The 141,425-nt window shown below is 45.9% G+C and overlaps 3 protein-coding genes across 12 annotated transcripts; 2 read left to right on the top strand and 1 right to left on the bottom strand.

Annotated features, from left to right (window-relative positions):
• The first annotated feature begins 1,517 nt into the window (after positions 1–1,517).
• On the top strand, positions 1,518–51,592 carry LOC311445806 (rho GTPase-activating protein 39-like). Of its 2 annotated transcripts, none has more exons than XM_084538296.1 (10): positions 1,518–1,602; positions 22,654–23,049; positions 29,904–31,212; positions 35,730–36,276; positions 38,577–38,666; positions 44,752–44,825; positions 46,120–46,319; positions 47,834–47,925; positions 48,378–48,547; positions 48,972–51,592. In XM_084538296.1, the coding sequence occupies exons 1-10, from the start codon at positions 1,592–1,594 to the stop codon at positions 49,164–49,166; spliced, it is 3,084 nt and encodes a 1,027-aa protein (XP_084394422.1). In that variant the 5' UTR covers positions 1,518–1,591; the 3' UTR covers positions 49,167–51,592. The 2 variants fall into 2 exon arrangements, with proteins under 2 accessions (XP_084394422.1, XP_084394423.1); XM_084538297.1 differs by lacking the exon at positions 1,518–1,602 and adding an exon at positions 2,137–3,113.
• A 6,814-nt stretch (positions 51,593–58,406) lies between these two features.
• PHF20 (PHD finger protein 20) lies at positions 58,407–127,426 on the top strand. Of its 9 annotated transcripts, XM_084538286.1 has the most exons (24): positions 58,414–58,535; positions 60,707–60,753; positions 62,196–62,243; positions 65,100–65,154; positions 66,303–66,366; positions 66,780–66,907; positions 71,659–71,773; positions 78,028–78,199; positions 78,379–78,463; positions 78,976–79,055; positions 82,892–83,279; positions 83,672–83,779; positions 85,198–85,374; positions 86,151–86,321; positions 94,247–94,522; positions 103,879–104,061; positions 106,997–107,095; positions 108,982–109,143; positions 111,625–111,794; positions 116,135–116,234; positions 119,359–119,554; positions 121,075–121,474; positions 123,615–123,798; positions 126,248–127,426. In XM_084538286.1, exons 7-24 carry the CDS (start codon positions 71,691–71,693, stop codon positions 126,388–126,390), a joined length of 3,177 nt encoding a protein of 1,058 aa, XP_084394412.1. In that variant the 5' UTR covers positions 58,414–58,535; positions 60,707–60,753; positions 62,196–62,243; positions 65,100–65,154; positions 66,303–66,366; positions 66,780–66,907; positions 71,659–71,690; the 3' UTR covers positions 126,391–127,426. The 9 variants fall into 9 exon arrangements, with proteins under 9 accessions (XP_084394410.1, XP_084394416.1, XP_084394414.1 ...); XM_084538285.1 differs by lacking the exon at positions 66,303–66,366; XM_084538284.1 differs by lacking the exons at positions 66,303–66,366; positions 66,780–66,907 and having other exon boundaries at positions 58,407–58,535.
• Positions 127,427–132,803: 5,377 nt separating this feature from the next.
• On the bottom strand, positions 132,804–137,455 carry SLA2 (Src like adaptor 2). Its single transcript, XM_084538295.1, has 8 exons — positions 137,138–137,455; positions 136,401–136,549; positions 136,223–136,322; positions 136,015–136,101; positions 135,280–135,383; positions 134,268–134,417; positions 134,006–134,132; positions 132,804–133,926 (listed from the first exon to the last, which is right to left on the bottom strand). Exons 2-8 carry the CDS (start codon positions 136,486–136,488, stop codon positions 133,770–133,772), a joined length of 813 nt encoding a protein of 270 aa, XP_084394421.1. The 5' UTR covers positions 136,489–136,549; positions 137,138–137,455; the 3' UTR covers positions 132,804–133,769.
• Positions 137,456–141,425: the final 3,970 nt, after the last annotated feature.

Here is a 141,425-nt window from a genome sequence, read left to right as displayed (position 1 = left end):
TATAGCATCTGCATCTCCGCAAGGAACGCTGCCAGTTTAACCACATTTTAGAGCTACACCAGCAAACTTCCATTTCCAGTGCAGACCTACTTTAACTCCTGTTTTTCTCCTCTGCCTGTTTATACCCTGATCCTCAAGTTTTACCGCCTGCAGCACTCAGCCTCTCCCCAGCCCCTGCCCTGTGGTGCCACCAGCCACCTCCTCACTGCACCCTGCTGGGGGCTTTGCTGCTGCGGGGCCCCGCTCTCCCATCCCTGACATGTGTCCAGCCCATAAGCACCGCGGCCATGATCTCACTGTCTCTCTATTTGTTATTTACAAGTACAGGGGGACTTCGCATGAGTGTCTTTGGATTAAGTTACTCCAAAGTTATTCAGCAGTGCCAAAACGGCGTCTGTGAGAGAGCACTGCAAGGGCCGGATCCCTCTGCGCGGAGCCTCCGCCGGCGGACTTGCCTGGGGTATGCCGTGATTAACAAGCTGCGCGGACACATTTCTGGCTGTATCAGAAATTTGCCATGCTGTGTGACAGAGCCCAAAACTCACATTGCTAGTGACAAAATCCACCTGGTATCTGCCAAGTCTCACACCCACAGTGAGAGGGGCCTGAAGTTCCCTCAGGAATGCCCTGAGGAGGGTTTCTCCTCGTTTGTAAGAACAAGACCCTGTCCAAAATGCATTGGGAGCGCTGCAGCAATCCCTGTGGTGTGGGCTCTGCTGTCACTGTGCCAGGTGACATTGTCTGAATGGGTGGCTGACAGAAGGCTGAGCTGACTGAGCAGGGCTGTCCTTCAGTGCACGGCTCATTTCTTCAGAGTACTCACGTTGAAGGCTTTTGGGGGTATTTTTTGGGCTCTGCCTCTTCCCGGTGCGGGGACATGCCTGGTGTTTCTGCACAGCCTCATCCAGACTGCACTGTGCTCAGGACACTGATAGACACAGAAAGTCCTCATCTTAACAGATGTAAGCATTTGAGCTGCTTTATCCTGATTTCAGACACCTTTTGTTGTTCCCACCAATGTGTTCATTTAAAGAAACACTTGGAAAAATGCAGCAGTTAAATCCTCACATGCATCCTGCCACCACAAAGGCCACAGAGGCCTTCATGCAGCACGGCTGCACTCCCGACCTCCCCATCCTCACGCCGCCTGTGCTGGCCGGTGCTCAGGGGAGCAGAATTTCCCTCTGGGGGCTACGCGTGCCTCAGCCCTACACACTTCAGCCGTTTCCCGCAGGAGATTCTTGTCCCCTGGTGGAAAAGGCGACTCGGGTTAACTGCGGAGCTTCGTTTTGAAGCGCAACCGGGGGCGGCGGGTCCCGTAGCTCATTGGCACCAGCCGGCTCCCCAAACCCTCGCCGAGCCGAGCCGGGCCGGGCCGCGGAGCGCCCTCAGCCGCCGCCAGGGGCTCCCCTCGGCCCGCGGGCCCCGCACCGCCCCGCCCGGCCCGGCCCGGCCCGGTTGGGTCCCGCAGCCCCCAGCAGAGGGACCCGGGGAGCGGCCGGGGGTCCGGGCGGGGCGGGGCGCGGGCTCGGGTTTCACGCCCTGCCCCGTGCGGGCAGAGCCGGGCGGTGCTGGCGCGGCCGCGGGGGCCATGGCGGAGAGGTGAGTGCGGCGGCGGCGGCTCCACCTGTTGAGGGACGGGGCCGCGAGGGACCGCGGCCGGGAGCCGGGAGCCGGGAGCAGCAGCGGGCGAGGCCGGGAGGAGCCGGGCACCGGGATCCCGCCGGAGACGGGCGGGCCCCGGAATCACGGCTCGGGCCCGGCCGCCGGCTCCGGGCGCCTTCCGTGGCTCTTGAGGACCGACCGCGGCTTGGCTCGGCGGGGAGCTCCCGGTGGGGGCAGCACCTGGAGGCCGGGCGCTGCCGAGCCGGCGGCCCCGTTCGGTGCCAGCCCCCGGCTGAAGTCCGGCTCCTTTGGGAAGGACGGTGTGGGGCTGGGCAGACGCGCTGCCTTCCCCAGCAGCTGGTGCCGGTTGCTTTTTGCACCGATCTGCCGAAATTTTTCGTCTTCCTAGCTGAAAAGCTCGGAGCGATTTCACCTCCCTGGGAGCTCGGCTCTCCCCCGGGGCACCGGCGTTCGGCTGGCTCCTCGCGTTCCCTTTGTCTGGGGGAGAGAAGGGAGAGCTGTGCTGGCCTCCTGCCCGGTGGCCTGGTGACGGTGCGAGGTGTTTGGGAGGATTTGTGTTTCTCTGGAGTTTGGAAGCTTTTTCTGCCTCTCTCCTGCCCCCTCAAGTGGAATGCGGCTGGAGTTAGTCCGCAAGAAGGAGCATCTGGGGAAGGAAGTGCGCGTCCCTGGGAGAGAGGGGAAGCAGGACGGCAGAATTTATCCAGAGCAAAACGATAAGCGCGGCGCCAAGCCCTGTGCTCGCCAGCAGCAGCGGCAACTCCTCACTGCTGCTGTGTCTGCGCGCTGGTGACAGCGAAGGGCAGCAAGGTTGCAGGCTGCTCGCTTTGGGGCATAAACCTGAAAAAGCAGCACAGATTTGGGAGCATCCTTGCACCAGCCGGCACAGAAGAGCACTGGGTTTCTCGTGCTGCATTTTCCTTTCCTGAGCAGCCTTTTCTCGTTGTCCTTTTGGTGCTTTTCGAGTTTGTTTTTTTACCAGTTTGATGAGGTAGCTCTTTCCTATCGGTTGGATCAAGGCTACGTTGAGCGATGCTGAGATCGCAGCGGATTATAGGAATGCAGATTTTGAAGCCAGGTTTTTGGTTGGATAGTTCACATGCCTTCAGTATTCACAACAGGTTTGCTTAGCTGAAACAGATGTCCTGGCCTTAGCTGGAAGCACATAAGCTGGAGGGAAATCCAAGTGTGCTGGCCTGGTGCATTTTTTAACCAAGAGAAATTTATGGCCCTCCTTGTGATGTAAAAGGCTGCTTTCAGCCCGACAGTCACTGGATCTGCAGCTGAAAACCTTGCATAAGACTTGCACATTTAATGTGCCAGCCACAGTGCAGAATCAGGTTCGCTTAATGCTGCCCTACTTCAGGGAAATGGGAAGTGAATGCATCCCATTCATCTCATTTACCTGATCACCAGAAAAATGTAACTCTGTGCTCTGGTGCAAAGGTGAAAAGGAGAGACTGAGATTCCTGTGGTGAACAGCTGAGTGGGTAAGAAAATCTTGCAAATTTCAGTGTACTTGTGTCTGAGCTTTAAGGCATCTTTTAATCTGTCCCGATGTTCCTCTGGGTTCACCTTTATAGGGCTATGGCAAACTGGTAAAGTTTTGTTCACTGGGAAGCAGTTTTTTTCCCCCTATAGAGCCATGGAGAAGGAGCTAATAGCACCATTGAGGGACTGTGGGAAGGACTGTAAGATTTGAATCAGCTCTAATGGAATTGCTTCTGTAATTAAAGATAAGGAAGCATAAACTGCTCTAGGATTCTGTCTCTTTGACCCACGAGGCTTTTTTTTTTTTTTTCTTTTTCCCCCCAGCAGAGCAGTTAAATAAATATTCATGTTCATGAACCATTCCTTTGAAGTCACAAAAGGATTCATCATATATGTATTTGATAGGTAAACGTGTTAGTAAGAATGCTGCTTGGGTGCTGTTTTATTTATGGATAAGCAAACTTTTCAGTTTGGAGTTGTCATTTTATTAGCATGTTTTTGGCTGTTTGAATTAAACAACCCTGGGAAGCGAGTGGGGGGAGATGCTGCAGCCTGTGCCAGGGGTGCTGGGGATTACTGAAGCCTGTGAGGTGGGGAGAGGGGTTATGTTTGGGCGGTACTGGGTGCACTGGTTTAGTGGGAAGCCTGCTGGTCTGGCTGCCCTTTTAATCTGAGTAATGCAAAATAAAAAGGATTCCTGTGCTTTATGTTCTGATTACAATGGCACTGAAAATAAGACTTAAGTTTGTTGTTGAATCTTCATATCCTGAGTAATGAGTTTGTTGCAGATAATTAATTCAGACTCGGGTTTTAATAAGTCTTTGACTACTAGACTAGTTTCTGTGTGACCCGTTTTCCCCCCCCTCCCCCGGAGCTTTAATTTATGAGTGAGTGAAAGCGTCCGCGGTTCATCAGCCTGCCCCGAAGCTGCTGGCTGACTCCCTGTGTCTGCGCTCAGTTGTGGCTTTGCGGTAATGGGCTCTTCTGGTTTTGCTGGTGCATCTGAACCTCCTGCTGGTGCTCAGCACAGGTCCCTGTGCACATCCTCTGACTGGGTGCGTGCTCCCTGTTCTGCTTTATCCTGGTTTTAACTGCCTTACATAAGGCCTTGGTAAATAAATGTCTTCTCTGTAGCGAGCTGTGACTGCAGGAGAAGCTTTGACTCCCTGATGCTTATCCCACTCTCATCGGCTGGATGAGCCTATTCCTGGCTGAGCATTATGGTGTCTCATTTAGCATGAAATGAGCCAGCTTTTAAAGGTCTCTGTTTGCTTCTCAGAGGTCAGGCACCCGTGGAGATAAGTGCAGGTGTGGGAGGTTATCAGCAGTCTGACCTCTGCCCCATTGAATGCGCAGCGGGAGCGGTTGGTGAGAGTGCTGATGCGATTTACCTGGGATGAGATGGTTTAGGGGGTGAAAGGCTGGCTGGCTCCAAGTGGAACCAGGAGTGTGTTTTTAGTTCTTTTTAGTTCTTTTAGTTCTGCTGGCAGCCTGAGGAGGTGGAAGGGGGGATAAGCTGTGCAGGACAAGGTGGTTGTCTTATCCACTGAGACTGCTGTATACTTTTAAAGCGGTTCTTAGCAGCAGCCTTGGAGCTAGCTCCAGAAGTGGATCTGTGCCTGTAGCTCATGTGTGACTACGCAGATGAAGCCTGGTCTTTGGGAAGCATCTTCAGACACACCAGATTCTTCTGATGGAAACTAATCAGAAGTTCAAAGGAAAGAAGCAGCGTTTCCTCCTTCTCTGTGGTCTCCTTTCCTAATGCCTCCGTTCCTGTTGTACTACCCAAATGGCTTCTTGGGTGGATGATGCAATTAGGACGAGATGCTAGCAAGCTTTCATCAAATAAATACGTCAGAATTTGAAATGTTCCATTTAGGTTCCATCAATCCTTTCCAGGTAGAGTGCAATTATTTGTGACTTGCTGTGACATGCATATGTGCGTGTTTCTTTAAAAAGCCCTCCAGGCAGTTTGCATAGTTAGTGAAGTACCTCTTGTTTGTAATAAAAATAAATTCCAGAGCAGACATTGGGATTTGGCTTTAGCTGGATACCTAGAGGGTTTCTGAGCTTTGCCGTCATGATTTACATATTGGATGTTAATTCCTCTCTTTGTCCAGGTGAGCAGAAAGGCAGTTCACTTGTAGGAAATGGCTTTAATGATCATGCAATTTAATGATCATGCATACCTGTAGTTTTTAGTAGCTCAGGCATGAATGTCTGCTGAAGCAAGCTTTCTGATATATGTATATATTTTGCACACATTTCCTGGGAAGAGCAGTCTTCTGCTTTGTGCAACTTCTTAAAACAGTTAATACATTCCCACCTCTCCAAAAGTTCACTTAAACAGCAGGCATGAGGTCCATCTGGCTCATACATCTGGAGCTAGACGTTGTAGGTCAAGAGAATTTTTTTTTCCTTGGTGTTTTTCCTGCAGTTGGTCATTTTCCCTCATGGGAAAATGGAAAAAAATACCATTATTTGGGATATATTCTCTCATCCTAATTACTGTTTGAAGTGCTTGAGGTTACTGATATAAGGAATAAGAGAGTTTTATTTTTCCAGTTGAATATTGACCAGCAGATTCCAGTGTAGCTGGTAACAGTCTCCCAGGTACTCTCCCAAGCCTTTTTCATTGTGTCTTGTCAGCTGGCATTTTTTTTGCTTATGCAATGCACAGAACCAAAAGAGGTTTGGGAAGCTTTTAATGACGATGCTGAAGATCCAGCTCCTTTGTTGGTGACGAGGCACGGAGCTGGTCAGGACAGGGCAGTCCTGCACAGGGTGCTGGTCCGGCTGGCGTGGCCACGCAAGGAGTTGGGTTTGTCTGGCGTCTGGTCGGGAGAAGGGACTGGCATTAGATGATCACAGACCTTGACATGCTCAGCTTTGGAAAATGCCTGAAAAATCTTGAGGGTTGGCAGGGGAGAAATGCTGGAATAAATGAAGCATTGAGAATTGTAAGATTCTTTTTTCAGGTGTTTTCTTCTTGTTGGACTTAAGGTCTTGAATTAAATGTATGGAATTAAGCCTTGTATGAAATCTTACTGTGGACTTTGTGCTGTGGAGCACTGGAGAATTTCTAAGATAGAGGTCTAAATAAAATAACTCACTGGCATCTTTGTCAGGCACTGGAGGCAAATAGAAGGCTGATTCTACACAGAGGATCCCTGAGCCAAGCTCTTGCTGTACTTTGCCTTCCTTGAAGGAAAGTGCCCTGACGTGAGATGAATCAATGACCACAGCGAGCACCCGTGCTCCCCGTACGTGCTGTTCCAGCCGGGAGCCGAGCGGTCCTGGGCCCCTCTACACCAACCTTTTGCTTAGCCACAGGGTTTATGATCTACCAAGATCAAACAAACCAAGGGCGGAGCTGGGGGGAACTCAAACCTGCGCTGGACTCCTTTTGTGTAACTTGGCAGATGTGGGACGCTGCCATAAGGTACTTTGTTTTGGCAGATGAGGCTGTTTCCTACCTGGGCAAACAAGGTTGCTGCTTTCTGGCTGGAAACCCACTTCAGGAGCAGAAAAGATTCAGTGTAGTGGGATTTTGTGTTGTCTTGGAGATTATGAGTTGTTGGTCTGGGGCCAATTGCACTGTAGCAAGGGTAACTTCTTTTTCTGTAGGTCTTTTTTTTCCTGTTTGGTTTTGTTTCCATGTGTGTGTTTGTTTGTTTTCCCACCCCACTGAAAAATGACTTACTCTCCATCACCAGCAATACGAGGAGAAGCCCAATGCTGTTTGCATTGGGGACAAGCTCAACAAATCCACGTTTTTTTGAATCAGGCATTACCAGGTGTTGCATGTGGCTTTTCATGGGTAGCAGCAGCCAGGGCTCCCTTTAAGAGAAGGATGGGTTGTTGTGAAATACATTCAGTAACGAAATGAAGCCAAAGACATGTTTAAACAGCAATTCACCTTCCAGCTTTTAGTTTCCATACGTTTGGTTTGTCATAAAGCTGTAAATGACGTATTTGGTCCTCTTCAGGTCCAACAGCTGCTTTCTCCTGGTAGATACCATGGTTATTGGGTTGTCCTTTGATAGCTACAATAATCCATCTGTGCATCAGCCACGTTTGCTCCCTAGCTATAATAGGTCTCATTCTTTGCTCCCTAGCTACAATAACTAGATTTGGGATTTATTTTTTAATAGGCTCTCCATTGCTGTAAGCTATGGTGACCAGAGAAGCTCCAAGTGTTCTGTGAATTCTTGGTGATGAATCAACAGTAAGAGAAGCAAAGGGATGCAAGGGTGCCGAGCCTGGAGTTAGCTGGGTTAGCTAGGTGCGTGTCCAGCATGAGGAGTGCTCAATGCATGCCTAAGGGTAGGTGCTGAGTATGTCGTGATGTGGTGGCGTGTTCTCTTAGCGTTTTGTACTGCCCTAACACAATAGAGCATCTTGCTGTGATGTTTGGGGAGCACTGGTGTCCTTGTGCTGGGGACGCATGGGGGAGCAGTGAGGGGAGATGGGGTTAAAGTTGCTGTTGAAGCCAGAGCTGAGAGCTCTTCTCTGCATGTGTCGTGACACAATCATCCCGGTCCCTCTCCTGAGGTCCATCAGGCCAACGTTGTGAGACCGAGGTGACTTTGGGTACCTTGTGGGAACCTTGGCCTCAGATGGCCAAACTCTGCTGGAATAGCACCGCTGTGGGGCAAAGCTACCTTTGGCAGGGTCGCTTCTTGGGGTTGCTGTCGTTGCTGAAGGGAGCAGGGCCGGAGGAGTGCAGCAAAGGGGGAGAAATGTGGCTTTGGTCTCTCTGGCTCCCATATCTCCTACCTGGGCCCACCACAAGCAGCCTCTCGGGGTGCAGTGCAGTCTGTCAGCACTGCCTGCAGTGGCTGAGCTTGTGAACTGGTGATGTTCTCCCTGCTGCGCTTGTGTGCTTGAACTTTATTTGGTCTTGGAGGGATGACATCACTAGCTTTTGTCTCTGTTTGGATAAGGAAAAGCTTCTTCTCAGCTGTGTGAGCTGTTTGTAGGGGGAGGAGAAGAATTTGCAATGGCAGGAGCTTTTGGTAACCCTGTGTGGCTGGTGCAGGGCGAGCTTGCTGCAGGGCCAATGGGAGACTTTTTCTTTCTCTGAAACATAATGTGAAGACCAAAAACGGTTGAGAGCTCGGTGACTGTCAAGTAGCGCAGTGCAAGAGCCTGGGGTTCAACTCAGAGCGTGAAAGTGGGTCATATTCAGCGTTGGAAGCACTCGTCCCTGCCTGCCCTGGAAGACTTTGGCAGTGTGCTGAGCTGTTGTGGTTCTGGGTTTCCTCCTGCTCTGGAGGTGCTCTGAGGGAAAGCACGGTTTCCTATCTGAGCGCATCTCCTGATACCACATACATCTTGTACTCTGGGGGCTGAAATAAAATACCCCCACAGCTAGTGGCGCTGCGTCCTTCCCTTGCTCCAGTGCTGCTGGTGCCTTCTCAGGGCAGAACCTGGGCCCCAGAAATGGCAGCCATCCCCTTGGAGGGGGCAGGGGAGGGCATGCATTTAACTCAGACCTCTGCTATTTGCAGCAGGAGACATTTCTTCGTGTCTGTGGGACGGGCAGCGCGTGAGTTCGCGAGCATTGTGGCAGGTGTGCTGAGGCCTTCGCTGGGGCAGCCAGCGCTGGGCTTCCCCCCCTCAGCTCTGCACCTGCTCAACTGTGACAGGAGGTGCCAAGAGGAGCAACGAGCAGCTGGGAAATGCAGACCCCCACTTATTCATTCTTAGGCAAAGAATAAATACATTGATCGGTGCAAAAATTGATGGGTGACTTTTAAATTCAAACCTGTTACTGCCTAAAGCTGCTCTGCTGCCTGCTGGCAGCCGGGCTGGCCCCTTATCTCCCACAGGGCCCTGGCAGGAACACCATGGGCCTCGGCCTTGGCTGCGGCTCTGTGTGTGCAGCGATGCCAGGAGTGAAGGAAGGGCTGGGCTGGGGCTGCTCCATGGCATGGCCCAGCTTTAAGACTCACTTTGGGCATCTGGAAACTGGGGACGTGCAGGTGCTGTTGAAAACTCGGTACATCCATGTCCAGGAGCAGTCAGCGTGACTCCAAGCCTGTGGATGTGATGGGCAGCATTAGTAAAATGAATGAGACTTGTGTCTACCGTACCTCAGAGCTGGCATTTACCCCTGAGCCTGCTAAAAAAGGACTTCCTGTTGTTTCAGCCTTTTAAGAGCCCTGATATTTGCTTGCCTTGTGTGGCTGTCCTGCTGATAAGAAGCTGATAGGAGCGGAGGTGGTATGGAAGTTATTTGGTGATGACATTGGCAGCTCAGAAGAAATGGATACCTCTACTGAGAAAAGGTCAAAGACTTTTTTTCCTTTGACAGAAAGACAGAAAATAAAAGTAAATTGGCAGGGGAAGGAAGGCTGATGGAGTGAGAAGGATGTTGGTCAATCTAGAAGACAAAAAGGAAGGTGTATTTTCCAGCATATTACATGTAAAAACAAAATAAGGCAGGCCAAAATATGATTTTTAAGAATAAACTTAGTGATTCACATTTGTTCAAATGCATCAGAAACCTTTTGGAGAGATCACAGCAGCAGCTCATGGGAGGCACAGAAGATTTTCTGCATCCATTGCAGAAATCTAAACCATTTTTTGGTGATCTTGACTCCTGTGGAGGAGCTTTGTAGTTTTGCAGCTTTGCAAACTAGAAACTCACTGTAAAAGAGCTGTCTGAGAAGTTGTCTCATCTTGAATGTCAATAGAAATAGCTCTAAAGCAAACAGAGGAACTGATAAGAAACTATAAGGAATGGTTATCATTCACTCGAGTGCTGTGGGATCTTAAATATAAAATTGTTGGGATGCTTTTGTGCGTGTGCTGTTGCTTAAGTGCCCTTGGTATTGCAGATATTGATGCTGGCAGATTTGATGGCAGTTCTTGAAAGGAGTGGACCTTGGAGAAATCTGGGAGGTGGGCATCAGGCGGCTCAACGTCTGCCCAGGTGACTGCCAGAGGAGGGCTGCAGGGGATCCCAGGGACCCCCGAGCACTGTGCCTGGGTGATAAGGAACAAGTCACTGAAGGCAGGGCTGAGTGCAGCCTGTTGGAATAGGGTTAGCAGGGCTCCTGCCTCATGGACCTGCTGGAGCCTGGGTCACAGGACCGGTCAGGACCAGTACCCAAATACATAAAGTGTATTTGGGTTTTCAGACAGACTTTGACACAGTTACACACCAAAGGTTTGTAAGAATCTAAGCTGATATGGAGGAAAGGTCCTACTATGGACCCAGCGTTGGTTAAAGCACAGGATGCAAAGGGTGGGGCTTCGTGGTCATGCTTCAGCATGGGTGAGAGCCAACAGAGGGCCCTAGGGACTGGGGCTGGTTTTCATCCCATTAGTGTGACCTTGGGTGTGGAGGGGGGCAGTGAATCCCCCAGGTTTCCAGAGGGCCCTAAATTCCTTCAGATTGGTTGAGTACCTCACCAAAGGTGAGGAAACGCAGAAGGACCTTGTGGAACTGTGTGGACAATTATGTGGCAGATGAACTTCAGTGCAGCCAAACGTGAGGTGACTGTGAGGAAAAGTGGTGTGTGCTGCGCCTGTGTGATGCCGAACATGGAAGAGGTGCTTTTAGCTCAGAGAGCATCCCAGAGCTGCCCTGGGCACTTCTCTGCGATCATCGGCAGAGCTGATGAATGTTGGTCTCCATCCGCAGGGGAGATGATAACAAACCAGGGGCATTTTTCTGACCCTCTGTAACACCTCAGTGCCCCCGTATCTTGGGGGTTGCATGCTGGAGAGGCTGTAGAGGAAGACGACTGAAATGACTGAAGGACAGAGTGCTGCCTTATGAAAAGAAGGGCTCCTGGGTTTGAATCGGAGAAGGTGAGGGGCCTCAGATGGTCAAGGTATGCAAAATCTTGAAGGCAATACTTACATTGGGTTTCTATCTACCAAGCCTTGCAGCACTGGAACCAGAGGTGCTTGGTGAAACTTACAGGAGAGATTGGTTTCTGAATTCGTTGCCCCAGGAAGCTGTGGAGGAAAAAGGCACCAGCAAGTTCAAAAAGGATTTGGGTGAGCAACAGGTCTGAGCCAGGTGCTGGAGAGATCAGCCAGGGAGGCACCCTTAGCATCCATAACACCAGTGTGGATTCTGGGGGCATAAAGAAAGAAATGGAGAGAGGGTGAGATGTGGTTGATGTGCTCTGCTGCTATCCTGGTTGTAGGCAGGATGGGTGGATAGCTGGTCTCACCCAGGGCACGTTTCTTACATTCTTGAATGGTTCCAGGAAACAACATCAAGTAGGAACGTAGATGTGATATGCCGGGGAAGAGGCAGCTTGGCTTTGTATACCAAAATTCCAGCCCCGTGAATTCATCAGCACTTGGAAGGCATTCATGAGCACACGGTGAGGGTGATCCAGTGGAACGGTCTGGTGAGGCTTTCCAAAAGGCTTCAGCGAGATCCTGCCCTCAGAATCTCCAAGAAACGTCCCTTATGGAACATGTGGATGAATTAATGCTTAAAAGAGGTTGCAAAGTTCAGGAGCAGGACGTCAGCTTCGACAATGGAGGGAAGTCGCTGGGAGCCCGGCTGGGATCTCCACTGCTCCGTGTTTGTTCGTTACCTACAAAGGGACAGGAGTGATGGGCGGGGAGAGCGTGCCATGGATCCCATGCACTGTGATGGGCTCTCAGCAAATGAGGCAAAGGATCTGCTGAGGTGCGAGATCCGGGTAACGCGTGGTGCTGTGGAAGCGCTGGAGGAAGGAAATAGGGTGTTGTGAGGAGCTGAGGGGGGAGCAGAGGACGCAGCAACAAAGGCATGGCACAGCTGCAGCTTGCTGTCCTGTGAAGGTTAAGCGTGTGCCAGGCTATCTCAGAAAAGTCCTTGCCCCAAGCTGCTGGGTACAGGAAATCCCCCCGCGTACTTTTTCACCCTGAATTTTTCTGCCTGTGGCCTTTGTACTGGAGGCAAATGGGCTGCTGAGGTGGGCAGGATGCAAAGAGATGTTGGATGTGCCCCAGTCCATGGGCTGCGTGGTAGGAGGAGGACAGAGGGAGCACTGCCACCTTTGACACTTCTTGTGGCAGTTTGCCGAATTTGCCCCTTTTCTGCTGCTTTCCTTAACGCTGCTGAAAGTTTTGGACTGAGCACAGACTAATAAGTGCCTTTTTTTTTTTTTTCGTGTGTGTGAGAAAACAAAAGGAGCTTGTTTTGGGCACCAAATGAAAAAGTAAATTGTTCTCACACCACCGTTCAGTTACCATGTATAGCAGTTACTGCAATGGTAACAGATATTTTCAAGATCCAGCCAAGATCTTCCAGGGCTGCAACATGACTTCTGATACTTGTGATGCTATTAATAACTATTTTCCCTCCTCATAGCCAGGAAGTTTCTTCTTCCTCATGTACCAAGTGTGAGGGATAAGCTCATTTTAAATCAATTGTGGGGAGAAGCGACACTGGGGATTTCCTGCGTTTTTTGTTGTTGTTGTGCAGATCCTGTATAGTGCTGCCAGCTTTGCAGCTACCTCCCGAGCTGAGCTGGACTGTGCCTATTGTGCTATTTAGAAGAAAGCCCAGTCGGATTTTTTTTCTCTCTTTTTTTCAAACCCGGACAAATAGATGACTTGTATTTACTCTTCCAGCTATGCACAGAAGCTTAAGTGTTTATTTCAGGCTAACTTAGTTCAGGGGAAAACCTGTGGCCAATTAAATGCGATCTGGGCCAGGCTCTGGTCTGCACTATTTCTTTCCCTATCTCCAGCCATGTAAGCAAGATAAACTGCACCATGCTGGTGGTTCAACAGTTCTTCTGAGTTTAACTTGGTTCAAAATCGCCACGTGCACACCCTCCTCTCCCCAGTTGCACGAGTTACCTGCCGGCATCTCCTGGAGCTGGAAGTGTGGCAGAGCCACCAGGGTCCCTTGGCACCTGATTAAGGAGCTGCAGCAGAAGTGGGACTTGGCCCTTTGCTTGTTCTGGGGGCTTCTGTCCTGCTGGGGCAGCCGTGGCGAGTGTGAACAGAGTTGTGAGCTTGCTGCTGGCTCTGGTTCTGCCTGCGCACACATGAGCTTGCAGTGCAGCTGTCCCTTTTCAGCCCTGCAGAGGAATGAGATGTTTCGCTGGCCCAGCCTCTTCACCCCGCGAGAGCAGCAGTTTGGCTGTGGCTGTGAAAGTCTCCTTGCCCCCTTTCTTCACAAACTGCAGAGCCAAGGGGAGCGCTCAGCACTCCGGTTTCCCCTATTTTGCGGAGCTCTCTGGTTCTGCAGTTTCTTCTGATGTCACTGCCTTTGATGTCCACCCTTCCCCAAACAGTGACATCCCCAGCTGCTGGATCGACAGCCTGCTGTTAAAACTGAGAGAAAAGTGCTTAGTATCAGGGAAAATGTGGAATCTTTTTATTTTACCAGCCCTCCTGGAGAAGATGAAGAAATGAGCATCGCTATGCAAAAGGTTGGTGAAATGCAAGAAGTAATTCAGTCTTGTCTGCAGGAAGCAGCTACTTTTTTATTTTGTTTCCTCCCCTGCTGTTGTACCTTTTTCCCAGGAGGGCCTGCTGGAGGTGCTGCAGGGCTCTGCGCTCCCCCATCGAGGCAGCACATGATGCGGGAGCTCAGGCTGGGAGGTTGCAGCCTGCGCAGCCCAGATATTTTTTTCTGGACATCCACAAGAAACATCTGTGCACCTTTTGGGCTGGGGACTGACACGGGGCTGGTTTTCTGGCTTCTTGATGACTCTCAGGCAGATTAATCCCACCTTTGTTTCTGCAGCAGGGTGAGAGCAAATGCAGGTTTTGAGCTCAAACACTAATCAAACTTTGTTCAGACACGTGAGATTGCAGAGATGTTCAGTTTTTAAAAAGGCTGTGAATGCATTTTGCAGCAAGATTGAGTTATGCAGTCTTTGTTTCTCATTAAATCAAGCCTGATCTTGTCAGTGACAAAGTACCAGCACTATACATAAGTAGCATTTTTGTTTATTTGAAGTTCAAAGATGTTAATATAGCCAATGCTAGTCTTACTAGCACAGATGTGTAGTGCACAGCTCATGGGATGTGACTCCTACCCAGTGCGTGACGTTTTGGAGATGATCAGGAAAAGAGACCACATTCAGGGCAACATTTCTACATGCCTTTCCTTTTGGAGGAAATTTCTTTCTTTTTTTTTTTTTTTCATTGTTTATTACGTCAGAATTTAAAAACAATGAAAAAAAAATCAAGCATGAGCTGGATTTTTTATCCCCACCTACCAATTCACTCCTCAGTAGGTAAGCTTTTTCAGAGGTTGCTTTCATTCCCAGCATCTCTGCTCTGTCCTGACTATGCACTTCCCTTGCAGCACTTTCTGTAGGCAAAACAAATGTATTGAAATCAATTTCTCATGGAAAGAGGTTTTCTGCTTATTGTTTTATGAAGGGTTTATGAACTCTGTGGCTGAGATTTTGGCTATCTATTTACCACTTCTCTTGCCTTGCCAGAGGAAATTAGTGTGCTTGGCCTGGGGAAAATGATGCTGACGCTGAAGCAGCTCCTCCACATGCAGCACTTCAGGGATGAGTTTCCTCATGGCTATGGGAGCAGAGGAGAGTTATTCATTTGCAGGCTCTGCATTTCCTGTTGCTTTTGACTTGCTGCCAAACTCCTCTGATGTCCCAGCACTGCAGTGGTTAACATGAGTCACGCTTAACAAGCTGGGACAGCCAAGCCTTTCAAAAGCTCCTCTCCATTTGTTCCTGCTTAGTTTTTTCAGCAGAGTCGGCAGAGACAGCTGCAGCTGGAGAGATTTGCTGAAGAATGAAGTGGCCTAAAAAAGTGGCGATGAAACACTGTTATCTTTGTTTTATGCTTTTAGCCACCAGTGTCTTGTGGGCTCTGCCAGCTGAGAAGTAACCTGGTCCCTCGCATACGGCGTCAGTGTTTTGCATGAGTTTTCAAGGGGCTCTGTGTTTCAGCTAATAAAGGACTGGCAGCCCTTTAAATGAAGAGACAGAGGGCTATTATTTTACTAATGCTGTGCGTTTAGGAATGTTGCTACTTCAGATATGTAGCCTTGCAAACTGCCGCTTGAAAGCCATATGGAAGGATGGTCTGCAGTCCAGCTGCTCGTCCGGAGTAAACAGCCAGGCACCCTTGTAACAGGGCTGCCTGTGCGTGGCCGTGGCTTGCAGGTGCCCCACCTTGTAATTAGACCTCTGCACCTTCTTTAGCAGAGCCGGAGCTGGGGTGGGTGTTTTATGGTCTGGCAGAATTATTTTAGGAAGATGTTGCAAGGGGCCCTTTCAGCCTTCATCACTGCCCACTCTATTTTGGCGTCTGCTTGGTCACAAGTTATGGGCTGAGGGTTTTCCATTTTCTGCTTTCATGGGTTTCTTTTTTAACCCTCCCTGTCTTCCCCAGCCTCTGCTAACCTATGGCATCCAGCAACCTTGGTCAGTGTTTTCACTTTGCTGCTGAGTCTTCCCCTGTGTAGCTCACAAGCACTGCTGGACCTAGCACAAATGAGCCGCTGCCATGTGGCTGTTTGCTTGGCTCAGCCACGGCTGCTGTATGCTCTCTCTTCCCTGTAGTGAAGATGGTGCAAAATCTCCTGTTTTCTCCTTCTATATGGAAAATTGCATCATGGAGCTGCTTTTGCCTGCACCCGTGGCCATGGCAGCTGCTGTGGGATCCCTGTCTTCATGGCAGGGCTGGGAGGGATCCCTGGAATGGGCAACAGTGATACAGGGGACTGTAAAGAGTCAATCTCAGTCCTGAAGCAGCTGGACAGCAAGCTAGCTTCATCGGGACTTTTGTCAGTAATTCCTGGAGTGACAGAGAGGGCAGCAAGTGCTCCCATGGCCTTGAGATAGCAGAAATACCATGTGCGACATTACTGGGTCTGGCACAGGGACAGTGCTCAGCGCCGGCTGTTCTGCCAGGGCTGTTGCCCTTCAGCCTGTTGGCAGTCGCAGCTCAGTGCCCCAGTCCCTGCCATGTGCAGTGGGGTTGGGAAACGTGAGGAAATGTAGCCCTGCTCGGGCTGATCTACCCCCATAAACACAGCGTGGTCAGCTTTTGAGTCGTTGACCGTGGTCTGAAGTGGTTGCCCCGTGTCTGGGGGTTAAGGTGGAGTGCAGGAGGTGCCTCCTCCTGCGGGTCCCTGCTCCATCCCTGCCTCTCACTTCGTGTCTGTCCCTTCGATAGATGGGGACAGCTCAGTCCTCGCCTGGAGAGCTGATGGCTGCAGGGTTGTGCCTCATGCGTGTACCCACTGCTGCCCTCAGTGAGCCCGCACGCCGGCAGGACGGTCACATTTACACTCACCGAGCCCAGCCTGCGGCAAATGTGCCTGTACTGAAACATCCTTCCTGAAGCTGGGGCTGAGCTCGGGGCTGAACAAGGAGGGCAGCATCCAGGAGGTGTTTCCCTGTTTAAATCCCATTTGGGGGGGGATGATGGAGCCTGGTGGCAGGTTTGCCTGGATGAGGATGCGGTCACCACCAAAGCGCGGTAGCCGGTGCTGCTCCAAGGCCATCAGCAGGCCTGGCCATGTGTCCTGGGCTTGGTCCATGTGTGATGCAGTGGGTGGGAGGACAGCACCAAGCTGCAGCAGGTCGTGGCACCCACATCCACCGGGCAGGGACCAGCCTGCCCCCGGCGTCCCCTGCAGCTTCCTCCCCTCCAGTAGCCGGGGTTTGGATGGAGCCACGGAGCCATGCGGCACGTTTTGGATGGAGAGAGAGGGGATGAAAAGTGCCAGTACATTTTTCTGAAACTCATTCTCAAATACTCAGCCCTTAAAAGGAAAAACGTCTCTGCTGCAGCCCTTGCCGGGCTTAGGAGGTGCCGCGGTGTCTGGGGCAGAGCAGAGCTTTTGGAGGCCATTTAGCAATGGGGGATTTTGTCTGTGATCTGAAGCACAAAATGAAAACTCCCGTCATGGTGGTGGGAGAGATGCAGAGGATGCCCTGGTAACTCAAAGGCCAGACAGGTCAGTAGGGCATGTCCTGTAGCCCCAAAACCTAGTTCACTGCTCTGTAGGGGTTTGGGCTCTGCAAGGGACTTTGTGCCCCGGGACCAGCTATCACAGACACCCAGGATGGGTTTTCAGCTGGGCCCATTGACCCCAGCCAGCCTGGAGACCCTGTAAGAGCAGGGGGCAGCAGCGCCTGTACATTTTTGACACCAGATGCTTTTTGACCCTCTGCCCAGTCTGCGGGAGCCGCTGCTGGTCCCTGGTCAGGATGGATTTGTTGTCTGGCCTTGTAGAGTGACTTGGCGTGGAGTCTGCTCTCCCCGGGGGATGGTTCACTTCTGTCCCCCTGTCTGCTTGTAGGGAGCCCTGGAGATCTTGGCTCCTGTGTGATGAGCTGCCCACTGCCCTCAGTAGATCACGGCTCTGGCAGCAGCCAGGTGGGAGCCTGCAGGGCTGGAGTGAGGGCTGGAGGGAAATCTGGGAACACCCACATGGTCATGGGGGGAGCTGGGGCTGGGGCTGGTGTAAGAAGCATCAAGGTCTGGGCAAGCAAGAGACTGACAAGTTTCTCATCTGCATCTCCAGCTTTGAAGACACCACTCAGCAGAAGGCTTGGGGCTTTTTTTTTTTTTTTTCTTTTCTTTTTAATTGCAATCTCCAAAGTAAAGAGCTGCTTTGTGTACTAGGACCTTTTCCAGGCCAAACAGGCTCTCTGCGACCTCTAACCCACCCACATCAGGGTGCTCTGCTCTTTTCTCCCCTCTGTAACGTGCCGTTGGTGTGAAAGTGGCTCTGGCATGCTGGATTCTGCTTTCAGAAGGACGTTCTGCTCATGCGTGAGCTGAGCATCCGTGCTCGGGCTTTGAGCAATTGCAGCCATTTGTGCACTATTTTTACAGTCTGGTGTGTCTCCTGCTAAGCAGAGGTTGGTTGGTTTGCAAGATGCTTATTTTTGGAAGCAGGAGAGTCTTTTAGGAACAGGCTGACGTTATATTTATTTTAGTCCTTCTATAATTTCTGTTAGAAGGATGTGTGTGTGTTCAGAATAGGTTCAGAGATTATATATGAGGGAGGTGAGGGACAGGGTTGCTTTGGGTGTTTGTTTTTTTTTTTTTTGTCCCCTAAGACATAAATTACAGCTTTTCTTGGCTTGGCTGTGAGTAAAGAATAAATTGACCGAGTCTGCTGGTGGAGCATTGCGGTGAGGTGCTGTCGTTGGAGACCTTGGAGGCTCTCTGCAGCTCCAGGGTGCAGATGAGTTTTACAGCCTTGTCCTGGCTTCAGTGTGTAGATCTGAGCAACTTGGATTCGCCCAGGGGTTGCACTTTCCTGCAGCGAGCGAGGTTTTTCTAAGCAGAGCCTGCCCGGCAGCGTGCTCGGGTGCTCCAGGTGGCTTCACCCATTGCAGAAGGCGAGGGGATGGGCGCGGGGCTGCTGCTGCTGGGAGCACCGTGCTGAGGCCGGCTGCTCTTCAGCACATGGGGCACCCGCAGGCTGCTTCTGGGGACTCCCTGGAGGTTGCAGGCACCACTTTGCTCCTTCTCCTGGGTCCTCGTCGCATGCTCCACCAGCAGCAAACTGAGGTGATCTGAACTCCCTGGCTCCTGTGGCCAAACAGCTTCTGATGCTGCCACCAGAGCTGCGAGGCGCATCAAGCCCAGGCTGCAGTGAGCCGCCCTGGGTGCCCTGCGCCACGTTCCTGCCCCCGTGGGCTCTGGCTGGCGTCCCAGCATGGGGCGGTGGGGTCATGCTGTGCCACATGCTTCTGATCTGCCTGCTCCTAGGGTTTTGCCACCACCTCCTGCTTCTCAGGGACTTTGGCAGCCCTGGCGTGGAGCTGCATTTCTTTGCACAAGGACTGGGCTGCGGCTGGTAGCAGCACCTCTTGCTGGCAGGGTGCAGGGTCATGCCCACGCTTCCCTTCGTGCCCATAAGCATCGTGGTGGCCCACGTCCTCTGGAGTTCTTCAGTCAGTTGCTGACCAGGAGGGAGTCCTGTGTCCTGAGAGTGCAGCCATCATTCTGAGGAGGGAACTTGTCTGGGATTACCTGACTTTACGCTGGCTGTACTCAGACTCCTGCTTCCTGGAGGAAGAGCTTAATTTTCCAGGTGTTTTTTCTTTGTTGTGGGACCATCTCTGAACATGCTGGAGGCTCCTGTTGAGGCCATCCATCTTCAAAAGCCTACTCAATACAGAGGCACCGCTGGCCAAGAAGGACTGGGTACTGCTCCAAAGAAGGGAGGTGGAGAAGGATCCCAGCTTGGGGCAAAAGGGACCAGAAATAGCAAAACGTGGAGGTGAAATGGAAGATCAAGACATGAGACCCCCTCCTCGCCACCATGCAGAGGAATGTCCTCTCAGCTTGAAGTGCCTTGAAGCAAGGCTTTTCATGGCTTTCCCTGGGTCTCTTCTGTCACCAGTGGGTAAATGAGTTTGTGCTGAGCAGCATGTGGAGGAAGCAGGCAGAGGGAAGGCTTCAAGCAGAGGACTAAGTGTTGCTTGGGTAATGGTGGCAAGAAAATCAATTGCCCTGCAGATTAGTGGCTGTTTAGTTTCTTGGGGCTTCTTGTGTATTCATTCAGACTCTTTTTCCCCTCCTGTGTTTGCTCACTTCCATTTCCAGTCCCTTCCATTTACTTGAAACGCTTTTATTCTTTCCTAGACTCACACCAGTGTCTTTGTCATTGTGAGAAGACCTAACGGGGAGATGTTAGCAGGAAGCAGGATGCCCAGTGCTGCTGTCACGTGGCTTTTTGTTGCCCCTAGCTGCTCATTTCACATGCTGGGAGCAACTTCTCATCCCTGCATGAATCAGTCCCAGGGGTACACCCCGAGCCAGTTCGTAGAGCCTTGCCACGCCTGTTCCTGGAGCAGGGAGCTGTGTCCTGATAACTGCAGGACAGACGGACAGGCACAAGCGGGATGCCCAGGGCTAACGCCTGCTGCGCTGCTTCTGTGGCTTGTGGTTGGGTCAAGCTCAGTTCCTTGCCCGGGGCAGAGGGCCTCTTCCCTGCACAGCTGGCGTGTCCAGCATCCAGGCTTCAGGACAGGCATGGAGCACGTTATGCACCTACAATCCCATATGCACTGCAGCCATGTGGGCTGGGGTATAGGAGCAATGGTGTGCTCTTTCAGGTTGAAATATCCTTTATTATTATTATTGTTGTTATTTATTACCTATCTTATTTCTTGGCTTTGCCAGCCAGGGTCCCTGCGGCAGGCAGGATGGACCCACATTTAGCTCTTAGTTTCTGAAAGAGCAAAGTTTGCAAATGTAAATCACACCTGTCCCAGAGGCCGGCAGGACAGAGCCGCACCTTGGACTTTTACCTGTTCTGTTTATACAGTGCCTCAGAAAAACAAAGTCTGCGAGGCGCTGGCTGAGCCTTCAGGTGAATGCAAACCTGTTTGCCCATGTGCAGCGCTATCGTTGCACACAAAAAGCTTCCTCCTGCTCTTTGCATGCCTGGCGTCCGCACGGCTGGCAGGGCACTTCCCCCAGCACCAGCACAGCGCCAGGGGACCCTATGGCAGCCCCATGGACCCCCAGCAGATCGGTGGTGTCTGGAGCTGTGGTCTGTTTGCAAGCTAGGAGGCTTGGAAAGTGTTTGTGTACCGACTTAGAGAAAGGAAGCTTCTGAAACCCCTCAGACAATAAAGGAGGATGTACACTGGGAAATGTGGTTTTGCTTTTGGAAGCAAGTGGGGATTTTGTCGCAGTTCCTCTCTGCTCAGGTTCGCTCACCGGTGAGTGGGCTGGTGCTCCAGTTTCGTGCAATGCCCTGGGGTACGGGCTACATCCAGGTTTGCAAGCTGGGTCTGCGGGAATCCTGCAGCCAAAGACATTCAGGCCCAACAGAAGGGAGATGGACTGAAACCACCACGGTACTCCTGGTGCTGTGATGGTGGTGGCGCTGTGTGCAGTGGCAATGGGGAGCTGGGAGGGGGGCATGTGGGGTCCAAATCTGCCCCTTTGTCCAGGGCTCAGCATGGGGAGGACAGGGAAAAGGCGTTATTCAAACTGTTCCCAGGAAACTGCTTCTTTAACCCTGTTAAGGAGTGTTTGAATTCATTTTTTATGTCCAAGTTATGGCCTTATCTCTCTCCAATCCTGTGTTTATCACGTCTTTCCAGAGTTCCTGATGTTATGTTCCAGACTTGTGTGTGGCAGCCCGGTGTTGGACCTGCTCCAGGAATGTGCTCCTTGCTTTTCCTTCTCTTTCTTTACATGTGAATGTGATTGTAGCAAACTTTCTGTTATTTTCAATGTGTTCTGTGTGGATTTTTGCCTTGTTAAACTCCAGCTTGGTAATCCTCAGACTCAAATTTAAGGGGAGCAAAGAGGTCACCAACCCAAGGCGTCTACTTACATGTCTTTGCACGCAAAGATAAATGTGGGCTTGTTAAAACGGAAGACTATAGTTAGCAACACACACTCAGTCATGGCCGGGTGCCATGAGAAGAATTCGTTATTTTCAATAGCTTGCACTTAACATAAAATAGCTGACCTCTCCTCTCTCCCAAGAAGCACCCGCGCTGGTGGGGCTGGTCGGTGTCTCAGATCTTTGCTACTCCGGTTGCGGGCAAAACAGATCAAAACCGTCGTGCTCTCGAATGTTACAGTTTGATGGCTCAGCTTGAGGGGTGTTTTTTGTTCTGCCAAGTAAACACTGTGTAACGGCCTCCCTGCTCTCACCCCTCTGCCCAAGCGAGTGTTTCTGTGAGGCTGTGGTGTGTGGTGTCACACCATGCCTGCCTTCCTCTCCCAGCCTCACATGGGCAGCATGCTGTGCTCAGCGCCAGCCGCAGCTCTCCCCACCAGAAATGCTCAGAAGCATGGGTCTGAGTCCCCTTTTAGTCCACCTCTGGTTGTGCCCATTTTCCAGTTGATCTCTGTCATCGTGTGAGGGTTTCTGGTGCTCTCAGAGGTCACCGTGCCGTCTGTACCCTTCTGAGCTCCTCTGGCTGTCCATCAGAGCCACTTTTCCAGTTCCTATCTGGACTTCCTTGCTGCTGTATCCTGGGAAGTCTCCTCCCAGCACTGCTAGGCTCTTCTGCTGCCATCGTTTTCCTCTTTTATGTCATTTTTATGGATGACGCCCCTTTGCAGTTCACGGTGTCCTCGATAAGAGCAGTGACCTCACGCTGTGCTTCCCACCCCTGAGCCATGGCACGAGGGGCTGGTACACCTTAAATCAAACGGGAATCTAGTTCTGACTAGAGGATGGAGCGAGGGGGAGCTGCCAGTTCTGCCAGGGTGGGTTTTGTAGGGCCAGCCGAGTTTACAGGATGTGAATGGCATCAGAGTTAATATTGCTGACATTTTACTTCGCTGCCTGCTTGTCCACCCTTACACGTCCTTGTTGTACCCAATGGCACCACTGCTGGCGTGGATCAGGACCACACGGCCCAGCACCTCCATCACCACAATGCCAATGTGCTGCTCTGCCCTACAGAGGCAGGCGCTGGGGAGGAGGAAGGGTTGCACATAGGGGTGAGAGCTGCTTCTGCTGCTCGCCTCGCTACCCCACGGGGCTGTCCCTGCACTGCTTGTCCCAGCTTAGTGAGGGGGCAAGGCTCCCGGACACCCCCCGCACCCCTATCCTGCACTAACCCAGCTCTTATTCCCCCACAGCTCGGACTGGGTGGAGATCATCGAGCCCCGCTCCCAGGAGCGGATGTACGTCAACCTGGCCACCGGTGAATGCGGCTGGGAGCCCCCTCCCAACCTGAAGGTGCGCCAGTCGGACCAGAAGCAGTGGTGGGAGCTCTTCGATCACAACAACAACCGCTTCTACTACTACAATGCCATCACGCGGCAGACGGTGTGGCACCGGCCCCAGGGCTGCGACATCGTGCCCCTGGCACAGCTCCAGGCTATGAAGCGCTCTCAGCCCGACTGCCAGGGCCGGCAGCACCGGGGCAGCGGCGGCAGCGACAGCAGGAGCACCCCGGTCCCTGTAGCCCTGCTGCAGGAAATGGAGAGGGCCAAAGGGGACTGCGCTGCCGAGAAGAGGCTGGACACGGGCAGGTAGAGAGAGTTTTGGTTTATATTTACTGGGTGGCTTCTGTCCCTGGGCAGGCACCGACACACGGGGCTGGGAAAGCTGCACAAGGCCAGGTGGGTGCAGTGCTGGTAGGCCTGTGGTCACCACCACATGCTGTCCTCATCCTGCCCCAGGTAAAGCTGTCGCCTTTCACCACTACAGTACCACTTGAGCATCCTCATTTGTGTAGGACGCCATGCACACACAGATGAAAATGTGATTGCCACAGACTCCTTTGCGCTCAGTGGGAGGAGAGGGGATGGGCAGGGCTGCTCGCTGCTTCAATGAAAGCTCTGCTGGACACCGGTGGTGGGCACATGGCACGGTTTGCCAGGGTGGCCAAGCTGCCCTGCAAGGGCATGGGTGAGTCTGGCTGCTCTGGCTCTTTCCTTCCCTGCAGCTCAGCCAGGGCAGAGGAGGGCTGCAGGGGACAGAGCACAGCCACTTGCTTGCATCTACCCTGCAAAGAAAGAACAATAACGGGATGCTATTTTGTTTGGCTGAGAGATTTTCTTGCACTCAAACCAGTCTAACAATTGAACTGCTTTCGTATTGAAACTTTGCCAACTTGAGCTGCATAAAAGCATCCCCTCCCTGGTCCGTGCCCCTTGCTGCCTTTGGCTGCCCTCCCTGCCTCCTCCGTGCCCTGTCTGGGCATCATCCTGCCACAGGGAACAGGGTGCAAATGGCCGGGGAGGCTGTGCAGTGAGTGCTGCTGAGTCACGCTAAGGAGAAGTGATTCACCCCAGGGCTAGAGTAGTGCTAGGGCGAGTCTGGTGCTCCCGCCACCCCGACAGTTCTCCGATCCTGTGTACTTCCTGCAGCATTTGGAGAGGGTGAATACAGCAGGCTAGGTGTCTTTCACACCTTGCTTTTGGGATCAAGGTCACATCACTGTGTGCATGGTGCTGGTGGGGAGAGATGAAAAAACCTTGCAGGATGGCGATTCTGGAAAATGTCTGCTCTAGAGAGCTGTAAGCTGAGGTTTATCATCTGCCCACTGCCCCGTGGAAAGTTCCTGTATGTTCACTTAAAATCTGGTGATGTACCAGAAGAAGCCTGGAGCTTTGCTGGTGCCTGTGACACCTCCAGTGCCTCCTGCCCTGTGAGCAGCCCGTCTGAGTTTCAGACCTGGCCAGAGGGTGATCCCAGAGAGGTCAGGAGCAGATAGTACAGTGAGGGACGCCTTGGGCTGAACCGTGGTAGCTCCCAACACCCAGTTCCCTTCAGTCGCACCCTGTGGTCATGGATGAGTGGGCTTAGCATTCCCGAAGGGTCCCCTGACCTCCCTGCCTGATCCCAGGCTGTATCAGCAACCTTGGGACATCTTCAGCCTCTGACAAAATGCTGCAGGGCAGGTGCTGGGGAAGGCGTGTGTGTCACCTAAGCCACTTCTGGGACCTAACACACTGCTCGGTCTTGTGTTGCTTTTCCAGATCTCCATACCAGTAAGCCAACAGCATTTGCTTACAGAAGATGTTTTCCTGCAAGGATGTCAAGTGCTGTTTCTTTGCACATCCATCACACGTAGTCTCAGCCATTTGTGAGCAGTTGTTAGCATGTCTGGTTTTGGTGCAGAGAACACTTGCTCTACCCGAGTCTGACACTCTAGGAGAGATTTATTGCCTTTTTCTAGCTCATAAAATGGTGAGCGAGGAGCTGAGCCCAAAGCAAGGGTTCCCAGGTGGGATCTAAGACCCTTGCAAGGGTGTCTGGTCTAGTAACAGCAACAGCTTCTCAGCTCTTTTGTCTGCATTTTTCTCCAAAGACAAACTTAAGCATGTCCTTTCTTCCTCGGCAGGGTTACAGCTGTATAAACAGAAGGCAAATACGTTGAGTGCTGTCGGTAGCATTTGACATCTTTATAGGTACCTGCACTTGAGACTGTTTCATTTTTGTCTCTATCAGCAGCACGGACAATTTGTTTTTCTTCCCTTTATGCTTGTTGTCTCACAGTAGATGGAGAGGACAGAGGAGATCAGCGTGATCCCCAGGAGTGGCCTCCTGCTAGCACATGCTACAGGGAGCTGGGAAAAGGAATTTCGTCCTCTTTTTCAGCAATACTTTGCAGTTGATTTTTTTTCTTATTCTTTTAGCAGCCTGTTGTGTCCCACCCTTCCTCTCTTGTGCATCAGCACTGCTAGATTTGGGTGCTGCTCTTGACATCCTCAAGCACGCTGCACTCGTGCCCTCCTACGTGCTGATCACGTCCTCTCCCTCACCGCCCCACTGCTTGCTGCTGCTTTTTCTGCTCTCTCGATCACACAAGCTCGGAGCAGCCTCTCTGGAGACCGGCCCTTTGCTGCACAGGCAGCACTGGGAGGCTGACCTCCCTGTGGAAATGGCAGCTGCTTTCACTTGCTGCTGTTGGTGTGGGAAAATGGCTCCTCGTGTCTGGAAACGGGTGCTGCTGGAGATGCTGCTGCTCCTGGGAAACTGAATTTGTTGGGAGATCCTGGAGAGAGTCAGTGTGAGCCCAGGAACCTCATCCTGGAGCAACAGGAGGGCGGTTGGGTTGGTGTCTCGGCTCCCAATCCACCTTTGTTAGCTGTCTCTGTTATTTGAGCTCCGGAAATGCTGGATGTGTTCCTTGGGGAACATGAGACTGACGTGGGGCTGAGGACGGTATCCTGGAAGTATCCTGTGAGCCCCCTGCCATCTGCTGGAGCTCAGGGGACCTCGGGTGAGAGGGCTGGGGACAGGGTGATGGGGCCAGCTGAGGACGGCCTTGCCCCCGTGCTGCTCTGCAGTGATCGTGCACTTCGCAGCTCAGGGCTGCAGGCGGGCTCTGCCTTTCCCAGCCTTGCTGTGCCAGCTCTCTTCTCCTCCTGTGGTTCTCCCAGCACCACTTTCTTTGGACGGGGTTTCCAGGGTTCCCCCTTGCAATAATGCAGCATCTCAAAGTCCTTGGGGTGGAAAAGCACTGTCCCTAGGAATGTCCCGTTCCCCCGGGACAGGACAGGCCCAGGTCCCTGCTGCGTGGGCTGCAGCTGGGGTTGTGCTGCTGTCCCCTCATAGCCCATCCTTGCCACAGCTCAGCGTTGTGGGCTGGGACAGAGAAGGGGATTTTGTAGGCAGTGGGGAAAGGCACGGTTTGGTCTTATCATGCCAGCAGGGTGTGCTGGAAGGAGCGTCAGAGGGGATGTGTGACACAGAGGTGAACAGAGCCTGTGAAGGTACCTCAGCCTCTTCTCGACTCTCCTCTACCTTGTCAGGGGCTTTACAGCTCCTGTAAATAATGCCACAGGAAGGGTCCCGGTGTAATGCCGATATTAAGTTCTTCATAATTGAACAAGAAACACTAATACAGGCTTGTTTCCTTCCACATCTATGCCGCTGGCTGTGGGGCAGGACCCACGTGCAGGGCTTCACACATGCCCACAGAGCTCTTCTTGAGTCCTGCAGACCCAAATTTGGGTGGCTCACCTCTGCAGCCCGTGGTGGTCTCCACTCCCATGTCCAGCGTGGACACCCCAGGTGGCAGTGGCCATGCCACTGAAATACAAACAACCCTGAAAAACAAACAGCCCTGTTTATTTGCCTCGAGGAAAGCACCAGGAAAATGACTGCTGGAAAGGGCAGAGCTGAGGTGTGGGGGCCTTTTCTGCAGGCTGCTGGGAGGGAAGAGCAAACAATGGGGAGTGCAGAAGCAGTAACTGGAGCCTGGTGAGAGCTGCTGGAGTTGGGTGCGGGCTGGGAAAGCCAGTGCTGGGCTGCAGTGTTTATATTGGAGCTACTTGAAAGCATTCCTCGAAAGAAGCCTCTCAGGGGACTCAGCTGGGTCTCTTCTGCTGGTGGCTTAAGAGCACAGCAGAGAGGCTGTGCTAGAACGTCTCTCCACTGCTAGCTCCACTTTCTGTCAGGGTTTTTACTGCTCAGAAGGAGGCTGAGCCTTTCTCCATGCTGGGAAGTCAAGAAGTCCCAGTTCCCTCTGCTTGGTCTTTTCCCCATCCAGGGATGGGGTTGAGGAAAGCAGGATGCAGAACCAAGAGCTTGTTTATGATTGTGGAAATGGCCTTTTTAGAAAGGCCTTGTTCTTTCCACGGTGGTGCCTCTTAACTGCTGACGTCCAGCTGGCAGAGAGGCTGGAGATGGCATGCTGTGCTTGAGATCAGGCCGGCACCCTCAGATACAGTACGTGTTTAGGGACTGCACTTCTCCATCAGTGGTAGTAGGGTGATCCTGAAGATCTCTTCCAACCTTTTTATTCTGTGATTCCATCACCTTACAAAGCTGCTGGGCATGGTGGCCATGGCCTGGCTGGAGCAGCACAGCTCTGCTGTTCCCGCAGGGACACCCTGGGGGTGCTGCTGGGGAGCAAGGGGAAATGCTCGTGGATCTGATCCAGTTCTAACGCCCAAATGGTGGCCACAGCCGGCTGGGGAGCAGCAGCAGTGCAGTGGCTTTGCTCACCTCCTGCCTCTGAGGCTGGGCAGCGTCCCAGCCCTCCCTGCCTGGCCACACTGCTCAGCTGTAACACAAAAGGGCCTGGTAAGTCATCCCTTTTTAGCTGACAGGAGTGGAAGGGGCAGATTAATGCTGGGCTATGCCAACTCTGGAGGTTTCGTAGGTGTCAACACCCAAAGAAATGACAAAGACAGAGAAAGCAGCTGTTCAGGGGGTTCTTCTCCAGGCCGTTGTGTCCAGGTGTAGCTCTCTGAGGCAACCCATCTCCTTTTGTTTTGAATGTGAGAAATAGCTAAACAGCAGACAAAGCAATCACAGAATTTTGTGAAGTTGAGTTTTATGTGCAAATTCCTCTCTGAAGGGAGGACCGGGCGAGGGGTGGAATGGCTGCTCTCAGGACCTGGGAAGGACACAGGGCAGCAGGGAGCTGTCATCTGGGTCAGGTCTCACGCAGGGAGCTCTTCCTCCCAAGGGAGCGCAGCACCTGCGTTTTTCCCAGTCAGATCCCTCATTGCTATTCCAAGGGCATACAGGGCCAAGTCAAGGGCTTCGCTCTTCTTCACGCATCTTGCAGAAAAATGTGATAGAGCAGGGTCCTTCAGATGGCATCGCAGCCCTGCAGCACCCAAGGAGACCATCTGTGGTGGTCAGGGCTCCTTGCCACAGTCCTGGGGAGAGCGAGAGGGACCCTGCAGAGGGATGGTGCTGGTCCAGACATGAATGCTGCTTTGGGCTGGCAGAGAGCAGACAGCTGAGTCACATTGGTCACTTACCAACCTACTGGTGAACATCTCAGCCGTACAGGTTTGTTCTGTGCCTCTGGTGTTGAGCTCCATGGCAGCCCTCCAGCCAAGCAACAGATCTGCTGTGCTTGTCCTTAGCGTGGCTCCTTGCCAGGCTCACCTCCTTGCCAGCTGCTGGTACAGCCAAGCAGAGGGGTGGGTGTCAAAAAGGCTCATTTAAAAGCATAACAAATGTTGCTGCTCTGGTTCTTCAGGTTGGTTCAGGAGCTCTTCTAGGAACAGCCGGGTTTTCAGCAGTGCCCCTGCTTGGCCATGTGCAGGATGAAAGTGCTCAGGCCAGGTCTGGTGCATGCAGCCCCCAGGCAGGGACCCATGAAAGCCACCCCAGAGAATGGTGACCCCCTCCTACTGTTACCCTGCCTGGTCCCTGCATGTCTCTGAGAAACTGTGCTGAGTGATGGCTGGGACTCAGCAGAGGAAGGTCTCTGGAGAGCAGGTGCAGAGCAACAGAGGGTTGGGATGTCATGATAAATCCCACAGGGCTCGAGGAGGATGGTGCAGGCAGGCACTGGCATCTCCAGGCGGCCAAGAGGCAGCCCTGGACATGCAGGGGTGGTGGGTCTCACACCTTCACGGAGGCCACAGGGATGGGAGCAAGTGGCAAGGCTCAAATAGGGAAAAATGGCTTTGAAGGTGCCATGGGAGCACCTCCTGTTCCAGCCAGGGACACGCAGTGCACCCTTGCGTCTTACCTGGTGATGCCTGATAGTGGATGCATGGAGAGAGTGCAAGAAAACGGGCCAGATTCAAGGGGACTTTTCCAGGGGACAGTGGTGACTTTTAAGACCTGAAATCTCAGGCTGGTTCAACAGCCTTTTCTTTCCCTTTTCCTCAGAGCCCACAAATGACTGACTGTAGATACTGCCGGGGGGGGGGGGGGGGTCATTATTACGCTGCAGAACGCGCCTGTGGGGCTGGGAGGTTGCAGTGAGCATGCTGGGTTGTGGTGGATGCTGAGCACCGTCACCAGGCAGGGAATACCCCTAGCAGAAGAGGATTTCAAAGCCGTGAGAGCTGAGTGGAGCCAGGAAGTTTGGCCAAGGGAACCAGATTGGAGGGCATCTGTACCAGACTGAAAGCATGCTCTGTACAGATTTACCACACCCCAGGAGCTGAGGACATACACCCCTTTGCACCTCCTGTATACTTCATAGGTTTTGCTGTAACATAGATTGAGAAAATCTCTGCTCTGCTGTTGTAATTTGGCAGTCCAAAGACAGACACTTGGGATTATTTTTCAGCTCACTGCTTGAGTAGTTCAGAACAGCTCGCTGGTCTTCAGCTGGTCGTGCTGTCTGATGAGACTTGGGAAGAGGAGGTTGTCTCCTGTCTTGGTGCTCCTGATATCGGACAGCTTGTAGTAGGACAAGTATGAACTTGTTCCATGTCGTTGTGCTGCTGTTCGTAACTCAGAGTTCTCATGTGCATAGCAACAATCTGTTTCAGGAAGGGGGATCTCCAGGAAAAAAACAATGAGGAGCTGATATAACTGCTTAGGGAATCTCCAGGCGCTTTGAGACTAACAGTCTGGTATTTGGGCAGACATAGGGGATTAAGTTAACATAGACATAGGGATAAGTTAACATAATTCTTAAATAACTCTATATTTGTGTCTTTTTTTCCTTTAGGGACACTCCTACCCACTGGCAGCCTGTGCCAGGAACGAAAGCAGCCATGTTGGTCAAAGTGAACAGTTTAAAGCAGGTACAGGGCTCTTCAAGCAGTTCCCTTCAGCTGCAGAGTGCTCCAGAGGCCAACAGCCAAAAATCTCTTCCAAAAGCAGCTATATATGCTCAGCCTCAGTCTATGTCCCAGAGCCCTGGAGCCGCCAAGCAAATGCCTGCAGGAGAAGCAAAGCAGTCTATGCAGATCAAAAAGACAGAGAATGGTGGGTTTTGCCTTGTGCTGATGAATGGTCCAACTTCTCCAACACCTCCAAGGAGCCAGGCAGGAACTCCCCAGCCTGCATCCCCCAAGTATGCGTCCCCTGCACCTATATACGATGAGCCATCTTTAGAGTCTCCCATTTACGATGAGCCACCAGTAGATATGGACACTGAAAGCATGAGTATGAGTGGGATGTCTCCACCAAGGTCACCGAGCAATAGCTTAAAGAAGCAGCTGCAACCAACCAAACTGTTACAGCATCCAAGTATACAACAGCAGCAAAGTGCAAAGAAGCATGCCAGAAATCCTTCTTCCACTGAATACAGTCCGGCTGGCAAAGAATACATAAAACACATGGTCAACATTGATCAGTCTTCCAAACTCTCCCACTCTGCTGCTGCAACTGCTGATGCTTCTACTAAACTGCCCGGTCAGCTTTCTTCAAAGGACAGCTTCAAGCAGTCTTGGAGGATCTTGGAAGCCAATGTCCTCAAGAGCATAGAAGCCCACCACAGTCGACAGAGCAGCCTGCAAACTCAAGAGTACCAAACTGGTATAAGCCACCAGGACTCTGGTTACTCGACTGGCCCTTCTCCAAGTTTGAGAAAAAGGAAAGGAAGGAGGCATGGGGCAGGTCAGGGAAGACCTGGCTCTGTGGGCAGCAGCAGTGAGCTCACGGCTTTGAATGATAAGCTGATTGCTGAGATGCGTGCTGTGGTGGGCAGGTCAGCAGCTTGCCGGGGAAGCAAAGCCAGCCTTGATGCTCAAAGTCTGGAGGGTGGCATCCCAGCAGAGAGCAGCAAAGTCAGATTCCAGTCAGACCACTTAAAAAAATGCATCAACCGGAGCTCAAGGGATGACGTCTCGGCTAGTAATAGGTCTCTGTACAGACCGGGCATGGAGAGCAGGGGCAGCTTTCCCAATGAAGTGGCTGCTCCACAGGACACAGTGAGGCAGAAGAGGACTTTTGAGAAAATAGATTCTTTAGAAAAGAATGTGACCAGCCAGACAAGTTTGTCTTCATCAGGTGCTATGCGTCGTTCTTCCCAGGTACCTCCCAACCTGCATCGGGTTAATTCATATGTCTGTGCTAGACTGTGTGATGCTGAGCCTGGTCCTCTCATGGGTGGATTTAGCAGATGTGCTGAGCACAGAACAGTGTGCCTGCAGAACAGCAATGGCTTACAGAACTTCAGAGCTCCACAGGTGGAGACCCCAGTGGTGTGAGAGGAGCGTGCGGATGGGGGAGGGCATTGTATGCCTGTCCAGCAAGCCCTCAGCACTGCTGTGTTATTTGTGTTGTGCCAAGTTATTTGTCTTGTGCTTAAGCTCTGTCCAAACAGAGCAAAACACCCTTTCTCTGAGAGTGTAAAGACAGATGCCAGGCCATAAGCGCTCAGAAGGATCCAGATGGGTCAGGTCAGGTGTCCAACATGCTCAGGGTGATCAGAAAAAAATGAGGGGAAAAAACACAGTGAGGTGGCAGCTCTGCTTCTCCTGTCATGTCCTGCCAGCATGCCACAGCACAGAGCCAACAGCTTGCATCTGAAACTTTGTTGGTTTAGTAATCCCTGATGAGCTTTTCTGCCATGGCTTGATGGCTTGGGCTGGCCGCCTTTTGGAGCCTCCTCACTTTGAGTCCCCACAGCACCTCATGGCAGAGAGTTCAGTGGTAGAATTATACCTGCTGTTAAAAGGCATTCATTTGGTCATTGTAAATCTGCTGTCTGGTTGGTCATTTTAGTGGTGCTTGTTTATCCTTTGGTAGCCCTCCCATGTCCTCTTTGAGCTGCGATGGTCAGAACCAGTGGTGAACAGGATACAGGCGTCAGGATTTGTATGGTAACATGGCAGCATCTTCTCTTGTTCGCTGCCTTATATTCTGTTCTCCCTTCTGATCCCCACTGAGCATTGAATTGAAATATTCAGAAAGCTGTTGATCATGTCCCCAGCAGATTCTTGGTGAAAATACCTATTTTAGAGCCCATAAGCATGACTGCACAATGAATCCATTTTTTCCCTACCTTACTCTTACTTCTACCTTACTTTTCTCTACTAAATCCTACACTTCTTCAGGATTTAGTTTGCCATCTTTTCTCCTGCTTGGACTTGGAGGAACTTCATGCTGTATGGTTTTAGTTCAGATTTAGCTTATAATAAATAATATTAATACCCCGTGCAGGTTTTGTCTTTTTCTCTTTGCTTACTTTTCCAGTTATTTCACCACTACTGCACAGCCCAGGTCTCTGCATCTCTTCTGTAGGATGCAGCTGATAACAGCCCTCCAGCATGGGAAGTGACTAGTTATTTTTAACCCTTTGTTCTCTCTTTTCTCCTATTTATCAGTCCCTGACCTTTCATGAAGAAACTTAGCAAAGCTCCCTGACCATTCTGGATTGCTCCAGTAGATGAGTGAGGTGTAACTGCTCTCTAAGAGCCAGGCAGACACGTCCCTGCTGTATCAGATTTCAGTGTGCGTTCTCTTTATTATCATTTCTGACTGGTAGTGCCTGGGTTTCACCTGAAAACCTTTTTAAAACTGAAGTCACTTTTCCTCCGTTTTCCATTTTTCAGGCACAGGGTAGTTTGAGCTTACACATGACTCATGTGTTACAGATAGTTCAGCAGTTTTATTTCATAACCTCTTTAGACTTGCTGGAAGGCTGCTATCCCATCTTCAGGATGTGTTACACCTCATCACAGTGACAGGGCAGAGCTGAGTCTTGATGATGCACAGGAGATGGGTTGGGCATAGACTGTAAATAACCTTGAAAATTAAGAATACTTCGTATGTGGGTAGGACAAAGAAGGAGAATAAAGTGGAAGATGTGAGGAGATGGATCATGCGGTAAAGATGAGTCCCTAAACAATCTGTATTCAGAAATGATCTGAGATACAATTGCTGCCTACTATGAAAATGGCAGCGCAGAGATTGAGTCACTAGCAATATCCTACACTGGACCTGTGTGGTGGGGATGAGAATTGGGAGAAGAGGAAATTAATTATCTCAGGAAGGTGGGCAGAAGTTTTAGGACAGGCTGAGCAGAGGTGAATGTGTGTTGTCAGCACAACTGTAATAGCTGAGTAGTTGAGTGAGCTGATTTTAGAGATAAACTCTAGAGAGTGAAGAGGAGAGAAGCAAGAGCCTGCTTGAACCTCTGGAGAGCATGAGGAGGTGGATCCTCAGAAACGACAAGCTGAAGGAGTAAATAGAGTGGTAGGAGGAAAAGCAGCCCTGGGCATAAAAGGTGGACTGAGGATGCAGATGGCAGGGAGAACTGCAGGCAGTGACTTTTAGACAGCACAGAGATGGTGTGGAGATGGAGGGGTAACTCAAGGGATGAAAAAGAAGCAGAATGAAGCAGAAAACCAAAAATGATTGTGCCAGAGGCTGGCAGTAAGAGATGGAGTGTGATGTGTGCTGATACTGTCATCCACATGTAGGTACATGTTGGGTGTAAGATAGGGAAGGGTTGGACCACACAAGCCTCTGTCATGAGTTCAGCAGTTCCTCCTTACTAAAAAGGAGATTACTGACTTGCTCTGGATGTTTAAGAAGTAGCGTGTCTTTTGGGGTTGATTGTGGGCCAGGTCTGGAATCCAGAGTGGCATGCAAGTTAAAGGTAATCTGCAATGACAGGAAAACATACGTTCTGTTTCATTTTGGTTTTGCCATGAAAAAAAGCTTACAGGATTTTTGTTTTCCTTTAAAAACCAAAAATGTCAATGTTATCTTGTTTGGCTTTTTCCTTCTTGCTGAGATCTCCTTGGAGAACACAGAGTGAAATGTGGGCTGTTCAGCACTTAGTTGCTGTATGTGGGATTTTCAAGTCTAACAAAAAAGTCTGTTTCTTATAACAACTTGTTGGGTGCTGGAGTTCAGTACATGTCCCAGGCTGCCACTTCCATCCAAAATAGAGAATTTGAGACAAGCAAAATGAGTGTCTTTTCCTCACAAGTAGTTATTACCCATAATTTTCTTGGGATCAGTGATGCCAAAGCTCTAATTATCTAGTTATCCTTAGAGATGGCTGGGGAAGAAGAACGGACAAGTGCTGCATGTAAAAACTGCCCATGGAGTCTGGGAGGAAGGAAGGCCTTTGTCTCTGCTGCTGGTGTCTGTACGCTTGTGATCAGAGGGCTTGTACCTGGAGCAGATAAGTTGGGTTGGTAGAGAGCATGTGTGGAGATCAACTGTCTGTGCTCCTCTGAAGAAGAGAAAAACTAAAACAGTACTTTTGAACAATTCTAATTTAATTTGGAGAAGTAGGGATCCATTGCAGAGGTGTCCCTGAGTCCTGTGCAGTGGCACTTGCAGGAGCGCCAGGTCTGTATCCGCAGCCTGGATCTTCTCCGAGGATGCTGCGGGGCTGGGCGTGTTCATCAGGAGGTCGTGCTGCTTCTGTAGGTTACAGTAAGAGCCAGCCCCAGTGGTGGGAGAAGCTGGCTCATGCAGGTATCCCAACTCTCTCACTTCACAAACTCAAACACACCTGAAATTGTGTGATTGGAGCTTGTAATTGAGCACGGTGTAGATGGCAGCCCCTGGACACCCATCTAACTGTTGCTGTAGGTGTAGTTGTGTACACCTGGTCCTTGCCCAGTGTCCTGGGACACCCAGATCCGTGAATCCCCATCAAGCTTTCAGATCTCAGTGGTAGCCTCAGCAGTTGCTTTTACAGAGCTTGATGCAGCAGTGGATGTGAGGGTGTTCGTCCCGGGGTTGTGACTATATCAGACTTGTTGCCTGCCCCTAGAATTACCATTCTTTCCTCCCAAAATACCTCCTTGGTTTGTAGGATTATCCTACCTGGGCATCAGTCTTGCCATCAAAGTAGCTGTGCTCGTGCTCTGCAGTGCATTTGTTAGCTTTTCCTACCCAGTTTGTGTGCCTGGCCAGTATTTCCATTAGGAAAGTCCTGGTGGACCTGACATGCATGTTCTGAATGCCTGGATACAGAGGCTTTGCAGGCACAGGCTGCCAAAGCTCAGAAGCTCCTGACGGCAGTTCGAAACAATGATTTTGTTTTGTCTTTTCTTACTAGAATTGGGAAAAATATTAAAGGCAGGAAGCAGCTATGGTATTGTAGCAGCCACAAAGGGTGGAGGCAAGAAGGTAGGAGTGCCTGGCTGCCTAGTCTGCCACCTCCTGGTGTTTCCCCACCCTCCTCCTGGGCTCCCCTGGCTCCAGGGAAACCGGGAGGTGAAGAGCAGGGAGACACTTGGAGCCTTGGTATGGCCACATCGCTGCATGGCTCCTTTAGGAGTCAGCGAGCTCCTGCCTGGGCTGTCTCCAGGTGCCCTGGAACAACTTGGATAATCAGCCCCGTTATCCCACATCCCAGAGATTCCCTTGAGGACAGTGTCAAGTGTGTGACTGTGCCAGCCAGGCTCTTGCAGAACTACAGTTGTCAGTAACGTACTCTGCAAAACCCCTTGTTTTGTACAGATTCACTGTTTTACAGTTGCTGGTAGCCTCATGTCTCACTGTTGTTAATTTTCTTGTCAGGATAAGGAGTCAGCTAAGCTGCTTTTTTTTTTTTTAACACATCTGTTCTCCTTTGCAGCCTGGGACAATAGAGGTGGACCCCAAGCAGGAGAACAGTGGCCAGCCCGGTGGCTGCACAGGATATCATTTCCCTTACAATACTCTACGGAAGCCCATCTCCCAGAGCAGCATGGCAGACTGGGCTTCTAAAAACCTGAACATGCACACTCAGGGCATCTTCCGCCGCAGGATTTCCATCTCCAACATGCTGTCATGGAACGGCAGCTCTATCAAAAAACCAATGCTCATCACTAGCAACCGTGCCATCAAAAAAGAGGCATGTGAGATGTTCAAACTGGTGCAGAGCTACATGGGAGATCGCCAGACACGCATGGACCGCAATCACGTGGCATTGGTCACGGTCACCAAGTGCTGGAGCATGCAAGGTTTACGGGACGAGCTCTACATACAACTGATCCGTCAGACAACAGATAATACATGCTACCGAAGCCTGGCATGGGGCTGGGAACTGATGGCCATCAGTCTGGCCTTTTTCTCCCCATCACCCAAATTCCAGTCTTACCTGGAAGGTTATATCTATCGCCACCTTGACAGCGATGAAAACAGTAAGTGCTTCATGCATAACATTCTGTCCCCAGCAGCACTGTGGTGGGTTTTGACATTTATTCAGAGGCTTATTTAAATAATAAACAACAAACAGGGAGTCACCAGCCAGTGCTGTGGTTTCCATCCCTGAGAGCACCATGCACTGCATGAGTCCATCCTTCCTCAGCAGGATGAAGCAGCCACCAGCTCATCTTCCCCCTACAATTCCCACTTGTGCCTGGCAAAAAAAAATGCCAGCCCTAGACTGTGCTCATCTTAAAGAGCATCATGGCAATATCAGTGCTGAAAAGAGCCACTTCAGCCCCTGCCATGGACAGACTTAACTTGGGTTTCTGAAGATGTGATTGATGTCTTCGAAGTTCTTTGAAGAAGGGGGAAAAACAAAATAAATTATGTTAGTACAGACCTTTCTAGGGAGCCATTGTTAATGCTATAAATGGGCCTTAGCATGGCAAGTAGTCAGGGACCCTGAAGAATAATGGCTTGGTTATGAATAGATGCCTTTTAGAAATCTTGGGTACCAGCCCAGCATTACCTGGAAAGGCAGGTGTTCCTACCTAACCCATATATCTGGTTATTGCTCCAATTTTAAATTGTTGTACTATCCTGTTTGGAAAAAAAAAAAAAAAAAAAGAGAGAAAAGCCAAGTTCCAACCTGGAGGGTGTTTATTGGCTGATTTGTGACTATTTTAGCAGTGCTTGTTGTGGCTCGTCCAGTCTCAATCAAGAAACCAGAATGCCTATGTCCCCCTGAGGCTTCAAACACAAGTTGAAGTCTCCCACAAATCCTCGGAGCAGGTGCAGACATTATCTCAGAATCATTTAGGTTGGAAGAGACCTCCAAGATCACCTGGTCCAACCTCTGACCTAACACTAACCAGTCCTCCACTAAACCATATCACTGAGCTCTACATCTAAACGTCTTTTAAAGACCTCCAGGGATGGTGACTCCAACACTTCCCTGGGCAGCCCGTTCCAATGCCTCACAACCCTTTTGGTAAAGAAGTTCTTCCTAATATCCAACCTAAACCTCCCCTGGCTCAACTTTAGCCCATTCCCCCTCATCCTGTCACCAGGCCCATGGGAGAACAGACCAACCCCCACCTCGCTACAGCCTCCTTTAAGGTACCTGTAGAGAGCAATAAGGTCACCCCTGAGTCTCCTTTTCTCCAGGCTGAACAATCCCAGCTCCCTCAGCCGCTCCTCGTAGGACTTGTTCTCCAGGCCCCTCACCAACTTTGTTGCCCTTCTCTGGACTCGCTCGAGCACCTCCATGTCCTTCTTGTAGCGAGGGGCCCAAAACTGAACACAGTACTCGAGGTGCGGCCTCACCAGAACCGAGTACAGGGGGATGATCACCTCCCTAGCCCTACTGGCCACACTGCTTCTTACGCAAGCCAGGATGCCGTTGGCCTTCTTGGCCACCTGAGCACACTGCTGGCTCATATTCAGCAGAGTCTCAACCAATACTCCCAGGTCCTTCTCTGCCAGGCAGCTCTCCAACCACTCATCACCCAGCCTGTAGCGCTGCTTGGGGTTGTTGTGCCCCAGGTGCAGGACCCAGCACTTGGTCTTGTTGAACTTCATGCAGTTGGCCTCAGCCCATCAGTCCAGCATACCCAGATCCTCTGGCAGAGCCTTCCTACTCTCAAGCAGATCAGTGCAGGCACCTAACTTGGTGTCATCTGTGAACTTACTGAGGGTGCACTTGATCCCCTCATCCAGATCGTTGATAAAGATATTGAAGAGAACATGCACATCTGGGTCCTGGGGGCAGCAATGGTGCAATGCAAACCCTTGCCTTCTGGTCTCACTGGATGTGCAGTATTGGTTAGGGTTTTCATGAGGATTCTCCCTCAGATCCTTTTCCTCCAGCTACACTTGTCCCAGGATTGTAATGTCACCCTGATGGCACCAGGATCCAGGCAGCAAGGAGGAGTAATCTGAACTATTTGAGTGGGTTATACCTTCTGGTATTTGGGCAGTAAGTTTATTTAGGCCTAAGTTTGCTGCCTGAAGCCGCTCCTTAACTATTCAGCTATTCAGAGAAGTTGAATGATGTCCTGGGCCCCTCACACATTGTGTTTGGAGCCGGCTGTGGTACAGGACCCCAAGCAGACCTCCCCTTGCTGGAGCTAGGCTGGCTGGTTTCATTCCTGTCTGTGCGCAGTGCTGGGCTTTGGTGTTTTAACGTTCCATGTTATTAATCCAGAAGCTCTTTCCACCACACTGAAGGGGAGGAGGACAGGGAACATTTGGTCCCCTTCAATGCTCACTTAATGGTGCTTTGAATTTTCAGTTGCCCAGCGCATCAAGGAGCTTGTGGATCTGAAAAACAAGAAGAACTCAAAATCCAGGAAAAAGAGGAAACAAAACACCGAAGAGGAAGGTAAAAGGGGGCACAGCATACAGGGAGCCAAGAGGGCATTAACCTCAGACAGGCTGGGCTGCTGAGCTCTGCTGAAAATCAGACCATTTCTTTAAGTGCATAGACTTAGATACAGGAAACTTCACTGCAGGTGCCCAGTGAGAGGGGTTGGGAGCAGTGTGGGTGGCCGCTGGCAGTGCACAGGGCCCCGGTAGCAGTGTGGTGGTAGGTGGGAACCCGTTCACTGACAGGTGACTGAGAAAACGGGACCTTAAGTTGGATGCAGACCTGGGGCAGTAATTCAACCAGTCTGTGCAAGCTGCAGACTTCTGTATAGTATATGTCAGTGTTAAAGGCTGTGTGAGCCAGCACTGTGGAAAGAACCTGTCTTCAACTGTAGCTATGGACTTTGTTAGCCACCACCCAACCTGAGGACCTTCAGGGCATCAATATCTGGCAAAGAGCTCTGCCTTTCTCTTTCAAGTACCGGCTTCTCCTTGTCCATGTTTCCTGGGCTGGCCAGGTCCATTGGTCTTGTGGTCTTGTGGTCCAGGGCCCAAATAACATCTCTACTGAATGGACAAAAGCTATTGCTCCTTTTTATTTATTTGTTTATTTATTTGTTTGTTTGTTTGTTTTTTATAGTAGCATTACTCCAGTTTTTACTTCTGGCTGAAGGAGGACAGATAATACTTTTTCTGGCCTAAAATATTCCTGGACTAAAGTCTATTCAAGTTTTTATATTGTTTCTAGGAAACTTGAGTCAAGCCTATGAATTCCTATCAGGCAGCAGTTTGTCTCATAGCCTCGGTGTCTTTCCTTGTGGAGAGCTGGAGTCCAGCTTCCTGCGTCGTTGAGCCCTGGCTCACTGCATCATGCAGGTGCATGAAACGTGGAAATCGCAGCTGCACTCCAGTGGTGATTGCCCTGAGTCACTGCTGCTCAGTGGCACCTGCAGGTGTGGCAAGTGGCTGAGGAGGCTCCTTGGTCACAGCCCCTGCTGTGAGCTTCTGTCCTTCGCTCTCTCACTAGCCTGTCTCCTGCGGGATTAAGTGCAGAGGCCTGAAATCACATGGGGGAATACACATGTTGTAGGAATATGTCTTTTTCCTCTCCTGTTCAGGCCCTTAAGAGCTCAGTCTGCTCTGAGCCTTTGAAAAGTCATCTTGCTTGTATTAGAGGGATTTTGATATCTTTGTGGGACAACTCCCTGATCTGCTCTACACAGGCTGTGCTCAGCCTGTGTGGGCTGAGCAGTTCTGCTGCGTGATTCCCTGTCTGTGTTGTGTGTGCTGGAGGTGGGTTTAGGAATATAGAGATAGTTTTTACTTGTGTATATATGTGTGTGTATATATATACATGTGACATTGTGTTCAAAAGAACACCAGGAGAGCTTTTATGAAGTTTCCAGAAAGAAGCACTTGAAAGTCAGAAATGCTTTTGTGACTTAGTTGGGTATCTGATGACAGGCCACATGCTGCTCCCTTCACAGGACCCTGCGCACTTCATTGCACAGGAAAGACCCACTCTGGAAATGGAACGGGGCTTTGGAATAACTGAGCTTGCCTGTAGGGCTCCTGCCAGCTTGCTGTAAAGATTGCAAGGTGTAGCAAGGGAGGCACAGAGCAGCAGGAAGAGAGGGCTGGCGATGAGGATTTTTTTCTGGAGTCTGACCCCAAGAGTCCAGGGGAGCTGCAGCTGCATCCAGTGCGATCCTGCTGGAATGTGCCAGGTGCTATCTGCTGCTTGCTGAAAGGGCCAGGTTTTTCCTCGGGGTACTTACAGTTGCTCCACCAGGCATGTCTGCTTTCCTTGTGTCGCGTGGGTGTGATGCAGTTCCCTGAAGTTCCTGGGTTGTTTCAAGGAGTTCATTAGTAGCTGTGAGATGCTTTCCTGCTACTGCATCTGTATGCATCTGTTTTACAGAGAAATCCAAACAGAAATGAAATATACTGTCTTCAAATAGACTTTAATAGTATATATGTAGGCATGTATGTCTTTCAGTGAAAAATGGAGTTAAAGCAGTGATTAACACCCAAAAAATATTTTTAAGTTTCCCACGCTTACTTCTGCAATCTTCATCTTGCGGTATAATTTTCTGTGAGTAAATGAAGTATGAAGGTGGTGCAAGATCCTTTCATGGATCAGTAATCCATTGAAAATCAGAAGAATAACAAGAAGAAATAAATGATCTGCTTTCACAAGAAGGATTGTCTGCTGATCCTTCAGGAATGTATGCTGGGCTTTGGTCTGAGTCTGTACAAGGAGGATAATAACGAGCTGACAGCTTGGTGTTCGTACAGAATTATGCAGGGCTGTAAAAACTAAAGGTGCAGAGGGACGTCACGAGGGTAACTAAGTGATCAAGCAGCAGAGGAAATTGGGTCAGCAAAGGAAAGTATTGTATATGGGGGAGATGTCCTTAACTGCACATGCAGGGGGAGGCTCTTTCAAGTGGGAAAAGACATTTTGCAGCCTGTATATGGATTTCTGAAAACTGTGCTGGGAAGCAGCCAGAAAACCAACAGAAAATGGGGAGCTTTTAGAAAAGGGGCAGAGAGCAAAACAATGTTCAGCCACGGTTGTGCCTGTGCCCGCTCCACGTGCCCTGGCACTGGGGTCCCCAGGGGGAAGAAAATTTCTCATTGTCACAGCAGAAGGATTGGAAGCCACCCAGCTTTGTTGTTGGGCAGCAGGTTTAGGAGTACTCTGTCTGGAAGCACAAAATAAAGTTATACGAGTCTGCAAAGCAGGGTGTCATGCAAACAGGTTTAGGAAGAAATGGGACAAATTCAAAGAAGGGAGGTCTGTCAGTTAATGGTTAATGGTCCAGGTGCACCGCTGCCGCAGGGTATCTCCCACATGCTGTTAGCAGGAGATCTTAGCAGGGGAATACTCATTTTTCATGCATCCTGTGTCTGTTTCTCTTTCTTCTGGCAGTTGATGCAGGCTGCAGACTCATGTGGGCCTTTGGGCTGATGAAGTCTGGCAGTCCACATGTAGGGAATGGTGATGGAGCAGCATTACCAGGATGCAGAGGAACATGCTGGTGGTGTAAGGAAGGGGGAGGATGGGCTAAGGCACTGTTGTGGATGGAACTGCTTGATTATATCCAAACCAGGAGCACAGCACCAGCTCAAAGCCTGGGAGGCTCCTACCCTGCTGCTGGAGAGCAGGGCAAGCAGCTGGGGGCCTGGGAGCCTGTCTGCACAAAGGACTTTGGGCCAGGTTGAGGTCTGTGAGACGCAGTGGTAGAGCACAGAAATATTGAGACAACAGCTTCTGCTGTGCTAAAATATGTGTCCTGTGGCTGGGTTCTGAATCCACATTGTTTGCTGCATTTTTAAGACATTTTTTGGCAGGAAGGCATTCAAGTCTGTTCCAGAAGGTATGCTCCCGCATGTGCATTGCCTGGATTTCAACTTGTTATAAAAGGAGAGGCTCTTCAGGAAGCTCTTTGCATGTGTTTTTAGGCCAGCACATGGAAAAATATTTTCCTTTGCAAACTGTTTTTCACTGTGTGGGTTGTGAGGAGTCTTCTGTTCCCGAGCTCCTGGGGCTACTGTGGTACCACAGGAAATAACAGATCAGCTTGGATTTTACAGGCTCATCACGTGCTCAGAGAAGTGCAGTTACCTTGTGTTAGCCTGTCCTTGTCCGTACAGGCTAACGCTACTTGTCCCTGCACCACGGGGCTCAGCCGGGGAGGGGAGGCAGTACCTGGCCGCCCTGCTGCGGACAGCCCGACTGCATCGTGTTTTGTGCTGCAGGCAGGTCCCTAGCTGGGCATTTTGAGAGCTGCCAGATGGTCAAGTTGGGCCAATGGCTGCAAAAAGCAGTGGCTGATGCCGAATCCTCCTCATCTCCCTTGCCTTTCTTTCCTCTCCAGCTCACCACTAGCTTTTGGGCCTTTCTGACTCTCCTCCACACTCCGCAGCAGGGCTGACCTCGGGCGCCACAGGAACGCGTGCTGCTCCTGCAAGGCACGGCTCCCTGAGGGAGCTGCCATGCGTTCTGTGCCAGTGGCAGCAGCAAGCCCATCACCCCGTGCCTCAAGGCTCCATCTGCTTTTTTGGCCATGCAGCTCCATGGGCAGTAGCAGGTCCAGCCCCTCGTGCAGGGGGCGAGTTTAGTTTTCAGTTTATTTGCGCAAAATTCCAGAGCCCGCCTTGGGTTAGAGGCTGCAGCTTGAGCATCACTGGGAGCAGGATGTCTCGCTGCACACAGCACAGGATGTAGGATTTACGCCTTTCCCAGGGTATTTTCTGGGAAAACAGGCTTCTCCCAGACACTGCCTGGTGCTGCCCACGTGTCAGCAGCACAGGCTCTCTGAAGTAACCAGTTCCTTTGCAAACCTTGTTAAAGTCTTAGGGTGATCATGGGCTTTATGGTCTAATTACAATGTGAGAAAGTATTTCCTATCATTAGTTTTGAAGGCTCTGCCTCATATGTAATTGTTCGGTTATATAGACACAGTGCAGTCTTTTTCCCATTCACTCCTCTGTAATCTGGAGCACCCTTCACTTTGGGTCTGTACTTTTTAACAACAGAAGCAGTAACCCAACGTACTGAAACATCACAAAGCAGTTCACTGTGTTTGTTTTCTTTAATTCTTAGACATTCCCAGTATAAATCATGTCTGGAATTAGCAGGATTTTTGCATACAGAGAGTAGTTTGCTTTTGATATTCCCCAGAGAAATTCTTAAAATTGACTTTCCTTTTGCCTGTGGGATGCTGTTGTACCTCCTTTGGCATTTCTCCAGTGTAGCAGGGAGGCTGCACTCCAGACGTTAAAGTCGACCAGATTCATTGAGGCAGGGTGTGCTTGTTTCATCTAGGGGAGCCAAGGGCTGTGCTTTGTCTGCTGGCTGAGAAAAGCACAGCTTTTCTGGAGGAAAGCACAGCTCTCCCCTTCGTGACTTGTCATTTTGCTTCGGGAGAGCTTGTCTTCTCTCTACATTGAGAGGATTTGAGGAACTCCAGGATCCTGACCAGCTTACCTAAGCTACAGAGTGCTTGAAAGGCTGATCTGAAATAAGCACCATCTGACCAGAATGTAGATCTTAAAAGCCACAAGTATTTTGAACTCTGCTGCAAGCTTTGAGCCTGGCAAGGAATCAAATAGGGCAGATCTATTCACTGCTTTCAGCAAGCAATTTGGGCTTGATTTGAAAAAGAACAAAAGGCCAACGGTTTTGGAAAAACTCTCCCAGCAATCAGTGCTCTGTCAGTGCAAATATTTCCCTTGGTGTCATGGGGGGATTAGCTCTGTGAATCCTGGCTCCACTCACCCTCAAAGTTCACTGAACCAAGCACAACAAGAGCAGCCGTTCTTGCAGAGGGCTGCAGCTCTCGCAGCGAAACTCCTGAGCTCTGGTGTGCCAGGTTTGCCATGCATCACAGAGCACATGTGAGCTTTATGTTAAAAGGTAGTGCTGGAGGAGGTTGCTGCCAGGTTGCTTCCTGCAGGGCTTTGGGAAGATGGTCTCCATTTTTTTGTGCCTCCCCTTGGAGTCGTGAATTTAGGCTCAGTGCTCTCCAGCCCTGGCACGTTGCTGCCTCTCTCACTATCCCAGCTCTTGAATCATAAACAATGTGTTCAAAGCACTTGAAATCTTTCCTGGCAAGAGACTGCCTCTGCATACTCTTTGGTTGAGATCGAGCAATATTTAAATACCCAGTCCTGTGTGTGTGAGTCCCACAACTCTGGCTCTGCAGCAGGGAACGAGGACTCATGCTCACATGCGTGCCCAGGCTGTGAACGCCGAGCACTGAGTCAGGACGGGGTCAGACTGTGTGTGTGCAGGGCTGTGATCCGCACAAGCAGGGGTGGGAGGTGCAGAGTGCCAGCCTTGAGTCAGAAGTCAAATCCCTCCAAGGCCGAGCAACAACTCGCACTGACACTGCCTTTCTCTGGGGCCACGATGTATCGGCATGCTCCACGTGAGGTTTCGGCAGCCTCTGCCCTGCCTGCAGAACAGGCTGCGCAAAATGGGGGCAGGCATTTGTACCAGTGCAAAGTGCTGCGCTGGTGCTTTGCAAAGATCTGCGGCATGGCGGGTGCACAGTGTTGTGGGCTGACATCTTGTTTATCCTTCCTGCCAGGTCTGCCCATCAGCACATACGCCAAATACTGCTACCGCAAACTCCAGAAAGTAGCCGTCACCGGAGGCAAAAAGGTGAGTTGCTGCCCCAGTGCTGGAGGCTCAGGCTGCCTGCATGGCACTCGGCTTTCCAGGTCCCAGAGAAATCTGTCCTGTGGTGCTTGGAGGCCACTGCTGATTCAGTGATGGAAAATGGAGATACAGAGAGTGGAGGAGGCTTGGTCACGGCTCCTCTCCCCGTGGATGTGTGGGACAAGGCTGCTGCCTGGCTCCTGCTGTGCTCCTGCTGGAGAGCAGTGCCTGCCGTGCTGCTGGCCACAGAACTGAGTGCTTGCTTTGGGGACATGGAGGACAAAGCTGATGGTTGCCTGTCTCCAGGGCAGTAGGAGCTGTCTGTGCAAGGGATGCCCATCTCTGCAGAGCTTGCCCGGGCTTGGTCTTGCAGCTGGCTTACTGTAGAGTTGCCCATTTCCAAAGTCATGCAGTGGAGATGCTTGGTACAGGCATCCCCCTCCTCCCTTTCCTCCACACGGAGCTGTGAACGCTGGCATGCAGCCCCAACCTGTCCATCCTAAGTCTCTGAGCCAGATCCGGTTGTCTTTTATTTCTGCAAATCCCTCCGGGGCCTCCCTGCCATCTGGACTCCATGTACAATAAGCAAATAGCTGAAATACCTCGGGAGGGGTGATGGCTCCAGGGCGTCCCTGTTGGGGCAGAGCAGGAGACGTCCAGGCATGCATCACACGCCACCACAGCCCCTGCCTGCTGCTGCCCACTGAGGGGTCAGCAGAGCCCACGGGAGAAGCACCCATCCCATCCTGTGCTCTGTGCTGTCACTCGCCAGGCAATCTTAGAAGCCTCTTCCAAAGCATCTGTCAGAAGAAACATGTCCTGGATGCTCCCTTGGTGCCTGCTTCTCAGAGAGCTTTAGCAGCTCTGAGAGTGAAGCTTTCCCTGATCTAAAGCCAGGCCCTGGGCTTCAACATGCCTGGGATTCTCTTTTCCCAGGGCTGTTTTTCCAGCTGTCCCGTGGCCAAGTGTTTGCCTGGTGCCAGGGCTGCTGTACACGTGCCCTGTGCCTTCCTCTGCCACACCAGCACAACTGAGCTGCCTCAGACCCAGCGCTGCTGGAGTTGTTACCACATACAAATCCCTGCAGAAACACCTCAAACTCTCCAAAGCTGCCTCCTGCCAGCAGGCAGCAGCTTCTGTGCTCCTTTTGAGATGAATGAGCTGAGCCCTCCTGATTTTGGCACGCGCAGAACCAGAGCTGTGCTGCTGCAAGGGGCTCCCAGGGGGACATCAAGGTGGCACACACACGAGCAGCCCTCTCAGCCCACAGCTGCACTGAGCTCTCCTCTGTCCCCAGGGCCTCCGTAAACCAACAGTAGAAGAGATAACGCACGCCAGAAATGCCATCGTGACACCGTCACTCTTTGGCAGTTCTCTGGAGGAAATTATGCTGCGGCAGCAGGACATGTATCCGGGTCACAAGCTGCCGTGGGTGCAGACGCAGCTGTCGCAGCAGGTCCTGGCACTGGGAGGAGAACAGACAGAAGGGATTTTCAGGTGAGCTTCTGCGACTCTGTGTTGCTTTTGATCCACCCACGCTATCAGCCCTTAAAGCTAAGAAATCAAGATTGACCTCCGTGTGATTCCCCTTCCCTGAGAACAACACCCTGTCACAGATCACAAGAAAAAACAAACAACCTCTCCAGGTTCAGGAATCATCTGTTTAAGTAGCATCAGTCCATTTGCATGCATTAGCACAGAGGGGACACTGTAGTTGTGATCGGCACTTGTGACAGCACATACCCAGGCACAGCACTGAACTTCTATCATAGAATTATTAAGGTTGGCAAAGACCTTCATGGTCATCTGGTTCAACCATCCCCCTACCACTGCTGTCACCCACTAAACCATGTCCCTAAGCACCATGTCCAACCTTTAACACAACTTAAACAGTAGTTGCCAGTACAGGGAAGGGCCAAGCTTTTGGGTTCCTGGTGGAGCCTGCAGCTACAGCTGTGGTGTGTGAGTTTCCCACACCTCTTCTGGAGGAAGCCTGTGTGTCCTGCTTGTTTCTGTGGTGGGGGGATGCTGCTGCCAGGAAGTGCAGGGATGGTCCAGTAGGTGGAAAGCTGAATTGAACTGGGAGTGACTGGCACCAAACAGGGACTAAAGCACAGCACTGTACTGCCGTGACTTGCAGTGTCCCTTGCAGAAGGCAGGCTGTAGAGGAGGGAGCTTTTCTAAGAGCAGCTTGCAATGACCTCACTACAGTGCCCTGCTTGTAGCTTTGCTGCTTTTCTCCTGCTTTCAATGGGTAATTAACACTGGAGGAGAAGTTACAGATAATTATCACACGTGGGATCTCCCTGAACATATCATGCTGAAAGGCAGACTGGTGCCAATCAGAACTCTCTCCAGTGACTGAAAGCAATTATAAAGGATGACAGAATCTGTCGGATAAAAGCAGTTCATCAAATGCAACACTTCAGCCTTGGTGATGCGCAAGACTCAGGGTATTTTGCTCCTGGGTGAACATGTGAGGATTCAAGGGAGACAAGAAAATCTGTATGATGAACACAGGGGTTCAGGGGTTGGTTTGGTTGTGTGGGTTTTTTTTTTTTCATTGTTATTTGTTTTAAGACTTTAATTAGTTTTTCAGTTATTAAATGTAATTTAAGGTAGCTAGCAGAAGACTCAACTTTGCCCTGCATTAGTTTCTAATATCTTGGCTTATTTAGCCAGAGGTGCTTCTTTTGTCTGGCCTGAATGTGCTGCAGGGAGGCCCAGTTACAGGAAATAACTGCTTCTGAGGACAAAATGGCAGTGGATGTCTGAGTTAGTGGGAAGGAATCAGGTGTTTCTTCCACACCCATCTTAAAACTGTGTCTAAAAGCAGACAAGCCATTCTTTCTGACGAACTGCTTCTGTAGGTACTGCTGCTGTGTGCTCCCTTCTCCCCAGGGTCTCAGAAACAGTTTTGGAGCCACCATTTGCTGGCCTGCTGCCACGCTGGGCATATTGCCGAGCACTGTGTGCTCTCTGAAGCATCCTTGCTGTGCTTCTGTTTGCAGGATACCTGGTGACATAGATGAAGTCAACGCATTGAAGTTGCAGGTGGATCAGTGGAGAATCCCAAGTGGCCTCAGTGACCCCAACATCCCAGGTAGGGGAATGCTGCATGTGTGCACGGTGCAGCCTTAGCCATGGTACAGTGCAGAGGGGAAGGTACAGGAGCAGCCTAGGATGCATGCTGCTGTCTGGGGACATGTACACAGTGCTGTACTCTGCGAGCTGTCTTCACCAACTGGCTTTTTATTCTGTGCCTTTCTGCTGCTTTTCCAAATGCTGTCCATGGGAAAGCACTGGGGGTGGTGGAGAGTCCATCAGCGTGAGGCTGTAGAAGCCCAGCAGCCTGCAGGGCAGCTGGGAGTCATTCAGCAGCAGCACTCTTGTTCCCAGCAACTCTGACTTGACCTCTAAGGTGAAATGGGACAACTGCAGAATCCTTCCTCTGTCCTCCGGTTCCTGAGGCATTCAGTCTCTCTGCCAAATTTGTCTCTGAACGTGGTGGGGAGGTAACCAGAGCTGTTCTCATGCCCTCTGCTTTCTGCCCAGCCTCTCTCCTCAAGCTGTGGTATCGGGAGCTGGAGGAGCCTGTGATCCCCCAGCAGTTCTACAAAGAGTGTATCAGTAACTACGAGAACCCTGACGCTGCCGTGGCTGTGGTGCATCTTTTGCCGGAGCTCAACAGACTGGTGCTGTGTTACCTCATACACTTCCTGCAGGTAGGCAGCCCCAACCATCCTTGCCTCTGATGCCAGCCAGGAGCATAGAGCACAAGGGGGGTCATCTGTAGTGCGCCATCAGCTGGCATTTAGGATCTCTCATTTGTATTTAAGGTGGGATTAATGGAGGGAGGTTTTCTGGGCTTGTCCCTTGTTGGAGCAATAAACTATATTCTTGATCTTGTGGAGTATGGGGCTGGTCCCAAAGGGAAAGGTTGAGATCTGCAGGATGTTCCCTGTGTGCTGAGACTCCCATCAGCCAAGTCAGAGCATGGTGGTCTTCCCCCGTGAATGTGTGGCTGTTGGGGCACTGTCCTTCAAGGAGGCCACATCTCTGCTGTCCTTGCATCGCTTCTTAGGCCATGTCTGGAGTCTCTTGCCCTTTTTATACTGCTACAGCTCAACTTTTCCTTATTACCTGCAGATCTTTGCTCAGCCATCAAATGTGGGCAGAACGAAGATGGACGTGAACAACCTGGCCATGGTGATGGCCCCTAACTGCCTGCGCTGTCAGTCTGATGACCCTCGCATTATCTTTGAGAACACACGCAAGGAAATGTCCTTCCTTCGCATGCTGATAGTACACTTGGACACCAGCTTCATCAAAGGGCTGGTTTGAGGCACTGGCCCTGGGGTCCAGGACATTGCCCTAGGGAGTCATTGGGTGCTTGAAGTCTTCTCCTCTCTGCTTAGATTTCTTCTGTTGTCCTTGCTGCTTTCACACCCCAGGTTAGCCCCTGAACGTCTCCCAACATGTCCCTTCAAGGACAAGGACTAGACATTCTTGAAAGGCTTGGGCATTTCAGCAGCAGGACCTGGAAGTCCTTGGACATGCCAGGCCTCTGTGTGTCAGAGGGGGGAAGGCTTCCTCCTTGGAGCCACAGAACTGGCTGCATTTTGAAAGGGCTGTGACACCCACGAGACAGCTGCCTGAGGCAGTGAGATTCTCCATCTCCTTTCTGGAGGAAGAGTTGGCTTCAGGTAGGAGGACATTGCTCCTGTATTGTGGCACAAGCTGGTCCTGGGGGACATAACTGCCTCACAGGGATGGCACCCACTGCTATGGAGCCAGCCTGCTTTACCTCTGCAGACTGTTGGTTGGAGGCGTGAGGGTGGTTCTGGCACCCCATGGTGCTGCTGGTAGGTAGATGTGAAGGTGCGGGGGGTTGGCTGAGGCAGAGGGATTCCTGGGACTGCCCTGATGAGTGGAAACGTATTGCAGCCCGAGGAGAGATGTCTGAGCCTCTGCTGCTGGACGGCCAGACAGACAGACATCCTGTGCCTGGGAGCTCAGGCAGGCCAGCTCAGCACAGCATCCACCTCACCCTCTCCTTTAGGCGGTTTCAGAGCTACACAGTAGTGTGGTCGGTCTGTGGGACCATCCCTGCGTGGAGCTAAACCAGCACCACCCACACCATGGGGCCTGGGGACAAGAGGAAGGCTGCACACCTGGCCGCCTACAGATGCAACAGTCTTGTTGGCATCCTTCTAATATGGGCCATATCCTCGAGGGGTAACCCCACCAGCTTCGTAGCTCCTTTCTGCCAGGCCCTTGTTGCATGTGCCGCATGAGCTGACACCAGTTTTCCTGAAGAACAGCTGAGAATGTGCCGGTGGTGCTCAGAGCGGCCTCCGCGGCTCCAGCAACCCCATTTCCTGGCACCAGGTCCTTCACAGACAGCTCTGCCCACCCTCTGGTTCAGCCCTGGTCCAGAGAAAACAGGGAAGACCACCAGTGGGAAGAAGTGCCCCTGTGCTGCGGTGTGCCCTTCCAGGCAGGGCAGCTGCATTGCCTCTTGCCTGGAGTCAGCTGTGGCACCAGTGCTTTTCCCACCAAATTCTCACTGGATCTGCAGAGGGTGTAGGAAAGGAAGGGAAGAGGCAGGTCCAAACAGCTGAGGTGCAGTGGAGCGTGCTAGAGTACTGTCAGCTCAGTGTCCTCTCTTTTGCTTTTAAACCCCTGCAGCTTTCCATGTGCCACCAAGAAGTGAGGCACAGCAAGGGGCAGCACGTAGATTTCCCTGCAGCCTCCAGATACTGTTGCATGTTCCTTAGCAAGCAGCGATCTCTAATTCTGTGGCATCCTGGCATTATTCTTTTCATCTGAAGTGTTTTCTGTGCTGGAGGCAGATCTGCAGCAAAGAGCTGCACGCTGGGATCATTCATGCAATGCTAAGCCTACTGGTAGCGTCCAAGGTTGCATTTGCATTTCTGTACCCCCTCCCTTTCAAGTGGGGACCTGGAATCGCCCTCTTTGGATTGCAGGAGCCAAGTGGGGAGCCAAGGAGTGAGGTTTCAAGCTGATGTCTGAACCTGAACCAAAGGCATGGACACAACGTGCCATGTGCAGAGGGTGCCCCGTGTCTGTTTGAATCTCTCTCTGTGAGTGGGGTTTCCAGGGCACAACTTCGCTCAGAGGCTCCACAGTGCAAATCCATTTTGTGGCCAAATGAGCCGAGAGTCGTGGTCCCCCTTGTTACACCAGATGCTTCTGTGGTCCAGGAAACCTTGCTTCTTTGTCAGGATTAGCTGTGTCAAACATGCCAAAAAATGTGCAAGGATCTGCTTCACACACTCGTCCTATCCAAGTGCTTCCAAGGAGTTCAGCTCTGTTTCGCCTTCCAAAGTGCTGAGCACCTCATGCTTCAGATTTGGGGCCACATTCACAGAAACAGAGACAGGCAGGCGGTTACCAGCTTTGCCATGTTTTGCCAAAATTTGAACCGTGGAACAGGTTCAGGGTGCCACATCCTGGCCCCATGAGGGCTGGAGCAGCCATGTGCTTGCCCCCTTCTTTGGGCTGCAGATGCATGTGTCTGCAGCCAGCCACCAGACTGGTGATCCATGTTATTCCTTGCACTTAGCTGTAGCAGGCAATCAAACCATAGGCATTTGCTGCTATTACAAATGAATGCTTCTTGCCAGGGCTGTAAAATAGGCTAATAAATTACACTGGATATTACTTTCTTTGCCAACAGATTTGTAAATACAGATCAGTAAAGCAGCCTCTCTTCTGTTATAATAATAAATACAGTCTCCATAGTTGTCCCTGGTTCTTTCTGTGAATCTGATGTGTGATTGTGCCTGCCTGGAGCTGCAGGTTTCAGCCTGCATGTCAGTGTTCATGAATAATATTTGGGAACCAGCATGACATCAGCACTCGGAAAGCAAGCTGTGGGCTACTTCTGTTGTTTGTAATTCTCAGGGAGCTACTGTGGGGCACTCAGTGAAACTGGGAAGAGATCAGGGAGGAGCAGATAAAGGAGAATACTTTATACAGGAGCAGTTATCTTCTGCAGCCCTTCAGGGTCAGAAGGGATTTAGGCAAGTTTATGGACTATAGCTCCACAAACGGGTAGTCAGAGGATAAGACAGGGATGTACTGCTAATATCCCTAACCCAGCAGCTGTGGGTGCTGCAGGCACGTGCTTCCTCTGCATAATCTGTTCTGTTGCTGGAGATGTGGTTACACAGGCTGCAGGGCTGACCCAGCTGGGGCATTTTTATGTTCAGATTGGAGGAGTTTCTGGATCTTTCCTCCCCACCCCAAGAAGGAGCTAGGAGCCATCTGTGGTGGTGCTCCAGACTCACACCGGTCACATCCTGTGGTGGAGCTGCAGCACAAGTGCTACCTTTGCCACTTCAGTCGGGTGGTGACGAGTTACTGTCCTGAGTCTCACCAGGGCTGCCGATGCTCTGGAGCTGATCATATGCTGGTGGCACTGGGAAAAGGCGGTGCACTTAGAGCACAGCAAGTAAGGACTGCTCCAGTCACCCCAGCAGTACACAACCACCCGCGATGGCCAAATCATGGTCTTCTCACCAGCTGTGCTGTCAGGACAGACAAGGAGTGGACCTGTAGCTTTCAGGACAGGCAGCAACAACAGCAGAAGGAAGAGCAATAGTGTTTTAACCTCAAACAGCCCTTTCCTAGGTGGAGGTTGGCAGCCCAGCATTTAGGTGTTCCCCAAGGCTGTTCTGGCCGATGTGGCCAAATCAATAAAGCCCACAAACCCAGGGCTTCAGCTCAGGCTTGGAGGCTTGGGCTCACTCCTGCAGTCTTAAAAAATTGCCTGCATTGCTTAAAAAATTGTGTGTGACAGTGGCTTGGGACACAGCTCACCTGTCCTCCGCACTCTGTGGAGAGGCAGCACGTGCAATTTGTCCTAGACCTGCCACCGGCTGTGGAAGGGCAATGTGTCCAAAGGGGCCTGCACCCTTGCAGTGCTGCATGCTCTGGGTGCTGGTGGTGAATTTCTGGCTGTTTTAGGGCCTTTGCACAGGGCCTGGCATTAGTTTTTTGTCGTTTCCTCCATCGTGTCCTGTGGATCTGCACACAGAAATGGTAAATGCAATTCTGCCAGCTCACAGCAACCTGCCCTCAGGTCTGAGCTCTGCACTCCACCCCAGCGCCTCAAGAGGCTGGGCAGCTGCTGGAGCATGATGGGTGGCTTTGGGACCTCTCTGAAGGATGATCTGGGCATACCCGCTTTGGGACCCCAGTGTTACAGGATGTGGTGCCACCCCACAGGGCCACCCATACTGCTCACCCACCACCCCTCTTGGTAAAGAAGCTTTCTGCAGTCTCTCCTCCCCTTGTAAATGTGAGGTGCCCAGGAGTTGTGTCTTATCCCCCAGATTCCCAGGCTGTGGGAGACCAGTTTTTAGCTTCATGTTAAGCTTTGCACTAAATCATCCCTGTGGCAAGACACAGGAATAGGTGAGCCTGCATCAGGAGCCCAGCAGCATAGCAGAGGGACACAGATGGGAGGGTCCCTGCCCCGATGCTGCCCCAGCACGGGTTTGATGTGAGCACAGCAAACCAGTGCCAAATTCAGCAGAACTGGCTAGTGGAGCTGGCACTGAGCTGGGGCTCCGAAGAGCAGCACTCAGCCTCTAGCACACCCAGAGATCATCTATGGGACAATCATCAAGGATAAAATGGATAAAGGTGATTTGCTTGGTGAGTGTTGCTGCTTCCAGAGCTCCTGTTGTCCTGTAACATTTGTCACCCATGCTTAATGGTGGAGAGAACCAGGTGCAGGTGGTTGAGGAACCATCTAGGTTCCATCCTTGAGGAGGGATGGACCCTGTATAGAGCTGCTGGAGTTGAATGCTTCCAGGAGGCCATGAGGTAAAGCTTTTGGGACATATTGCAGCATTGAGTTACTTATCAGTCAGTTTTCCTTTCAAAGAGGGGGCACCATTTCAAGACGCTGCCCAGTCCAGGAAGGTTTGAACCTACAGCTCCCAGGGGCTCCTCCTGCTGCAGCCTCCACCCAGAGCTTCCTCCTCCTCACCATCAAAGCCATTCCGCTTTGTCTGAAGTGTTTGGTGTTTGCTGATATGGTAAAGGGAGCCTGAGTCCCTTCCTTGGTGGATTGCCTTCATCACTGCTGTCTGGAGGAGGAATATGGAGATATGAAAACACAAGGTTGAATATGAAGTCTTTCTGCGAAAATGCAAGCAGAGAGAGCCCAAAGGTCTGGCTGCTGGTGTTGAGGGGCCCCAGGGAGGAGGGCAGGAGGGCTCAGGTGTTCACAGGCACATCGGAGTTTCAAATTGAGGTTTCTTGGTATCCTAGTGCCTGCTTTACCTGCTGTTATTGGAGAGGAGATGTCTCCTTGGGCCACCAGCCCTTGGGTGCAGCCAGCAGCTGTCATGTGCTGTTTGGCTTCTCACAGAGCGCAGGTGTGAGCTGGAGCCCAGTGCTGGGCTACCAGGCCAAACTGCTGGTCAGAAAGAGAAACACAAGGGGCTGGGACCTCAGCTGCCAGGTTTGGGAACTGGCAGGATTCAGGGCCCAAGCTCACAAAGCCATGTAGAAGCACAAGACACAGGTTGTTCCCACAAGATGCTGCTTCCTCAAAGAAGAACTAATGGCCTGTGTCAACTCATCTCCACTCACAGCCCCATTTCCTCCATCCCACCTTGTGCCAGCTCTGGTGCTTCATTCAGATCACAAGAAACAGTGGTGACCACACGGGCTGCAGGGGAAATGTGGAGAGCAGGGGGACAGAGGAGGAGTGGGGCCCCTCTCTTTTGAGGCCACTGAGCTATTAAACTGTTCCAGCATGTGGTACAACCTCCCCTGAAATGACCCAGCTTTGGTTCCTGCTGGGGAAGACAAAGGTGCTGCAAGTGTAAACAGCACCCAGATACCGGGCTTGGGTGTCCCTGCGGTGTGTGCTACCTCCTTACTCTCAGGCAGACCCCATAGCTCCAGGAGCCCAAAGAGGATGAGGCGATGGAAGGGGCTACAGCCTCCCCCTGCTCCCAGATGAATCACCATGGGGGTGCCTAGGTGCCTTGACGTGCCTGCACGTCTCTGCCACACTGCTCCACGAATGGGGCTGTGCTGGCCCTGCGCAGGCTGAGGGCAGACATCCTACCTGGAGATCCACAGCCAGCTCCCAGCTTCTCTGGTTGCTCTGGCCAACGGAGAAGGAATGACAAAATGGCCTAAGCTATAAACTGCCTGGGCGTGGAGTGCTGCTGTGTGGCAGAGGCACTGACTTGGTGAGTGAGCCCCTGCCCCTATATGTGCCTCGGGGCCTCGCCCAGAGGTCAGCCAGACATGGGGGGGGGCTCCAAAAATGTTCCGACATGAGCCACTACGAGCAGAGCTGGACACAAAGCTCATCCTCGGACTGATCTTTGGTGTTGAGGGCACGGCCTATGGCTGTAAACTCCCCTGAGCCATGCTGGCCCTCCTCTAATCCCCACCCGGCTCTGCAAAGCCCATGCTTGGGGCAGCCTCAGCACACCACCTCTGCTGGCAGCTGAGCCACACCATGCTCGGGCAGGCTGGGAGCCTGCGGCCTCCCTGCGCTGTGGCGCTGCTTTAGTGCGGGCTGCAGTGACCCCGCGTGGGCTGCGCGGCACGCAGCTGCAGGCTCCCCTGCCTCTCACTGGCCGGGCCCTTGTGCAGGCGAAGATAAACTTCCATGGGCGCAGAGACACCCTTTGCATCTGCCACACCGGCCCCTTGGGTGGCTGGTCAGGGAGGAGCTGGGAGTCTTCTGCACGGGATTTCTCCAGCCAAATGCAGAGGCTGGCCTCACGGATGGCATCATTTTGCAGCTTGTTCCGTCTCTTTTTTTAGTCAATGCAAGAGGCGCTTTCTGATTGTGGATCCTCTTGTGCTGAAGTGGAGGCAGGAGGCTGGTTGGATGCGTTGCCCTTGCCACATGCCTGATTTTCTCTGTTGAGGTATGGGGAAAATGGTCAGCAAGCTTGGCTCGCCGACAGGCAAGGGAAGCGCCAGAGCCTGGAGCACACTCCTCAGCAGTTCAGCTGCTTGTGCTCAAGGCCAGCTTGGTGAGAGCACAGTTGTAGAGCTGACCTTGAAGAGAAAGAGATGGCAAAGGAAAACACCTCACTGGGAACTTCCTCCTTCTTCTTTGGGAATGTCACCTAAACACAAAGCATCACCCTTGGTCTCTGCCTGAGCCAGGTCAGCTACTCCTGTGCCTGGCCGTGGACTTCCCTGACCCCAACACATGGGCTGACTTACTTTCTCCCTTGACCTTCCTGCCTCATCGCTATGGGCTTGTATGCTGGACTCTTATCGCTGTCACTGGATCTGTTCTGCTCCCTTTTCACCACTGGACTGCACAGTGTTGGGTAGGGCACTGCTCTCATGTTCTGTTGCCACCCCTGCTCCGGCTCGCCTGTCCCGGCACAGCACCCCACTCCTGCTGCTCCCTGACAGTGACTCACAAGGTTCATGGCACCCCTCATGCTGAATGTGGTAGGTACTCTGCAAGTGAGAAGAGCATCACATTCCAGAGTGGACAGACAAACCCTCCCTGGCCTGCAAAGCCCAATTTGCCCACGGTTGCATTCATTGGTTTCTCTGATGTGTGAGATCCCAACTGATCCAGCTGAACTCCTGAGGGGGGCTAGGACCTGTCCCAGACAGGTGAGTACCGTGGTCACGCTCCTCTTCTGCTTACACTAGGCAGGGACAAGCTGGAGGCAGGCACAGCATTGCTGTTCACTGTGGATGTCAATGCAGGGGGAGGCTGTTCTCCAGGAAAAGCTGTTGCTCTGCAGACTGTGGAGACAGGCTGGATATCTAACATCTGAGGTTTTACAGTAAATGTCAACCAAGAACACTGACATCAGACACTGAATCTGAAGTCTTGGACTACCCACAAGGAAAAAGACATCACAAATTGGTATATACACTTCCGTAGATTGCCAGAAGTAGTTTGCTCTTGTGGGAAAGAAGGGGGCAGGAGGGAGATAAAGGGAGAATAAGACATTATTTCCCCCAACTCATAAACAACGGGATTTAGAAAGACCCATTTCTGTGGAGAAGGAAATGGTTTCTGACACCTGCTTTCTCATGACAGATGTTCTAAGGCTCAGTGCTTTTTAAGTGGTCAAAACTTTAATAAAATATAGTGCTCTCAAAACAAAATGAAACAAAACCATAAACACTACAATTACATTTTAGTAAAAGTATAAAAACAAAAAAAGGAAATTATTTTCCTCAAAACTTTGGAGTGGTTTTGTTTAGCTGCTTTTTATTTTAATTCATTCTGCAATCTTTTTTTCTTGTCTCTAGAAACCTGCAATGTTAAAACCACATGTGAGATTCCCAGGTTAAAAATAGTCTAAACTGATAACTACATTTTCTGCCACATTTTTCTTTTTTTTCTCCTGTTATGGCATTTTTAGCAAGTCATCCTGCTTCCACAAATTCACAGCACACAGCTCACAAGCTGTGAGAAACATTAACATACAAGAACATCAGAGAAACATTAACACAGAAGGTGCTTTGCACCAGCCTTTGTGCTTGTTGGGTCCAGTGCTGTTCATGGCACTGGGGTGAGGCTGACGTCATTGGATTTGTGCAGTGCCAGCAGTTTCTGTGGTTATTTGGCAGGACGAAGATGAGAGAAAAGTGCTTAGACTCGGAGCTATGGGTTGCCCACTCACCTTGTTGCATGCAGCTGTACACACTGCTGACACACATGGGGTATACGAGTACCCTGCAAACTGGGGGAAAAAAAAAAAAGTAAAAAAAAAAAAGTAAAAAAAAAAGCAACTCCTTAGTGACTGAAAATTGAAAATTGTTTCAGCTTTTCTCCATGAAATGATCATTTGAAATTGAAGTGATTATAAGTGAAACTGGCACTACCTGCAGCACAAGCCCCGCAGGCACCTTGGCCCCAACAGCTCCCCTTTCGTCCCTCAAACCTGGCGGGTGACCATCATTCACCTGTCCGTGGCCTCCGGGCAGAAAATGATGGATTATCTCAGGCAAACCCCCTGAACCAGGAGCGTATATCACCCACAGCAACAAATCATGCAATATTTGAAGTTAAGAACTTCAATCTGCAAAGATTTTTGCTGTTCTGCACCAGCGTGCTCTTGGCTTTAAGTTACCATAAAACTGAGAAGAAGCGTTTTGATTTTCAGGAGGCTGCGAGGCTCCGTCCAGGGGCCGGCAGCACGGGGCCCGGAGCAGGGCGAGCTGCCTGGGGGCCGCAGAGGAGACAGACACAGCCCCTCAGGGCAGCGGGCACGCGGTGTTTGGTGTTTTTTGGGTTTATTTCACCCTTTTTCAGAGCCCTGGTGGACGCAGAAACCTCATGCCGCGCCCCAGCCCGGGGGCAGCGCCTGTCGGGAGGCCGCTCGCCGGCAGGGCCGGGGCCGTCCTCCCACCCCTCGCCCGCAGCGCCCCGGCCGCGAGGCGCCGCCGCCGCCATTCCGCAGGGACCGGGACCGGGACCGGGACTGGGACCAGGACCGGAACACGCGGGGCCGCGCAGGGAGCGCGCTGCGCGCCCCCGCGGCCCGGCAGCGAGCGGGAGGGGCCCGGCCCGAGCCCGCCCCCTCCGGCGGCGGGTGGCGGCGCCGCAGCGAGGCGGCCATTTTGTGGCGCTGCGCGGTCGGTGGCGCTGGGCTCGGCGCGCAGCGGGGCCCGGGGGCGGTTTGGCTCCGCTCTCCGCCTTTGTCCCGTGCAGAGCCCTCGGTAAGAGCGCGGCGGCGCCCGGGCGGGCCGGGCCCGCGCCTCCCGCCCGCCCCGCGCTGCGCTGCGGGCCCGCGGCGTGGCGAGGCGAGGCGAGGCGAGGGGAGGGAGGCCGGGCGCGGCGCGGCTGGCACGCGGCCCCGCGCACAAAGGGCCGGGCCGGGCCGGGCCGGGGGCGCCGAGCGGGCGCCGCTGCCGCCTGGCCGGGGCCGGGGGGCCCGGGCCGCGCCCCCGCCGCTGCCCCCGCTCCCTGTCCTCTCCTCTCCTCTCCTCTCCTCTCCCCTCGCCTCCGCCCGCGGCCCAGGTGAGTAGGAGCGCGCCGAGCGCCGGCGCCGCGGGGCCCGGCCGTTGGGGGCGGCCGAGTGACCTTGCGGCGGCGCCGGGGCCCGGGAGAGAGGCGCCGAACGGGCCCGGGGGAGCGGCGGGGCCGGGGCCCGGCGGGGGCTGCGGCGGGAGGTGCGCGGCCGGGGAGGGGCCGGCGGCGGAGCCCGGCCCCGGCGGCCTCAGGAAGCGGCGCGGGGCCGCTCCCGGCGGGGCTCTGCGGGGCGGGGGGCGGCCGCGGCGGCCCCGGGGACGGAGCTCGCGTGGGGCCGGCGCCCGGAGGCGGTCCCGGCGGCCGCGGGCCTCGGAGCGCGTCTGCTCCCTGCTGCTGCTCGTCTCCCTGAGGCGTCTTTGGGGAAGCGAGATCGAGATCGCTCCCTGCGCGCAGCTGGGAGCCGCTTCACGTCGTGTGCGTTTGATACCCAGAGCTGGGAGGCACCGTGCTTTTTCCCGACAGACCTGGGTTCCCGATGGCTTGCTGCCTCCAGAATGGGCTGTCGGACCGCTTGGCTCGGAGCACATGTGCAGGCTGTAGCTGTGGTAGCACTCAGTTGATCGAGGAGGTTCTCAGTACAGTTTTGGGGAACAGTTACATCTCTGCTGCTTGTTCAATATCCTGCTCGTATCTCAAACGTTGCTGTGATCCCGTGCTGTTGCTTCTGGCATAAACACTTGGACATAGACAAGGAGGGATGTTTGAGTGTCCAGGAGTCCAAACTGGATGAAATCAACTGATTTTTACAGTGTACAGAATTTGGTATTGTATAGCATAGTCAAATGAAATGTAACTTGTTAAAAACAATGCTGATAACTTGAAGTAACCTTATGTAGGTTTCTGTACAGGAGCTTGTAACTGAGCATCTGTACAAGAGAAATGCTTTTGGCGTGGACTTGTTTAACTTCCTACTACGAGCAAGGACCAGTCTCCAAAAAAAGCTCAATGAGAAGACTTGTAGCAGAGATCGTTTGTAGTGCAATTCTCTATTTTTTTTCATGTGACTTCTAGTAGTTCAGGAATTGAAGGTGGTTTAGGTAAATACTGATTGTTTGACCTAAGCCAGTTTATGGGAGAGTTCAGTTTACATTCTACTGATAACTTTGTTGGTGTGTCCTGAATGGAAATAATATTTTACTTGAGCAGCCTGAGAGAAAAATCTGCTTGCCTGTAATCCAGAGTACCTAATTAAGGTCAAGTTGGGAATGAGGCTAGAATAGTAGCTGCTCATAACAGTGCTGCCTTGATTGAAATGTAAGAAGCATATAATTAATTCTTACCTTTAATTGGATAAGTTCTCTGAAGCTCTTTTTCTTGCTCTTATGGTTCCTGGTTAACCTAAGCCATGATATTGACCTAAATTCTCCCCCTTGGCCAGGGAAGGAGGGTGCAATCCCTAATTTAATTGTAGGGGATATTAAATTCTCTGTCACTGCATCTTTTATGTATATCTGTGTTGCTGGCAGCTCAGTATTGTCTGTGGCTGTAATCTGTCAAACCTTGACAGAAGCTGCCACTGTTGCTGCACTGCTGCCACTTGTCTTCTCTTGCTGCCCATATGGCACTGTCCTGTGCAGATGTGAGCTGAGCTAAAGAATATACACAGGGGGAGGATTTACTGTTGAGACCCATAAGTGCTTGCCTCAGTATTAAAACTGCATTCTTGATGGTTGCCTAATTGTGTAGATGTAGAAGGTTTTGTTGTTGTTTTTTCTGTTTAAGAATAATTGCAGATACCTTGCACATAGTGGCACATCACATTGAGAAGTCTTGTGAAGTGTTTGTAACACGTCTGTTCTTTTTTTATTATTATTTATTCCTTATCATCTTCAAAGTTTTCTCCCTTGCTTGCTTCCAGGTTTTTGTTGACTTCTTGTGCCTCCTGTAGGAAAAGACTGTTTTCAGGTAAGAAATAGTAACTTACACCTTTCAGTTTGTTTTTACGGTCAAAATGCCAGTAGCTATATGACGTCTGTTGTTCAAAAAACTGTTGGGTCTGGTGCATTTTAAGGCATTGTTCTTATGAAAGTGTTTTTTTTGTGTGTGTGCAAGCACCATGTTTAAGTGATCTTGTAAGTGCAGGTGCATAGCATGTCCAGTGCTTATTGATGTGTGTGACAGAAAATAACGCCGGTTAGAATGTAGTATTTACAGCTTTTTTGAGAGTGCTTGCTAATTTCTTGACATGCCTTTGTGTGGTTTCGCTGGGTTTGAGAACTTTCGGCAAGCCTTGTCTGGATTTAGCCAGCTGCAAGCTAACTAGTCTTTTCGTGAACTCTGTTTAAGGTAGGTTTCTGAAATAGGTTGGAAAGAAATGTACCTGTGTCAGTCTGTATCTCTATGTACCATGTTTTTTTTGGGGGGTGGGAAGCCACTGGTTAGTGGGTTGGGTTTTGTTCTGTTATGTTTTTGTTTTTTTTTTTTTTTTTTGTATGAAGTTTGCATGGAAGAGCCTTTCTAGTCTTGTTGTTGAGGTTAATATACTAGTTTAAAATCAGGTTTATTCTTTTGCTATTTATACTCAGAACTTCTCTACCAGAGAAATGGAGAATATCCTCTAGTTCTGCATAATGTTTTAGTGAAGGCACTACCTTGAATGTCTTGTGTTCCAGCTTTAAAATTGAACGTTTTTAGGACACGAATGGCAGTGCCATTGATAGGGCTTGAGTTAGGGTTTCCTTTAGTTTTAAATCTGAAACCTAAAAAGCTTCAGTAATGTAGCAGAGCTTACAAAAAGTACCAGGCTTGAGTTGCTGCTTGACTCTACTGAAAGTTGCTAATGGCTTCTGCATGACACGATCCCCTGTTTTTATATAGGTCCTCTGCCTAGGTTACAGCTCCTTCTTCTCAGTATTGCTGTTACTGGTATTGCGAAAACATGCACTGACTTTTTTTTTTTCCCTGATGCCCTTTCATCTCCGAGCTGGGGGATGAGTCTGCAAGCAGCCTTTAAGAGCACCTCTTTCCTTTCTTCTTGTAATAAAGCTGTGAAGTTGCATCTTCCTTATAGTGTGACACATACACAGATACGTGTCCATAATGTATTATTGTGAATGAAAATGTAGTTTGCTTCATCAAATCTCAAGCCAGTGTAACTTGCAGTTTCACTTTCATTGGCTGTGATGAATATATCCTGCTCTTTAACAGGGAGGGTAGGTTTGGTCCTGCCCAGTGAAGAAGCAGACTACTTGAAAATAATGAAACCGGGACTGCCATGTCTAAGTGTCAGAACACTGAGTACTGGCTTGTTGTAAAAGTGGCCTAAAGGATTTTCAGTGGTTGGTGTTGCAGGTGGTGTAGATTCAATGGAAAATGTTTCTTTTTTTTTTTTTATGAATTCTTTTTAGGTTGACTTCTTCAAAGAAGCAGAAGTCCAGGTCCAGTTGCTGCTGCAGGTACTGTTACCAGATAATTTCTGTGTTTTTCTTTTTATTCCATCCACTTCCAGTTGTTGCCTCTTACTCTGATAGCTGCAATACATGTTGATGCTCAGTGATAAGAAAAATCTTAGGTTCAACAATAACCTGTAAATATATAGGATATCACTGGAACACCCAGAGTGACCTCAAAGCCAGGGGCTGGACATCAGGTCACAAATAAGGAGTTGGTCAATTTACTACCTTCAGTTGTAAGTACCACCTTAAGTATTTTCTCTCTTAAATGTGGATTCTTCTTGAATACCAAGATGGTGCTTTTAGAAGTGATGTAGATGGTAATACTTCAATGCCACCTTAGCACTTAAAAGTTGGCAACTGTTTCCCTCAGAGTATGAAATAGTATTGGACTCAGTACTCTGGAGGTCATGTAAGCAAGCAGAAAATACATAGGCAAATTGAAGTCACGTCCTTTAGCCCTGCTGTTATTTTTTTTTAAAGGTATATTCTTTTTAAGAAGAAATCTGCTGTCTTTGCACAATAATGAGTTTGCCACATGAGTTTTTGAGCCCAAGTGTTGTTCCTTTCCTCATCTGCATCTCAAGGAAACTAGGCAAACAGTTGGCACCTTTTCCAGGGATCTGAAGGATGCACAGGGAACTTTGTGTGTTGTGGTTGTTTTTCTATTGCTTTTGAGGGAGTATAGAATGGGAATAAGAAATGGTCTACTTCTTTCATATTTCTTTCTTGATTGACAAAGGCTCTGTAAGCCCATAATTAGCCATTAGGCAGGGCAAAAATATTTTCGTGGAGATGGTTTTATACTCAGTGCATTCAGCATCATGAAGTGGTGTTATACAACCTCAGGTAGATAAACAGGAGAAATTGTGTTGAGGTGCCCAATCTGCAGACTAAATTAGAACGATTCAGGTTGCTGTAGCTTGTTTCTACCAAACTCTTGCTCTTTGGAGAAGCTTTGCAAATATTGACTTGGAGAAGATTTGTAGATGAAGAAAATGTTCTGGGAGAATCTCTTTGTTTACTTTGCACAACCAAAATGCACATCCCTATGCCATGTGATGGATGTAATTTATTCAACAGAGGATGTCTGTTAAAGGAAGAGGACTGCATTTGGTCATCTTAGCTTGAGTTTGTTTACTTAGCTATACATGCGTGGCATGCTCATTGCAGCATGGATTGATGTGATGAACTTTGTGATGATTTAGAGAAGTTTTTCATAAGAAATGATTCAGCTTGCTTGAGCAGTCTGCAGGTCTTTTAGTTTTTAAACATTTGAACTTGGGAGAGAGTTCTTGCTGTTTGATAGATTAATTTACACCTTAAAATATCCTTCACACTGAACTTAATTTTTCTTAACTAAGATCTAAAATCAGAGAGATTTTAAGAATCTTAAGTTGCTAGATTTATTCAATGACAGAATTGTTTCACATCAGTCTTTTTTTTTCCCTTGATTTTTTTTAGGCTGCTTTTTTGAAGTAGTAGTCAAAATTTCTTCTAAATAATTGTTTTTGTGTGTGTATATACACACACACACATATATATACATATATATATATACATATATATATATATGTATACACATATATATATGTGTATATATATATACACACACACCTGAAATACTAAGAAAACACAAGTTTTATGCTATATCTGAAAAGCCATGCTTATTATAGTATGTTATTTGAACTAGTTGAAGGCTTTTATTGCGGATAGGATTTTGATTGTTTTTCAAATTACCCGTACTAAAAGATCACTTCTTAAGAAATTCTAAGAAACAAAGTTTTGCAGCAGAAATCCACCAGTATGAGTATAAATTGTATTACATCAGACATAATGACTTTTATGAATCCCAGTTTGCTGTAATTATTTGGTAAAAGAATTTTGATGTGCTTCCAAATCGAGAGTGCTCAGGCATGTTGACCCTTTGACTCAGATCTGGCAGTCTTGGCTTTGTTTGTGGGCTGCTTCTCATATTTGGACATCTCGGAATTGAAGCTTTTTTTAAGCTTCCATCCTCAGAGTTAAAGAAAGTTTGGGCAATAAGAATATAATTGGTACAGTGACATTTCTGAGCTTCTCTCAGTAGTAGTTGTCATTGAACTCATGGGAAGAAAAGAGGGGTTTGGGGTAGAGTAGTTGTACTCAAGTCTCTGAATGCTTCAGGTACGCTTGTTTTAAAATCTTACCTGCCAAATAGTGATTAGCTGGAAAAGTGGCACTTAAATTTTTTTGTAAATGAGATAAAAGGAAGAAAACCACCTGTAGGAACTTGTTTTGTATTTAGCAGTCTTTTGGAAGAGATGGTGAGCACAGATTGTGATCCTCTCTGCTGGACGTTTAGCCTGGTGTTTTGTCTAGGGCTATACATTCTCAGTGTGCATGATAAAACTGAAGATATCCTGTAATTTTCTTTAAGTGCAGTTCTGACTACATGGTAGGTTTAAATTGTTAATGATTTATTCAAACATATGCAGCTTAAATGTTAAGTTAGTTGCACATACAAAGTTTTATATACTGTCTACTCGCTTACTGTATGGAGTTATTCTGAAATACCTGGTACAGAAAGAAGCAATAACAGTGAAGTTACTGGTGGCTTCTAGTTCGTGAAGGATAAATGATGGAGAAATTTGATCAGGATACTTGGGGGGAGAGGGGAGTAGAATGTCTTTAAGGACCTTATAGTTCATCTGTAATTTGGATCACAGCAGCCTGGTGACCCTCTGTATTGTAGTATTTTTAGATTAAATTGATATTCCAGAGGTAATACTGTATGATTCTCTGTAGAGGAAGTATTTTTTTGAACTCTGAAGTACTGTTTGTCTCAGAATTCATGAGTATTTTTTTCATTTTCTATAGTTGTACAGCAGTGTTTGGAATGTTCGTGGCCAAATAAGCAACGTGTTTCTTCTTGGTGAGTATAATAATGGATTTCCAATTTTCTTAAATGTAGCTTCTCTTTCTTTAATCTTTTACAGTTTTGTTTTAAATTCATGTTTTTCTTAATTCTTGCAAAGGCACTGTTGATCGTATTCCTATAAATCTAACTCTGGTACTCTTAAAACAGGCATTGCAGGCTTTCAGATGAAGGAAAAAACAGCGGTTTGGTTAAAGTAGTTCTTCTTAAATGTAGTTTGTTTTATTTAGGAAAAATTTGCTCTATTTCATGTGGCTTAAACCCTTTTCCAAAATCTTTTTGCTTGTTCAGTGTGCGTGTGTTTCTTTTATCATTAGTGTGTTACAAGGAGAAAAAAAATAAAATAATAAGAAATAGTTAAGTGGGAGATAAAAATGACTGAAAAACACTCTTTTCAGTATTGAGTACTTATTTCTTTAATTGCACTTGGTAATCTAAATAGGCTTCATTACAGAATAAAATGTTTTCCTCTTTTTTTTTTTGAGGTGCCTGTGTTCATAATATCTGGTTCCACGTTGGTCTCATCATCAATTCGAATCAGCAGCATAGTTGTATGTGATACTGTTGATAGGATGAAAATGGCATTCTCGCTGTCTTAGGGAGAACATGAGGATCTTGACCCAGGAAGGGTAGTTTGTTTGCTAACACCCCTTCACTTTTGTCACTGAGTACTTCAAGTAAATCTTGGCTTCTCTGTGTAGAAGAGGGTAAACGTAGGTTTTCTACTGGTGTCAGTTTGTTAGTCTACATTTGTAAACTAGAAGTATGTCTGAAATAAAATACTAAGTTTTATGCTTTGAGTGAATGTTTGCAGTGTTAAGGAGTTCGCTATACAGTATTACTCTTACAGAAGTAGCACGTGTCAGTTCAGGATCCAGTTTAGGTGTTGTGTTGCAGTTTATTTCCTGTGTTGTTGATTGAGTCTGGCAAACTTCTAAAGCAAGAAGTAAGTATTTGTTAAGATCTAGCTGAAAATACTGCAAGGTGTACCTCAGTACAACTACTTGTAGTTCGGTGTCTTGTTTGGAGTGTCTTTGGGGTAGAAAAATTGAGATGTTAGTGTTCTTGGGAATTTGTTGCAGTGTCTAATAGTCTTCACGTTTAGTTCAGATTTTTTCCTGTTTTTGCTCCTATTGCATTAAAAGAACAGAAGAAACTAAAAAAGAACTTGATTGAATATCTGCAGCACTGTGTTTGAAAAAAACAGTGGTAAGCATCTCTCCTGTAACTTATGGTTTTGTCCTGAAACTTTCTCATCTTGCTGTGAAATGGTGTGTACAAACAAAATATGAAGCAGGACCAGAGGATTCCTTAGATTAATACCTGGTACAGGAACTGTTTTTTAAGTGTAGGATAAAATACAGTGAGGCATACTTTACAGTAGCACTGGAGCTGTAGGCAAAACTTGTTAGGCATGGCACAGGCAAAAAAAAAAAAAAAAAAGTCTGTTGTAATCAGCCTCCCCAGTCAGTGCCAAAATAGTTCTCAAAAGTGGTGGTTAAATGTTAGTGAGATTCTTACACTCAGTCTCCATAAGATGCCATTGGTATTGTATAGTGTAAATGGTGTCTGTAAGTACTGTCTTGCAGTCTGATACGGCCATTACCTTTTCTCATCTGCAGGTTTGTGGTTTCAGCACAGCATGGCTGTGGTCATCCACTTGCAAGGTCTTCGATTGTGGTGGGGACCATGGACTTCTCTGGATTGACCATCCCTGATGGGGGCATGCATATTGTAGGGGGTGAACTGGGTGAGGCTTTCATTGTTTTACCACTGATGCAAGATGCAAGGGCTGGTGTGATGTATGCAGATGGTATAAATAAGAGGTCAAAAGTAATTATTGCTGAGCAGTAAAAACCTTATATGCAAAATGTGGTTGGACTTGGTCCTTGGCAGTTTAAGAATGTTGTAGCAGTGTTGTTATGCTGTCTAGCGCTGGAGTGAATGGCAGAGTCAGCTTATGCTTTGTGGAATCCACTCTTATCCTGTCTTAGCATAGAAACTGCTTATACTGCTATATGTAAAGGAAGCAAAATACATTTGGGTTTTCTGTTGCTTGTATAGGACCTATATTTCAAATCTTGGGGCTAGGTTTAGAAGTCCAGCTTTGAGTTATGCTTGTAGTGCATCTCCAGAGAACACAGGACAACCTCTTGCTGGTTCCTTTCACTCCCCAGTTTCTCAAGTGCTTTTTGATACCTTTTGATACCTTTTCTACCTACCCTGCCTCCTCTTTTCTGTAGTCCTATGGAACCACCAGTAATGCAGAATGCCTATTGGAATTGGACAGCAAGCTTAACACTCCAAATAAAACTTAATACTGTTTTGTATTAAGTGTTTAAGTATTATTTTTTTAATGCAATCTGCCAAAGCTAACCACGTTCTTTTTATGAAGCCAGAGAACTATGATTATTCATCAAGTTCCTTGTTTTTTGTGAATTGGGCTCTGCTAGGAGGGTAGAGGGAGATCCCTGGTTTGGCACAGTTAAAGTACAAAGACAATAAGGCTGAATTGTGGGAGCGAATTTGCCTTCTAAGCTGCTGATGAAATGCTGAAGTAATACTCAGTTTAGAAGTGGAAGTGGTTTAAAGGCAGGGTTTTGTTTTGGTGTGATTGTAGGGAATGTTTCAGTCATAGTCACGAGTGATTTGGAAGACATTGTTTGCAAAGGTAGCTGAGGTTTTGGAAAAGACTGCAGTGATTCTGCAGTTTTCAGAGAGAGAATAAGAGGCTGGTATTAGTGACTCTGCCATAACTGCTCAGTTACTTTTTACATGACAATATGAAACAATTGTTCGATTTCTAGAGGAACCTTCTTTCAAAACTTACTGATGCTCCAGATTTGGGGCTAAGCACTCATGGGAGCTTAAAACTGAAGAGAGTAGGAAATGCTACAGCTGAGAGTATGCAGGACCTCTTTAGTGGAGCAGAAGACTTGTTCTGAAAGACAAAAAAAAATCATGATTCCCAAAGGGTTCTATTAATTTAAGTGTATTCTTCTCTGCATTGTCCTTACATATAAATGTACCTTCCTAATTGGTACCTGTAAGTATTTGAATAGTCTTTTAAATCTAAATTGCTTCACCCTGACTTGTACAGGGAAGGTAAGGATCTCTCTTCTAAACACCAGAAATATGTGCTTCTACTCACACAGATTTGGAAGTGCGTTCTGTTGAAACTAGCAACTTGTCTAAGTTCTAGAGTAACGGTTTCTGAAATGCTCCTGATTTTCATAGTGGAATAAGAAGTGTTAAAGAAAAGCCTTTCAGCTTTGGGGGTAGATGTAGTAACCACCGCTTGCTTTTCTTGTGGTCTCAAGCACTTGAGGAAGATGGATTCCCGGAGTTACCAAAGTGAAAGGCCTGCCCATGTCTTGTTTTAGTTGCCAAGTCAGTATAAATTAATTTTCTGCTAGAGACTGTCTGGAGTTGTTTTGGTATATCTGTTCTGGTATAGTTTAAAGTTTTTTAGGTAGTTATTGCAGGATTGGACAGAGAATCTAAGATATGAAGCAGAGGAAAAACACTGTGCTCAGTGTTGTCTCTCTGAGCAGTGAGGTACTTCAGGAGGTCACGGTCATGCTGTGCAATGTGGAGGGCTTTGGGTTTGCCCGATGGCCCTGTTCACAAAGAACTATGTGATGGCTCCCAGTAAAAGTTTTATCATCTGCTTTCAGTCTTTCTTTAGGGCTGTACATTTAAGCGTAGGACTGTTGAGCTCCTCTACTAACTTAGCTGTGTTGTGTAATGTTCTGCCAAGTATATATCTGCTGGAGGAAGCCGTTCCTGAAACGAGCTGCAGATGAAGAAGACAGCCTGGTTTGCAGGGCATGTGAGCATAGGGACTGCTGGATTGAGATAACAGGATCAGAGGGATGCGAGAACCCGAAGAAGCCCAAATTTCACGATGCGGAAGGGGAGAAGAAGGAAGAACGTGGGGAAGGGGTGGTGATGTGGGTGGTTTTTTCCCTAAATCTTCTGCTCTTGTTCAACTTCCTGATCGGTTGCCTTGTAACAGGCTTGGCTGAGGCGGTGAGGGGTAGTAAGTGTGTGCTCTAACAAATGGTGGTGTTCAGCTGACCAGCTGTGAGGAGGAAAGTTCAGTTTTAGAGGACCTGCAGCCCCTCTAAGTAAAATTAAATGACTTTTGCTGGTTTTTCAGATTTCCCTCTTGTTGTGACGCTCTTTAATTCTTTTTATTTTGATATTTAACTGAAACCTGAAGACCTTCCTTGACGAAGTTGCTGACATTTATGTGTAGAAGCCCTATTGTACAAGATACTGCTACTGAAGTAGCGAGGCTGGTATGCTCCTCTTGCAGGCGAGCTGGAATGCCTTGCAGCTTTTCCTGAAGGGGGGTCTCCTGTAGAGCTTCATTAGTGTACTTGTGGCATTTAGGAGTACTTGGTCTTTGCGTGTCCCTATCAGTGAGATGGAAAGCAAGTTTGCTTGGACAAGAGTCAACTTGCAGCCCCAACTTCTCCTGTGTTACAAGCATTAAGCAACACGTGTGTCTACTTTGTGTTGGGAGGCATTGAATTCTGTTGCTAATGCCAGAAAGTGATATTTCATTGATGTAGATCTGTGGAGGAAGTAGAGGATGTTCCGTTTGAGGTGCAGGTGGATAAGCTGTTTAAAAAAGAAAAAATAAATTTTCAGTTACTTCTTAGATTTTCAGAATAGCATTAGTTGTTGGTGGGATTTTTTTTTTTATTATTCTTAGTGTTTTTTCTTCAGAATGTAACCCCCCAGTTTTCTTTGATTTCCTTTCCCCTCCCCTTTTCTAATTAAAAGCTATGGAGCTGGAAGGTAACACCCACACCCCCAAATGTCTAGCCATGTAAGCCAACACTGGCTCTGGTTCCTGGACTGATTCAGAGCCATGCTGAGCTAGTCAGCTGTTTATCAGATACTCAAGAAAAGTAACTTGAAATGATTCTCAGTTCCTAGGTGGCTGAAATACCTTGCAGGTAGTGTCAATGAATCACTGTGTAGTGAATTGAGCACTCTGCCAATAGCAGTTTGTTTTTTTCCCCATACCTTTGCATGCTGTTTTAATAGTAGAGAAAGTAGGTATAAAGCTGTGCTTCAGAGGAAGAAAACAGGTAATCTTGTGGTAGAGCAGTTTCTTTGTAATGTGCTTGTGTTGCTTGAGGTTGTGGGGGTGCCTATATGGCCCTCCCATAGCAAATGGCCTGGTATACAAAGTATGTCAGTGGAATAGCTTTTCTCTGCAATAGAAGCTTTATGACTTTCTTAAAGATTTTTGGTTTCCAAACCATGTTTGAACTTTGAGTAGTTTTTCATAAAATAATGTTAATCTTCTTAGAGGTGCAGCTCAGCAGATGCCATTGCTGTTAATCTATTCTGTGAAAGAAAGTGCTACTGCTTACTTCAGTTGCCTGTGCATGTCTACTCATTCTTGCAGCATGACAGTTTTTTTTGTTGTTGTTTGTTTTTGTTTTTTTTAAATTTAGTTTGCATCCATTTTATGCACCTTTCTTTGAATCCTCAAGATACAGGAGGAGATTCTTCCCTCTGAGGGTGGTGAGGCCCCTGGTCCAGGTTGCCCAGAGCAGCTGTGGCTGCCCCATCCCTGGCAGTGCCCAAGGCAGGGCTGGATGGGGCCAGGGGTGGTCTGGACTGGGGGTAGGGGCCCCTGTCCATGGCAAGGGTTGGGGCTGGGTGGGCTTTAAGGCTCCTTCGAACCCAAACCATTCTGTGATATTCTGTAATGGCTTCTTACTGTAGGCTATAAAGCATACTCCAATTTTTGGGTCTTGTGAGCTTAAAGACTACAGGAATGGATTCATAATTTGTATCTTATAATTGTGGGAAGTGACTGACAAAAATTCGGGAGAAGTAGCTTCTGATCAGGCTTCATACAAAATGTACCTTTGGCAAGATTTCTTAAAATGTTTATCTGTTGGATGTGTTAAGAGACTTTTTATTTTCTGGTTAAAATGGTGGAGAAGAGGGAAGAAAACACAAATACGGTAACAGTTTAGGCAGTTTCTAAAGTTGGTTAAAGTATCTGCGTGATTCTTTAAATTCCTGCATTTGTAGTGATGAGGTAACATAGCATTTGAGAGTGTTTTACTAACATAGATTTTGAAAGATTGTTACTACGTATGTTTTTGCCCACTTCCTATTTACTGGATTCCTTGTTTTCCTTAAAACCAGGAAGGGGAGGGGGGAAATAATATGAAACTTCTCTCTCAGTCTTGAATAAACATTGGGTTGCAGAGTTCTTAATTGACTGATGGACAAAGGTTGAGCTTCAATCTTTCCTTGTCTGGTAGCTATCCTTTTGAACACATTTCTTGAATGATTCTGCACACTATCGCTTGGGAACTCCTGTTTAAGAGGTAATGGTCCCCACTAGTTCCTGTAAACAAGAAATACCAGGGTCCCTTAACATCTAGCTCTTGGGGGTTATGGTGCATAAGTTTATTTTGTATGTGTCTTGATTAGTGATTGATATTTAATTGCATTTTTCAGGGGAATAAAATCAGCAGTGTTGATTTTACAAAATGACAAAACATCCTCCGAATAGAAGAGGGATCAACTTTGAGGTGGGAGCCCAGTTGGAAGCCCGTGACAGATTAAAAAACTGGTATATTTTTAAAAACATTCATATTATATTAACTCTAAGTCTTTAATATATTAAACATTTTATATTGATACCGTATTTAGAGTCCTGGTCGTTTGTTTTTAGGAAAGTAGTTAATTTCTAGCAGTTTATATACCAGTGCTTAAAATGGGCAATACGTGCTGATCTGTTGTGCTGGCCTTTTAAAACGTGTACTAGTGCTGTATGTCTGGGAAATAGGACTACACAGACCTAGCAGGGCTTCAGACTGGTACTCTGCAATTCACGTTTTTACTCTGTGCTATACACAGAGTAGTCATTGTGAAGAGATAAATCCTTTGAAGTATAGAGTACCCAAGGTATTTCCTCAGTGCTTTCTTTCCCATTGCTGTTAAGAAGTTGTAGGATTTAAAGTCTGAAATTGTTATAGCCCGAGGGTGGTCAGCCACCAAATTAATGAACTGGATGGGGAAATGCTATTAAGTTTGGAATGCTATAGAGCTTGTCTTGCAGACTCGAGTTGTGAGGAAGAAGACTTAGCAACTGCAGCAGGAGGGGAAAAAGCCCTAAAAGTTAACATGGGGTAACTGAGCCAATTTAGGTTAAGTTTGAGCCAACTTCAAACCTTCTGTTTAGGTAATGTTAAATGTAGCTCTTTATGGAAAGAACATGAAGCGCAAATATTAAGTTATATTTTGTTGCCTTTCCTGTGTGACTGAGAGTTGCATAGGTAAGGCTTCAGCCTGAATCTGCATGTATCTTTTGTATTCTTGAGCTTTGTTTATGCGAGAAGTAATTGTCAAGCTTACAAAAAAGGTTTCTTAGCCTGTAGTGTAGGCTTACTAGAGGTACAGTAGAGTATAGATCACATTTGAGTAAGACTAAAAATTCTGATTAGTAACTACCTATCTGATGTGTTTGGAGAACAACAGTGGCTCAGAGTATGAGTATGTAGTGCTTACATGGGAAAACCTGGCAGGCTGGGATAGAATTCAACACCCACTACTTTCCACGTATCCCTTGACTTAAATTGGAATTTTGTATATACTAAGTGTCCAAAACCAAACACTTACTTTTTAAAAGCTCTTAATTTTAATTGACCTGCATGTTCTGCATGTTCTGCAACTTAGTTTTGATTTTTTTTCTTTGCTTGCTGAGTTTTGGAAACCTGGGTCAGGAAGTCCACGTTTCCTTGACTGGTAATCTCCATATATTTCTGTATTAAGGGGTTATGAACCAAAACCTTTAAAAACTGAGGGCTTATTTTCTCTTAGCAGCATTAGCAGCGACAGACTGGGGATACCTGTCCAATCTCTTTCATAGAAGGTATGGAATGTAGAGGACAGCAGACTATTTTCATGTTGTACTTTCACCTGCTCCTGCATGAACAGGACCACTCTCTGATATGGCTACAATGCACTCCTTTTATGTGGATATAAAATTGTCTGTTTCCAGATGCTATCTCTTCTAGATCTTCAGAGGTCCAAGCTTTTTGTTTTGTTGCTATCTTGGTACTTAAACATAGGCAGAGGTCTCCTCTTTGAACAGAGGGCTGCCTTTGATTTCTGTGCTCAATACCAAACGCACTAGTCAATTAGTGGGCCGGTATCGCTTCTCAAATTGCAGTAGTGCTTTGGGAAGTGTTTCATATCAGAGCCTCATTTACCTGCCTTTCATGGCAGCAACTCTTGCCCTGGAATGCTAGTTCAGGACTTCCACGGTGTTTGGTTATGATGCCAGCCTCCCAGCCCTATTGAATAGAAAAAGTTTGCACATGCCAGCAGAGGAGTCAGTGTAACAGCTGCTCCTTGCCAGGCTGCGAAGTGAATGTTTGTGTCACTTAGATCGCATCTCAAAGGTTGCTTTGGTGTATCTTAATGATCATAGTGTATTGAATGTGTGCTGAAATTCCTGATGTTGGTTGTCTGGGTAACCTTCTAGGCTTGAACTCCAGAGAGTAGAGTGAGTACTTTGGTGCTTGCCTTATTTTAAAGGCTTGGCTGAGCTGTTATAATGGTTATAATGAAACTTTTGATTCTAGTTGAGGTTCTTGAGTATTGAGATCAAGATTACTCTTCCTAGGATAATTTTACTGCCCTGTTATGGTAAAGATTGTTTAATTGTACATGCTGTCAGAATTTTGTTCCACTACTGAAAGGATGGAAGCTCATAGCTGTTGTCCTCATAGACATTTCTGTTCTTCTTAGTGTTGTCTTGACTACAGTAAGCTCCTCTTTTCCTAGCTCCAAGAAAAAAGGGGTGTTACAGCACTTGCAACTAAGTATATAGGAAAGGAAAGGGATACAAATTATTCCAAGGAAAGGGATACAAATTATTCCAGTGCTGAGAGAGGGGAAGTACTTCTAGTCAGCACTGTGATTTTAAATTTCCAAATACTCCTACAAAGAAAAGGGGAGGGCTTTACACTTGTCTGTACAAGAAACTTATTTTCATATTGTTTGCTGTGCTCTGACAGCTGTAGTCTGAAGTTGCCAGTCACTGCTAATCCCTGTCTGATAAAGAGTTACGCTGTTTTGAGATTTTGAGTGTTGCTTGGGTGTTCTTATCAAAACTTATTCCCATAGTTTGTGATTCTTGGTGGTTTTCCCTTGCTTTCTGTTTAGCTAGCTCATTAGGCATAAGACCTTGAAAGATACAAGCTCACGGTTCCTTTTGAATTGATCTGGAAGGCCATCTGTTTTAGTCTCCTGATTAAATCGTAGGAAGTTGTCTGACTGCAACTTGTTTTTCACAGGTTGTTGGGTAAATACTCAAATCAGTCTCTAACTAATTTCTTGCCCCAAATCAGTTAGTTGCTCTGAAAGCCCAGGGAGCCATGCTTCCTTTGTGGTTTGGGAGAGGACGGCCCATACCTGGACACCTGGCAGTCTGATCTTTTCATGCCTTGTAATCCAGACTTCAGCTGTTGGCTTTTCGCTTTGCGTATCTTTCCATAGTGTGTTTTCCTGATTAAACAAGTTTCTTAAGTTACGTCTGTCCCATGGTAAGTTCACAGGCTTTTTGGATATCCCTACAACGTTCATAAAAAGCATGTGCTGTATTGCTTCTACCACTTCTGTGTATATCTGTGTGGACTTCAGGAGGCACAACACTTTGAAAGCTAGGGGATAAATGCTGGAGGAAGGAAGCTTGCAGTGTCCATGTGTAGTGCTCAGAGCTGTTGAGAACCTGTGAACTTTTTTCTTCACTTTAAAGTTTCCAGGCACAAGGCAGTGCCATGGTGCTTCGTAGCTGAAAAGGTCGTGTTGGGGAGGGCCGTTGAAGTTTCTAGCTAGATGTAGCAGAGCTTCTAATAGATCCCGTGTTCCAGTTGAGCACTGAACGTTGTTCACTGATGGTGGTTGCCTCAAAAAGGGAAGATGTTCAGCCTTCCCTGTATGTTACCCAGGAACTGCAGTTCACCCACACTGGCTCTCAGCCAGGCTAAAAATTGAGGCTTACTGTCAAGTATGTTTTTGCTGCTATTGTTGATAGATCAGGGTCTCCCCCACTATCAGGGGATTTTTAGAAGGCGAGATGGAATAGGTGCGTATGGTACTGGTGCACAGTTCCCAGGTGGTGGTTCTTGTGGTGAAGGATCCTGTTCTTCCTTTCCCTGTATGAAGAAGGCAATAGTCTTGGACTGTATAGTTCATTGAGTCCTGTCACGTGGGCATGTCTCTCTCCTGCAGGAGAAAACTAGTGGCTGCGTGGGTTTATCAGAGATGGATGTCTTTGTAGAACAGATCATTAGTTTAAGTCTGTTCTTGATCATTCTTTATCAGTATCCCTCTTTATCTTTGAGGATCTGGATGAGCTTCAGGCAAGAACTTCCTTTTGCTGGTCTCTCATTGAGAGGACCTGGAAATTCCTGTCTTCATTTTTGCTGTACTATGCAGGGAACTGGGTAATGCTTTTTGTAGTTACCTCTACTGAGTGTTTTGTAGTTGCTGAGATATACAAGAGAAAGCTACCTTTAATAGAACTTTCTTGTATGTGGAAGGACTTTGAATCTTCCTTCCTTATCAAACCCAGAACTGCTCAGGTTATCTGGACCGATGGGCTGAGGCCAACTGTATCAAGTTCAACAAGGCCAAGTGCCGGGTCCTGCACCTGGGGCGCAATAACCCCAAGCAGAGCTACAGGCTGGGAGATGAGTGGTTGGAGAGCTGCCTGGCAGAGAAGGACCAGGGAGCATTGGTGGATAGTCAGCTGAATATGAGCCAGCAGTGTGCTCAGCTGGCCAAGAAGGCCAACGGCATCCTGGCTTGTATCAGGAACAGTGTGGCCAGCAGGGCTAGGGAGGTGATCGTCCCCCTGTACTCAGCTCTGGTGAGGCCGCACCTCGAGTACTGTGTTCAGTTTTGGGCCCCTCGCTACAAGAAGGACATCGAGGTGCTTGAGCGGGTGCAGAGAAGGGCGACGAAGCTGGTGAGGGGCCTGGAGAACAAGTCCTACGAGGAGCGGCTGAGGGAGCTGGGTTTGTTCAGCCTGGAGAAGAGGAGGCTCAGGGGCGACCTTATTGCTCTCTACAGGTACCTTAAAGGAGGTTGTAGCAAGGTGGGGGTTGGTCTGTTCTCCCATGGGCCTGGTGACAGGACGAGGGGGAATGGGCTTAAGTTGAGCCAGGGGAGTTTTAGGTTGGATGTTAGGAAGAACTTCTTTACTGAAAGGGTTGTGAGGCATTGGAACGGGCTGCCCAGGGAAGTGGTGGAGTCACCATCCCTGGAGGTCTTTAGAAGACGTTTAGATGTAGAGCTTAGGGATATGGTTTAGTGGAGGACTGGTTAGTGTTAGGTCAGAGGTTGGACCAGGTGATCTTGGAGGTCTCTTCCAACCTAGATGATTCTGTGATTCTGTAAATGTGATATCTCTTAGCCATCACTAGAAAAGGAAAGTTACTTTCTAGGAAGGAAGGGGTAAAGGTATCCCTACCCTAAGTATCTCCTATCCTGTTTTCTTTCTCCTCCATAGCCTTTGCTGTATGTGTTCTGATAATATACAGGAACAGAGTAATGGCAATGCTTGAGGTGAGGTATGTGGTTTTAGGCAGGGCCTTAGGCTGTGGCTGCAGTGCAACTCTCTGGTGTGGAGTATTTGTAGCTCTCTTTGAAGAAGTTACGAACATCTCATATCTGCTGAAGTATTTAAGTTGTAGGTAACCCTTCTTTTGGTCCGTATGGGATTGTAAAGTAATACTCTGTATTGTATTTTAAGTCTCAATTCATTCTTTTTTAGTTTTATTTTTAGTGTTAAGCTTAATCCTTTTGAAATGCCACTTCTTTATGCTCCTACCCCTTATTCTGTCTTCTTAAGTGTGATCTATAATTGTGATTTATTAGGTAAAGAGTACTTCTGGGTTTGAGGTTTTTTTGTTTTTGTTTTCCTTTAGGCCTTTGTTCCAGAATTTAGTGGGGTCTTGTTTTCAGTTATCTGAAATAAAAACATTGACGAGTAAAGGTTTTCTCCTGGTGCTATTACTGCAGAGGGAAAATTTCAATATTTGGGATGTTAGCACATTTCACTATCCCAACTGAAGATGTGATTCTGAAATGCGTATTTAAGTTGCAAATTACCAATGCAATTAAAGAAATGCATAGTTTGAGGTCTTCCTGATTAGAAATCATTGTGTGCCCTCTCGCTGGTTCCTGTGCTTTCAGTATACCAAGAGCCTTGCTTGAAATTCCTAGGACTTTGAAAACGGAATTTAACTTTAAGAACCCAGAACTTAAATTGGGTGTAGTGTCTACATTAGACTTACGCAGTTAAACTGAAGAGGCAATTTATGACACGTGTTGATGGGTATCTCTGGAAGAAGTTACTGTATTGACCTTCAGATGTTGTTAAGAGGGAGCTGAATCTATCAATTTTGTGTACATGTAAAATTTCTAGGTATGGGGAAGGCTTTCTTGACTTACTGATTTCTAGCTATGTTTTCCACCCCAGACTAGAAACTCCTCAGTTGTCTTTTTTCTGTAACCAGTGTTTGCTTTTATGTTGTTCAGTTGTGGGATTCATTCTGTACTGAGCTCCAAGTCATCTGTAGCATTTTTACTGCTTATACAAGCAATAAGTGAAATAATACTGAGAACTTAGAAACTAAAGGTTGTTAGGTACAGTAACATGGATCCCCACCACACCTGCTCAAGCAGTCTTCATTTATTTTGCTTTTGATCATGCAGAAAGCAATCTGTATGTGATGTTTACGCTGTAGTTAGAGTAAGCATATGGGACATGTTTGTTCTTAACTGAAATATTTTAATCTCTGTTCTGTCCAGGTATCCAGCTCATATTGAAGAAATTGATTATGAAGAAGGAAAAGTGCTTATCCATTTCAAACGCTGGAACCATAGATATGATGAATGGTTTTGTTGGGACAGTCCTTATTTGCGTCCCTTAGAGAAAATACAGTTAAGAAAAGAAGGATTACATGAGGAAGAAGGGTGTGCAGTAAGTAGAAAATAAAGGATATTTGAGAATGTTAAACCAATGCGCTGTTGTTTCATTGCCTGCTGTATAAGCTTTAGGGCTTATTTTAAATACTGGAAAGCTAATTGTTCTGATGTTTTAATAAAGGTGTATATTTCTGTATTTCTAAGATGAAAACACTTTTAAATACTGTCTTGTAGGGTTTTCATATAAATGATCAGGTGTTGGCATGCTGGTCTGACTGTCGCTTCTATCCAGCCAAAGTTACTTCAGTTAACAAAGATGGTAAGGACTCGCTTATGTTTTTGTCATGCTTTTTAGTAGTACATTTATAGTTATGTGCCTTTTTGGTTAAGAGGAGAGAGTACAGAAACAGAAAGCAACTGGGACTTTTTTTTAATTACGTATCTTAATCTGTCATCAACTCTTACTGTATCCTTTTGTCCTTCTTATGAACAAAGAACCTTCTGGGTTATCTAGTCAGTAATTGCTTTAAGTATATATTTGGAGAAAGTTGTTTCTTCCTAAATTTATAGTCTAAGGGGTGTGTGTAATTACAGTAAAACTGATGTCATAGCTGCAGAAACTCTTTACAAAGAGACTTACAAGCATAGTCATGCTTCTTTTGAGTATCAATTAGTATAGACTTGTTTTTGTGCTGTGCTTTCTTTCCATTGACTGTACCTTGTAAGATCAAGGAGAAAAAAGTATCCAGCTTCATTATTGGAGCTGTTAGTAGATACTCTGTTAAATAACTTCTGATCTTTAATACTGTCTGCTTTGTTTTCAAATTTTAGGTACATACACAGTGAAATTTTATGATGGTGTAGTTCAGACTGTCAAAAACATTCATGTCAAAGCTTTTTCCAAAGATCAGGTAAGTTGTGTGTTCATTCTAATATTCTAAAACAGTTGGTGCAAGTAACTAGGTTTGAACTATAAAGTACGAAATGAATGAAACTTCTCTATTGCTAAAATACAGCGCATTTGAAATGAAATCCATTAAACTGGAAAGGGTATGCAGATCTTCATGGCATGTTCTACAAACTCTCGGGCTCATGTTTTCGTGAATACGCTTCTTGAACTAAAGAAGTCGGTCTCTAGACAAAAATTTGTCTAAAAATCCTTGGGAGATTAAGAATTTACATATTAAAACTAGTGGCGGGATACTGGAACACAGTTTGAGATGACTTTTGTGATTATATATACTTTCCCAAGGGATGGGAACTTTGAAGTGAAGGAAGATTATTTATTCCCAGAGTAACTACTAGATTATCATGGGACCTTTAAGGAAGTTGTTGAGTTGTTTCATTCACAGCTTTCAAAAGATGTTTTTCCTAACCACATTCTTCTTCTGAGGCTTGGCTGTTCTACTATCCCTTCACCTGCTCTGTTCTGTGGGTTCAACCTTCAGCTAGCAATGGAAAGTATTAGTGGGCTATTTTAACGATCTTGTCCTGCTCATGGTGAGAAGAAAGAAGTTGTTTCTATTCAGTTTTCATGTGGATACTTTGTAGGAAAGGGTGACAAATTCTGATCCTGTTTAACTAAGTTAAAACTTCTAAGTGCCTACCTCAGAATAACCGGTATCAAAAAAATGGTTCTGTGATCCTGCCACACGTTTCTGTGGTGTAGTTGTAGCCTGTGTTTTTAGTCATGCCATTTCCTTTTGTTTTTTTGGGGCTCTCAAGTTTGAACAAAGAAATTGAATCTCTCCCTCAACACAAACCCTAAGTGCAGATTCCAATAATGAACTATTAATAAGCAGAATTTAAATCTATCACTGCTCTGAAGAGAGATGCTGCTGCTTTGGCGACATGAGGGTCTGTCTGTTCTCCCAGGCAACAAGCAATAGGATGAAAGAAAATGGCCTTAAGGTGCACCGGGGGAGGTTTAGGTGTTGGATATTAGGAAAAACATCTTCACTGAAAGGGTTGTGAAGCATTGGAACAGGCTGCCCAGGGATGTCATCGAGTCACCATCCCTGATGGTATTTAAAAGATGTGTAGATGTGGTGCCTAGGGACGTGGTTTAGTGGTAGACTTGGCGATGCTAGATAAATGATTTTAGAGGTGTTTTCCAACCTACATAATTCTGTGATTCTGTTCCTTGGTCTGTTGATTTGTATATCTGCCAGACTGGGAAAAAATATTTCAGACTTGCTACAAAGTGCTCTTTAGGCTTTCAAATGCTAATAATTACGCCTGATTCAGGGTTGACTCATACTCACAAGGGAACTACCTTCATGGCCATGAGAAATATTTCTGCCATATTTAACCTTAAATACATGAAGATGAATGAACTGAAGAGAGATTCTTCATAAAAAGGACAAAATATTTTGTCTCTTATCTCCTGTAGGTGGTTTCTTGTGTTTCTATATGGCTGTAGATAGGTTTTGCAAGGAATAAGTTTGCTTCTTTTAACCACTGGCTGGGAAGCTTTCTTTTAACTTGAGAGAGAAGTTATACCAGAACATTTTGTTCTGTCCTTTAGCGTAACAAAGCATAAAAAGATTTACTTCTGATCGTGTAAACAGAGCTCTAATAAAGTCCTTAAACAGTTGATCTGCTGGAGAGCTCAGGACTCAGTTGTGAATGTAAGTTCCTTGAGGTGTGGATTCAGATGCAGCACTAATGCAGCAGCATGCTGCCAGTGGAATGGGGTGGTCTCTTTCTACAGAGGGAAAGGCTGTAGCCATGAAGATGCAAGGAGCTCATGTCTTGTTTTTAAACAAACAAAAAAAGCCCACCTGGTTTCTGAAGGAAGTAGCACGAACTGGCCTTCTTTTTTATAATGACTACCTTTGTTTCTTTAATTCCCTCTGAAGAGGGAGTAACATGTTCCATTGAACAGCGATAGTGAAATACTTACAACTTGCACAGAGCGATAGTATTTATGCAAGGACAGACAGCTTTTAAGAATTCAGTAAAACTGAGCTAATTCAAGAGACAACCATAAACACAGTAAGTTTAAGAACAGTTTAAGATAGTTTGTGTTGTGGTACCTCTTTTTATTCATATCAGATGGTCTGTGAGTAACGCAACTAATGAAACCTAATGTCTGAGGGTTATTTTTTGAGTGTGAGGTATGTTTTTTTGTTTGCTTTGGGGCTTTTGTTTTTAAACTGATATGTGAGGTTTCCATTGAAGCTTCTCCTACATCTGTGGTATTCAAGGAATCTATGCAAGAAATTAAAGCAGTGGTTAAAGCAGTGCTCAGGCACTAGTGCTTTTTCTTCATGAGTTGATGACAGAATTTCTTCTTTTTGTCTAGCTGTTGTTCTGAAATGCGCAGCAATTTGTTTTTCACATATTTTTTTTTTTTTTTATATAAAAAACCACCAAAAAAAATAACCAAACTGTTTATCACCTCTGCTGAGTATGATTGAAATCATGTTATAGATGGTGGAACAGATGTTTGTTCACCATTTTATTGCATCAGAATTGTTTCTTAGGACTGTGATCTGGAAATTGCAATCTTAAAAGGCACCAGTTCATGTAATCCATGTACTGATAGGAAGATAGGGGTGGGAAGAGGCAAGCTGTACTATCATACAAGGATTTACTGAAACTTAAGTGTATTCTCAGAATTTTGTGTAATTCAAAATAGCTGTTCCACTTTCTTTTTCCCAAGTGGTATTCAACCTTTTGTTTGAATCAGCCTTCAAAGTTTTTTCTAGTCTTCTCTTCCTGACCTCGTGCCTTGCTGTGCTATGGCTGGAAAGGAGTCTGGTTTCTTGCTAATGCTTCAAGATACTAGGTAACATGAAGAGGGAAGTAAAACTAAAAGCAGTGTTGACATGTGATCAGATGTAAATTACTGATCAAGGCTCAAAATTAGAAGGCTTCTGTTGATCAGAGCAGAAGTGTTCGGGGATAGCCTGTAGCAGGAGCATTGGAAGGAGGTAACCAGCATCCCCCCACCATGTGGTGTTGGGATGAAACCCAATTGCAGCATGCAAACGGTGTTCAGTAACAGTGAACTGTTGATACAGGGATGTTCTTTCTGAGTTTGTGCTGCTGTATCACAGTTATGGAAAAATGAAAAGTACAAATGAATGAATTGAATGTTATCAGTAGCTTATACTGGACAGGGACTAATAAAGCTTTTGAAGTTTAAAGTGCTTAGTGTCTTTTTATTGTTTCATTTTTAAATATAAGCATGTAGAACTTAACATCATGCAGATGTTGAAGTTGGTGATATCAGTTGCTTTTTAGATTACTCTACCTAGCACATTTCAGTAGCAGCGACGATGGCAACCTAAATACTGTTTTATTTTGAGACACTTTTGTTAAAAGATGATGATGGGTCTTGTATCCAGGTGATAGAGGTGTTTGTCCTTGTCTGTGCTCTTGACTCCCACTCCTCCCTCAGTGTCCTAGGTAAGGTTTAAGTAGCACTGCTTAAGCTGGCATACAACTATGGAGTTGATTACTGGCCCTAACCTGCATATGAGAACCAAGACAGAGAGTCTCAGATTAATTCCTTTGACAGTTCAACAGCATAACTGTCCTGTTAAAGCAGCATGTCCATGCTCTGTTGGTTTTTGAACAGTTCAAGTACCTTTTAAGTTTTTAATCTGTGGGTTACAACAGAACATATGCCTTTATTATTTGAAAAGTTGGAAAAAGTGCAAGTCTGCTAAATACAAAGGTGGGGGGAGGACTTTCAGGCTGCAGCAAGTTAATTTTTATATTTCACTCTTTATTATAGAATATTGTGGGTAATGCTAAGCCTAAAGAAAGAGGTAATGAAATTCCATCATCTCCTGAAAAGCAGGAGAAATTTAAAGAACAGAGGAAAGCAACAGGTAATGCAAAGAAAGACAAGAATGAAAAGACATTAAAGACTGAGAAGAGGGTTAAGCAATCTGATAAAGAAGGAAAACTGATAGTCATCTCAGAAAAAGGCAAGGTCTCAGAGAAGAATATATCTAAGAATGGAAAAGAAGATAAAGAGAATATATCAGAGAATGATATGGAATATTCAGTAGATACACAAATTGAGAAGAAGCCTGAGAATGACAATGTAAAGAGTCCCCAGGAAAATGTGAAAGAAACTAAACGAAAACGTGGAAGACCGCCAATAACACCTCCAACAGGTATGTAGTTGAACTTAAATGTATATGCCATGTATCAGAAACCCTTGTAAACTCACTCTACAAAGAAAACAATCTAATTCTGTCCACAACCTAAGTATCTAGAAGTCTTCAATTTTCTAAAACTTCAGCTTTGGTTTAGGGCAGCTGAGAGCATACTTGTTACTCACATTTGGAGTTCTAACGGTTTGGTTGGCAATTATGAATATTACTTGCCTAAATCTGCGTTAATAAAATATGCCTGTAGTAGGATTAAATGCTTGTATGTAGACTGAAAGCCACAGGATACTATTCATGTAGGTCTAGTATTTTAAATTGCAAGACTTGTGAATTTATGTTTTAAAGTTTCCCAGCTTTCCATCTAGTCAACTTCTGTTCTCTGTCTAAATATGTAGAACCAAGTTCTCAGACACTGCAGCCAATAACTTTGGAGTTAAGACGTCGGAAAATACCTAAAGGAGGTGAAGTTCCTTCAAAGCGTCCTAGGGTTGAAAGAAACTTGTGTGAGTGTTTTTTTGTTTTGAACTCTTGCAGTATTTGTACGTATAAGCTGAAGTGGAGAAAGAAAAAGTCTGTGGTATTAATCTTTAACTGTGATATCTGAAATAGAAAAACAGGTGCTGCATTTCCTCTTAAACTGGCTGTTCACGTATAGCATCGTTGTGCTGAAATTAGCTCCTAGGTCTTGAAAGTTTGGTTTGGATAGAGAAACCACAAGCTGTCATTCTTGATGAATTTCACAGATGTAAGGGAGGTAATAGTTATATTGGCTCTAATACTTAAAAGGTTACAGAAACCCTTCTCTAGGTGGAGAAACTATTTTCATGGAATCATAGAATTAGAGAATAGCTAAAGTTGGAAGGGACCCCCCAAGGATCATTCAGTCCTCCTCCTGGTACCACACAGGACCACTAAAATTTAGACTGCATGGCTGAGAGCATTGTCAAAACACTTCTTCAACTCTGGCAGGCCCACTGGAGCCTGTTCCAGTGCCTGACCAGCCTTTTGGTGGAGAACCTTTCCCTAACCCCCAGCCCAACCCTCCCCTGTCCCAGCTCCATGCCATTCCCTTGGGTCCTGTCTCTGTCCCCAGAGAGCAGAGCTCAGTGCCTGCCCCTCCGCTCCCCTCGTGAGGGAGCTGCAGGCTGCTATAAGGCTTCCCCTTGGCCTGCTTTTTCTGGGCTGAACAAACAAAGGGACCTCAGATGTTCCTCCTACGTCTTGCCCTCCAGACCCTTCACCATCTTTGTAGCCTTTGGACACTTCATTTGGATGTTTTTAGTTACTAGATGGAGAATTTAGCACATTGCTTCGCAAAGCGACTTTAATCTTAGATAAAAATTCACGTCATTGCAGTCTGATAGCTTCTACTTTTAATATTGTATAATGACATTTAAGGAACTTGAATGTGTTGTTGAGAAAGAATATTACTATAGAAGATGTAATTGTCTGAACAAGGAGATGAAGATCTGAAGAAGTCACTCTTTCCCTTCCTTAGGACCGGAAGGCATTAAAACTTGAGTGCATGCACGCTACCATTTTAGGATCAAAGTTTTTTGTGTCTGAATTGTCACATCTGACTTCTGGTATTATTTACATTTGTGGGATGGTTGCTTTTTAAAGCAATGTTTTATCAGTAAGATAGTGATTGTTATCTTAAATTTGTTAACAAAAGAAAATATTAAGAGATGTACAAAACAGGCTTTTCTCTGGATTCTATGCTTTTTTTTCTATAACTGTTGATATCATTGTAGCTTTTGTGGAGAGGCCTAATCACTAGAGCTATTTGGCTTTTGCTGTTAACCTGAATCATTTAAAAACAATTAAAAACCATCACCGGGTGAAATGATCTTTCAAGTTAGCTACTGAGCTATTCAGTAATCCTATGCCTTCATAGTACCATCAGATTTCTCTGTTCTAGCTCAGGAAAAATTGAAGAACTCTTCAGATAACCATGAAAAAGACCAGATCAGGAGGCGGTCTTCAAGACTCTCATCTAGTGTTAGCCATGAGATTTTAAATACAGATCAGGTCACAACTTCAACAGAAACTCAGCCTTTGAAAGATGCAATATCTAACCCAAAGGAGCCTGAGAAGGGTAAGCAGCTTCCTGGTATACTCTGGATTTGGTATAGAAGTCTTCTAGTTGCAAGCACTGTATTTACACTCGCATAACCTGTAATCTGCATTTAAAACCCGATTTGAGTAGCAGTGCAGAGTAAACTCAAGGAAAGCTTATTTTAATCTCTACTGCCTTCATTGTTTTTTGTTTCTGATTCCCTGTCCATCAGTAACTCTAGCACTTACCTTGCGTGTAGGGTGCTTTTCCAGTAGAGAGATAGCTGGCTGGATCCTTGGCTGCCTTGAGAGGGAGAGCTCCACAGGTTGACAAAAGACTTACAGGAAAAGTTCTGAAGAGATGCAGGTTTTGCTTGCAAAAGTGAAGTAATTACGAAGTTTTAACATTCTTTTGATTGGAGAAGTAATTTAATTGCTAAACTTAATGTTTGATCCTCTTGAACACTAAAAACACCAATCAAGATGCTTTTATTTTTGGACTGGTTAGAAGTAACGCTTCATTTTTCTGTTTTGTCCTTTACTGCCTTTCCCTTTCAGGGAAAGTTCTGACAGTGGTATGAGTAGGCCTATCCCATTTCTCTATAATGAGCTAGTAGTCTGTTTTTTAAGCAGCTTTTGAATTTAGAGGGTAGATGCAAGTGGTTGTGTTGTAAAAGCTTAATTTTGTGTTAATAAAACAGCAGTCTGATCATGGGTGGTTGTTTCTCTACTGTAATATGATGAACACACATTGTTCCAGAATATGCTTTTGTGTGCATTTTACTCAGTTTCCTCTTTTTTTCCCCTCCCTTATAGTCCAGTTAGATGTTCCCGTTGAATCTGACCAAAGTTTCAGTGAACAAGCATCCCCTGGAAACACATCGCATAGCACGGTACTCAGTACGGATGCCAGTTTGCAAGAAGAAAAAGCGGAAGACACTGAGTCTTCCTCTGCTGCTGTCAGAACTCAAGAACCTTCTGCTACAGGTTTAAATTTTGATTTTTGTTATAATATTAATGCTTTTCTTAAGTCAACTAATGGTAGGTCCTTCATGCTCTTGAGTGTGACTAACAATACATTTGTGTAATGCTAACTATGGGGGGAAAATGTGTAATTTTACTCCTTATGCACTCAATTTTAATCTCTTGTGAAAGCTTTGGAGGTTGACAGGAATATTCCAAAAAGCAGAAACCATACTCTTTAAGTGACTGGGTGTAATATTTCTAACATGTGAATGGTGACATTAACAGCAGTGCTTGTTTTCAGGATGTATTTGTCATTCAAGGTTAGGTCATAGTTAAAAGATTGGGTTATTTTTGTGCTGCAGTATGTCAGAGCACTGATGTTGGGGAATCTCAATTGTGCAATTCTATGCACTCGTGTTTTGGCCTCTGTTACACTTAAACCCTAGAATATTCAGAATTTTTAGTGCAAATGTGTGAAATAGTTCAAACACTTCAATCTTTCTCAATGTGCAAATTCTGTTATTTTATCTTAGAAGTGTACTTACCTTTCTTTTTCAAATTGAAAGTTCCTATATAGGCAGTAAACTACGCCCAAATATAATGCTGTCCTGTGATTATTTCCTGGAGCTTCAATATTCTTATCCCCAGCTAATTGGGAAAACTTGAACTATAAATTCACTAGTTTACACTCTATCAAGAAAGATTTAAATTAAATGGACCAGAGCATTTAGAGGAATTTAGAGTTGCTTAGCATTGCTAGAATAACCTCTGTGCTAGCTTTCATCCTGTTTGTTCTTCCAAACTTCCTCTCGTGCTTGCACATCCTCTTTTACCCACCCTGTACAAATGTGTACAGCTGAAACTGTACTAATGAAATTCCCTCTGTTTGCCACTGATAACAATAGCATGTGCGTGGGAAGTACATGGGTTGTCTACTAATATTTAAGTCTTAAAGCTCTTTTGATCTTTGTTCTCTTAAACAGTCTGATGATACATACACCTGTTTTCTATGGTATATCCAGCATCTTTTCAGTTGGTATGTGTTGGGCATGATGATTTTGCTTCGTGCCATAATGTGTAATCACAGAGCTATGGGGTTAGTGGTCAAATATTACTTCAAAAAAAAAAAAAAAAATTGCCTCTTGCAAGGGCTTCTGCTTTTTAACTTTAGTACTCGTATAGCTTTTCAAGGAGTTTCCCAGTATCTTAGCTTCAAGTATCTACAAAGTCAATGTAGTATTAAAATTTTTACTAGTGTACATGAACTGGGCTGTTGTAGCTGTATGCTTGTTTTCAGGGATTGCTTTTTAAGGGAAAAAAAAAGGTTTTGGGATCTGTAATTCATCAGTATGTCAGGTTACAGCAAACAAAATACATCTAGTAAATGTGAAAGAACAAATAGATTAAGACTTCATACTAACATATTCTGTGTGTATTTGGTGCTGATTGGGGAATCTCTTCCCCTTTGAACAAACTTTAAGGAATTGATTGATAGACTTGAGGAAAAAAACTGCTGGTGTTTTAGTTTGACTTTCATACATTGACTTTCATACATGTTCAGCTTGAAATCACAGGTGCAGTTTATGTTCATCTTAATATATATTTCTGCTTGAACTTGCATACTATATGTTGAGGTGAGATGCTGTATTTTGTTGGGGAGGAAGTGGGGAAAATAACTATTTGTACATTTGAAACAGTGATACTTCTCAGTTTTAGCTTCTGGGGAGTTTAACTCTGGCCCCAGGTAAATGGGGTAAGACTCCAGGATAATGCTGATGTGCAACTGAACCATTGAGAATTCAAGAAGCTGTGGTCCCTTCGGTTATCTTTTGCAGTTACTACTTTAGTTTTCCCTTTGGTTTTGTATTGTGTATATTACTGAGCACTTTGTCTTAAATGGATGAGAATATCAGCTGAATGCATAATGCTTCAGTGTAATTCACACTGATGTGATTCATGGGATGTGGGCATCTCCTGAGCTAACTTAGTTGGATACAAGGAATAAAGCTGGGGTAACAACTTCTAGTTTGCTTCAGTACCCAGAGCCTCCAGTATTGCACTCTTGATATTCACGCTTCTGTAAGTACTTGAGCTAACTTGAATCCAGCTCACTCAAGAATATGTGCTTGCATTGAATTGTTGCCTGAAGTTCAGGAGTGGTGGTGGTGTCTGAAAATCCATGTTTCTGAACATGGGTTTTGTTTCATTTAATTAAAGCCACCTCACTAACCATTAGAAGCTCCAGATGTGTGTGGGTAGACATCCAGATGTGGCAATCAAGAGTTTTTATTGGAGAAGCTTCTTAGGGATGTGGAGTAAGAATTGTATAGGGTGCATTTGAGTAAAAACTGTGAGTTGTCATAAAAGAAAAATTCATAGGTTTCTATATTTAACTAACATTAAAAATATTACTGGAGTGAGTGGTTTGTTAATCAGTAATTTTAAAATCTGTAGATCCTATCAGGGCAAATCTGTTGTTAAAGATTAGAATTTTGTTATCCTGTACATATTTCTGGCTTACTTTTGGCATTGTGTTTATATACTCCACTGTAGATGACAAGCATGATAGGGAACAGCAGTGCTCCAAACACTAATAATTGAATGTCAAGCAGTTTATGTTCTCATACTTGTGGGTGTATTCAAGAGTTTTGGGGTTTGGAAAGAAGTGTTCTGTCAGAACAGCTGATACAGGTGGAAAAAACGGACACTTCTTACATACAGGGTTCTCCAAAAAAAAAAACAAAACAAAACAAAACAAAAAAAAAAAAAAAAAAAAAAAAAAAAAAACAAACAAACATGTAGGAGTTAAAGTGAAAGATAACTTTTACTTAGAATAGTGCAACCTTGTAACCCAGTACTAACTTTGTCTGTGGGCTTCAATTCTAATCACTTGATGGGAACTCATCCTCTTTTTGTAGGAAAATACTACAAAATATAAAATTAAAACCCTCCTTTTCTTCAGTGTGTGGTGTTAGTTTTGTTTTGGTATGGGTGAATGATGGACCCCAGCAGCACTGGTTTTAACATGCACAATGTATGAGAAGAACAAGGTTGATAACATTTCAATATCAGCAGTTTTTAAGGGCAAAAGTGATATTTAAGAGTGCCCGATTACTGGTCAGTAGATGATTCAAGACTTAGAGTAGTTGCAGTCACAGCAGATGCAATTGACAATGTTTACATGCTTGTTATCTTTTAAAAGATAATGTGTTCTAGAAGGCAATACAGCATTTTGTCAAAGCTTAATTTCCTTTTTTTTTTAATTTTCATCAAAATTCTCATTAAGTTAATTATATGTAGTAGAGAATTAAAAAAAAAAAAAAACAAAAAAACCACCGTTCTGCTGTTTTTTTTGGCTCCCCTAGTGTCTAGGGATTACAACTGGTGATTTAGGTTTTAGTTAAAGCAAGTCATGCTTCAAATAATGGGGTGAGCCTGTTGGCAAATTCTTACAGCCAGTTAATGCTCCATTTCATGTATCTGAAAACAGCCTTAAAAGCACTCTACAGCAGTTGGTGTAGCTTTACTCTCAAAAATTGATTTGACTTTAAAGGGGAGCTCCCTTTGCTTTCCACAGATCTATCATGTTTTTGTTTTCCAGAACTTGAGACGACTTTACGTGCATAGACATGCATCCAAGGATTCAATTTATCTCATACTTACCATGTGGTTTTCTAACTTTGTCACATTTAGCATTGTGTTTCAGTTAATGGAGAAGCAGCAAATATTTCTATGCACATAGAGGGGACAGCTGCATATCCTGCAGCACACCTAGGTAGGCTGGTATTCCTTCAAGGTTGTGTAAAAGTTGTCATTGTAAACATAAAGATGGAGTACAAATGGAAGTCCATCAACCTTGCTAACTTAGACTTTCTTACAGCTAGACACAGTGATCTGGAAACAATGTGAAAGGCTTCACTTGCACTTTGAGAGGTTTAAGTTCACCTACCTGCTACCCCCTCTGAATGCATATTGAGGTTTGCATGTTGAGTAGTACACTGAGCACTTGCCAAGCTTTTTGTGCATTGTAGACATCCCTATTCTTATTGTTACAAATTCAGTGCTTACATAAGAAAAACATTGTAAGATGAAATAGTCTTAAGTAGTTCTTCCCATGTCACAGAATCACAGAATCACAGAATTCATTATGGTTGGAAAAGACCTCCCAGATCATCTGGTCCAACCATCCCCCTACCACCAATGTCACCCACCGAACCATGTCCCTGAGCACCACGTCCAACCTCTCTTTGAACACCCCCAGGGACGGTGACTCCACCACCTCATGTCAAATAACATTTCAGGCTCAAAACAGAACTTCCTGCTTTCTGTAGCTGAATGGTTGCTGGATGTGCTGAAGGTGCTTAATGCTGTTCTGTAAGGAGTGTCAGCTGGGCTAGGGGTAAGGCTGTGATGAAAACCTGAACTGTTGTGGGACTAGATGTATTCCTAAAGGAACTCCCAAGTGGTTTGTGTAATTGAGGCTGACTGCACTGAACTGACCGACAACAGTAGGCCTAATAAGCCAACTTCATGTTTTTATGACTGTTGGAAAAGTCAGAGGCAAGTTTTTTCATCACAACACAAAATACATAAAATTTACATCTGCAGTTCAAGAAGGGTAACACTAACAAACTGAAGAATCATGAAAGTACCAGATGGAAGAGACTTAAGTTTAACAGCAAACGAAGGAATAATTTGTTTTTCTCTTAATATTTCTTTGGAGAGTGGGAGACAGACTAGAAATCTAATCACTTTAAAAAGCAATTCGTGAAGATCTAATGACTAGAAACTGCAGTAAAGGCAAGCTTCTAACTGAAAGGGGAAAAAGCCCTTAAGTATTCAGTGCACTGTTGGCATTTTGAGATGGCTTACCACTGCCTTGTAGAAGATTCTCAAAGACTGGCAGACCTTAAATGTGGATTCTGGGCTGCTGCCACACATTCCTATCCCATCAAGAGTCAATCCAAAGAAGGAATCTGGGGGGAGGTAGTGGGGAGAAATCTCTTGTGGACTTAAGCTTCTACATGGTGACATTTTACTGTAAACTTACTGCTAAATTTGCCTTAAAGCTTGTGTCCTTTGGATAATAGAGTGCACTGAGAAGTGAGGTAGGCTGCTGAGCTGAATGCTGAAAAGATGTTTTTGTCTGTGCAGTGAAAGTTAAAGGAGACACTGTTGTTTGTTTGACCTTGAGTTTGTGTGGTTAATAGTGTAGTGTTTAATTGAGTACCAGGTAAAGATTTTTAACTTTGTTTAAAAGCACAGAAGAAACAGCGGGTGGGAGGTTTATCATTAAGATTTCTTTGTAGTCAGAGGAAACATGGTATGTTCACCTTACTAACCAACGTCCTCTGGGAAGGCAAGTGCCTGAAAATTTGATGCTAACAATGCAAAACTGGCCTTCTTTCAATAGAAACCAATTTTAGTGCTACGTTTAATGAGCAAAAATTGTGTAAGAATGAAAATAACCCCCCTTTATATATTGGTGTGATGAAGAAGCTTCAGCTGATGCTTAGCTGGGAGTACAGCCTCCTTAAGGATTCTCCTGAGTGGCAGAGCTGAGCCTCAGTTTTGTACAGTTTCCTGGCAGCAGGGAGTTCTATAGTCTTGCAAAGAAGAAAGATGCCCCCAAATATGGTGGCAATGCTACTAATATAAGCTTTGTTCTGAACTTTGTGTGATTGTCCGTGGTTTTCATTTCTCAGAGTAGATTCCTTTTGCACATTGCAGTAAGTTTTTTTTTTTTTTTTTCTTTCCTTCCCCCTACCCCATGTCTTTGTTACCTCCTTGTTGCTAAACTTCAGCTGACACGATCCTGTGCTCCTCTTCTAACTTTTAGCTGATCATTTAGAAGCTGTTCCCTGTGTCTGCTCAAGAATTTGTCCATCCCAATGGAAGGAAAGTGCTCCAAGCTTGGGTACAGAGCTCCTGACAGGGCCTCATCGTGACAGCTGTATGATGGTATAACAGCTTCCCTTGTCATCTTCATAATACTTGTTAAATAAATCTTTGGGCCCATTTGCCCCTTCCTGCTGTAGTTAAAGTTTCCCCATCTTAATGCTAATTAAGTTGAAGCAAGTTATCTTTCGTTGTCCTGAATGCTGGTTTTTAGCCTTACAGTCAAGAGAACCTGTCTGCACTTGCTTTCACTAAATCCACCAGCCATTTCATTAATCAGTCCCAAAATAATTTTCATTCCTTAAGAATGCAGCTTCTAAAGGTGCACTGTCTATTTAGATTTTGGTATTGGCAAGCTTTGTCATTCTGGTAGCGTGATCCAGTTGTTCAGGTTTGTTGCAACCTTACTACCCTCATTGCTTGAAGCAGTTTCCCTGTCAGGATGTTTTTAATACAACTACACCAAAATGTCTTTCCCATTCTCCTTGTGAAACACCTAAAAGCTATGTCTTCGTTTCTACCATTTTCTTCTTTCTTTTAATCAATCTCATGTGCATATACGAGCCTGTTAATCTTTCTACCTATACCAGTCTCCGTAGTACTGTTCCCTGTTCTTCCTCCATGAATAACTTCAAGTTATTTTTTTCCCATGACGTATTTAAATTGATTACACTTCAGATAGCTTTCTAGGGTGCTTCTTACATGTCCTTTAAATATGCAATTCACTGGAATTCACCATTTTTGTTGCTACATGCTAAACGTTTCTGAACGATCTGTGCTGTCTTGCATCAAATTGTGTTGATGCTATCTATAACTCTCCCATTCAATCTGTTCCTGTGTACGTGTGCTTGTAAAAAACTGTAACTGCTCTTGTTCATGTTTGTAATGTTTCTGGGTCCTTTGTGCTCTCTTTCCAACTATTTTCAATGTAATGCCGTGGTACACAACATGTTAATGAAAACTTTTGGGTTGTATCACTGTTGCTGGGTCTAGGTGTTGTCTTTAAATGCTTCTTCCTTCTTAACTCCCTGAGTTTGAGAATACTCATAAATAGGGAAATAATGTTTTAGTGCTGGCAAAACAAATGGAAAATTTATATTTGGAAACTGTTTTGTAAAAACGATACCTCCTTTCATACGATTACTTTGTCCTCTGGTGGTTATTTGATGCTGTATGTATGCTAGTGATGGATAATTGCCCTGATCTCTTGTATCTGTTTCCTATTTGCTGCCTCTCCTGTTTTATCAGATGCAGGGACTAGTGACAGTAGTCCGATTTACTGTTAGTTCACAACATTTATGCGTTTCATAGCAAAAACATTAAGTTTCTAAAGTCCTGGGAGAAGGAGCAAGAACTTAACAGGTTAAATGGAGGTATACCCAGGTTGCACAGTAATGCTTTGTTAAGCAAATGCTTAAAACTTTCTTGAGTTGGAAGACTTGCCTTTTTTTTTTTTTTTTTTTTTTTGAGAAACCAATTAACTGTAGCTTCTAGGAGGTGTTCAGAAAAATGTTCTGACATACTGTTTATTGTTCCTTTGTTGCTGAAAGTAATCAGACTTCGGTGGTCAGGCAAGGCATCCAGAAAGATAGGAAAGTAGTTGAGCAGAAGTGTTTTCCTTGGAAAGTGATTGCACCAAAGATGTGAACAGTTACAAACAAGTAAATAATATACTTGATAGAACAAAGTGTATGTTTTAGTTGGAATACTGAAGATTATAATTGTCTTATATCTAGAGTAGCACTATATACAGTGATACTAGCTGTTGGGCAAAGGACTCATAGAAGCAAAATATCTAGACAGTAAGTCATTCATAAAAACACGAACATTGTGACAAATGATTTTAGGAGCACAGTAGGGCAGAGTTTTCCCTTAAAAGCTATTGATCTTAACAGCAGATACAACATTAAAGTTTTTGGTTTTGTTTTTGTTTTTTTTAGCATTTCTTAGCTAACACGTTTTGAATGCATGCCCATTTTTTTAATTTTGGAAGCCTTTTGGTAAATATAGCAAGTGCATGGGGGAATTTATCTGTTTTGTTCTTACAGTAACAAAACCTTTTAGGAGAGCAGATTTTCTTGCACCAAAAAAAAATGCAACTGTTGATCAAGATCACAAGTTTAAATGCAAGTTTGTGGACTGTTCAAAATCCTTCCGCAAAGCGAAGTTATTGCATTATCATATGAAATACTTTCATGGAGTGGAGAAAGCAGAATCCCAGCAAAACCCGGTAAAAAGACATATTCAAACCAGAGCTTCTTTGGCTTCTGAAAAAGCTAATCAAGAAAGGTCAAAAAGAGGACGGACCTCAACTGGTTCATTGTGTAAGTATCTCGCTGATCTCTTCCTTTTCTTTTCCTTTTTTACTTATTTATTTTTACTTTTAACAGCAGCAACAGGGAGGGGAAGCAGAAAAGAACAGAAATTGATTTTCTTTCAGGCCAAAGGAGCCTCCTTACAGCTCCCTCTTATGTATTTCTTTGTGGAGAAGAAGTATAATGATACCTGTAAACATCATGTTTTAATGAAGATAAACTGAACAAATTCCCTCATCTAGAAATATGGGTCATGTACTATAATGAAGTGACTATATAGCTTCTCTTATTTCTTTGTAAAAGCTTATTCAAGTGTTAAGCCTCTGTTTCTTCTTCAGAACTACAATCCATGGAGTTCCTCATCTTTTTCTTCCTTCCATTTTTGACAAATGCCTAACTAGTGTTATTGTAAGACTTCTTTTATCCTTTTCTGTACTAAGGCAACAGCCTGGATAATTCCATCTCTCTCTCTATTTCTTACTTGGTCTTCACATTTCACAAGCTGACTTCAAGAATATAGTATACTAGTGTAGGAATCTAATCCCTGTCTCTGCTGGACCTATGGGGAAAAAAAAGCCAGTCTTTAACAAGTGCAGTTGTTAGAGCTGTGCTTGAAAGATCCACATGCAACTGACAGTGGAAAGGGAAAAACCTTGGGGGGGAGGGGGTGGAAATCAGAATTCTTCAGTTATAACTGATAACTGCTTTGCAGTTTTTAGATTTACTTTAACTTCTGCTTCACAGTTTCATTCTCTGAAGCACTTTGATCCTGGTGTCTCGAATGCTTCAGTGACAATGTGGGTGTACCTGGGAACTGCAGTGGTGGCGTTGACGATGTGTCCAGACTTTGTTCTTGTGGGCTGCTTTCTCTTTGTACTGCAGGCCCATGAGGATTATCTGTCTTGTGTTCTGACTGAGACAGTTTTATAGAATCCATCTTCGTCTTTGCTGAATTCCCTGGTACTTATCAATCATCTTTGCACTTGATCTTTCATTAGTATTCTGTATAGTTAAGAATTTCAAAATCTTGCAAGCTAGTGACTGAGTTACCAGTGTACGATAGCAGACTATAAAGTGCTTTACTTTGCTTCATGTCTGCTTTTCATAATGTGTCTGGCAAATACTTCTCACTGGAGATGCTACTTCCTGTTCCTAACAAGATAGTGTAACTTAACTTACTGCTACTAAATGTGAACTTCTATGCCCCAGATGCTTCTGTAACTTGAAATAACACACAGGCATAAGATTTAATTAGACGTACCTTTTCTTTAAGTGTTTTTATACTTGTTTATATAATTGTTTTTATGTGTGTTTATTATACCCTGCAGCTTATATGAAACTGAATTACTGCCTAGAGAAAGGGACCTGGGACAAACGGTTTACAAAGCATGGCCTCTAACACTGCAGAGCAATCAGAGTAGGCTTCTTGCATAGAACCATAGAATGGCTCAGGTTGGAAGGGACCTTAGAGATCATCTAACTCCAACCCCCAAACCATGGTCAGGGATGCTACCCATTAGATCAGGTTTGCCCAGGCCCCATCCAGCCTGGCCATGAGCACCTCCAGGGAAATGCATTTCAAGTGTTTTTTCATAGCAGACTGCTATTCTACTTTTTGAGGAGCTGTAAAATTATTTCAGTTTGAAAAATTGTTTTCCTGTGATTGGTTTGAGGGAACTGAGTAGTGACTTGACCCTCTTGTTATTCCCTTTCCCCAGGTATATACTGTTGGTTTGATGCCGCCATCTTGGCTGCACTGGTGGGTAATTTTTTTGGTATTAAGATCTAATAATACTTCCTTATATTAAATCTCCACCCCTTTCTTCATTTGGGAGTGGGTATGTGTGGTTCATAGCATATTCCTGCAAGTAGCCCCTCGGCTGTGCTGACAGCTGCTGACTGTGAATCAGCACTGTGGTGGAAGTTGGGCAGTGGAGTTTTCACAGTCACCATCAGAGGCTTCTGTTGTGGAGCTACTGGTTTTCCTCAATAAGGAGTGTAATTTAACATCACTTATGTCATAACGTGTCCGATTATTAAGTGGTGTGTTTTTTAGCTCAAATTTCTAATTCTTAATGTTCTTCCTTTGCTGGTACCAAAAATTCTGAAGTGGGGTTAATGGGATTTATGGAGTCATATTGCTGTTTTCTACTCTGTTCTCTTGTCTTCTTGCAAGCCTCTTTTCTGTTCGTAAATGCCTGAACAGGAAGACAGGCTGCTAAGCAAGACCTTTTTAAAAATATGTTTCGGGATGTATTGCTTAGTGAGAGTGCAGACTTTCCAATGCATAATTAGGTATGGTACACTGTGGGTTTACTTTATCATCTTTGTGATCCTTTTGTGAGCATTACAACAAAATTCACCTATTCAAAGTGTACATACTTAAAAAAATATTTTACCTTTTGGTAAAAATGTTCTTTTCATAGTACTTTGCTTTATTAGATTAAGAAAAGGTGGCAACTTCTAGCAGACAAGACTTTAGAAATTAGTTTTGTTATTCCAGAAGCTTGCTTTAGATACTCCTGCTTCAGAAGCTTTATTATGTTTTAATCCTTGATCCTTCTGAAGTTTCATTTTGGAGTTCTAGGAATGTTTACTGTTTTTGCTACATTCTATATAAAAATAAACAAAAGGTTGGAAGTGAATGGAAAAATACTTACTTTTCCTGGTCCTGGAGTTCTAGGAAATGATGCAATATACAGAACAGTTGGAAAAACTTGTTGTAGTGCTTGAAATTAGAATTCTGACACACTGAAAAGAAGATGGATGTAAGCGGTCTTCATTGACCATGCTTTCAGATGCATGAAGAACAAATATAAGTATTTTGCACAAAAGTAGAGACTGAAATTTCAGTGTTTGAACTGTTGTAAACCATGCCACTTGCCATTGGCTTCAAAATTTAAGTGAGCTAGAAAATTTAATGTTGATGTGATTCATGCAGTCTTCTCCCTGAGAAGGAACTTGCCTTGGCAGTGACAAATTCGACAGATACCTCTCTAAATCCTGTAGTCAGTTTTCATAGAATCATAGAATATCCTGAGTTGAAAGGGGGACCCACATTGAGTTCAACTCCTTTTCTATGAATAGAGGGGAACGACCTACCATTGCCTAGTTGGTATTTCAGTTTTTCCTTGACTTGTCTGAACAAAATAAAGCAGACTTGAACGGCTACTGGCACATTCAGGCAATACCTCTTTTTAATTTATCAGGAGATATTACCATTGTCATGAAAGAACTTTTTTCCTAGCCCAGAGCTATAGTACTTCACTCTGAGAGGATTGCTGCTATTTGGCCTTTCAGGAAAGAACTGTCTCTTGTAGAGAACAAGGCTGTTGATTTCATGTTTCCCTGGGCTATAGGAGTTATGGGCATTTGTACCCTAAACTCTTAGGTTGCGATCTAGAGCCATATAACAGCCCTTCTGTTTAAAAGGAGAAAAAACTTTGGAGTTACTTGGTGATTGCTGTAGTGAAAGAAAAGAATAGAACCACATTCCATATTCAGATACCTTAACATAAAGTAGGTTTTGCTTTCTCTTTGTGGTCACAGCTATTTCTCTGCACAATCGCTTATATTTTACTATGATAAAATACATCCTTTTCTACCATGAGTCGTGCTCTACAAATATTTTATATAAATTTCTTCATATGAAGATGTCAGCTTGCTTCAGGTATCTCTGGCCATCCTATTGTATGTGAAATACCTGCACAAGGTTTTAGTGTCTGTTGTGTCCTGACTGAGGCCTCTCAAAGGTATTTGGACATCCAACAAAATTCAGTTTATGCCCTTGTGCCAGGGAGTGAGCTGAACAACTTTTCTTGAAGTCTTAAAGTCAACTTGTGGCAAACTTCAGTGCTTGAACAGCTGATACACTTCACCTCAGACCTTGGAGAGGCTTCATGCTTAATACGTCCTGAAGATCTGCGGGTAAATTCTAACCTTGTCAGATGTAAACACGTAGCACAGTTTGAGTGTATATGCAAGAAAATCCCACCAAAACCTTCACTGAGGTGGCTGGTGTACTCATAATACTCTTAATAACTACTTAGTACTGGTCTGAGCATAACTGTTGTACTGGCAGGGACTTCATCAGCTGATAGATACCCTTACACTCCTAAGACAGCTCTGTTGAGGTGTCTTGCTTTGAAGTTAGAACTGCTTTTGAGCGCTCAAAAACTCCTTGCCACACTGAGCTGCGTTTTTGGTATGCGTGTGTCTAGTCTGGTATGTTGCTACCAGTGCTGGCCCTGCTGTTCGTCTTGCAGTGAGGCACAAAAGAAAGCAGAGAACCAGCTATCAGTATTTTAAAGACCATAGAAAACTTGTGCTCAGCTGAGTCTGTGAAAAATAGTTGTAGGGAAAAAAAAGAAGCATGAATTTTGTCAGTGAGTTTAAATTTTTGTACGTGGTCCAGTTGTTTAAAAAAAAAAAAAAACTCACCTACTCAGTTAATGTGTCATGTTAATTGGATGAGTGTCTTAACATTAGGAATATGTATGAAGAAAGAAGGGTCTTGTCTTCACTCATGATAATGATGAGATCCTAACTATGCATGCAGAAGGAACAGGATGGCAAACTTGCTTTGCTTAAACTTAAAAGATTAAATTTATCTAAGGCATCCGGTTGTGGTGACAACTGTATAGCTGTTATTGTGGACCACTGTCGCAGAGCAGAGTGGTTTTCAAGGTGATCCTTTGGTGGTGAGTGCCCCTTTGCTAGTAGGAAGAAGATACATGGGTGCCCTACAAACATAGGGGTTGTCACTGTCGGAGATGGTGAGGAGCTTTGTTAACCCTGATTTCTGCAGAATCTCCAGTCAGTTTTGTGGCTTATCTCAAGATACAGCATGGAGTTTGTGGAGGATGGCTGTGTCAAATTCTTTAGCTGTAAGTCAAGATAAGTGGTCTTTGTTATTGGAAACATGAGTGGATGTTCTCAGCAAATGATTTCACAGCTGTGTATGGTGAATATTGTACAACAGACAACACTTGAGGAATTCAGTCTCTTTGCTTCCTGTGGATGTTGAATGTTCTTCCTAAACCAACATCTGACATGATCTGTTAGATGTGAAGGTTGTTGCATTGCTTGTTAACTGACGTGTAACATGTTCAAATCTAAGTCCCTCTTAAGGCTTTACCTGGTTAGTCTTCATGGCTTCTGCATGGCTGAGAAGATTTCATTTCTTAGAAATTAAAACAAATACAGACCTGAGATACTTCACTGCTTCCAGATCAGTTCCTCACATGAAGGAGGGTATTTCTCACAGGCTTTGGAAAGCCAAGTCTGCAGGATAAAGGCCTGAAAGAATCTGCTGGAAGAAGGCTGTGAGCAGTTACAAGCAAGCCTGTCTGTTGTTTGTTTTTGTTTTTCTTTTAATGAATTTATCTCCTGTTACTGTTATTTAGGTTCATCTGAACTAGAAATTCACCTGCTGGTGTTCCATTCCAGTGTCATGGTTCAAGAAGCGTTCAGCTATTCAGTACCCTTGCTCTGTGTCAGGGAGCTGTTGTGCTCTATTTGTAGAGAATCATATAATTCTAATAACTATGAGTATTTGGAATCATGGAGGGATTTAAGGGTACCACTGCCATCATGCGGGACCTCAACAAGCTGGAGAGAGTTGGGCAGGGAGAGACTTCATGAAATATAATGAGGGCAAGTGTAGAGTCCTGTCAAGAACAACCCCAGACACCAGTATAAGCTGGGGACTGCCCTGCTGGAGAGCAATGAAGGGAAGAGGGACCTGGGGCTCCTGGTGGACATGACCACGAGCCAGCACCATGCCCCTGCGGCCAAGAAGGCCGGTGGCATCCTGGGGTGTATCAGAAGGGCTGTGGTTAGTAGGGCGAGAGGTTCTCCTCCCCCTCTACTCTGCCCTGGGGAGACCACATTCAGAATACTGCGCCCAGTTCTGGGCCCCTCAGTTCAAGGACAGGGAACTGCTTGAGAGAGCCCAGCGCAGAGCCACGAGGATGATTAAGGGAGTGAAACCTCTCCCTTATGGGGAGAGGCTGAGGGAGATGGGTCTCTTTAGCTTGGAGAAGGGGAAACTGAGGGGTGACCTCATTAATGTTTATAAATATGTAAAGGGTGAGTGTCAGGAGGATGGAGGCAGGCTCTTCTCAGTGACATCCAATGATACAGTGGGGCAATGGGTGCAAGCTGGAACATTGGAGGTTCCACTTAAATATGAGACAAAACTTTTTCACATTGAGGGTGACAGAGCACTGGGACAGGCTGCCTGCACATGTTCCTGTGTTACCTGATCTCGGCGTTCCTGCTCCAGCAGGGGACTGGACTAGATGATCTGTCAAGGTCCCTTCCAAACCCAAACATTCTGTGAATATTTACTTTGATTTTGATCAAGTTGAGCATTATCAGGAATGTGTGGAAGTTGTAGGTTAGATGATACATACCTGTGTCCTGTCTAAGGATAAAGTGCAGGTGTCTTGATCAGAGCTACACAGGCAGCTTTAGGAAATGCATGGTCACTGGAGCACCTACTAGGGTCTTTATGAGCATTGTTCTGCTTTTACTACAGACTTACAGTATAGACATGGGTTGTTTCTTGGTAGTTTCAGCTGACTGATTACAGGGACGAGTGCTTGATGGAGAAGTTAGCAGCAACAGAACTACAAGGTGTGTGTGCAAATGCGGTGGTTTTGCTGTTCTCTGTTGGCTTTTCTTGAAATTGCACATGAGGAATTCCTATGATGGGGAGGAGACAGGAGAGTAGGAAGCCTTTTAGGAGAGACTCAGAGAGGGAGGAGCATAAAAGCATATGGCATGCTGCTGTCAGTGCTAAAACAAAGCCTGAGGTTGTTGAATGTGTGGGCTTTAATAGCATGTTCGTAAATGTAAGTTCTTAGTTGTGGTTGTTACGGTAAGTAATTGCTTTTCATTTTTTTGGTGGCCAATTTAAAAATTGGCCTGCTTCACGGAAGTATACTTGAAAATGTTGTTTTGGGATGACTTAACATACTGCAATCAGAAAGTTTACAAGTTTGGGTCTTCATAACACAAGTTTAATCTTTACATTCCCAAAAGTTTAGGATGACTTTTCATATTTTTAATCTCACCTTCTTGTCAATTTCAGTCACAACTCCTGAAGTGGATTTCAGAGTACTCAGCAGTCTTAGACCCTCTACGCTTTTCTATTGATAGAACAAAAAATATTTCAAAATTAACATGTTGATAACTATTTTTGAAGAAAAATACATCTGACATATGATAGGGTACCTTTGGACTACTCCAAAAGAGTGTTCATGGTAGCTGAAAAATATTACAGGAATGCATTGACCTATGTGTGTTAAAAGATGCAATAGTCTTGGCAAAAATCTTATTCAATTTTTACTCTTACAGAGCTAGAAAACACAATGCTCTTTCATTCCCTCATGAGTGTGTGTATGTAGATCTCAGCCCACAGGAAGCCTTTTCGTGGGATCAAGGTGGCTGCAGAATTTTTCTGATGTTAATTTATGAAATTGAGTTTAGCTCTTGGGAGAAAGGAAAATGAGGAGGCCTAAATGAAGGTCCTAGTCTGATTTTTTTTATTTATTTTTTTTCCTAGTCTGATTTTTTTTTTTTAAGTTCCCTGAGATGCTGTTGTATAAATATTTTTGGAACTTAAAGCAGGCAGAATGGTAGATAGTCAGGAATGCTTCCCTGGCTTGTTTATGTGTCTTGTCTGTGTGTACTGCCACAAACCTTTTGCCTTTCAGAAAGTTTGCTAGGATTGTGTTGTTCCCAAACAGATTATAAGGTACCATAATCTTATTTTTCAGCTACCATGTACCATGGGAAAAAGTTTTTTGTTTGAACTGATGACTTATGTTTGTGAAGGTTCGCAGAAGTGATTTCTGTTAGTGAGAAGTTCTGCAAAAATAGACTTTTTTTTGTTGTTGTTGTTCAAATACACAACTTCTTCCTGCAAGAGAAATTGGGCCTGTTGAAAATGGGAAGCTGTACATATTACCGTGGTATATTATCAGGGAGTATCTTCTGTATACTCAGGGAACATCTTCAAGGAAAATTCTTCATGGAAGAAACGTTCAACATCCTATAGCTTGTAGCTCTTTTGAGTTCAGTAAGCACCCAAAGAAAGGCAACAGGGAGTTGCCTTACTGGACAGAAGTCACCTTCATGACAGTCTTGTGGAGGAAACTTGGACTCTTTGTCTCTTTTCTGTCTTCTATTGTAGTTGATGTAAAGCACTATGGTAAATGACTGAAGGTTAACTAGTTGGTTACTAAAATTGTTACGAACACCACCTGCTCTTTTTTTCCTGAAGTTTTAACGTAGCTTCAGTGTGGGAGGAGGATCAGGGAGAAAGCCATCAGATAGCCTCAGGTTTTGCTGGGTATTCGCTGGTTCCTTCAGCCTCAAGAGATCCGCTTGCTTCTGAAAGGGACATAATGAGGTGTCTTAATGTGCCTCATAGCTCCAACTTGAAATGTAGGTCAGGCCAGAGTACTTGATTCCACTTCTCTTAAGTATGCTGAGCTTGGACTCTTTTCTTCTGTCTTCAGTCATTTTCAACTCCTGCTCACAGTTATTTAGAGAGGCTTCCAAGTGAAAAACCTACTGACATGCAAGTCTTCAGACCGGACAGAAGTTGCCTTTAGTATCCAATTTGAGATGCTTATGATGATAGAATTATACATTCTTGATGAAAAACAGCATTCTGTCAGCTTGGCTACTGGTTCTGTTTGACGAAGATACTTGATACTTGATGACATACTTCGAAGTGGCAAGAAGAATATTGCAAGAAGACTTGACTTAGTAGTAAATGAAATCACAGATGAAATTGCCTGTCTATCTCATGATTGTATGGATTTTAGGTAGTGATACTGAATTCTTGTATCTCTCTCCTGGCTGAAATGCTGTTATTTCAGTGGTATATACTTTAAAACTTCCCTTCCTTAGATATGCAGAGCTTCTATATGCTTGTTACAAAGCACACTTCTGAGAATAGGCTGTGGTTCCTCTATTTAAATCAACAGGACCTCTTTTATTTTCTCTTTTAAAGAAACATTTATCTGACCATATCGCTGCTGAGCTGAACTGTTTCTCTCTCCATATTTCCTCCATGCAGCAGTATTTCTGGACGAATAAAGATTTGGGGATTGTAACAACAACAAAAAGCATTGCAGGTCTTAGACTTTAAATGAGCTTCTGCTTAAAAACTCTTCTGTGGTCAAGTTGCTGGGACTGCAAGCTTAGTGGTTTATTTCATCAGAGATGCTCCCTAGGGAGTTTATTTCATCAGAGAGGCTCCCTATGGACAACCAGAACTGCTGCTGGTGAAGTAGAGTTCAGTTTTGAACGTATTTAAAGTTTGGACCTCGTCTTTATTCTCTTTGTAGATGCTCCTCTACGCATAGCCCTAAGGAGTACCTCATATAGAGATGAAAAAATAGAGAAGAGAAGAACATCAACCGCTGTAAATGCATTAAATAGTCACCGATATTCTGTTAGAGAACAAACCAAGGAGAACCACATAGCGAGATCACTCCGGAAGCCTCCAGAAAAAAAAAGAGTTGAAAATGGTACGCTTCTTTTAGTTTAAAATGAACTCTTGCAAAAGGTTTAAACATTGATAGGAACTGATAATATTGGTAGAAAGCATTCTATATACCTAGTTTTTAAAAGTTATTTTTTACATGAGTATACAATTTAAGCCATATTTTTCACTGTTCCTTTGTAGTGGTTTCAAATGAAGAATCAATATAATAAAATTGGTGATTTTTTGTCTATACTCAGAATTTCAATGTTCCCAGTCATGGTGTGTAACATTTTTTAGATGGAAAAAGTAGTAGAATATTTTAAAAAGAGAAGAATGTTTTCATTCAATTTGTTTATTTGATACATTTCTTAGTTCTGTTGTTGGAACAAGCCTGGGTTGTCCAAAGCGTTATTTTAAGTAATCGTGAACTTGTCGAGATGCATAAACTTGAGGCTTTACTTTTTCTGGTAGCCAGCAATCTGTGCTACTGGAAATCTCTGGGTGGCATGGCATCGCTTAAGTCTTTTCAGTGGTGTAGTGTAAACCCTGTTTATACTAGGTTCTTCTATAATATAGGTTCTTACGTCACTATTCTCTTTCAGATATGTGGTGACAATTTGAGCCACAATGGTGAGGAACACGAAAATCTGTGCTAAGTGAATTTTACTTGTAATACTTTTATTCTGGAGAATTTCAATGTTTTCACTGGTCTGACTCAGTAGGGTATTTCTTATTTGAGAGAATGGCCTAAAGACATTAGCACGAACTTTTAAGTGTTGGTGGGGTTTGACTAAGTATTCATCCTCTTTAGTCTCTTTTTGCCATTCAGGGAAATAAAGAATTTAATTTTTTTGTGCTTTCGGGGAAAAAAAAATCCTTTTTAAAAATGAGGTTGAGATATTTTTTTTTAGGATTATGTAAGGCAGTTTTTTTCTCTTAGATTATGCAAGTCTGTGAGGATGCTCCTAACCTAGGTTAGGTTGGGTGCCTGCTGTATCTGGTTGTCTTCCAGTGAGAATTCTTTTAAACTTCCAAATACTTACACGAAACAGTTTTGGATAAAAACATCCAGCAGTACAGGGTTTTTGGAAGGCCTGTGTATTTAACTGTATGAGGTAGTTAAATACACAGAAAAGTGCAAATACTTGCCTTTAAAAAGAAAAATGAAAAAATATATACCCTCTACCTCAGAGGGAAAAAGCATGGGAGCAAGGAAGATTTTGTCCCACTTACAACTGATGTGTTGAGTAATGGAAGAAATGCCCTCTCGCGTACCCTAAAAAACAGGTTAGATGATCTGCCTATCTTCACTTTCCAACTGAAAAGATGCAAAGATTTCTTGCCTATATTGACCTCAGTTATTGTTCCTCTGACCTTTTCCTGGAAGAGTGAAATGACAGAACTTAATAGTGTCCCTGCATATGAGCCGGGAGAAGGAAATGGTACCCAGAGGGTCCTGAGCACTGGAAGACTGGGAGAGATCAAAGACAAAGGAAAGTAAGATGTAGCTAGAAGCTTTATGCTGAGATATGCATATGAAGCTCTTTTTCCTTTCACCCCTTCCTCCCCCCCATGGTAACAGAGTGGGAATGAAGTTTGTGTCTTTTATTGCCAGTCATTTTCAGTCATGTTCCTTCTGCAGGACATGTAATTTGTATAGCAGCCTGCCGTCAGTGTCAGCAGCTAATGTGGCTGCTGGCAATGCACAGTTTTAGCAACCATCATTAATAACATGCCAAAGGAGGAGAAAAGCTGCAAGGGAGCAGGAGATACGCAAGGACTGAAAGGCAGGGGAGATGTAAGAGCTGAAGGCTTTTTAAAAGACATGCTATAATGATTTGTCCCCCTGCACGTTTATCACAGCTGGTAATCACCTAAATGTGACTGAGATGTCCAGTTTCTCAAAGTGGGCAGCTTGTACCTCAAAAACATAGTCTCACATTGTGGGTTAGGGAGGTTACTGAATAGTATGTTGTAGGAGGTTGACATAATGTACTGGTATGGCTTTGCTTCCTGAGTGGCTATAGACTAGTTGGGGTTCTTACGCATTTTGTGTTGGAGAGTGTTTCTGACAGTAGAGTGTCTTTAGATGTTTGTTCTGATATTGGTAATCAGTAATTGAAATAGTCTTTTCTTAAATGGGATGGTGAGTGGCTTAATCAGCTGAGCACTCTTGAGAGCAAAGCCCTTTTGAGATGCAAGGCATGCTTCCATAGTACACTTATGGTTGCACCTAGTAGTCTCTGCAGAGTCTGGAGAGTTTATTTTAAGGAACTCTGCAAGTATCTAGAGATTTTGCTGCAGAGAACTAAATCTGAAAGACAGGAGTTGTGATCAAGTGGCAGGAGATTGAAAGCAAGGGTTTGTACACGTTTCCTGGCAATGGGGTTACTTACAGCACATGCTTCGGAGGCATGTTTTGAGGATGGACTTGACTGAAAAATATCACCCAATTATTCAAAAATATTTTTTTTTCCATAAAAATAGGATGGGAAGGAAACAGAGAAAAACAGGTATAGACAAGTGAACCAGTTGTTACTCCATTTTTCTATGAAAGCAAAACGTTTGAGGAACTGTACTAGAGTTGGGGGGAGGGTTCTTATGTCAGACACAACACTACTGAAATATTCAGCAGTAATTTCAGCTAGAAACTTATAACAAATGCTCACATGTTTTGTTTTTTAATAATCTATGAAGGCTGAAACTCCAACTACCTAAGTAGAAAATGGGGCATTGGTGCCTAGTTGCTTTCTCTTACATGCTATTGTAACTTAGTTATGGGACAATCACACTAGGACATAAAACAGACCATTCCAATTCTGTGGGCTGGGAATTCTTAGAGGTAATATTTCTGGCTGTTTTTTTCTAGTGAACTATCCACGCTTGCCTGAAGAAACAATGGAGGCATTTAAGAAAAATAATAGGTAGAATAGTTGTGTATATCTTTAAAATTAAATTGGAATGTTGTCTAATTTCAGCTGTTAAAGAATATGAGAAGAACAAAGAAAGAAAATCCAAAGACTGTGGAAGGTCCAAGGCAAAGAAAAAGAAAAAAAAGAAAAAGAGAGCTAAGCCTGGTAAAGCTTTTTTTTTTTTTTTTTTTCTTTAGAGGAAAATGGTTTTGTTTCCTTGTTTTGCCTGTTACCTAGTTCCATGCTCTTGAAAGGAGACATTGCAGATATATTTCCTGTCATATCATTGCAGATATGTTTCCTTCATTTACCTAGTGGTTGTGATTTTATTGTCATTAAGAATAAACCATGATTGGCAAGACAATTTATGTGCATCATTAATGCTGAATAATAACTGATAATAGTGGTTATAATGGCACAGAATAAAACAAACTCCAAAATGCATGTGTTGGTCTTCAAGTCTGGCTTTCCATTAGTAAGATAGACTTCTATGCAAGTTTCGCCCAGTTAAAGAGTGTGCAGGTCCCCTCAATTTGTTACCAAGTGCCCTGACTACCAGATGTTCTCTGTGTATGAGAGTTCTAGCTCTCCTGTTTGAGTGATGGGGCTTGAAAATGCTGATGGGTCCTCTTTCTGCTGTTAACTTTGAGTTCTTATATCTTCACTTATTTTCAGACACTCTGATAATGAGCTGACACGTCCAAGTTTTTCTTTTCAAAAGGACAAATCTTGTGGAGACACAGTAAAATCTGTACTTAATGTCTGTACTCAGGCTTTGTCCACCTCATGTCTCATAAATTGCTGTTCCCTTTGCATTTAATAGGAAGATGGTAATAACGTGTCTTCCAAAGCCTCTGAGGATGAAATCAACAGGGAATACTTTCTTCTTCACACTTTGAATGTTATATATAAGCCCAAGATGGTTACTAGTGGTTGGATTTGCAACTTCCAAATGCAGCAGCTGATATCATAAAACTTCAAAATGTACAGATCAAGCTTGACAACTTCCTATGCCATTGATTGATGTCTAGGATCATTAAAGCAGTGTATTCATGCATAATTTGTCAAACAAGAGCTCCTTATGGAGGAGTTTTTCAGACTGGAAAGCATAACTTCTGTTAACTTTTGTGAAGACAAGCTGTCACGAGAGAGTAGAGGGAAAGAATGAACCACAAGTAGACTGACTCAGAATTGAATTGAAACAAATTACTTCAGTGACTTTCTGATGACATGGTGCCCACAGATATGTAGATATTGTACAAATCCTAATTTGTAAACTTACACAATAATTTGACAAAAAATCATACCAACAAATTGTTTATTCCTTTGTCCTTGGGTTTTTGAAACATAAATGAAAGCATGTTGGCTTCTGAAGCATCCAAAATGAGTACCAGACAGGTTGGGATAGCTGTGGTGGCTGGATGTATTTCTAGTTTCTGTACTTCAGCTTACATGATCTGGAGATTCAGCATTTTAGTGTAGAAATACTCGAATGCATACAAAAAATGTGATGTGTCGTGTTCCTAAAATTTTTGGAGCAACATGAAGATTTTGGAGCATTTCAATAGCAAAATGATAACAACAATAGTTAGCTATCTCCATAAACTAGGAGAATAAAAGAACAGGCTCTGTTTCCTTGTAGTCGGTGACATCAGGGAATGTGTTTAGCTGATGTTAATAATGGGATATGAGGGAGAGGTCTCCAGCTAACAGTGCTTGAGTAGAAGTGTCTATCTGTAATGCAGAAGCATTTGTAGATGTTCATCCTGAAGAACATGTATGTATAAATAACCGGTGTTTCCAGCCTTTCTCACTTCATCAGTGAAGATGACTGAGTTGCACAGGGTTTTTCTGGCTCAGAGGGTGCCTTTATTACCTCTAGGAAGTTTGCAATTCTTTCAGCAACATAATGAAGTCCTGGAGTCCTAGAATATTAAAGTGGACACTGTCTCAGTGAATCATAAGTGCCTGTTGTTATGATGCTGTTTTTTCTTCTGTCTTGTTTCCTTAACCACAAACTTCTGACCATAGTACTTCTTACAATTTTACAGACTACTCTGGCAGTGAAGAAAACACGGATATTTCGCAGGAACTTTCTCCTGAAAAATCAGTTGTTACAAAATGTATTTCTTCAAATAAATCATCTGCCCACACAAGCACAGAGCTGCACTGCTCTGAGTCTGGACAGCACAGAGGAAAATCAAAAACAAATGGTAAAAGGAGACTTCTTTACAGCTTACTAGTTCTGTCTTTCATTACTAATAAATGTGTGAGCTGCTCTATTACAACATCTGTGTGAAGACTAGTACTCGTAATGCAGGTTCGGCTATTCTTGCACAGGGCCTCGTCTTTCCTTTCCACTGCCTGAAGAAGCTGAACCCAATTCATTTGTCAGAGCTAGATGCTGGTGGTGCTTTTTGCTGTTTGCTTTGGCTCTGCCAGTGACTGGAAAAAGGGAAACATCACTCCCATTTTAAAAAAGGGTAGAAGGGAAGACCTGGGGAACTACAGACCAGTGAGCCTTATCTCTGTGCCTGGGAAGGTCATGGCACAAATCCTCCTGGAAGCACTGTCAAGGCACATGCAGGACAAGGAGGCGCTCTGAGACAGCCAGGACAGGTTCACCAAGGGCAAACTTTGATCACAGAATCACAGAATTGTATAGGTTGGAAGAGACCTCAAGATCACCTAGTCCAACCTCTGATCTAACTCTAACAAGTCCTCCACTAAACCATACCACTAAGTTCAACATCTAAATGTCTTTTAAAGACTTTCAGGGATGGTGACTCCACCACTTCCCTGGGCAGCCCATTCCAATACCTAGCACCCCTTTCAGTAAATAAGTTCTTCCTAATATCCACCCGAAATCTCCACTGGTGCAACTTTAGCCCCTTCCCCCTTGTCCTGTCACCAGGCACGTGGGAGAACAGACCAACCCCCACCTCATTACAGTTTCCTTTAAGGTACTTACAAAGAGCAATAAGGTCACCCCTGAGCCTCCTCTTCTCCAGGCTGACCAAACCCAGCTTCCCTCAGCCATTCCTTGTAAGACTTGTTTTCCAGACCCCTCACCAGCTTCGTTGCCCTTCTCTGGACTCGCTCGAACTCCTTGATGTCCTTGTAGCAAGGGGCCCAGCCTTCTAGGATGGAGTGACTGAGTCAGTTGACAAGGGAAGACCGAACGATGTCCTCTGCCTGGCCTTGTGTAAGGCCTTTGACGTGGTCCCACATGGCATCCTGATCTCCAGCTTGGAGTGATGTGGATTTGGTGTGTGGACCATTCAGTGGATAAGGAATGGGCCTGAAGGTCATACCCAGAGTGGTGCTCAACGGCTCCGTGCCCAGGTGGAGGCTGGTGACGAGCGGTGTCCCTCAGGGGTCTGTCCCTAGGTGCTGTTTCATATCTTTATCAACCACATAGACAGGGGGATCGAGTGCATGCTCAGCAAGCTTGCAGATGCTGCCAAGCTGAGTGGTGTGGTTGATACCACAGAAGGAAGAGCTGGCATTCAAAGGGACCTGGGCAGGCTGGAGAAGGGGGCCCACAGGAACCGCATGAGGTTCAACAAGGCCAAGTGCACCTGGGTCAGGGCAGTCCCAGACACGAGTACAGCTGGGAGAAGAACTCACTGAGAGCAGCCCTGCAGGGAGGGACTTGGGGGTTGTGGTGGACAACAAGCTCGACATGAGACAGCAGAAGGGCAGCTGCATCCTGGGCTGCATCAGAGAACAGTAGTGGAGGGAGGTGATCGTGCCCCTGTGCTCTGCCCTTGTGAGGCCCCGCTTGGAGTCCTGCATCTTGGCCTGGAGACCCCAGCACAGGAAGGATGCGGGTCTGTTAGAGGGCGTCCAGAGGACGGCTGCAAAGTTGGTCAGCACCTCTCCTGTGCAGAAAGGCTGAGAGAGCTGGGCATGCGCAGCCTGAAGAGAAGGCTCCAGGGAGACCTCATTGCAGCTTTTAAAAACATAAAGCGGGCTTATTTAAAAACAAACAAACAAAAACAAACACTTAAAGACGGGAGATTTAGATTAGCAGTTAGGAAGAAATTCTTCAAACTCAAAGGGTGGTGAGGCACTGTAACAGGTTCCCCAGAGAAGCAGTTTTCCTGATGGTTTTGTTCAAGCCACAGAGATTCTGTATAAACGCTTGAAGTAGTGTTGGAGTATCCTTAGAGTGCACTTCACCTGAATTGAGAAATATAATCTCAACTGGAGTCTAAAGAATAGAAGTCTGAAAGATTAAATTTTGTGTTGAACTTTTCTTCTGTGATGAAGACATTTCTTTGTGAGATCTACTGGTTCATAAGACAGAGCCATGTTCTGTTTTAGCTCTACATTTACACTACCAAGATAGTTCTATACAGATTGCAGGAACTAGTCTAAATCCTGTTGGAATTTATATATCTGGTTTTGTTTGTTATACCTACTTGTCTGAAAAGACTGTGCTTTTGGTTTGAGGTGCTGTCTGTTGAGAGTGAAATTTCAATGACAGAAGCTGTAAACTTAGAATATTTCTAAGAAGCTATTAATGACAACATTTAAAACTTTGTTGTAGCACTCAAACAGTAGGTCACTATTGTGGTGTTTCTTGAATTAATGAACTGAGACTTCTAGTAATGTGTGTGTACATAATTAGGGTTGAGAGTTTTCTGACCTTTCTGACTTGCTATTTTTTCTGGCTGCTTTTTATACAGAGGAAGACACTATGAGCGAGTCATCTATGGATAGCTTTCTGTGGAGTGATGATGACTGCAGTCAGGATGTTGATGTAACTACAAATCCTGATGAAGAAGCTGAAGAAGGTGATTTTGAGATTGTTCGGTGTATTTGCGAAGTAAAAGACGAAAATGACTTCATGATTCAGGTATGGATGAAGTGGAGTGTGGATGCACTACGTAGTGAAAACAGTGGAAGGTGTCAGTCCAACAGTGGAAAAACTTGTAGAAATATGCACTGATACATTCTATACATGAAATAAACCTCTGCCTTCTGGAATCGTAACATTTTTCAAGATAACACATCAGGGTGAGCAGCTGTTAGTTTGTAGAAAATCTTCATATTTTTTATAGAAGGAAAGTGGATGAGGAAGGAAAAATCTCTTGAGTCTTTAGTGGTTGGTCGTTTTGTCACTGTAGATTTGCATTTAAAAAGAAAAATACCTACAACACTTCCTAGGTTTAGAGAGGATACCTTTAAAGTAAGTGGGGCTTTAACTGGCTTTTTTTCTTCCCTCTAGTTTTGAACATGTTCAGAACATTGCTTTCCAGTCATAATATACTTCTGTTTTTCTGCTATGGCAAGAAGCTTCACTTAAACTCTCAACCCTTTATATAGTATGGACAAAAAAAAATAATTGTTTGAGCTTTTTTTGGAAGCCGAATTGCATTTGTGCATTCTGCAGCATCTTCTGTAGTTCATAATCTGCATAAAGCCATGTGTCCATTCACAATATTATGTACCCTTTGTAAACTGAGTTTGCAGAGAACTCTTTACAGCTGGAGCAGAGTCTGCTATCTGTCCCACTTAAAAGTGGTGATAAATATCTGTTTGAAACTGTCCTGGCTGTTTACTTTTAGTTCTTGAGACATCTGTAAGCTACTGGGAAACCAATCCCTACATAGCTGCTGTCAGCCATTCTACCCAGTTCCTATTCATTTCAAATAGCAAAGAGGTCAAGTTTATATCAAATAAAAACTTCAGCATTTTTTGCTTTAGTTCATTTTGGTACTGCTTCTTACATAAGCTGTATAGGCCCCTTCAGTAAATCCTCTTAAATCTTAGATGCAGAGAAAAAACATGCAGGGGGCTCAGGTGTGTGATGCTCTTGAACCTAGCTTTTCATAGTTACCATTCTGAAGAAATGTGTAGTGTTGTTTTTTCAGGAAGTTTCCAACTTTCCTAGGTAACTTTTCTAATTGTGGGACTTTTCTGTGGGACTAGAAGGAAAGGCAGAATTTGGTATGTGCCTACCTCTCAGCCTCTGCTCGTTTTTGGTGGCCCTTGCGGCTTGAATGGGTTAAGGGGAGAGGGAGTGTACTGTTGAGGTTTGAAGAATTCTTAGCTTCTGCAGAAGGGCAGAAACACCTGTTTTGCTCTGGACATCAGCAACCTCTTCTCTAGTTTAATACAGCTAATGCAGCTGGGTTTGATTTTTGTCTTGACAGTCAAGCTTAACAATTAACTTGATTGAATGCTTTTCTTTGGCCTTCCCTAGTGGTTTACAGATAAGTTACTTGAAAAAGTGCAACACATTTCTCTTAGGGCTTAGCTCATTCTGATGCACATTGTATTAACGTTGGATTCTCACAACACAGGATGAAATATGCTGTGTGTGTTAGTAGGGATGGGGGTGGTAATGGGCAGTGGTCCAAATGTGATGAATAACATCTGGGTGTTTAGGAAGAAAAGGAGACTGATAGCTATTGGGAATAAAGGGAAGCTGGCTGCTTTCTAAGAGGATGTCTCTTTCTTTAAAAAAAAAAAAAAAAAAGTGAAGGTGTAGTCTTAATATAATTTACTGGTAAAATTAGCAGAACGCAGAGAACTGTCAGCTAGCTATGAGCGTAGTCTGTGCATAGGTTTGTGTAAGGTTTTGTGGGCTGCTGCTTAGATCAGTCTTCTAGGCTGAACTAGTTTAGGTTTCTTTGAGCTCACTGCAAAGATTTTAGAAATGAGTTTAAAAAAATAAAACACACCAAAACGCATTAGCTGTGTTATAAGGAAACTGTATAAGACAGTGGGCTATTCTCTCAGTAAAAGAGATGCAGATGGGCACCATGGTGAGTACCTGCATACATTATGGGGATTGAAGCAGTAGGAATTTGGGAGCAAGGAATGAGATTTTTGGAGGAGGTAGGGTTAGACAGGTCTCTAAAGCTGCCAAATGTTGTGCTCTCCACACCCTTCTGTCAGCCTGTAGCTTTTAGGAAAAGAGTTTGGAATTTTATTGTTGTAGAAATGCCTGTGTTAGCTCTTTAAATACAGGGCATTAACTAATCCAAAGAGAAGTTCTCCTATACAATTGTGGAATTACAATGAGGAGAACCTATTTTTAGCTTTTCAGAGGTGTAATGCTAAGACTGATGCTTTTCCTTTGACTTCTGGTGTAGTTATAGCTTTGACACTTAAATTCAAATTTGGAAGTGTCTGCCCTAGAAGAACTTTCATTTAAACTTGTGTTCTATTCCTGAGCATGCAAAGTTTTGTTCAGTATATGGTTTTATTTAGAAGAATATTGTCATTGCGTTTGTTTTCATTGGGGTGTTTGTTCTGTCTTTGCTTATTACTCTTTAGAGATCTCACTGAAATATGATAACATTTGGTGCTTGAGCATGTGCCTTTGTGCCTATCTGCTTTGACTTTGTATCATAATTTGGAGCTAGAGAAGTTTAATCCATGCCTGTGACTGGAGGTTCAGTCCTCCTATGACAACTTGTGTTGTCCCCTTAAAAAAAAAAAAAAAAGGGACAATTGCAAGTCATTTTCTCTTTGAACCAGGCACATTTCCATGAATGTGCCAAATTTAGAAATTTTTAGAATACTCATCAGGCCCAGAAAAGTCCAGACAAAGTATTGCTCCTTTCTTTTTTTCTTTTTTTTCTTTTTGGCACCTAAGCATTGCGGTGTGTGCGTGTGTAAGATAGAGAACTGTGTGGCTCCATTTTGGTGGCTTTGTAGGTGATGGAGGTAAATGGAATCAGGGTATTTTTGCTCTGGTAGGTGAAAAGCTGCTTTAAATACATGTCTATTGGGCTTGGGTATTTCTTTCAAACTGAAAATTGAATTAAAATATTATTGCCCACCTGTGCACATTTTTTCTCTTCAGAATCTCAAATTTAGCTTGCTTTGAATCTCTTTCCTACCTTCCTATTGTCTGGGTAAGGGCTGGCTTCTACTTAATGTGTATCCAGAGCAATAGGCTACAGCCTGGCTCCTCTTTCATTTCGTAAGGCCAGACATCATTAGTCCTATTTTTCAGAAGTCTGTTTTTCTCTATCCATTTCCTGTGCTTCTATTTCCTCCACAATTAAACCACTAAATTAAAGCAAATGACATACTGAAAAACTGGTGGTGCCTTTCTGTCTTTCCAAGCTGGAGGAAAAGCAGCAGATAAGGAGAAAAGCATTAATAAAAGTATTAGCCGACACAGTTGAGATGTTTATCAGGTTGGTATCATTCATTGTAGGTCAGTGAAGGGCATCTAACATTGCTTGCAGTTACCATTTCTTTGTATCAGCTCATTTGAAAACCTTTGACAATATTGTCATGGTCTCTGCGTTAAGCTTTTGCCTTTTGCTCCAAGAAATATTGATGATCTACTGTCCCGATGCTTATGAAGAAAATAACTCTAAATGGACACCACACAGTTTCAAATCATATGGACTTAATATTCTTATGTGGGGTTTTGTCCCGTGTTTTAATGTGTTTTTTTTTAGGCTGTAGTTTTCGTTTTGCCTGCTTGTGGAAGAGGGGATAAAAAAAAGGCTGAAACAGGACATGTAGATACAGTTTTTACTGCTCTGAAACTGTATTGTTTATTGCATTTTTAAATAGCATAATTGCACTAAAAAGTAATGCCAAAGTATATTTGGTCTTTGCCAGTGTGATTTTGACATTTATGCTTACCAACGCGAGCAGTTTTTAATTATTATTATTATTTTTAAGCTAGTACAGCTGCACCTGAATTTTTCTTTTTTATGAGCAGAGCTACCTTTGTGGAAATGGATAAAATGCTAGAGATACAGTGAAGCATAGTATTGACTAGTCCTACATTATAATAAATATCCCTAGGATTTTGTAATTGAATATGTTGATTTATTATTTAAAGGGTGGAAATTTTAATTCAGAAAACTTGGTATATTTTGATAAAGGTTGATTGTTTTTGTCCTAGATACTGTGTGCATGCATCTTTTTAGAAAATTTTCATCTCTGAAGGGAACATTTTGACACCTTTCAGAATCTCTGGGATCTCTGCTTTGACAGCATAATTGTTGTCATTCTTCATAAATCCATGTGAAAAATGTGGGAAGGTTTGAAATACTGTAGTCTGATTCTTTAATGTATTTGTAGCTGAAAGGGAGGGGATGTTAATATACCTTGTTCTTTTAAAATGTGTAGATAATGCATCTCTTCTTAATTGAGGTAAAATTATTGAGCTCCTGTAGGCTTCATTTCTGTTGATGTGCACTTCTTGACTTCAAACAGTGTGAAGAGTGTCTGTGCTGGCAGCATGGAGTCTGTATGGGTTTACTGGAAGATAATGTACCTGAGAAATATACCTGCTATATTTGCCAAGATCCTCCAGGTACAGACATTTAAGGTTACTGAACCTTCTTATATATGTAGTAACTATTAGTTTATAAATATAACCAGAGTTCAAACTTTTTTTTTCTCCACTAGCTGTGTCTGTCTTTATAGGTAATTGAGTTCATGTATAGATGCAGAAAGTTGAATTTATGTGAATGAACACAAGTCAATGTTGTGCAATTACAGCTGGACATTAATGGAAAATGAACGTTTAACTGTTACCATCTGTGTCACCTACTTGTCAGTAATAGGGATTTAAGTTTGGTTGTACAGTCTGGCTACAGAAAATTAATTCATAACTGCTCAGGAAACTTGAGTAAAGACTCCTTATGAATAAAGTGTGAAAACATCTTATGGGACTTAACTGCAGCTTTCTTCCAGTGAGGCCAGACTTACGCACTGGTTAAAATAAAAAATCAAGAGCCGGTCTAGTTCTCAACAGCTGTCATGTCCTTTACTTGTTTTGAAAAAGCATGTGTATAAATACAAACATGTTATCTTGGTTAACACAGAGTTGATTTAAGCAGTACTTCCTCTGCTCCAAACTATGAAGCTGTATATTTTTTAAAATGTCTCAGTCCATCTTATGCAGCAGATGAAACTACACTTAAGGCATGGATTGTTTTTGACTTCCTACTCTGAATTATGAAGCCTTGCTGAGCATGGAAGTGGATGAGGTTTGGGCATGTGTCCTTGTTTATATGTTATGAGATACCTGGGATACCTGTCTGCCTCATCACAATCCAAATATGCACATAAACCCAAAGAGTCTTGTGATCACTGCTTTTTTGACTATTGAAAATCACCAGCTCTTTGGTAGCTTGCCTAATTGATTTGTGACCAAGCGTTGTGTGTATACTATCATCATTTGCAAGGAAGATATGCTATGCTTACATGCAGTTATCTAAGCAGTCAATTTATAATCTGTTTGCCTTCTTTTAATGGTGTTTTGCACCCAGGATTTTAACCATTTATTTTCAGGATGCTTTGACTTGATTTGTGTAAATTTAAGTTATAAACTCAACTGAAGTGCATGTGCAAACTGAAGTTGTGCCATCATGCTTGAACTGTTTGTATTTAGTAGAAAATGTTACTAGAATGCTTTTCAGTAAAAACTGATTACAGCTACCATTTCACTTGCTTAATTAGTTTAATCACTTTTACTTTATCCTGAGACTTTTATTTTTTTGCTAGGATTTAATTTTTACTTGTCTTGGAAAAGGAAGTTGTATCAATTCTTTTTGACTGCAAAGCTACTAAGTGGCTTCTGAATTTCAATGAACCTTCCATGAATTTATGAATCTGCAAATAATATGCTTTCAAAATTGGTTGTAGCCATTCAGCAGACTCCTTATTTAGGAATTTTCCCTAGTTCTGGGACTTCTTACAGCACCATTGATGTTGTTGAAAGTAAAAGCAAGCTTAGTGTAATTATGTCAAAAAACTATACAACTGTCATCTTCGACAGTTTATTGAGTCAGGTTTGATTTTCAAGCGATTTATGTTCAAATGCCATTTGCTCTTGCTTAAGCAAAATTTTTTATAATGTTTATTATGTGGCAGATGTTCTCAAGCAATGGAAAGCATACTTTGTTAGATTCTGTCTTCCTCTCTTAAGCTTATTCACCTAGAGAGAGAGCACTTTGTGTCTCTGAGTACACCATTAAGTAAATGACGCCATAGGCTTTAGTTGGATAATGTCAGTGCTGTTCAGATAACTAAGGTTTTAAAATGATGGGTTTTAATCTTGTTGACTGAACTGCATTTGCAGGTGGGAGCTTTTCTAACACACAGATAAATGTGATGAGGTTAATACAGATATATCAGGAACATCTCCAAGGTGGTTTTGGCCATACGTAGAAGGCTTCTCTCTTCAGTGTATCTGCCTGAAAGGTTGAGCTATTATAGCCTAAAGAATTTGCTCTTTCCTGAGGTTTTTTGTTTGAAAATGAGGTCTCTTGGAGGTATTGCCTCAAAACATCAGGTATTGTCCTATACAGCCTAGTGGTTACATGCTCACACTCTTGTACATTGTCTTCAAGACAGGTTTAACATTGAATATAAGTTTAAAAGTATCCTTTATGTTGATGGATACTCATATTGGGCATGATATGCAGACCTTTTTGTCATTATTTTTAATTACCCCCAAAAAGAGATACAGACACCACCTATGAGTAATTTCTCAGTTGGGCATCTGAGGAGTTGTTCTGATTCACTGCCGAAATTTTCAGCAGATGTTAACCTGCTTGTATTGGAGACTGTTTTTTTCCTGAATGTCATTCTGAGTCTGTGATCCCATATTACCTCTGGCTTTGTAGGTTTGCAGACTGGGCTGTATATATGCGTATATGGCCAGTGAATGGTGTTTCTCAGAGTGCTGAAGTGTCTGAGAACATCTGTTGTAACAATGCAATTCACAGAGGGGGGGGGGCATTTGATAGTTTTCTTTGTTTGGATTTTTTTCAATTTAGGAAGCATCTGAAGTTTCACCCTCTTCTGCTAAAACCCTTTTTTCTTGTATTCTTAAGTTACTTTTACTGATGCGTTTATCACATCTAATATAATTTCATTTGTTATTGTTGATATCTCAATGTCTTAAGCTAGAATTAGCATTATTAATAGCTCAATATATGCAAGATCTCCATCAACACAATGATTCCTTGTAAGATTTACATTTGACTATATTAATACGTGCATTAAACTGTTAAAGTGATTCCAGTAGAGAAAGGAATTTCACTGTCTCTTGCTTCATTTTTCTGTCTGCAGAGTTGTATTCAGACTAGCTTTAATTATAATCATGGTTACTAAGAAGTGTGATACCCTGCTAAAAACACTTTGTTTGTCAGTTGCATATTCTGTTGTGGATGTCCTTTAGCATTTGGAGTCTGAATGCTCCAGGCTCTCACACTTGGGCAGAGGTTTTCTTAACTAAGGTGTCATCTCACTTCCCAGTTACAGGTTCTTCATGGCTTTGGAGTTTTGTCTGCTGTCATGGATCTTTGTTGGTGTTACTCATATGAGCTAATAAGATGTTTCACAACTGAAAAAATCAGAATTGCTATGTAATATTAACAATCCATGGTTAATGCTTCTTTTTAACATACTCGTTACTGTTGCTTTAGGTCAGAGGTCCAGCTTAAAGTACTGGTATGAAAAGGAGTGGTTAAGTAATGGTCACATGCATGGCTTAGCATTTTTGGAAGAAAATTATTCCCACCAGAATGCCAAGAAGATAGTAGCCACTCACCAGCTTCTCGGTGATGTACAGAGAGTGATAGAAGTACTGCATGGACTGCAGCTGAAGATGAGCATATTAAAGTAAGCAATATCATTCGGCATGTTCTCAACATGAATTTGATGTCAAATGGTAGAAAAATAACCAGAAATTCAGACATTTTTGTGCTTCTTTGTGGATATATAACAACATAGTTTGAATTGCTGGTGTTATCTTGGAAAAGGATATCTTGGCTTCTAAGGCTTCTTGGCTTCTAACCTTTAGGTATAGAGTCTCTATGGAGCTGGAGTAGAAAGCTCTGGTGAGTGAACGCTTGGTTTCTACTCTTCTAAAAGTTCCTTCAAGATTGCTCATCAAAGGCATAACAGACGCCATCCTAGGTGGAGGCAGAGGAGATGCTGGTATAAAGCAGCTTGGACTAACGTGAGCCCTTGGCAGTTGCACTAATTGTTTCTTTAAGAGAGACAGAAGAAAGCTTAGCTAACATAGAGCAGATTAGAAAGAGGTTACTGTGTAAGGAAAATCGGCATGTTTTCCTGAGTGGTTTAGCTAACAGCTTCAGAAGCCGGATCTCTGCCTTCATGTGCCAGGAAGCACAGAGTGGGCTTGGGGGGGCGAGGACCCTTCTCCTTTGCATGTGGTTGAGTGCAGGTGCTTTAGCATCAGGATTTGCTTCTGCTGCTTTCTTGCAGCCTGTAGCAGATGAGCTGCCTGTCCTTTGAAGATGAGCAGATCGCTTCTGCTTTGCTCTCCTCTTTACTGCTGTTTTAATGCCTGGCAAATATGGAAAAACAGTATCAGCGTTCATGATAAATTTTAATTTTTGTTACATCCATGTAAGAATCTATCTATAATTGTCCCTGATGCTGGAATAAATAACTTTTGAGAGATACTCTGTGTAATTCAATTTGAAAACAAGAATTTTTTTAAAGAAGGCAAGTGGTGTACCAGGCAGTAGTTTGCTTAGCATCTTGGAATTTAAAGGAAATAATAAATAAAAAAGTACTAACCCCACCCCACCAAGTCCACAGTTGTTGTTAAGAGGGTTATGCAAGTTCAGCGGATTGAATTTTAAAGCTTCTTTTGGGGAACTGCAGGCAAAAGTCTGATACTGAGTGGTTTGAGGAGTTTCTTTGCTTTACTGTTGTTAGAATTGTTTAAATACACATTGATATTTTAGTTCAGTGTTGGTGCATTTGACTTACCTGTTTAATATATAAATATAAATATCCCAATGAAAATGGATAACAAATAGCAAATATTGAAGAAAAATGCTGCTTTCAAGCGCAATGTTGGTGAAAAATTGTATCCATCTATTTGAAACTTATTCTTCAGTTGATTTCTTAATATCATCACTTGGCTTATATACAGTGTTACAGAAATGAAAATTGTGAACATAAGAGCAGTATAGGAAGATATCCAGTTGAGATCAATGAAATTATATTATTTCATAATTGTTTTTAACTGAAAATGACTAAAGCATGTAGTACTTGAAATGTTATTACTTGATTTCTTTACATGTTTCTTTACATGGTAAGGTAGTGTACTTAGTAATTTTAAAGTTTAAATTTGGTGGGTGTTTCACCTTTTTATGTTTGAACAGAAATAAAGAACATCCTGACCTAAAGCTTTGGTGTCATCCGTGGAAACACATTACGGTGGATGAAAAAATCCATACGAAACACATCATTCACATTGAGGAAAACTGTTACAAAGAGGAGACGGCAAGTTATAGAACTTGGAATGGGACAGTTGAGAAACCCTCAGCCATTCCTTCTGTAGAGGAATCTTACATTACAAGTGAACACTGTTACCAGAAACCTCGGGCCTACTACCCTGCAATAGAGCAGAGGTTGGTTGTAGAAACAAGAGGTTCAGCCATGGATGATGGAGTAAATAGAATAAGAGAAAATGGGGACGATGTCCTGTCAGAGAGATTTGGTTGGAATCTGGACCGAGAAATATGCAGGATGGAAAATGAATCCAAACACAATTATTCCAAGGTATTTATGTTAAAATAACCCTTGCTGCATAGAGAATGTGTTTGCCTGGCAAAGTGCAAAGCTGATTAGTCCTTTTATTAGCATTTAGTTTATTCATTTGTGCTTATTTTTTTCATGTCATACTGTTAAACTTAGGTGGTCAGAGCAAGTTAAAATAATAGCTGTGTTCGTTTCTATCATTTCATTTAAAAAAAAAATGAAGCAAATTGAAGATGATTTCTGGGCTCTAAATCATCTGTACAGTATGTGGAATATGCATTGTGGTCTTCTAATAATTTGTTGCTCCTTTTCTATGGTTTAGGCACAAAAGATAAACCCTAACAACAGAACAAGGAGAGAACAGGGCAAGCACATAAGATACTCTCAAATACACTGGTATTCCACCTTTTCATAGAATCATAGAATATCCTGAGTTGGAAGGGACCCACAAAGACAGAGTCCAACTCCTGGTTCTATACAGGACCACTCAATAGCCAGACCATGTGTCTTGAGAGTGTGGTTCAAACACTTGAACTCTGGTAGGCTCGGTACCATGACCACGGGCCTGGGAAGCCTGTTCCAGTGCCTGACCACCCTCTCGATGAAGAACCTTTTCCTAATCTCCAGCCCAAACCTCCCCTGACACAGCTTTTAGTTATTTCCAACTTGATCTCACACTTCTTTTAATAGTTGCATTAATTAAATTGTTTCCAGGTTCTTCAGGCAATGTATGTTTGAAAAAAGGAAAAGGAACCTGAACTGATAGTTAAGGACAATAACCATGGAATAGTTGTTTGTTTTATTTTTTCCTATTGGAGCATTCCAATTTTCTCCCTTTAATAATAGGTTCTCATTTTCAGCTCTACCAGATCTAGTAAACTTTTAGGAAGTCCTCTGCTATACCTCAATACAAAAATAATGCTTGTTTTGTGGTGTGAAGTCATATGAAATACAGTCTAACAGATGTTAGAAAGCTTCAGGGGAATAGTGAATTTTTTTTTATTTTTTTAAGAAATCGTAGAATCATTAAGGTTGGAAAAGACTTCCAAGATGAACTGGTCCAACCATCACCCTACCGTCACTCTCACCCCCCTAAACCATGTCCCTAAGCACCAGGTCCAACCTTTCCTTAAACATCCAGGGACGATGACTGCACCACCTCCCTGGGCAACCCGTCCCAGTGCCTGACTGCTTTCTGAGAGTCTCCTAATTTCCAACCTAAACCTTCCCTGGCACAACTTGAGGCCATTCCCTCTTGTCATATCACTAGTCGTCTGTGAGAAGAGCCTGACCTTCAGCTCCCCACACCTTCCTTTCTGGTAGTTGTAGAGAGCAATGAGGTCTGCCCTGAGCCTCCTCCAGACTGAACACCCCCAGTTCCCTCAGCCGCTCCTCACAGGACTTGTGCTCCAGGCCCTTCACCAGCTTCATAGCCCTCCTCTGATACTCTCCAGGGCCTCGATGCCCTGCTTGGACTGAGGGGCCCAAAACCAAACACAGTACTCAAGGTGCATCCTCACCAGAGCAGAGTACAGTGGGGGACCATCATCTCCCTGCTCCTGCTGGCTACACTACTCCTGAGACAAGCCAGGATGCTGTTGGCCTTCTTGGCCACCTGGGCACGCTGCCGGCTCACGTTGAGGCAAGCATCAATCAGCACCCCCAGATCCTTTTCCTTTGCAAATAACTTCTCACTGCAGCACAATTTGTTCTTTTGTTCATTACTGTCATGTAAGAAAGTTCAGTTTTCCCCTGGATCCACAGACCTACTGCAATATGTTCCAAATGGAAGTTGTCAGGGAGCTAGCTATACGTATATACAGGTCAACGTTACATTTCTAAGATGAGGTGCTTGTGAAGTTGCAAAGACTAGGTCTTAGCAAAATAGCCATGAAAACATGTTGCTTTGGATACTCTTCTTCTCTAATCCTCTGTTCTATTAGACTTTTGATGCCTTTTTTTTTAAGGCATCTGTGTTTCATGTTTATTTAGATGATCTTGCCCAAACTGCCTTAACATTTCTGTATGACCTCTCCTCTCAGTCTTCCATTAACCTAAGATTTGTTGAGCCATTACCTCGGATAACCGTAAGGACCCAGATAGTCCTTCTCACTAATTTCATTTCACTGTAATAAATTACTGATGTATGTATTTCTGCTAGGTAAAAGACTCTGTATCTAAGAAAGTCTCTCCAGAGGAAGCTATTGAAATGAAATTACTGGAAAAGGACAAAGAAGGAGTTGTGAATTCACAGCTGCAGTGGCAGCTTAATCTTTTAGCTCATGTGGAATCTCTGCAAGATGAAGTCATACACAGAATGGATTTCATTGAGAAGGAACTAGATGGTAGGTGGCATTTTTCTGTTTTAAAAGCTAACTGTATTTTTTCCTATTCAAATAATACTGCCAGTTTAAAAACATGCTGGCTTTAATTTTGCTTCTGCAGACCTACAAAGTGATCAGCATTGCATTGTCAGAAGTACTGCATTTAATAGTGGAAAATAGACGTGTTCCTGGTGCTCAAGGATTTTAAAACAAAATTGAAGTTCTAGATAACATTGTGAAGAATTTTAAAAAGAAAAAAAAAAGTTCTTGTTAGATCTCTAAATATTGATATCAGATGATGTAGTAGAATACCTTCCATATCTTCTTGCTTTTGTGTTTTTTTCTTGTTCCCTAGCACTTCTGTGTCTTTTAGCCTTGCTGGCTGTTTTAGCCTATTCCAGGTGGCCTCATGAGTACGCAGGACTGTTATATTTTTCTGTATCACTTCAAAATTCTTTACTTAGAATCACAGCATCATAGGATATCTTGGGTTGGAAGGGACCTTAAAGATCATCTAAATCCAACTGCCCTGCCATGGGCAGGGATGCCACCCACTAGACCAGGTTGGCCAAAGCCCCATCCAGCCTGGCCTTGAACACCTCCAGGGATGAGGCATCCACAGCTTCTCTGGGCAACCTCTTACAGTGCATCACCACCCTCTGAGTGTGAAGTATTTCCTCCTAACTGCTAATCTAAATCTTCCCTCTTTTAGTTTAAGATCATTCCCCCCTTGTCCTATCATTACCTGCCTGAGCAAAAAGTTGCTTTTTTCTTTTTCTTTTTCTTTTTCTTTTTCTTTTTCTTTTTCTTTTTCTTTTTCTTTTTCTTTTTTTTTTTTTTTTTTTTTTTAATAAGCCCACTTTTAAGTATTTAAAAGCTGCAATGAGGTCTCCCTGGAGCCTTCTCTTCAGGCTGCGCATGCCCAGCTCTCTCAGCCTTTCTGCACAGGAGAGGTGCTGACCAACTTTGCAGCCGTCCTCTGGACGCCCTCTAACAGACCCGCATCCTTCCTGTGCTGGGGTCTCCAGGCCAAGATGCAGGACTCCAAGCGGGGCCTCACAAGGGCAGAGCACAGGGGCACGATCACCTCCCTCCACTACTGTTCTCTGATGCAGCCCAGGATGCAGCTGCCCTTCTGCTGTCTCATGTCGAGCTTGTTGTCCACCACAACCCCCAAGTCCCTCCCTGCAGGGCTGCTCTCAGTGAGTTCTTCTCCCAGCTGTACTCGTGTCTGGGACTGCCCTGACCCAGGTGCACTTGGCCTTGTTGAACCTCATGCGGTTCCTGTGGGCCCCCTTCTCCAGCCTGCCCAGGTCCCTTTGAATGCCAGCTCTTCCTTCTGTGGTATCAACCACACCACTCAGCTTGGCAGCATCTGCAAGCTTGCTGAGCATGCACTCGATCCCCCTGTCTATGTGGTTGATAAAGATATGGAACAGCACCGGTCCTAGGGACAGACCCCTGAGGGACACCGCTCGTCACCAGCCTCCACCTGGGCACGGAGCCGTTGAGCACCACTCTGGGTATGGCCTTCAGGCCCATTCCTTATCCACTGAATGGTCCACGCACCAAATCCACATCACTCCAAGCTGGAGATCGGGATGCCATGTGGGACCGTGCCAAAGGCCTTACACAAGGCCAGGTAAAGGACATCGGTCGGTCTTCCCTTGTCAGCTGACTCAGTCACTCCATCCTAGAAGGCCACCAGATTGGTCAGACACAGTTTGTCCTTGGTGAAGCTGTGCTGGCTGTCTTGGAGTGCCTCCTTGTCCTGCGTGTGCCTTGACATTGCTTCCAGGAGGGATTTGTTCCACGAGCTTCCCAGGCACAGAGATGAGGCTCACCACCTGGCCAAGGAAATGAGCAGAGGTTTGTCTCCTGTGATACTGCCCCATCCTCCTCATGCATCTTAGTTCAATGCTACAGCCCTTTGGCTGGCTGTATTATATCGTTGCCTGAGGTCTCAGTCAGTAATATGTCTAGTTCACATTTCACACTGAGAAGCTTAGAAAAGGGATTTGTTCTGAATTTGTTTTCTTTGTGTAGTAGTCTGCTGTTTATGCTTTTAGGTTTCCTCTCCATTTTCTTTTATCTAGTTACTATTGCCTGCCCAGTTGTCTGTGTAGATGGCAAACTTCTTACATTACTGTTCTGTTGTTTTAGGATCTGATCTTAAGTTACTCTGATAGTATAATCTTTCTGTACCACAGCGTCCTTGCTCTGGAATTGACAGGTCAGAGGAAAATTAGCACTAGATTTCACAGTGTCTGGTCATGAGTTTTCCCTTACTGCACTGCTTTTTCCTGGGAACATCTGTATGTTCTTTTTTAACTTCCTTTAAATGTGAATTATTTTTATCACACTGTATCAAAAGCTATTTGTAATGATCGATTATTTAAAGAACTTGTTTTGTGGCTTAAGATCTATTTACTGAGAACTGAAATGGTGACAGTTTTGTTTCTCTTTGCAGTTTTGGAGAGTTGGCTGGATTATACAGGAGAGCTGGAGCCACCAGAACCACTAGCTCGACTCCCACAACTCAAACATTGTATAAAGCAGCTTATAACGGACCTAGGCAAAGTGCAACAGATTGCACTTTGCTGCTCATCATGAGACTAGAAAGTATTGGAGACTGTTATTGAGTGAAGTTGGAGCATCTGATGTGAACAGCTCTGTGTATTTAAATGAATTAGCATGCTGGTTGCATGTGATGCAGATTGACTTCAGGGATTTGTGAAGAACTGCTGTTCAAAGAACAGCAAAAAAGGTTAATTTTATCTCATAATTTTGGGTTTATTAGGCAATTATAACAATATGGAAGAGGTTAATACTGTTGTCTTCAAAGGTTGTGTGTTTGTTGATAAATTATACTTAAATTTTCACTCCTTACAACTTGTTCATTGAAACGGTAGACTTTTTTCATAATTAAATTGACTAAAATTTGTGCCACTGAAGAACAGAGTTCTAAGAGCCAAAAATGTTTAGTTGACAGAGGTTGTAAATAACTTTGCATAGTTTAAGTGACTTGTGTCATGTTTTATTCCTTCTGGTTTATGCATAATAGCACACAGTATTTAATCATTAGGAAATGTTATAACAGTTTTCAGACGTAGTAAGTATGAATGTCCTGCTCTTAACTATAAATTGTTACGTGGAAGTTTGCAAGTAACAGTGGCCTAACTCTCCCCTTCTATTATATTAAATAATGTAGCAGAAGGTCACAGGTGGATTGCACTTACTTTCGGAATAAATGATTGTTTTCCATATTTATCCTGTCACTCTCACGTGACTTGGTACTGGGGAAACCCCTTAACGTTGTGTTTGTGCATTCTTGAACTCTTCAATATGGCCATACCGTGCCTCCTGAGCTAGTGCTAGCAGGACACCCACACCCTTGTGGCAGTATAAGATATTGCCGTGAAAAGACTTGGGATGTGCTTGGAGTTCCAGACTTGAGCAAGGTCTGTAATGGACATTATGTAGTTTTCTACCCATTTGTTAATAATTGCCATTCCGGTTATATTTTGAAATGTAGATTTTTTTTCAATACTCTGAACGTGTTCATTGTAAAGACTTACTATGAATGTGTGGTTTTGGGAATCAGTTTATTTTATATTTGTGTAAATAAAGCCTCAAGATCTATGCATGAGGTACTGTCCTCACAGACAGTGAGTGGGTTATTATATTAACAGTATGTTCACAAAGTCCCTTTTTCTACCTTATGTTTTAATTTTCTGGTTTGTATTATTTTGTCAGAGCAAGGTGAAAATGCTGCTTAAGTTCAAGTTATATTATACAGTACTTTTTGAAACATTGATGTGTTGTAAGTATTTGAAATGTTAAGAGCCTTTCAACTGCAGATCATAGCTCCATAAATAATGGCTGCGACTTCAGTTTTCCTTCCCTAACGTTGCCGAGTTAAGTTCACTGTTGAAAATGGTAAGCTGTTTTTGCATTGAGAGGGTGTCCTGAAAAATCTGGATGTATCTTGATTTTTGTGTGTGATGGTAACACCGAAGGGTAAAATCAAAGAACAGTTGTCATTGGAAGGCCCGTAACTATACAATTTATTAATCTTGGATATGAGCCTGTAACGTTTGTATACTGCAAAGAATAATGACTTACTATGTAAATTCCTACAATAATATTGGAAATTTTAAGTTAACAGTATCTACACAGTGAATATTTTAATCAGTTACTTCAGACAACAATAATTAGGCTTCTCTAGTAGTAACTAAAGCTTTTGTGCCAGGAGTCATTTCAGGGAATAATTTGTCTCACAGTTTTGTAGTTGGTATATAGTGAATACAACTTATGTACAGCAGAAAAATAAATTTATTTTTCTGTAACACAGTTGGAATAAAGCTTATGTGATATTTAAGTAGCACTTCGATCTCTGAAGATGATACCAATGTTATACTCTCTCTCTCCTGTTAATGACACCTCAATTTATAAATGCTGTGTGTAGCTCTAGACCAGGCAACGTTAACCAACCAACCAGAACAGCATCAGAGGAGGACTACAAACAACTGTGAAGGTTTGTGGTTTTTTCAGGTTAGAATGACCAGAAGGGTGTTCCCTGGTTGAAATTCAAAGCACGTGTTTCCACCAGGAGTCTGAGAAGAATATAGCTGCTACTGAGCCAGCTGTGCTTGCAGTTTGAGGGTGTGAAGACAAGTCAGTTCCTGAGCAGACACTTCTCCAGAGTGGAACTTCTTTCCGAGCAATTGCTTTTTGTGTGCTCATTTTAGGTTTTTACTTCTGCTGTGTTTTTGTTTTTTTTCCTTTTTTTTTTTTTTCTCAGGGCAATACTTATGGTTTGGAAGAAAAGACAGTTCTGATGGTTGAGTGAAATGACATACTGGAGACTTGTTTTCCTTAGTAGAGCTAGAGAATAAGTTCTTGCAGGTAAAGACTGAAAATATTTATTTAAAATAGACTAGCATTTTTCATGTTCAGGAAAGATTCTTTAATGTACTTTTCCTGGATTCATTTTTGTCCTTTTTTTTTTTTTTTTTGCAAGTTTCCACATTGTTATTTCTTAGTCTGGACCAACTGTTTGGTCTGGCAAGTCACTTTTTTATGTTTCTTTAAATCACTGGTAAGTGAATGCAACGTGGAGCCTTGATGAAATGAGCAAACATTGCACTGTGGATACATAAGTATATTTGTCTTTGTTAATGCACTATTAGAACTGAGGGCGCTGTATATAAAATTTTGCTTTGGAGCAATATTTGCAAAACTTGAAAACTGTACCTTGGTGTTTGGAATAAATAAATAGGTTTTTGTTGGTTAAGTCTTAGTAAAGTCTTTGTTTCTATTAATGATTATTCACTAAAATATTTTTGGACTCTTGTGTACACTTCACATTGAAACATAGGTACAGTAGTTAGAGTAGAATGGAGATCTTAACTGTTCTCAAAGCATCAGTGATTGTTTTCCAGATCTGTCTCATAGATATTCCTAATAGGTAAACTCTGTGTTATACTGTTTTAGAAGGGGAGCTTATATTTTATTCACAAATCCAAAAAATAAAAATTATTTAAACACTTAAAATATATATTTCAATGATGGAGCCCACCAGAGATGCTGCAGAGTATTTTGCAGTGTCAGTGAGAGGCACCTGGCTCATCTCTTTATACTTGGGTCTTTTGTGAAAGAAATCACTAATTTCAGTACTATTTTGAGGTGGAGATGTTGCCCCTTTGGCAGTGGGCTTGCAGGTGTTTCAGGTAGACTTGGGAGGGTTGAGCTAGAAGGGAATGGTTATGTAGCACCTGTGACTGATCCTAAAAGCTACCAGTCAAACTGAAGGCCAGCAGCAGCAACAAGCTTAGTGGAAAAGCTGAGTCTTTGCTGTACAAGGGAGTGATGATAAAGCATAAACATGAGGAAAGTTTGTTCCTTTGTCCTAACAAGCCAGTCTGCATAACTTCATTCTTGAAACAAGCTTCCAATAGAGCTCCAAGATTGTAAAACCAGCAGGTACTGCTCTGCTGGAGCCTAGCTTGTGAAGCCCAGAGAAAAAGGCCGCTGATGGCAGAGCCAGGCTTGTGTTTCATGGTTGAATGAAATCTGCTCACATTTAGAAAACCTGGCTCTGATGTTTAAGTGATCAGCAGTGTGAAATAATGTGCTGAAATGTGTGCAGTGGCTGGCTGTGTTTGGGAATGTGTGCCCTCTGCTATGAGCTGCTTTATATTTTACTTTGGTGTTAGGGTTCTCCTGGGGGTAGACTGTCAAGTCAGGAGACAGTTGCCAAATCATCAGCCTACACATGGGTAGATTCACCTCAAGGCTTTGTCGGTCTAAGAAATTTTATACACAAACATTTGAATATTCTCACTGTTACTTGTCCACGTTATCAGCTATTGTAATTACAATGATACACATTGATTGTCATCCAGACCTTGGAATCTCATTCACGCTTGATTTGATGCTGGAGCAGCATTGCTGCTGCAGTGCTGGTGTTTCAACAGCTCTTCACTCTTGTGAAGACAATACATGGAGCTCTGCACTCTTCTCCCCACAATGAAGTACTGTTCAAATAAGTAATCAAAACCTCAGAAAACAATACATTTTTTCCTCATTAGACCATACATGCACACAGCAAAACTGCAACCCTAAGAGGAACTCTTCCAAATAATGAATGCTTGGGCAATAGTAGCAGAGCTTCTAAAAACTAGATTAAAAAAAAATAAAATAAGGGGTGGGGGGTAGAGTTTTTGCATCGGTAATGGCTGATCAATGCCTATGAGTATTAAAAATATGCCATGCTTAAGGACAGTGTGGGTGCCTGTTTCCCATGCTTATGGACCTGGGTATGCTGGCCTCTGGGGTAGAGGCAGGGTTGTATGTACTGCTGAAGGCTTCCGAGCAGTTGGTTGATAGGTGGATTGAGTCTGTGTGCTGCTGCAAGGGTCATTGAAAGAGAACCTGCCCACAAAGTGCTGCTTTTCTATGCCTTAGAGTGGCAAGAGTATTGGCTGTTGAGCGCCACGCTGAATCTAGGCTGCAGCCATAGCTGTGTCCTCTGAAGAGGGGACCAGAAGGAGATGCTTTGATTGTTGTGCAGCTCATTCAAATACCTTCAGAAGTCCCCTTCATCTCAGCAAAGGCTTGGTGGCCATGGTTCTGCAGAAAAAGGAGGAGATGCTTAGAGGGAGCTGGACAGGATGGGTTGATGGGCAGAGGCCAATGGGACGAGGTTGAACTTGCTAGGTGCCAATTCCTGCACGCTGGCCACAACAACCCCATGCAATGCTACAGGCTTGGGGCTACAGGCTCAAAAGCTGTGTGGAGTAAAAGGATCTGGGGGCATTGGTCGACGGGCGTTGGTCGATGCTCGCATGAGCCGGCAGCGTGCCCAGGTGGCCAGAAGGCCAACAGCGTCCTGGTTTGTCTCAGGAATAGTGCAGCCAGCAGGACCAGGGAGGTGATCGTGTCCCCCATATTCTGCTCTGGTGAGGATGCACCTTGAGTACTGTGTTTGGTTTTGGACCCCTCAGTACAAGAAGGGCATCGAGGCCCTGGAGAGTGTCCAGAGCAGGGCTACAAAGCTGGTGAAGGGCCTGCAGCACAAGTCCTCTGAGGAGCGGCTGAGGGAGCTGGGGGTGTTCAGTCTGGAGGAGGCTGAGGGCAGACCTTACTGCTTTTTGTAAGTACCAGAAAGGAAGGTGTTGGGAGCTGGGGGTCAGCCTCTTCTCACAAATGACTTGTGACAGGATGAGAGGGAATGGCCTCAAGTTGCACCGGGGAAGTTTACGTTGGAAATGAGGAGCCATTTCTCAGAAAGAGCAGTCAGGCATTGGAACGGGTTGCCCAGGGAGATGGTGGAGTCACTGTCCCTGGGGATGTTTAAGGAAAAGTTGGACATGGTGCTTGGGGACATGGCTTAGGGGGTGAGAGTGGTGGTAGGGGGATGGTTGGACCAGCTGATCTTGGAGGGCTTTTCCAACCCTGATGATTCTATGAAATTGTTTTGTGGAGGATTGGGAGGAGCAGAGCATAGGCTCAGTGAGAGGCTGCAGTCTGCATGTCACCAAGTACTCATAATTTCAACTTTCAGAAGAGGTCAGTGCTGTCCACCATATGGCTAATCTGGCCAAAATGGCCACATCTCTGCAGGCTCAGCATGCCCCTGATGCAGGGGAGAGCATCGGCTGCCCAGCCACTCCCTGTGCAGTTGGAGCACGTTGGGTGCTGAGGACAGCCTGCAGCAGCAGGCCCCTTCCCCCTGGCCTGCCTTGGCAGCCTGAGGCAGCTGGCAGGGCTCCTGCTGCCCGTGCACCCTTGGGTCTGTCCCTTGCAGTGCTGTGCTGCAGGGAGTGGGGCTGGGATCCCACCATGAAGCAGAAGCCTTGGCCACAACACTGCTCAGCGCTGGGGTTTGTGCCTATGCTTCCCAGCAGGAGAGAAGTGTTTGCAGAACCAGGAGCTGCTAGGGCTGGGAGCAGAACTGCCATGGGGCTGGAAGGAAGCAAGGCTCTGAGGCAGATGGGCTTGGGAAGGACTTATATAGGCTTTGGAGCCCGGCGTTTTTACGAAATCACTAGAATGCAAATAGCAGAGAGGCAGCTGCTGAACTGCAGCTTCCTCCAGTGCCAGCAGCAGCCTTGGCTGCCCGAGGGTCAAACTGGAGGCTGAGGAATAAACCCCACTGGGGGCCAGGAGGAGGGCAGCCCCTGCCCTCAGGTGGCACCTGGGCCCAGGCTGAGCAAGTGTGTAAAGTTACAGGCTGCTTAAGAGAAGGAAAGGTAAAAATTTGCAATGGATGTTCAAGAGCAAAGTAATTAGATGTGAAAAATGGAGTGATTACTGAGTGTGTAAAAGGTAGGAAACGTGTCAATAGTTGGGGTCTTGCCGCAGCAACCTCTGAGAGCTCAAAGAAGGAAGGAAAGAAGGTTACTAGGCAGCAAAATTGCTTCTACATAAATTCTCACCACAGAGGAAGCTTCAGGCGCTTTCCCCAAACCTTTCTTTGCTGATAAGGGGCTGCTGAAAATGAGGGCTCGGTTGTCTTTCTGTTTTGATGCATTTATACTGCTTTTAATGAGGTCACAGCCTGCTTCATCTGGCTGAAAGGGTTGTAGCTAAGATCAGCGTTTGACAACAGTGTTTGCATTCTGACTCTTCTCTCACCTAGTCCTTTTGTTGGACCAATTTCTCCCCCTACCCCCCAAGAACATCAATTCAAATAAACATTTTTAAACCTTTAGGCCTGATTAATGTACCCTGAGCAGTGTTGCAGGAACCATCCGTGCCAGGGGCAACAGCACAGGCAAAGCCCCCACAGATGCAGTGGATGGAAACTGGCACTGCTGCTACAGCTGTCAGCTCATGAGTTAGTCACCACCCCTCACCTGTTAATGAGGTACTCTTTCATTAAAATATTAGAAAGTTATTGCTGTGTGGCCAGCAGGATCCTGGTTAATGGCCAGTTTAAAGGTTTAAAACGCAGCTTCTTGTGATGAAAGTGGGGTGGCCTCCTCCTGGCTGCTTCTGCTCTGGGGCAGGGTCTGTTCCTCATCAGGCTGAAGGGAGTGATTAAAAGGGGGGGCTCCCAGGCCCTGTGCTGCACAGATGACACCATCACCCAAAAAAAACAATAATCTGTACGTGAAGTGAGGGGCCTGATTGGGTTGGTTTGTGCCCCTGCCTGAGTTGCGTTGCTGTCGGTGAGCACAGCTGCGGCCAGGCCAGACGCAGGCCCTCTCTGTGGAGCAGTTGGGGAAGCGTCCCATGGGAGCAGAAGGCAGAGGCCTGGGGTGATGCCTGAGGGCTCAGCAGACCACAGCGAGGAAACCCAGGGCTGGGATGCAGGTCTTGCCGTGTCCTGAGGTGCCTGGGCATCAGTGCTGGAGGGGCCTCACTTCCCAGGAGCACAGCCCCTGGGCACTCAGCTGTGGTGAATGACAGCAGCTGAGGCAGGTGAAGGCTGCGACCAGGCACGGGTGCCCATCCTGGGGTTGCAGCTGAGCGGGGTCCTGCCCTCAGCTGTTCTTCACCCCTTTCCCTGCAGAGCCCATCTCTGGTACCTCCCCATCTGTCAGGAGGAGGTAGGAGCTGATGGCTTCCCGAAGGCCCAGGCTGATGGGGGAATCCTCCTCTTCCTCCGGTGGTGGCACAGCCTCCGACAACAGGACAGAACTGCAGGGGGCAGATGGGGCCGTCAGCAGGCAGTGCCAGCCCCACAGGGGGAACCCACAACCTTGGTAGCCAACCCTACCTGTCAATCTTGTCCCAGTTGAGTGACGGCTTCTTCACCACGGTGGGCTGGGCCAGGGCTGGGGCTGCCCTCGCACCCTCCATGGAGCAGGGCTGCCTGAGGGCACAGCACAGCCCCTCCCCACACTCTGGGCAGGGGCCAGGGGCATCAGTGCAGTGCCCCCATTCCTGCACATCAGCCCCACGGGCAGGTGCCACTGCCCACCTGCTTCCCCGCAGGGCCCTGCTAGGTGACATCTGACCCTGGGACTGGCGGCCCTTACCTGTGTAGTGGTCCACGAGATCGTGCAGGTTGGAGAAGGTGAGGCGCGGAGAGATGTAGAGCCAGCCGTTCTCCAGGCGGTGGATGCGGTAGTGTGTGACCGAGTCCCAGGAGGTGAGCTCAGTGCGCCGCACCGACAGGGAGTAGCAGCCTGCAAGGGTGCAGGGCTGGGGTGCCACAGGGCAGGACCCCACTCAGCCCCAGGCTGGAGCAGCCTCAATTTTTGCCACCCAACTGGCGTGGCCGGGAGCTCCTCATGGGCCCATGCAGCTACCGTGGGGTGCCAGCCCCACACCACAAGCACCCCACCCTGGGGACAGGAGAGTTCAAGGGTGTGGCCCAAGCAGTGTCCCCCAAAAGCTGCCATGGCACCAGGATGGTGGTGGTGCTGTAAGGAGGGAGCATAAAGCTGCTGGGAGAAGGGCTGAGCTGAGCACTGCCCTGAGACTGGGCCCTGTGCCAGGGCTATGCACACAGTGGAGTTCCCTCTGGGGGGGGGAATTGGGCCCCTGTTTCATCTTTGCACATTTTTGCTTAACCAAATGCTGCAGGAAGCCTGTTTGTTGATTTGTAAGGGGCCCTGTGGTGGAGGAAGAGGCTCAGCATGAAGCAGAGAGCAGCAGCACCAGGAAACCACCACTCAGGGCCTGCCACCAGGTGCAATGGAGGAGCAGCCCCACAGAACAGGGCCCTGCTTGTGCCCTCAGCACCCCGGAGCAGAGAGGCCATGAAATACTTGAAGTGCACCTGGGGAGAGGTGGGGGGAGAGGGGGCTGGGGCAGGGTGGGGGAGGCAATATCAGGACTTGACAGCACTGTGCACGGGCTCTTAGGGAGTCTCAGGCCATCAGCTTTGTCCTGCATGCGATGGAGCTGTCACCACTGCCACCCTGCCCCAGCCCAGCAGCACTGCCTGTCCCTCCTGTCTGGTCAAAGACCCCCTTTGCCTGGGGCTGTGGGTCCTGAACACCCCTCCCTCCCCCTTCAGCACACGCTGTGGGGCTGTGCACTCACCTCTCCTGGTCTGGCTCTGCCGGATCAGGAAGGACCCGCTGTGGTTGCCAGGTCGGAGCAGCAACTCCTCTGCCTTCTCCCGGCTGATGCCCTCGTACAGCCACCTGGATGGGCAGTGGGTGTTGGCAGAGCTGTGCCGATGCGGCTGCCTGAGCAGGGTGGCAGCACCTCACGCCCTGGGGATGGGGACAGGTGGGGTGGTCCCACAGCAAAGCCTGTGGGCTGCAGGGCGCAGCATCTGGCCTCAATCTTGTGCAGCGTGAGGCGTGGGGATGCAGGGCTGGGGACACCCTGCACACCTTGCCACATCACCAAGCTCTGCCCCATGGCTGAGTGTCAGCAATGGAACTTCAGGGCCTGGCACAGTGGCTGGGGTTTGGCCTCAGGGACACTCCCTCCTCCTCTGAAGTGGGAAAGCAGCAACAAAGCACCCCTGCTCTGGCCCTGCCCCCCAACCCCACCCCGTAGCACTGGGGTGGAGGTGGCAGAGCCATCCCTTGGGTGCCCCAATGCCTATGGGACACTGCAGCCCCCCCTCCGGGAGGGGACACTCCGCCATACCATGGCAGCACAGGCTGCATGGTGGCAGGCATTTCCCAGCCACAGCTGCAGTGCCAGAGAATGAACCTGGACACCAGCGGGGCTGGGTACTTGGGAGGCCTGGCGGTACCCCATGGGCCCCCAGCCCTTCCATGGGGCTGTGTCTGCCAGGCGCCATCCTGGGATAGCACCTACCTGTGCCACACCTTGGCCACGCAGCTGCTGGGGATGAGGCACTCCTTGCCAGACACCTTGGACGCCACCAACCACCACTCCCCGTCCCTGCAGGGAAGGGGACAAGATGTCCTGCGGCTGCTGGGTGCACGAAAGGGGCTCCCCGTGGCCACAGGGATGGGTGGTGGCACTGCTGGCTGGCGGTGCCCTCTCACTGTGGGGAACTTACTCGGAGAGGACGTGGAGCTGCTCTCCCATCCTCAGGACAGTGGGCGCATCTGAGCCAGAGGGGAAGTCGCACAGGGCCAGTGCCAGGAAGCTGTTTGGGGCTGTGGGGAATATCACGGGGCTCAGTGCTCGGGAGGACCGTGCCCGCCAGGGTGTGCTGGGGGCTGCTGAGCACTCACCTGCCTGCGTGGGCAGCGGGGACGGTGTGGGGACGGCAGCTGCCATTGGGATGCTGAATGGCTTCTCCCGGCTGGGCAGGCTCCCCATCCTTCACTGCACCTGTGGGGGTCAGCGCATGCCCCCGGCCACCACCCGTGGCCACGACTGGCTGCAAGGGAAGGAGAGGGTTGGGCTGGCCCTGGCAACATCCATGGGCAGAGGGACTGGGCCGCCTGCAGCCACATGCCCCATGGCACAGCCATGTCGGGATCTGGGCCTCAGGGGTATGGCCACACACCCTGGGGCAGGGCAGTGCCACCGGGTGCATCGGCACCATGGGGCTCTGGGCTGGGGCTGAGGTCCCAGGGGAACCCTTCGAGGAAACCGCCTGCCCACGGGATAGCGTCTGGGGACCCGCAGCTGCAGCCAGGTGGGCTGGGGACCGTCCTGGGGACAAGGCATACATGCTGTGTGGGGACCAGAAAGCCCCCATCCCCAGGCTGCTACAGAACCATGTGGGGCTGTGCTCACCCGCTCAGCACAGCCAGCCTTCCCTGTCCCAGACTCCCACGGGATGTGGGGTGCCCATCGCAGTGCCCGAAGGTGCCGGTGCTCATACAGTGCCTGCGGGCTACGAGTGTCCCCTCTATCTGCAGCAGTGCATTTCAGCTCTGTGCCCCAGTGAGGCACAGTCAAAGCTGTGCACGACCCGGATCCATGGACTGAGCCTCCTGGCTCTGCTGCTGCCCTCACCTACCTGCTGCTTGCTGCTGTCACCATCGCACCAGGCTCATCAGGGCTGGGCAGTCATCGGCTGGGCTCTGCTGTGCTGGGTGGTGCCTCCAGTGTGGTCCCCAAGGCATGGAGGCTCCACAGAGGGGATCCTCCTGCAGTGATGGGGCTCCCTCATTCAGGGAAGGTCCTGTTCGCTGCCTCCTTGTCCTTCTGCTCCAGGTTTGGGTATTTTCCTGTGCTGGAGCCAGAGGCTAGGCTGCTCTTGGCTGTGCTGCCTGCACGGGGTGCGTGGTGATGGGGCTGAGCGCTGCCTGGGCACCAGCAGCTGCTAGTGTTTCCTGTGACGCATGCGCACCACGGCAGGGGGTTCTGGTTTTCACTCAGCCAGCAGTCTGCTCAGCACTGCCCGCAGGGAGGCCTCGGTACAGGGTGAGAAAAGCCTCAGGTGCAGTTTCAGGCAGCTGCCTGGAGCCACCGTAGCCATTGCCCTGGGTGCCACCGGGCTCTCCTTCACCACCAGGCATGTGGAGACAGCCACTGGGAGCTGCAGCTCTGGGTGACTCAGCCATCCCCTACCTGGTGGCCAGCCGACATGGCACCAGCTGCACCCCATGAAGCAGCGGAGGTTTTGGGCCAGAGGACCCCAGGGCTGCAGCTTGGCCACGTGTGGTGCTCCAGGAGCCGTGGCACCGATGTGGTTCTTTGTCTACCCAAATGGCTCTGTTTCTGCTGGGCCAGCTCTTACGTGGCTGGAGCAGAAAGGCCAGCAGTGATTCGCCAAAAAGTAAGTCTGGACCTTGAGACAAGGCACTCGGTGCTGGAGGGTGGTCACAAACTCAAATGCCTGGGGAAGACACGATGAGGCCTTGTCCAGCTGCAATCTCTGGGTGCAGACATGCAGCAAGGACATGGATGGAGCCAAACTCACAGCATGGCTCCCACACGATGACCAGGAGATGATCCAGCACTTGCACAGCTGCCCTGAACACAACCACCATCCTTGAAAAGCAACTGGCCTTGAGCGCAAGCACCTGCTTGGGGTTACATCCTGCCAGAGCACCCCGATAGCAACCAACCCCATTGTATGGGGGATTTGGGGCTGAATTTGCATCTCAAATTGCATCTTTTTTAGGTCAAGGAGAGGGCAGGGATATTTGCAATGAAAAGATGGGCTGTTTGATGAACGACAATGTTTGATCCCCGGACTCTGACACAGGAGTGTGGCTTGGGGCAGGGAGGTAGAAGTGCTCAGTTTTCTAAGGCCTGTGATTTCACGGGAGGGAGGGACACTGGCGCTAGGCAGCAGGAGCTCCAGTCGCTGGGTGGAGCAGAGGTCTCGTGGCACACTGCTTCCCTGCATGCACACGGATGGGTGGATCATCCCAAGGGACAGTGAGGGCAGCCCAGCCCAGTGGTGCCCTTTGCCCTGCCTCGCTTCCCCGTGTAGCACCAGCAGGCACAAGGCCTGTGAGCACAGCAAGGCTGAGGGACCCCTCATCCAGGTGCTGCGGCCACACTGATGCCCCCCCACACACCTCCACACCTCTTTGGCCAGGTCCAGATGAGGGGAGAAGCCCCATTTCCCCCAAGGAGAGGCTTCAGGGGTTGCTCGTGCAGCTTTGCTGAGCTCACCCTAGGCTGGGAAGCGCCGTGCTGCCACTCATGGCCCCGCTTTGCCTCCCTGGCCCCGTACCCCCCCTCCCCCCCCAGCCCCAGTGCCCTGGTTGTGCCGCTGTGGCTGAACATCCTGCTGCTATTTGTGTTTCTGGTCAGTCGTAAACCACCGTGTTGGTGTGAAGTGCACACGGAAAAGAACAGCGTGTTACTAAAGCAGACACCCATAATGGCCTCACACTGCTCTTGCGGTTTGGGACGCCCCTGCTCTGGGTTTGGTCAGTGCTGGCTGCAGCAAGCAAACAGCTTGCAGAAATATGTGGGGCTGAGCAAAGGTTCGTTTGCTCCTGGAAAAAGCACCACTGGTGTGCCCACCAACCTTCCCAAATGTGGCTCAGCTCCTCAAGCCCTGCTCTGCACTGCCTGGCATCTTCCTCAATTAGTGGTAGTGAAGAAAACGGGGCCCTCAGACTCAAACAGTGTGGGCAAGGGGCCTTTGTCTTACTGCTGTGGCAGCATTTGGCTATGCTAACTCCTGTGACCGAGTGGGTGGAAGGAGGCAAGAAGAAGAACCCACGAGTTTGTGCAGACTCATGATGTGCCAGGACCCAGCCCCTCTCCTGCCACGTCTGTGCAGGGGCAGCAGTGACGGGATGGCTTCAGTGTCTCGGCTCCAGCAGCAGGGAAAGGGTCAGCAGAAGGCAAGCCACCCCAGCCGCCTCTGCAGGTTAAAATCAAATAATAGATGTGGTGGTGGGAAGGAGACACTGAGGTCCCCAGTCCGACTTCCTCCTCCATCAGCAGTGACACCACGCTGGCTGTGGCTCTGTTTTGAGAGCCTCCAGGCCCAGATGGCCATTCCCAGCTGTTGTCCTGGGGCTGGGTTGCTTGTAACCCTCCAGGCTTACAAGCAAGGAAAATTCCTGGTCAAATCGGAGCCCCTCCAAATCCCACTTTTCGGCTGCTACTCCCTGCAGCATCACCTGGCCCTGTGGAGGAGAATTCAAGGCCGCTGCCTTTCAGCAGTGAGCACGTCCCAGCTGTGAGCATGGCTGCCCACAGCTCCCGCTGGGGCCACAGGGCTGCGCTTGCAGGAGTGAAGCCGCAAGGACGGTGGTTTTGTGAGTAATGCGCAGCAGCCTCCAGCACAGGGTGTTGCACCCAGCAGCAGCCCCTCAGAAACCTCAGCCCAAGGCAGTAAGAAATATTTCCATTGCCGACCCCTGAGAAACCTGCAGCTGTGCTGAGCTCAGTGAGAATGACCCCGTGCAGCTGAAGAAAACAACGCATGCTTTTAATACCACAGCTTGGGAGCTTGAGTGAGTGCCACAGGGTGTGGGACTGCGCAGATATGTCCCTCCACATGGGCCAAGCACCGGTGTGATTTGGGATCCTGGCCCAAGGGAAGCACGTCCTCAGCTCAAGCTTTGCTCCTGGATTTGGTTGGCCTTGCTTTTGTCACCTGAAGAAATATCCTGTCTTTTATTTAACTGGGAATAGTTGTTCCCACTTCTTGTTTTGCTTTGATGCTTCTATTTTTATCAAAAAAGCATTTACTTCTGTGAAAATAATTTACTTTCTCCATATGAGAATCCTCACTACAAATCTTAAATCTTGCCTTGCTTATGCCTTTGAACCACTGTCCTGGTTTCAGTTAGGACAGAGTTAATTTTCCTCCTAGTAGCTGGTAGGGTGCTATGTTTGGGATTAGGACACGAAGACTGCTGATAACACCCTGATGTTTTAATTGTCGCAGAGCAGTGCTTACACCAAGCCAAGGACGTTTCAGCTTCTCACTCTGTCCTGCCAGTGGGCAGGCTGGGGGTGCAGCAAGAGCTGGGAGGGGACAGACCCAGGACAGCTGACCCAAAGTGACCAAAGGGGTATTCTGTACCGTATGGGGTCATGCTGGACAATATAGAGGGGTGGCTAGCTGGGGTGGGGGGCCGGGCTGCTCGGGGTTAGGCTGGGCATCGGTCAGTGGGTGGTGAGCAATTGCATTGTGCATCACTTGTTTCATACACATTATTAGTAGTACTATTATCATAATTATTATTATTATTGTTATTATTTTCCTGTCTTAATAAACTGTCTTTATCTCAACCCACAGGCTTCACTTTCCCGTTTCTCTCCCCCATCCCAGAGAGGAAGAGGGGAGGGTGAGCGAACGGCTGTGTGGTGTTTAGCTGCTGGCCGGGTTAAACCACAACAACCACCATGGCAACAAACTTCTTTCTTAATCAGCCCTCTTTCAAATTGATAAAATCTCATCTGTTTGCCCTCCCTGGTCCTTCCTTGGTCCACAGGAGCCTGTAGCTGTGAGGGCTCCTGCTGAAATGCACGTCATAAACACACTTGGTGAGCACACATCAACCCCTGCTGTGGTATTATTTCCTCTAAGTCATTTCGTTGTCATTTTAATATTGTATTTGCCTTTCTTTTAGTCTGTCTCTGTATTTTCATAAGGGAACTTGGGGAAGAATCACTTGTCTGCCCAGCTACTTCTCGGTGTAGTCAGCTGGAATAAAACCCTGCTGCACGCACAACTCTTCTGAACATGTTGCTTTGCATTCAGCACTTGCATTTAGCAGCGATGAATTTCATGTGGTATCTGAGGGACCGACCTCTTTTATGTTCTCCTGTCTTTAGTAGACTTGAACTTATTTTACTGCAGTTGGCCATTTTTTCCTGTTTCA

The sequence above is a fragment of the Aythya ferina genome (genome assembly GCF_964211825.1).
Source record: "Aythya ferina genome assembly, chromosome: 16".
Lineage (NCBI taxonomy): Eukaryota > Metazoa > Chordata > Aves > Anseriformes > Anatidae > Aythya > Aythya ferina.
The sequence above is the reverse complement of the archived record's forward strand: the minus strand, read 5'-3'. Positions and strand labels throughout refer to the sequence as shown.

Coding starts and splice junctions, on each gene's coding strand:
- LOC311445806 (XM_084538296.1), top strand. Junction 36,277..38,576: donor CCTTGACAGCGATGAAAACA/GTAAGTGCTTCA, acceptor TTGAATTTTCAG/TTGCCCAGCGCATCAAGGAG. Junction 46,320..47,833: donor CAGACAGAAGGGATTTTCAG/GTGAGCTTCTGC, acceptor TTCTGTTTGCAG/GATACCTGGTGACATAGATG.
- PHF20 (XM_084538284.1), top strand. CDS start 71,691: ATGACAAAACATCCTCCGAATAGAAGAGGGATCAACTTTGAGGTGGGA. Junction 71,774..78,027: donor CGTGACAGATTAAAAAACTG/GTATATTTTTAA, acceptor TGTTCTGTCCAG/GTATCCAGCTCATATTGAAG. Junction 79,056..82,891: donor AAGCTTTTTCCAAAGATCAG/GTAAGTTGTGTG, acceptor TCTTTATTATAG/AATATTGTGGGTAATGCTAA.
- SLA2 (XM_084538295.1), bottom strand. CDS start 136,488: ATGGGGAGCCTGCCCAGCCGGGAGAAGCCATTCAGCATCCCAATGGCA. Junction 135,384..136,014: donor GTGGCCAAGGTGTGGCACAG/GTAGGTGCTATC, acceptor CTGCCCATCCAG/GTGGCTGTACGAGGGCATCA. Junction 134,418..135,279: donor GCAGAGCCAGACCAGGAGAG/GTGAGTGCACAG, acceptor GCACCCTTGCAG/GCTGCTACTCCCTGTCGGTG.